This window comes from Nymphaea colorata, chromosome 9, assembly GCF_008831285.2.
Source record: "Nymphaea colorata isolate Beijing-Zhang1983 chromosome 9, ASM883128v2, whole genome shotgun sequence".
Taxonomy (NCBI): domain Eukaryota; kingdom Viridiplantae; phylum Streptophyta; class Magnoliopsida; order Nymphaeales; family Nymphaeaceae; genus Nymphaea; species Nymphaea colorata.
In genome coordinates this window covers 158,821-273,240 of record NC_045146.1, presented here as the reverse complement: position 1 = coordinate 273,240, position 114,420 = coordinate 158,821, and the positions used below count along the sequence as shown (strand labels likewise).

The window sequence follows — 114,420 nt, the reverse complement described above, 5'->3', positions numbered from 1 at the left end:
ATGCAAATTTTAAAATCGGATTTGGTCTATGAACAAAAGAGGTGAATTTGGATATAGTATAGACTTTCCTTCATTCACGTTGGAACTAATATATGAATATCTAAACCAGATATAATAAATGACATATCCAATTCAAATTCGATCTATAATTTCTTCAACATGGTTTATTGGAAAAAAAAAAGTGTCACGGAGATGGAGATGAAAGCATTTAATAAAAACGAGGCTATTCTAAATACATTTGATTCATAGGGTCGCAGTAGAATGAAAATGAAACCTCTGCATCTTTTCAGGTGAGCAGAAGACACTCAAAAGAAATGTCAAAGTTGTCTCATTTCCTCTCTCTCAAGGTTTATGACTGTTTCATAATATACGGAGACTTATGATAATGAGACTGTTAGTATTATAATGCATACAAAAAATCAAACTGACAACCAAACTTTACCATATTATATTACTGAATATGTTCATTATATATATATATATATTAGAGAGGGAGAGAGGGGTTCAGCTGAATTACGTACAAATAGCAGGCCGCTGGTGGCGTGGAAACTGCCGCATCAACCACTTGGACTCCCGGCTGTCCTCATCTGTAAAAGGTACTATTGTATTACCTGATCTGGTTAGTTGATGTACCTATGGGCGTGCCTCAGGAGTCAAACAAAGGCTTCTGTTTCGATGCAGTATTATTAATGTCGCTCCGTATTGGACCCTACCAACCAAATACATGATCATGACCAACGCAGGTTAATTTATATGTTTTTACTTAAAAAATATTTCTAAGGTCGGAAGATTGAAAAATGGGGGAGGATCATATTTATAAGTTGCATCGGCAAGCAGATCGATCCAACCGCCGACGCCATTATTTACAACTCTGGCTTGATGATGCTCAATAGTGACGACAAAGTCTACCTCCAAAGGACAAGATCGATTTGATCCTGTACGGGTACTGTAGTGGGTAATAAGGTGGTCTACCTCCTCTAACGACTCGTGTTTGAATCTTGAAGGGATCACTGTCACGTTCCACTTTTTAACCGTAAAAGGTTCTCTGTAAAACTAGAGGAACAAGTATAGTAGGGAGAAGCAGTAGCCTCTCTTAAAGGTAGTGGAATGAACCACTCACTCTTAAAGAAAGAAAGAAAAAATCTCTTAGTTTATATTCATTATCATGGTTACACTGCACATTTATCGATCATTACTATGCATTTATCGATCAAATTTCAATATATATCTGGCCGAGCCAGGCCCTTATACCCAACTCGGGTTAGCCAGGCTCGGGTATTAAATAACCAGCTTAAACCCAGCCTACCACTGATTAGGAACCCAACTACCCATGAGATACCCAGCTAGTTGCCCATCCTTAAATGTGAACAACAACATTCTACAAATCAACAAATTAAATATTCTCAAGTAGTGGGTTGAAAGACCTGACCTAATGCAGCGAGCGTGCTTATGGTAAATATTTAACATATCTTTTTTAATAAATAAAGGACACCCAAAGAACTGGTGACAAATAGAAAACACACATAACTTTAATATTGTTAAAGACCTACTCAACTTTGTATGCAGTTGACAAAGAGAGGCAATTAATAACTTAGGTCATTAATGGGTATGCAATGCATGGAATTCAAATCAGGTGTACTTTTTCCATATTCTATTATCAGATGTTCACATATTCGGATTCAAGTTCAAAGTTCAATGAAACAAAAATTATGATATCTGAATCCGACTTTTAAATTCATATATAGTCTGAATTCAATCTGAATCCAATTTTTAAATTGATGACCGAATCAAACTTTCCGTGTATATTAATAGCCAGCTTTTAAAAATGTATAGATATTAGATATAGGGATGTTTATTTCAAATTGAGCCGAAGTGTGAATTTGGATACTTATCTGCATGAATCCAATCAGCTATCATCCTAAACACCAACTTGAATTCAATCGAATGTCATTTTTTTAATCCAAATCTGATATAAGTTCTTAATCGGATGTTAAAAAAAAAAATCTATGCCTGAATTTTTTGAAGCATTTCACATGCATATTTAATCCAAATCCGATCGATTGACAAGCCTAAGGTGGATCTTGGCATAATAAAAAACTGAAATACACTCAATAGAGATAAATTCAAGCTTGTTACTTTGCGTTAACCCCTTTAACTTTGTCACCTAATGAACTGTATCCAAATCAGTTGCTTTTTTAACCACTAATATATAAAATAGTTGTGCAACTAAACGTCTTGAATGCTAGAAAATTATTCAAGGGCAACCTAGACGTATTAACAAAGTTTGTGTACGGTTTTTAGAGGACAAAATAGGAATTTTTACTCATTTAACAATTAATTTGATAGAAATAATATGATGGATTTTTCATTAAACATTAACCATGGGCGGAGGCAGGAGTTGACACTACGTGGTCTATTGTCCACAAAGACCAACATTTTTTTTTTTTTTTGCATATTAATACTTCAAGGTTATTTGTCTCGTTCACATATTGGTACCCCTTAAAATTTTAAATTTTATTATTGGTATCCCTCATGCATAATTTTCTGGTTCTGCCCCTGACATTAACAACCTAATTAGATGATATTAAAAAACGTCTTTTGTTCTTATTAAATCCTAGGGCATGTTGTGGAAAAAAAAATCTAAACATTTATCTTTTTTTTCACAGTTAAGTTTATTAAAATCCTGTTTGTTAGCATTTGGCAATAAGAACACTATGGTAGTGTTTTATAAATTTGTAACATTTCATAAATATATGTATTTCAAAGATAGTGTGTTTCATAAATCCATCTTTATGAAACAATGTTCCAACCGTCTTTGAAACATATTTATAAAATACTAACGTAGGGTTTCCATTGTCAGGCACCCTCTTGGAGAACATAAGGGAGCTGATATAATGAATTTTTTTGACACTCCAGCGTGTCTGTTCTTTATTCATTAAGGTTCTTTATTCATTAAGATGTAAACATCCAATATAAAACGTACATTTAATTTTGAGGAACAACAGAGAGAGCCAGCAGGTCCGGATGCAATACCACTATTATATTATAAAGAATGACTTACAATAATTACTTGGTGATGTTGATTTTTCGTTCTCTTTTCCAAAGTTTGCCGTTAGTGGGCACCAATGGCTCGCCCTCATATTATAAAAATATAAAATCTTATATCTTGAAAGATCTCGAGTTCTCGACCTCCTCTTATTTTTTTTTAAGATAAGTTTCACTCTTTGCAACACCAACTTGGTTAGAGTGGTTTTTACCACCGTATAACTGCAGCTTATAATGCTTCAAGACTGAGCCTTCACAAAACATGACGCCCATTCTCAGGGGCTATCCTTGGACTGTTCAATTACGAGTGAACAATTTACTCGACGACTCATTAAATCTTGACTCATAAACGAGTTTTAGGAGAGTTATTTGCTTAACGAGTCAAGCTCGAGTTCATGAGTCGACTCATCATTCAAATAATCGAGTTGAGTTTGAGCTCAACAAGTAATTGCCGAGTCAAGCTCGAGCCTTAATCGAGTTTGTCGAGTTTTAATCAAATCGATATATTCAAATGAGTTTACGAGTTTGCCGAGCCTTAATCGAGTCGAACTCGAGCTCAACACGTAATGATGAATGTCAATTCTATTCAAACGAGTTTGTCGAGCCTTCGTCGAGCTCGAGCTCAACACGTAACTGCTAAGTCGAGCTCGAGCTAACTGAACTCGAGCTCGACTGGGCTCAGCTTGTGTTCACCCCTATGGTCAACCCATTGTTAGGCCTATATTAATTAATTAGGCATGGTAAACATGCCCCTAAAAAATAGTACGTGGGTCAAGGAAAAGGGTAGGAACATTGGCTTAATGACTGTAGTTACCATAAAAATCAATGACAAATGAAAACGGAATCATATTTATCAGATGTTGGTCAAGAGATTGGATTTTTCACCTTTTTTCTTCAATGACATCAAATATACTTGACCAATCTTTTCCTTGACATTTGGTACACAAAGCGGTTTCTTAGTTGAATTGAATTCTTCTAGCACTTTGGAAGGTCTCTGCTCTTCGACCTCCTTTTCTTCCACCCGCCGCAGTTGGACGACGACGCCGACCATAGGTTGGCTTCCTTCCACTGCAGAAGGTCTCTTCTCTTCGACCTCCTTTTCTTCCACCCGCCGCAGTTCGACGACGACGCCGACCATAGGTTGGCTTCCTTCCACTGCACAAGTTTCCTCATGGTGCTTCAGGTTTCTTCTTTTTGACATGAAAAGAAAATTTGTCCTCATAGACTCCAAGTTGATTTTTGGTTCTCCCAAAGCTCATTCAGTTTTCTCCCCCACAGAAGCAACCAAATTCAAGATCGGTCCTCAAATAGAGAAGGCAACCAATTTGGTGTTTGATATTGTAAAACGACTAACATGCAAAGAAGCTAAATTTTATTGGGTAGTGTTTGATAGTCTCAGATCTACGTTGCAAGATTCTCATTTAAAACAAACTGAGGATCTTAAATGCACATTATATGTGAAAAACTACTGATTTAAAGTCAGATTGGATTGCAAGGGTAAAGGGGGTCCGACCTTCGATCCATAAATTCAACTTATATCACTACGAATCTAAGATCTGTGGTCAAACAAACACACCAACTTTGATTGTATGTCGCAGTTTAAGTGGTCAACAGATGTTGAACCTTTTTCCACCTTCACAATGACCACACAAGTACAAAAACCTATACATAGACCTCCTCTTTTGGTCCTTTATTCAAAGAATTGACAGCCCAAACACTCACATCTTCATTAGGATAACTGGACATGCCTCATCACAAGTGATGTTTGAACAATGACAGCAAACACGCAGAAAAAAATTCTAGACAACTTTTGATGAATCAATAGCATTGACTAAATCTTGTGGGAAAAAGAATAAGTACACAAAGATATACAAGTAATGTACTTCTCATATTCACACCAGGATTGATGCCGGATTCTCACCTACCCTCTATCATGATATCCGACTCCGACAGTTCAACTGAGATGGATGACGAGCCACGGACTTGATCCAATGTGGGGTGCCTGAAAACTGGGTTCTTTCCATACTCGGACCAACTCACGATGGACCTAAGACCAACAAGTGAGCTCAGCTCCTCGCTCGAGCCTTCGACCTCTTGGTCGCCCTCCTCTGCTTCGAGCACCTTCACGACTTGCCTCATTGACGGCCGGGCTTGAGGGTTCTCGCTTGTGCATACCAAACCAAGCCTTAGGAACTTGTCTGCCTCGTGCAGGTCAACATACCCGGGTTCGTCCCTAAGCCTAGGGTCCAATGCATTCAAGATCTCGCCCTTCTCTAATAGTCCCAAGAGCCACTTGACCAACTCCGGCTTCCCTTCTTCGATGGGCCGCCTCCCACACACGACCTCTAAGATCAGCATCCCGAACCCAAACACGTCGGTCTTGACCGACGCCTTGCCGGCCTTGACCACTTCCGGCGCCATGTACCCGATGGTGCCGACGACGCGGGTGGTGTGAGCCATTTGACCATGCTCATAGAGCCTAGCCAGGCCAAAGTCCCCTAGCCTACCAGTCATGTCTTGGTCCAACATCACATTGCTAGCCTTTATGTCCCTATGCAACACCTTGACCTCCCAACCCTCGTGAAGGTACAACACCCCATTGCCAACATCCCTCAAGATCTTAACCCTGCTCCTCCAATCCAAGTTCTTAGAGTCATCCCCTCCAAAGATCCAATCGTCCAAGCTCCCATTCTTCATGAAATCATACACCAACATGAACACCCTGTCCCTCTTGCACCAACCCCTCAAGCCAACCAGATTCCTGTGCTTCAATCTACCAACACTGCAAATCTCTGATAGGAATCCCTTCATTCCCTCATCACACTCATGATTGATGCACTTCACCACAATTTCAGCCCCTACATTTGGAAGAACTCCTCTGTAAATTCTCCCATTTGCTCCATCTTTCAACAGATTCTCTTCTTTGAATCCCTTGGTGGCGCTCTTCAGATCCTCGTAGGGGACCCTATGGGGCCAAAACTCCTGCTCCCATTCTTCCATGTCTTGCCTTGATCGTCTCTTGAGGTATCTTCGCCTGATTGTGAGCCCAATGATTGCAGTGGCCGTGATGAATGCTACCGTGATGGCTGCTGAGATGCCACCAATCAATTTAGCCGATGATCTTTTCCGGGAAACGGGCACGAATGACGGCAACCCCTTCGTCACAATCCGGTCTCCGATGGAAAAATCTGAATTGCTGAATCCCCACGCCAGAATCCGGTGGCTTTCCACCAGCCTGCCGCAGGCCGAGGAGAAGCCCACAAACATTTTGTCTTCGAAGACGGCGGAGAGATTCAGAGGAGCCGAGATCAGGGGCCGGCGTGGCTTCCTCGTTCCGGCCGGAGCCATGCTGACATTGATCCGCCCGTCTTCGCCGCCCGAAAAGTCGATCCAGGCTTGGTAGTTCGCGCCGCTGTTGAGGGTGAGCGGCACGAAATCGGTGGAGTTATCCGGCCAGTATCCGGCCGCCGTGGCGTTGAGGGAGGTGAGGGAGTTGACGTCGATGCCGACGTGGTTGTCGTTGGGGTCCTTGAACTCGGCGTTCTGGAAGACATCGAACTCGACGGCGAAGATGTGGTTGTCCGGCCGGCCGTCGGAGGACCAGTTGAAGAGGCCGAGGTTCTGGGAGGCGCTGGCCGAGCGGATGTCGAGGGTGGGGGAGAAGAACAAGGCGAGCCCGTGGCCAGGATTGAAGTTGGGGAGGGTGGAGATGGCGAAGACGAAGGATGTGGAGAAAGGGAGGATCGACTTGGTGGCGTTGCCGGCGGTGGTTTGGATGGGGAAGGGAAAGAACGCGTGCCCCATGGTGAAGACCGAGTCATTAGTGAGCTTCAGGACGCCGGTGGACTCTATGACGGCATCGTCGGAGAGGGATAGATTCGAAGGTTTGAAGCCGTTGAAGAGGAATTCGACGGCGGAGGTCGGCCGGAAGACGGCGACGAGGAGGCTGAGGAGGAAGAAGGCCGGCGCCGGTGAGCAGGGGAGTCTCACTCCCACTCCCATTGGATGCGCTGTGGCGGAAAAGATTCGGAGGCGGCAGCTTCCGAGCTGTGTTTATCTTGCGCAGCGTTCTGAAAACGAACCCATTCTTTCCAATAATTACAATTACGTCACCCAGTGAACCTCGGTTAGAACGTAAGGCACGCAACCACAAACATTCGCGGACTTGAATTTTTTTTATCTTTTTTCATTTTTTTCCGTCATGTTAAAAAGCGGAGTTCTAATTTTTTTTTTGTCAGGTAATTAATTCTAGAAATAAAATTAATATTCTTGGAAAATAATTTACCTTTAACTTACAATTTCAAAAAGTAGGGGGAAAATCAAGCGATTCAAGTGCATTGGGTAATTTCTCCGTGCCGTCGATTAATTGTTCTTTTTCGGTTGGCGAGGATATTCTTGTGGTTTCCGTCGTACCGAGGGTTGATTCCAAAACTGACAAAAGTCAATAAATCGGGTCTGAGAAGAGGAGGCGGCTACAAGTTCGTACGGGTAAAAGGCCTTTGTGGGTCCCACGTTCCGTCCTACCAAATGGACGAGAATGCCCTTCCAGTTCAACAAGGAGTTGGTGGACCGGATCTTATACTGTTACCGACTTGAAAATTCGATTGCCCCAACTGGATAAACAAATTAGGACCTCCTCATCACTGGATTTGGATCTGGGATTTAAAGATTTGGATCTGGGATTTAAATTTGAGAGGGAGATTTTTTAAGAGACCGAAGCTCTTCTCGGGTTAAGGACTGATTTAAGGCCTAAATGATATGCAATACACCAGTCAACTAAAGTGTCGACCATCCGCCTTTTACAGTTCACAAAAGCAACGCTTGTGAGAATGAACTTTCACCCTCCCACTAATCCAACCAGTTCATCTTTCCAGATGACTAAAAGCTAAATTTCTTAGTTATGGAAGAATTTCTTAGTTATTTTGGTTGGTCAGAAAGTGAAACCTGGATCATGGAGAAATGTATGTCCAGCCCGCCTTAGATAGGTCAATGAAGATTTGGATCTAGAATAAACCCGATATCCAACCAAATCAATGGGATTAGGTCAAGAATAAACATCTTGCTGATTCTTGGATTTGGAATTGGTGTAGAGATTGGTGATGTTAGGTCGGATCCAGAACCAAGTAGTCTGATTTGATAAAAAGCCTTGCATATGGGAAAAAATCAATATATATATATATATATATATATATATATATATATATATATATATATATATATAAAACCAGCCGATAGGTATCCTTCATCGTCAAATGGAACAATTAAAAACAAAAGAAGAAAAAGGAAAGGTGGGCGGATGGATGGACTGAAGTCAAAGTTGAGTAAATATTAAAAGCGGTTGACCATGCAGGCCGACATCTTTGTGGAACGGGCGGTCAGTCAGAACCCATGTTCATATTCCTTCAAATAGTTTTCTATCCCTCCTTGAGATGCAAATCCTCCAAGGAAAACTAGTTGCTAGAATTTGAAAAAGAAATAATTATCTAGTACATAGAAACCCGTTTCTTTTTCGAAGACTTTTATTTTTTTAATGTATGCAGCTTCCTTGAAATTATTTGGATTATGCTGATTGATGAATGATATTAAGATTTTTTTTTTTAGAAAGAGAGAAACTGCTAGTACTTTTGATCTTGCAATTTATTTCCATTCAGGGATGTCAATGGATAGGATTTACTGCATCCAATTTATCATATATTCACATTTTCTGATTTAAATTCATATTCAAATGTGAATGAAGAAAATCTACACCATATCTGAGGGCGGAGGGAAGGGGCCCGCTTAGGCCATGGTTTCATCCAAGCTAACTGAAAAAAAAAATACATTAAAAAATTGAAAATTTTTAGTTGGGTAGTGTAGATTTTGGATCTGGTTTTAGTTTGGTCCTGTTCTAATAAGTTCGTTGGACCATTTGGCCCGCTCTAAAAAAAAAAATCCTAACTCCGCCCTTCCATATCTAAATCTGAATTTTAAATTCACAGTCCATGTCTAGTCCAAATCATTTTGAAAACAAATAGAATCCAAACGGCATTAATGTCCCGCTCTCAAAATGTATGGATATTAGGTATACATGACTTTCAATGGTTACATTGATACTTGTCATCTAGTTATATGTTTATTTAAAAATGAATTCGAAAACCCAATTAAATGTCATTTCTAAAATCTGAATCAATCCCACTACCACATAAATGTCCTTGTTCTTTTTCCACACTACACTTATCTTAACAAGTTTGACTGAATATCTTATATAAATCTGATTCATTGACATCCCTATTACAACCCATAGTATTCAAAATGGAGAATGTTTACTCCAAAGCCTTCTTAGAAACTCCACCCAAATGTGATATTTTCCGGCTTCCATAAGATAGTTAGCATTTCAAGTATGAATGACATAATCATTGATGTGGAAAAAAAAAATGATCTGCTTGTCCGGTCTCCCCTTTCTTGATTGGCTCTTAGAAGTTCCAACTCATCACATAGTTTGTCAATTTCTTAACCAAACGAAAGACCTACCACTTCAACTGTGAGCTCGACGGGACAGACCCTTGTTCTATTTGTTCCTCCATGTCAATCGGGATCTATGAATTGCTTTCGGCCAATCCGAGAAATAAAACGAAAAGATGAAAAAGAAAAGAGCCCTTTTTCATTGAAAGATGGATTGTCAGTCAATTTGGCTAACAGTCATTCCTGCCTAAGATCAGATGTGCGAACCTTATCTATGTTTGCCAGGGGCGGAGGGAAGGGGGGCCCGTGTGGGCCCTTGCCTCACCTTAATTTAAAAAAAAATACATGTAAATTTTAGAAAATTTTGCTTGTCCTATATAAAACTTTGAAAAATGATATTTTGGCCGTGTCAAAATTTAAAAACTTTATTTCGGTTTTTTTGATGAAAAAAAATTTCTGACTCCACCAAACCTAAATATTATAATAATGTTTAGTATTCATTATGTCTCCGTCAGGGCGGAGACATCCAATTGTTTGAAAACCATTGCCTTTGGCTTGTTTTGGGACAAAGGTCGACGTTGAAAGGCCCTTAAAGACATCTGAAAAGGACAGCTAAAATCAAGCCCAATGCACAGTTGCTCTTTCTTCCGTGGCGCTCTCATTAGCCTCAAGGGAAGGATCGAGGAGGCTTCGTAGAGTTTTGAAAGGTCTAATAATGGAGATCGGATCAGGTAAAATGGTTCATGCAAAGCGCCTATGAGCCAACAATCCCGTTCTTCTGGTGGGGCGCTTCGGGTTAACAATGCAACCCATTGTTTTATTTGAGATTCTATTCACTTTTTGAGGACCCACCTTACATTTGTTTCTGATTCATGTAGCAGAAAACTAAATCAGCTTTTGCAAGGCCTTAAGTTTCAAGGGATTTGACTTGGGGAGTCGTTTAGTAACAAGAACACTGTGTTATTTGGCGCGAATTGTTCTGTAAATGTATCCATTTTTGTAACGCATTCGTTGAACACTGTATTAAGACTGCAGTGTTTCGATTATCAAACGCTTCTTAAGAGCCTGAAAGACATGGATATCAGGAGGAGAAACCTCATCATGAACACTTCCTCGGAGAAGTAACAGAAATCTAAGGTCTCCTTGATGCCACGAGGTACAACAAGCTTCAGCTTAAGCAAGAAGTCATGGCCATGATAACCAAGCTGCGGTTGCTCATTACAACCATTTTGGGTCTTCAAGGCATAGGACACATGACCTCACGGGGGATTTAAGATTTACGTTGTAGCTTCTCTGATCTCCCCGCCAATTCGTTGGAATCATCTAACATCTCTCTCTCTCTCTCGGTGTGTGTGTGTGTGTGTGTGCGTGCAAGTATTAACGCCGGGAAATGATGCAACATACTCTAACACCCTGAACCAACTGCCAACGTAATTTAGGAGACTAGATCCAAACGAATTGCAACATATTGGTCCTATCACGCCAGGCTCAAACATTTAGGACGCCTCTTCCTGTGGTCAGTCCAGGTTCAAGATTATACTAACCCTAAAGAAGAACCTCTCTCTCTCTCGTGGATATAAAAAGAAAATGTAGGCAAGTACAGATAAGAGTAATTAAACTGCAAATAAATATATTAGAAAGAAGCCAACATTCCAGCACCATTATCCCTTCGTAAAAACTTGGAACCGAATAGCAATTGGAATTTCCTACAATGAGCGCCTATACATCTCATTTCCACTCACTGCATTCGATCTTCAGTTTGAGGAGCAACTGCACATTTTCCTGCAGCTTGCGCTCCGTAAAGCGAACCACAGCGTGTGGAGAACAGCAAGATTCTCGCCTCTGGCCCTTGACAACACCACAAATTTGGTAACAGCCACATCAACCACCAGCAGGGATTCTCGCAATTTTGACCTTGTCCAGACGTGCCCGGCGAACAGCCTCCTGGATCTGCCGTTCATGGTCCTTTAGCACCTGATCAATGTTCCCTGATCGAACAAGTGGACCAGAGTAGTGAATTTTGTTTCCTTTTGGTCCATACGCCTGCAGTTAAAAGGCTAACTCAGTAAAAGTGTATAAAGAAGTAGAAACCAAGAAAGCTTGTGGCATTCGTACCAACGCACTTGGCATGTTTGATTGACAATCAAAATACAAGAAATTGGATCAGACATCCAGCATATCCAACCTCTTTTCCAGCACTACCCTCCTCTTTCTTGGAGGATCTACTGAGATTTTAAACAAGAACAAAAGACGCAGAAAATGAAAGACCGTACCAGGCTTTGGTCCTTTTGCGATGTCTTGGCATCTTTTCTTTGATGAGTGCTCATTCGCCCTTGAAAATGCATTTGATCTTGATCAGCCCTTGAATGGGATGCCCTGCTCCCCAAACTCAACACCTCACCTCCAACAAATGACTGGTCCCGGAGTGGTCCGCCCGTTTCTTTGTGGCCATCAGGCCTGACAGTTCTTCCTGCAGCCACTAGGCTTGACAAGGAAGATAAATCACGAGATATTGAATCTTTGGGGGTACCATCCTCGTTCTTCTGCCTCTTTGCCCATGCAGAAGGGTGCACTAGAGGACCAGAAAGAGAAATTTTATCTCGAGGGTACGCCTGTGAGACAGCACTTGCTTCCACAATGACATGTTGTTTTGGCGGATCAATTGGAAATCCAGAAGCCATGTCTTCCTGATGCATGTGAAACTTCTCACTTGTGCTTCTTGTACTAGGTTGAACTTGACGTTTCTGAACCCAATAAAAGTAACATGATACCGTTAGTAATTGGTCTAAATGGCTTTGCACACAAAGTAGGAGGTCTTTCCCGCCCTCTCGGACCTTTACTAAAGCTGAATTTCTCAAGTTTGTATAAGACAGGGTTTAATGACCAAACTCAATTTTAGATTTTGCATCCATGCAGTAACAGTAGAGGCATCTTTTCTACCCTTAAATTAGTTCCGAGTCTGCAAAGCAGTAGGAGGAAAACTTAAAGGAAGATCACGGATTAGTTTTTTTACCTGCAATGAAGCAAGCAACTCGGCATTTGCCTCAGGAGCTGGAATGGCTTTGGATTCCCTTTGTACTTTTTTTGTTGAGTCATGCCGCTGTCCTCTACCACTAGCCGACCTTTGCCTGCTATATCAATTATATTATATGAATAAACATCAAGCTGGAGCTTTTATAACAAATGCTCACATACAACAAAGCATCTCAGCAAAAGAAATGCTACAGTTCCAAAACTGACAGACTTGCTGCAAATGCAGAAGCATCCACACGATTCTGAACTAATAGATGCTCAAAGTACATTGTGTCAAAAGAATTCTCCAGGGCACCAACACGTAGGTAGCAACAGGCATGTGCATCCTGAAGACCATTAGTGCAGCCAATTGGCAGTTCAAGTAAAGTCATTCAATCTCACAATATTTTTTACAAGTCAGAAAGCACACTTTATTGAAGAAAAGCCACACACTGATAATGTATCTACTGTAACAACTAGCTTCCAGCACCATCTGAACAATTTAAGTAACACCTTCCAATCGAACATGGAGCATCCACTCAAAACAGATGCACACAGAGTATGAACTATGAACAATAGCATACATGAGGTAACCACATGAAAGAAATAAACAAGGAGGTATAACAGTATGACTCATCCAGCAGATGGAGAAGTAAAAAAATAAAATAAAAAAATAAAAAAACAAACACATACACACACACACAAGAGCAAAAGTAGATCCACCACCATGGAGGAAAGAACTAAATTCACAATTCATAGTACCTGAAATAATTAAATATGTGTTTCCATCAATGCTGCCATTCACCCATACATGGAAGAAGTCACCCACACATGCAAGAAGAGGCAAAAGCAGATTGAGAAAGAGAGAGAGAGAGAAGAACACAACAACTACTATTACTACTTCATTGGTGTGACTGTTCCTGACATATAGATCTCCCAGGCAATAAAGAGTATATGAGAAAGTTAACCACGCATGCCCTTCCAATGTGACTCAATTTCATCCTACTGACGTACACCAAGAAACATGATCGCCAACAGATTCCAACTTCAACAGCTTGATAACATTTTCAGCGGAACAACATTGATATACATATACGTATGCAACTCATGCCATATAATCAAAAGACTATCCGTTCTAAAATGCATTGCAACACAAAATATGAAGGCATCAAAGATACATATGTACGTGGAGGAAACTGCAAGTGCATGTTGCATGTACCGTCTAGCTTCTTCATCTCTTAACTTTGCATCAATCTCTTTGCTTGGGGGATACTTAGGTAAGCTTGAAGGATCACATGCATATGGCTTTGTATTGAAGAACTGAAACGAACCACCATTATTTAGAATAAGTACAAAAAAAGTTGATGGAGAAGCAAAATCTACACACAGAAATTCCCAACCATTGAAAACATACAAGTGATTTTCAGATAGAAAATTCAAATACTCTAATATTATATACCCTGTGTGACTTGAAATATCAGAGGTACATAATAAATAGCTATGAAAAACATTCGTAAGCCAACGCCACATAAAAATGTCCAGAAAAGTATTCTGCAAGGGTAGTAATATGTTACTGAAACTAGCACCACACATCAAGTGCACTGCCCAAACCAAGGATACATGGATAGTCACCCAAAGGATGCAGGTGCTGATCAAGGCATTTCCAGGTCTCTTGCTACAACCGTACAATAAAATGAAAATAAACCTCTTTTTCGGTTTTTCCTATAGACACAGAAGGTGCTGACATAGCTGACAGAAAACAGGTGCAGGTCATGGTCCGGTTATATGGCTTAGCCCAGTAATTGCACAAGATGAAACTGGGTAGATCTCCTGGACTCAAGAATCTTATTCTTCCATCCACTACCTTTATGAGAGCTCGCAACCAGGGTTTTCCTTTTGGAAAAAAGGAGTCTTCACAGTGGGTAAAAACATGAAGTTCCGTTCCTAGCAAGGTTCCCTGTCAAAATAAAAACTAAAATATTGCTTATGCTTGATAATCTGTATTCAGTCTTTAAAATACTTTAGATGTCTAGGCCCAACTTTGCAGCTCCACGGTACAAGTTAATGAAAATTAAGCAGCCAGAAAAATGTGGCTCCAAGTACTTCTGTATGATCAACTCTGCAAGACTTGACAGACAAATGCCAAAAGGCATAATGACCATCATCATTCTGAGCAATTTTTCTTGGTATGCTCTTTCCCAGGAGTTCTTCCAGTTATTCCAAATAAATAAAGATTTGAAAATGAAGTAAATAACATAACGAAGTCATGAAATAACATGTCCTTATGTGTTTTCTTGGAAAAATTAAAAAAAATTAAAGAAAATTTTAAATATATAAAATAAATATAACACAAGAAAATGATTTTAAAAATTTCTAGACAATATTAGGATGTTATCACACATTGTTTTCAGTTATGGAATTCTAAAATCGGTCTGTTATTCTGTAACATTATCCGATGGCCAAAAATAGGATTAACAAGAAATACAGTTCAACATATTGTAAATCTATGTGACACTAGTGCAGCAAATAAATTGCTTAATATGTCATCTCACCAGAAAAGCCAAGTATAGAGAGAACGGGATCAAAGATAGATACAGATTCCTTAAACCTAACTGAGTAGACGTCCAAAAATGTTTGTCCAGAATCAGCCTGATTATACCCATGTAACACTGGCGACAAAAACTTTCGGTAAGCTTGGTGAATAAACTTGTGAGCACCCGAATTGGCACTTGGCAGGATAAGCCCCCCAACCAAAGAAAAGCCTAGGGTTACTCAATCGAGGACCAAATTGGCCAACCAATGGTTTGATTCAGGCAACTCAACCAAGGATTGGTCGATCAATTCACTTTGTGAAACTTAAAATGAAGCCTATGTTTTTCATTTGTACCCAAATTTAATTACAGATTTACATACGTACACCATATTGTTCAGTTAAAAACTGATACAAATTTAAACCAGAAAAATGAACGAAATAAAATAAAGAAGGTATCTTGTGTATCGCCAGACATATATTGAAATCAGCCGGCCAACGTATGTCGCCGGATGGGGTTTTTTTAAGTTTTGTGATGCTAAAAACTGCCACAAATGGTGTATTCCACCACTAGAAACTGTGGCCAACGATTTGCCACTGTGGAATGCACCATTTGTGACACCTTTTAGCGTCGCAAAATTTAATTTTATATAGACAAAGACAGAGAGAGAGAGACAGAGACAGAGAGAAGCTATCTAACTTCCTAGAAACTATCCTACCCAATAAAAGGTGGGAAGCAAAACTTACCAAATGTAAATTATGTAGGCTCAATCCACCTATTAGTTGATGTCTGTCATATGTCACATGGATGATTAAAATAGGCTGGCATATGAGTCCAGTGCACACCAACTGCTTTGTGGGTACAGTTTTTAAATTTTTAACAAGTGATATATATGAGTGAGTGAATGATGATTCTTGCTATCGAGAGTCACTCAGCCATCTAACAAGGGCCGGTCATCTAAAGCAGATGGGTGGTTGAGAGAAAAACAACGAGAAAAAAATGTGAACTAATATTAGATGACAAAAATGCATATTACCTTTTTCTCCTTAATTTTCTCTTAATCACCCATCAATGATGAATCGGACGGCCCTGATTAAATAGCTGGGTTACTCTGGAAAGCCAGTCACTATTCAATTTCTATATATATATATATATATATATATATATATATATATATTACATTTCTACAGCTTTTCACACATGCAGACATTGTTGTTCCCTTCATGCACACCTACTACACTCACACCAGCACTATGCACCTGCAACTCATGTGATATAAGTCAACCTAATCAGTGGACTAGTTGCCTAAGTAGGCCAGGATTAGTTGCCAGACCACCAACTAAGCTAACTAAAAAGTTACCCAGAGAGACTACCTGGTTTTTCGCAACCAAGAGTGGGTGTACATATAAGGTTCAAGCACATTAATATCATACTTTGTAGTTTGTACTTAGTCATACAAAACGTGTTTTTTTCGAAAAAAACGTGATAAATTAACTAGCCTTTTTAAACTTAAAAAAACACGTTTTTTTTGGGAAAAAACGTTAAAAACAAAAAAACGCATTTTTAATGTGTTTTTTTCATTTTTTCAGTTTTTTTAATTTCAAACAGTTTTTTCCATTTTATATTTTTTATTTGTTGCAAATCTACTTATTTTTTGATGTTTGTGTTATTAGTTTCTCACTTATTTTATTTTTACCTCATTTTTAGTTTTTTAAAATTTTTAAAAATTTACCGTATTTTTTTTTATTTTTCAAGCTAGTCGTATTATTCCTGAGAAAAACCTCACCGTCTAAAACTCCGAGACGTTATTTGCAATGTTGTAAAAAGTGTATCGTAAGCCATATCGGTCTAGCTTTAAGATACGTTGTATCGTAAATATCGTAGCGTATCGTAAGCGTATCGTTTTTTATAATAAATCAGAAAAAATAAGAAAAAATTCATAAAATTCATAAAAAATCAGTAAAAAACAAGAATAATATGTTCTTCATAAAAAAACACATAGATTTATAAGTCATAAGGTCCATAAGTCTATGAGATACCACATCAAAAAACAAGTTTTAGATGTTATGTATTACATCACAAGATGATAATGAAATTGTGAAAATGTTCAATGTCAATACATATAAAATGAAAGCACTCTCGACTCTCATTCATAATCTTCATCATATTCATTTTCATCCTCATCTTCATCTTCTTCTTCATTTTCATCTTCATGATTTAAAAAAACCTCTTTCCTCCCAACGAGAATCAGCCACCCACGCACAAATCCATGGTTTAATCAATGATTTCATTTTGAAAATCGATGATTTAACGATGGAAATTGATAATTTCCCTCCACAGCAGCACAATCTCTAGGTTAAAAATGAAGAAGGGCGGGGTTTTTATAAAAAAAAGCTCGAAGTTTCGAGGGGTTTCAGCCCCCATTTTTTGAAATCAGCCCGTATAGTACGATACGGGGCGTGTATCGTATCGTATTTTGTAAAAGATACGTATCGTATCGTACGTATCGTACAACACTGGTTATTTGTGACTATGACTTTGTAGGCACTTTGTACTAATCTATCTGAACCCCATGTTTGAAAAACAAGTAGACTGTATTAATCAATGGACATGACCTGCACATATAGAGAATGAATAGGCTAATTTGGACAGAAGCAGGTGAAAATGCACAGAAGCAAGAAAATAGAAAATACAAACCAAATTTGGTATCAAAGTTTGATGTATTACTGGACAAGAGAAAGCACATCAAAAGGTCAAGAATACATCATAAGACATGTAAAAGCATCTATTAGGAAAAACTTAAATTTTAAGAAACAGAGGGAGAAGCATGACACATAATCATTTGAAAAAAAACTTAAACAAGTTGAATCTTCAGAGACTCTATAGTCTATACCTCACTTTTCAAAGCTGATGATGCAGTTCCACGATCTGCAGGATCAATAGCAAGAAGTACATCCATGAGTGCAAGTGCCGAAGGTGGAAAATCTTTAAATGTTTCAGCAACACAGCGTCTGTAAGGTTGCTGAGGCTTAAATATGGTTGCATGTGGCAGTTTTGACTTTCTCCAGTATTCTTCCGATGGCGAACCGCAGAGCTTAAAAATTTTGTGTAATTGTTCCACCTAGAGCAGAAAAAAGGCCCCACATAATTATCACAGGATATTAATGCAAAAAATATCCTTAATATCAGTAACCAAATTGTTGGTTAATTGAGAAACGGCAGCAGCAAGTTCAACATACACAACATAAAAACATAAACCAATGGGGTAACAAACAAAATTGAAATAGGCAGTCATATATAAAATAATGATTCAAAAACAAAACAATATATGATGACTATATAGCTCCTTTAACTACTTGACTGCCCTGCATTCACCACAATGTATACACCTAGTCACAAAAAACGTCTCGGAGTTTTAAACGGCAGGGCTTTTCTCGGGTATAATACGGCGAGCTTGAAGAAAAACGAGAAAAATATGATAAATTTTTAAAAATTTTAAAAAACTAAAAATTGGGGGAAAATAAAATAAGTGAGAAAATAATAACACAAACATCAAAAGATAAGTAGATTTGCAACAAATAAAAAATGAAAAATGAAAAAAAACTGTTTGGCATTAAAAAAATGAAAAAATGAAAAATGTGAAAAAAGCAAGAAAAAGGGCTTTAAACTTTTTTCAAAAAAAAAAAACGTGTTTTTTTTAAAAAAAAATTTAAACAGCACTTCATTTTCTCACGTTTTTTTTCGCTTTTTTTTCAAAAATAACGTGTTCTTTGTGACTATGGGCTAGTTTAATCGGGTGTGCATCTAAGATTGTCAGTTTTGGCCTAGTCGAGCTGACTACAGCAGACATGCCATGTCCGAATCGCACCAGCACCAGCAATCGTACCGTGTCAATGCAGGTGCGGCAGCTGTTTAGGAGCACCCATGTGACATAGTAACTTGGACAACATGGTCACCACCTTCAACAACTGAATACTGGTAAGCTTGTAGGATTTTCTTAGGTGGACTCAAAAAAACAGCTATGATCTACTGACTTTATCTTTCATGCAAAATCACCAAAAAAAAACCTCAAAAACACAACAGAAATCCACATGTTTGTAGTGAAATCACAGAATTACTGAAAAGCCTTATAGATCAAAGCAGAATATCAGAAAAGAAGCATATGGATACCTCTGTGCGGCCAGGCATGATAGGTTTGCATGCAAATAGTTCTGCAAGAATGCAACCAGTACTCCAGAGATCCACAGAAACACCGTACTCCGTGGCTCCAAGCAAGAGCTCTGGAGGTCGATACCAAAGAGTGACCACACGACTTGTCAATGGCTGCTTCTGACCAGGATAGAAGAATGTTGCCAGGCCAAAATCTGCCATCTTCAAAATGCCATCATTGTCAATCAAAAGATTTGAACCTTTAATGTCCCGATGAAGAATTCCACGACTATGACAATGATCAAGACCACGTAGAAGTTGCTGCATAAAACATTTGATCTGAAAAAGCACATAAAGAGACCTGTTAGTTGCAATATGTACAATAAATATGCAAGTACACAAATGTTTAAATATCCATCTCAAAATCAGTTACCTGTGATTCTGTGAATTTTACACTAGGATTGGATGCGAGTCCAGCAAGATCATGCTCCATATACTCAAACACTAGGTATAAGCTACAGGACATTCGTGATGTCACTAGGCCTTCCAATTTAATAACATTTGGATGGTCAAGCCTACGTAAGATGTGAATTTCCCTTGCCATAAAGCGTACACTTTCAGGCTCCAAGTTATCAAACCTAACTTTCTTCAAAGCAACAATTTTTTCATTATCAAGATCACGCGCCCTGTAAACATTACTGTATGTTCCCTGGCCAATCTGCATAACACATTGATTATTAAATTTAAAAAATATTAAAGGTGCAAGTCTTCATAATATCCATTAGTCTCATTACAGGAAACTGCAACTTGGCAAGTGTCAATCAACAAAGATAGATTGTGTGATATAAAAGCAGAGGAATCCATGCACATGAAAACAAGATTTATGAGATCATAGTGGAAAAATGGAAGAAGAAAATGCAAATAACCACATCCAAAAAACGTTTTGCAAATTTAAACGAACATAAGGAAAAAAAAGCATAGCACCTCTTAAGCAGTGTAGGCTGTGTAGCCCTACCCTGAAAACATTTTGAACATTTTAGCAAAAAGGGAACAATAGAAACAGCCTCCAATCCAAACAGGGAACTTACCACGGCAAATCACCCAAACTGCCTAGCATTTTGCAACTTCTTAAAAACCTTAAGTAGACAAATTATCATATCAGTCTAAATTCAGCATATGACAGCAAATATATTTTAATTTTTACCAGACTGTTAATTGTACTTGTCTTCCACCTTTGCCTTCAATTACATCTGAAAACAACTTGTAGGATAGCTTTAAGTGATCCTCCATATACTTACCTGAATGTCAAAAAATAGTGGAAGACGAAAAGCTTACGGAAAAGTCATCCATAAATCTGCATCAGCCATTTTTTGTTTCAAACCCTAGTAAGGATTGTTGTAGAAAGGTGTCATTTTGGGTTAAAGCTTCAAGACCAAATTTGTTGGTGTTAGTCGGTTAGTTTCTTTCGTCCATTTGCAGGACTCTTATTAATCTAAAGAGAGAGGGGCTTAATATTAGAAAAGGAAACATCTCTCTAAAATGAAACTTCCAGATGAAATCTCTAACTTCAGGATTTGGATTATCTCACTGTTTCACTCACAAAATACAAACTCAAACTTTGGTAATTAAATATGCCTCCAAAAGATGTTCACAATAAAAACCTTCCTTCCACTCTAATTCAATATTGATGATGACAACTTTATGATGGTGCCATTACAAATGATTCAAGGATTAAGAAGTACAGCATGCACAGAGCAGACACATCCAATATACCACAAACAATCTTGCAGCAAATTAAATTAATCAGACAAATCTCTACTGCAAATAGTAATGACCATATCAATTGAGAGCCCAAGGTTAAATTACACCAAAAAGTTACCAGCAGATATTCTGCACCAGTTATGAACAAACAGTAGAGAAAAAGCTTACTTTGTTTAGCTTTTCGAAAGAGTCAGCGCGACGGGGTATCCACCCCTTGATTGCTTCTCCAGCAACAGCTGCAAGCCAAGGAGGCCAACCAGCTGCAACCTGTTCTCCTTCTGTAGCCCTTGTTATAATTGAATCCCGTGGATGAAGGTCACTTAGAGACCCAGCAAGATGTGACATGTGACGACCAGAATGATTAGTTCTTTCCCCTTTTCTATTAGCCTCTTCACTATTATTTCGAACCACGCGGCCAGCTTGCTTCTCTGCAAGCACAGACCCTCCATTTGAAACAGTTACACTGTTGGTAACAACGGATTCCTCTCTCCTAACAGGAACAACGGCTTGTCTCGTCAACGAATGGCTTATTGCTCTTTGTCTAGGAGCCACCTGCTCCTCCTGAATATCAGACGCCTTAAAACACAAACAACCCATCATATCTTCCAAGCAAGTAGCACTAAAGTGAAAACATCCGGTGCAACCCTCGACACACACCCTTCAATTTAACAAAATGTCCGCTACTTTAACAAATCTTACAACCATTGCCGAGACAAATTTCTCCAAATCCTTTATCCTTCTCCCAGTGGCTGCTACGTAGTTCTACTTCGGGTAATCATTTTGCCCAGCTTATCTGTCAAAGCCCAAGACAGGCCTCACAGCTTGACCACCTTGCTTCACTTATTCCTATTACCCTTGACAAAAGGACAGAAGAAACAAGAAAGGAGCTTTGAGAGATATCTTCCAAACTGAATAGATTTTATCAATCCTCTGACCTTCTCTTCTCAATTAGAACTAGATAAATCAGCATATTCACAGATTTGCCAACTAACTATCAATTTCCAAAATCCACGGCAACTGATCCAACCACTTGATGGATATGAAGATGAAGATCAAATACTAATGCATTGAAAGAATAAACTGTAGAACACCACAAACAACTAAGAACTAAACCATATCATTCCGATCCTCCATTCCACATGCTTCCTTCCTCCAAAGCACGTCCTCACTCACTCCACTTCAAAGACAAAAAGAGAAAATGAAACAGCAGCCATCAGCAAAAACTGAAACCACGATGAACTCACAGCCAGCCAAACAAGCCCCAATCCAACTCACATTCCCCCACCGCAGCCCAAAACGCAAGCGAAATCCTAGAAAACCCTGCCCTCCCTTCCCCCGCCTCAGATCACAAAACCGCTACACGAAACAGAAGCCCCGAGACCGAAACTGAAGCGAAAATCACAAACCTCTCCTCCAAACTCCAACAGCAAAGCCCCTCCGCGGCTCCAGCAAAGCGACGGCGAGAACCTCCACTTAAGCCAAGGCCCAGAGCAAGAGGAAACCAGAGGCAAAACCCTAGGAAACGATTTCCGGGCGATCCGCCCGCCAGTAACCGCTTTCCGGCTTCCGTCCTTCAGAATTTCGGCCCGGATCTAGGCCGGGAACCGTGGCAAAGCTAGAAAGAGACACCTGTAGAGCAAGCGATCCGCCATCGCTCTCCAGGAAAAGGGAGAAAGACGAAGCGGAGAAGAAGATAAAAAAAAAAAGAGTAGGGAACGAGTAAGAGAGAGAGAGAGAGCGCTCTTTTTGTCTCCCTCTCCTCTCTCTCTTTCTCTCTCTTCACTTTCTCTCTCTTCTGGGGTCCGCCTATTTATAGGGCGCGTACTTTATCCGATTCGGCTCTCCGCATCATTGGAGTCGCGCCGTTCCGTTAACCACCGGATGGACATAAATAACCCTCTGAATTCAACACTATCTACGGTCGTGCCATCCCGTTAGACGACAACTCTCCTTTTCCTTGACCCCGGGATTCGAGATACGCAGTTGGTTTTGCCTCTGTGTCCGAACAAAATTACTAAATCAAACATCGCCTGTCGAATTTTGGACGTAAATGACCTTCCTCTTTTGTTGACTATTAGGCCTGATGAACCGGTGTTTGACCGGACTTTGGTTCTAATCTTATAAATAAGCATAACGTTGCAGAGACGAGGTGGGGCCTATGTAGGGCCCGCATAGGCCTTGACCCCATCTTACAAAAAAATTTAAAATTTAAAAAAAAAACTCACACTTAATTGTATATAAAAATTTTAAAAAAATAATATTTTGACTTTTCACTCTTTTAGGGTTCGTTTGACAGAGGGAAGACTGTAAAACTTGTTTTATGAATATGGCATAATAATTTGGGTGGATTTTGAAAAGTGTTCTAGAAATTTGCCCTAACTTACTTTCAAAGTAAATTCACGAAATAGTTATAAACTATTCTTTTTATCAAATAAGCCTTTCAAACAACTTATATTCAATTCAGCATTAAATTGATAGAATGGACCATCGGTTGTTGAGGTTGAATTGAATGACATTGAAATTGCTCGCAAGGGCACACTCGGCTAGTAGGTGTTTTAAATCCTATGACAAGTTTAAAAAAAACAAAAAAAAACCAATTAAAGTTTTTTTTGTTAAAATCTTCCATGTAGGTAATATTTAGTGTCCTCCTTATTTGTTATATTCAGGTCAGTCAATTCGGTACATTTGACAACATTAAAATTTTGAACATATACGCTGAAAATATGGAAAAGTAAATATATTTTCTGATATATTTTTTTAATGTGCAATATTTTATATCTATCATGAACTTAGATGCCAATTTCTTTAATATTAGGTTGGCAAACATACTTTAATTATATGTACTTCTTGAGGGATTTAGTCCACACGACAAAAGGAAAAGAAAAAGAGAAAGGTCCTTTTTATTCTTTTCCTATTATTTTTAACGTTGTTGATTTTTTCATTATGTTTACTTAGGAAAAACTATCTTTAGTGTAAAACTTCAAAAATTATATGTTTATGTTTCTACCACTAAGTTTCTGACTTGCTTTAGGGTTGGAGTGTATTTATAAAGTGTATTTATAATATACCTTTCAATTCGAGTATTATATCTATCACAGTTTCAATTAACTTAAAAAAATGCTTAAATTAAAAGGATTTGAAGAGCTCTATACTTGCCTCAAGATTACTTAAATTTTTTCCCAACAAATGTAACAAGTAGGATAACGTCCAAATAGGTTCATACGTCACTCCTTTCTCTATTCAATCTCTTTTTTAAAGAACTATAAAAAGGTACAAACTTTGGGCATGAATATTATATCGGCGTATACTTTTTCGAAAATTGTTTAAATGTAGTATCTTCAAATATGAACAAGTTTTTGTTGTTCCTTTTCCATAAAACCCCCAATAAAATAAATCATAACAATAAACAAATAACTGGATATGTGGGCAACTTTACATAGTAGTTATATAGTATAACATGAACATGACCCTTGGCTTTTTTTATATTTAATTAGTTAAATTATAAGAATATAAAATATGCTTTGATCAGGCTTTTGGTTGAAGTAGTTGAAGTGAGTTTGGATTCAAACTATTTATTAAGCCCTTAGAAGATTGGTCATTTGGTCTTTGATTTTTAAGACAATAAAAAATATATTTTATGCTGGTTTTAGGTTTTTTTATTTTTAAATAAGAATCGGTGCTATTTGTTTGGAAAAAAGACTTTCGTCTCTATACTTTCAATATAAATATTACGCTTTTATTTGCACTCAAAGTAATCCTTAGACCAAGGGTAGAATTGTCTTTTTAGTTAAGTTTGATTCTCTTTTTGGTAAACCCAACTTAACTGTTCTAACTTTAGAGATACATTCGTCCAAATTTAACAAAGAAGAAATCCAAGGATTTGAAAAATAGGGCAATTTCTATTCAAAACAAAGCATTACTCAATTTTGGTGTGTGTATATATATATATATATATATAAAAGATGGCAATCTCTCTCTTATGTGATCAACTACCCTTTATAATCATCCTATCATCCTCTCCGCTTTAAGCTTGTTTGGTTAGAGGGAAAGGAAGGGAAATGAAGGGATTGAGCAATCTCTCTTTTGTTTGGTCGGCTAATTAGAAAGGAAAGAAAGGAAGGGAAATGAAGAAAGTGTGTTTGGCTGCGGCGGGATGGAAATGAAAGGGATGGATTGTGTAGTGTAAATGCAATTCCTTCCAAATCGAACGGATTGAAAAGAAAAGGAAATGAATGAAAGAAGAAGAGTCTTTTTATTCTTACAATACCCCTCTCATTCCTTTCCTTTCATTTATATCCAAACAAGTTTTTAAATCACATCTTTCCTTTTCATTTCATTCATTTCATTTCCCTTTCTTTTCTCTTCCCTTTCCTTTCTTTTCCCTCTCTTTCTTTCCCTCCAACCAAAACATTTGACTTCCTATTTTGAGTTATTAGATCGACGATAAAATGTCACCTAGCCCTGGGTCTAGAAACTTAGTTTTTCACCCAGTGCGCAGTTTTATGAAAAAAAAAATATAAACTAAAAATCTGGGCAAAAGGATTTTCAAATTCTTCCAAACAGTTTTGCGAAGAACATTCATAAGCATATGAAAAACAACTTTCCACATGGTTCATATGGCAGTTGAGGAACAAGGTGAAATATGATAAGGAACAAGTAGTTGGTATTTGTTGTTCTAGATTTTGGAAATCTTGCATAGAACAATACAGAAAAGTAAACTGAAATATAATGGACAATCAAAGAGTGGAAATCCAGCTACGCCAAAGTATCATGTCAGCAGATTGGAGCTTTCGAGAATGAGTATGTTACAAAATCCATATTGCATCTTAGCATGAAGAAGGTTTGAACCACATTGCAGGATTGATTAGAAGCAACAATGGAGGATACAAGTTCAGAGTCTGTTCTTGGTCTAAAGAAGGGAGAGTATTATCTGAGAACTGGGTTTTGAACAAATGTCTAGGTAAGATTAATACCAACAAGCATACAATTGTCATACAAGCCAACAATGAGACTTGAAAAGATGAATTAAACAAAGCCATCAAAGGTACCACAGAAAGGGCTAGGCAGGCACCTTTTGCACATGCAGAGTCATCTTAGTAGATTGCAGTTGTCATACCAACTGCCATCAGTAGAAGTTTGCAGTATGTTACTTTTATGTTTCAGTGATAGGGGATATAAAGAATGTGTTATATGACAAGTGGTCTGGTATCCGAGTCAACTATCCTTTTGGTAATGTAATCATCTTGAGAAAGATTTGAATTTTTGTTGTATATATCTCTTTTTTGTCTAATAAAATGGACGAGGGCCTATCCCTCAACAAGTTTTCACCGGAAGAACTAACTTTTTATTGTTTATGTTGATTAACATCATTCTTAAATGTTTAGAATCCCTAAACCCATTAAGGGTAAAATTTTTCTTGTAGTTAAATTTGACAATTTGGTTAGAATTCATCTTTAAGTATGTTTGTTAGCTTCAAATATTGATTTATCCAAGTTATAAAAAAAGAAGCATTTGAACCAAAGAAGAAGAAGAAAATAAATTTGTGTGTGTGTGTGTGGAAATTAGTAGAAACCAGACCTGTAGGTCAGTGACAAAAACCAGTTCGTTTGAATGTGATGTGTAAGGTATGTTTTTTCCAATCTAACTTTATAGGTATGATCATAAGTATAAGCTAATGTAAAACATATATCTAAGTTGATCATTTCTTGAACTTCAATTGATAAGCAAAAATGGATGGCACCCCTACCATCAATACTTTGATAATAAAAAATCGCCATTTATCATAAAAATAACTTCAATCAAAGCATGTTTTATATCATTATAGTTTTTTATAAATATATTATATTTAAAATAAATTTTTAGCAAAATATTAAAGTCTAGTTTTTGTCCATGTCCTACGGTCCTAACTGTCGGGTTACCACCAATTTCTCTCTCTTTCTTTTTCTTTATATATATATATAGGCAAACACAACATACACACATGCTAAATTCTTAAGTGGTAGATTTATCAGGAATGATCTCTGTATTCACAGAAAAATAATGAGAAAAAGAAGATAGGTTCTTAGTCATTTACTATTAATATATATATATATATATATATATATATATATATATATATATATATATATATATATATATATATATATATATATATATATATATATATATATAGAGAGAGAGAGAGAGAGAGAGAGAGATTAAATTTAATTAAGTTTTTTTTGTGGGATTGAAACTTTGTCTCCCCAAACGGACAACGCTACGCGGGTGATTGTTTTAAAGGCTATAAGTGTACTTGAACAAAATTGGTCGACTACTATTGATACCTTTGTTTTGTATTCTTCTTACGTTACCCCTCTCACGTGCAATACATTATTTTGTTGCATTTGCGTGTCGTATACTATATATACATATACATATATATATATATATATATATATATATATATATATATATATATATATATATATATATATATATAGTTCTACAGTCAACCCACTTGAAGAAAAATTCGTCATCTAATCTAATTCATCCACTTATAGAGATAATCTAGGAAGACTAGTGCTTCTTTCCAGTCAATGGCATGTTGCTCTTCCAAGGAGAGTTAATAATGCCATGAAATTAAAGAGTCTCGAGCTAGCTGATATGGTGAATAAAACTTTGCCATGTATTTACTTTGGGGAAATGGTTTTCAGTGTAAAATCCCCGAAACCATACCCGAAAGTATGTAGCGTATGAAGTAAACCTATGGTATATCCTTTAACTCATCTGTCGTGTTTATCAACCACAATTGAGAACGACTATAGGATTCGAATATCAGACCCCTTGAGTGGAAGCCACTTTGCCATCTAGCTGTGCTACGCCCCCTAACCCAGTGCATTTTATTCTTTTATTTTTATTAAAAAGCGAAGCAAGTTGTAAGCCCTAGAGGTCATTCAAAATAAAATACATATGATACATGGATACAATAAGTGAGATCCGGCCCATCGTAGGCATCTTGGAAATCCAAATAACATTTTTGGTGGTGAACTATTGTGCTTTTGTCTCATCGAGAGAGTTAAAAGGACATGACAGAGACTCTACTTTCTTGTACATTTTCATGAAAAACGATCAGACAATGGACCATAACTCACGAGCAACTTTTGAGAAAACTGTGGCATAAATTAAGAGGAGCATTTGAACGGGAGGACTCGAAGAATAACAGGAACGAAGAGAGAGGTTGCAGTTCTACTGCAACGACATTTTGCAGAGATAAATTGTTTCTGCATCTAATCAAACAGCACAAGTTGGTAGGGCCTCAGAAGATCAGCCAGCAGTGAAGAGACAAGATCCGCTACTTAGGGCGAGGAACTGATGTGAATTTCCACGGTTAGGAGACACAATATCTATGTTTATAGGAGATAATGGGACCTAATACCCTTTGGCAACACATAGCTACGCACTGTATATCGAAAGAGAGTACTCAGCTACTCGACCAAGGTGGGGCGGAGCGCGAATCATTTAATTAAAGGTACTAGTTATAAAATTTTACATTTCTAAAGGGCACTAATATGTAAAATGAGAAAAATTACCAGTAACTATCAATATAAAAAAATAAGCATTTTCTTTATATATATATATATATATATATATATATATATATATATATATATATATATATATATATATATATATATATATATATATATATATATATAATCAGTACAGTAGGAGGAGGACTCCATATAGCTAGACCACCAAGAAGTTTGTGTACGGTATCTTTGAGGTAAAAACTAGGCTTCATTACATTGGACACAACTAAATTGAACCTCATGTAAATCTTGTTTTCATGATGCATGTTTGTATAACAACTTAGTTTGTTTGAATATGCAAGATCACGCACTGAGCGTAAGAAATAAACCCTAGGTGAGCTTTGACCATCAAGCATGAAGAGGTGAGCACTAGAGAAAAGCTCAGCATCCCAAGGGGGTTGGTCCAACGGGGTTGAATAAGGCTAGCAGGCGACCAGTCTTCACTTCAATTTCCTGAGGTTTAATTCTTTGTGTTGCGAACAAGAGGCCATCGACATGCAAGTTGAAGGGTGGTGGGGCCAACATCTCGAGGCACCGACCCAGGTCTTGTACCTGAGGGATGAGTGGTCGATTGGTCAAACCCCGCTCACCCCAAAGAAAAGCTTAGATAATCCAATGGCAAAGTTGAGACTTTGATTAATGAAGGGTCTTCAAGTTCATGGCCTTCAAACTTTGCTTGTAGCACCTAATATGCAGTGGTATGAAAACTTAGACCTTGTTTTTCAATAACAAAAAAACCCCTAAGACAAGAAACTTAATAGGACTCTCCTGGTAGAGGCAAATTGGGTGAGCAAAATGGTAATTTCCATCTATTCATATGAAGTGTTTTGGCAAGTTAGAGAAAGGCTTATGTGAGTTGTTAAGGAACTAGATTTTGATTGGATATTCAACCAAACTGCTCCAAAATATATATCATGTATCATGCATAGGAAAAAAAAAAAAAAAGCCCAATTGAAAATCGGATTGGATTTAGATTTAAGAAGCAACACCCGATCAAATTCAGTTTTTAATCAATATACAATCAGATCCAGATTCAAATTCAAATTCGGAGGCAGTTTAATATTCATACACTTTGTGAGTCGGTTCTTAAGTGCATTTAAAAGTCAGATTTGGGTGAGGGTTCAGATGTAATATAGATTTTTCCTCTATGTGAACATCCCATGAATCGGATACAGTATACGAGTCGGGTTAAATTAGGGATCCATTCAGTCAGCTGCAGTAAAGAAACTAGGAGCTGCTAATCGACTCGGATCCAATACGCAAACTTTGTATCACTCCAAATCAGTGTACGCAATTTGACAACATAGTTTACATGAAAATATCGGGCCGTTAGGTAGTCCGGGTTGGATCCAATTTTCACAACCCATAGCTCACATCCAAAAATCAGTTTGATTTTCAGCTAAAATAACTCAATTCTTTAGAGTATACCACCTCATTGGTTATTATTTTTAAACTACATACATGAGAGCATGTTTGATTGCTCATATTTAGGGCTGCACAACGACTGGTTTTGCCTCGAACTCTCTCGAAAAAAAATTGTCTCCAGCTCAACTTGGCGTTACTCGAAATGTTAAATTATTCGAGTTCAAGTTGTAAGAACTCGACCCGTATAAACTAGGGCTAGTTCGACTGTGTAAAACCAGTTCATCATAGTTGAATTAGTCAAACGGGTTAACAAGTTAAACGAGTTGATGAGTTAAAAAGAAATGTGACAAGTTAATGGAAACAAGTTAAATGAGTTTTATCGAGTCGAGCTTGAGCCCGAGCTCCATGCTATATAGTCGAGTTGAGCTCAAGCCTATTCTGTGGAGCTTGAATCAAGTTTGAGCTCGAGTTTTTGTTAGTCAAGTTGAGCTCAACTCAACTCGTGTGCAGCCTTCCTCATATTGTATGGTGGGACCGTCAGTAATTGTCAACTGGGTTGGTTCATATTCATATTTATACATCGGAGGAACTTTAGGTTAGCTTGCATTATAACCCATTTATACTAACAAATATGGTAGCTATGTTTATTAATTAAGGAAAGACCATGTAGATAAACAAGAGAAGCACTCATAACACAGTAAAAAGAAACTATCCATGAGCTGCTAGCACTTTTACTCCATTTATCCTAACAGACTCCTACAGTACACATAATCATGTATGTATATACCGAGCACAAACAGGTATTCGGTACATATCCATGAACGCATACATACATACATACATACACATATACATACGTAAACACTCAGAAAGCTCACACGCTTTCGCACACACAATGCACTACCACCACTTGCTTCTCTTTATTTAGATATGGAGTGCTTAATGGGTTCCGCAGGTACAATTCACACATTTGCAGCTTGCACCACACTTGCACTTGCCGCCGCTCTCGGCCGCCATTGGCACCTCCACCACTTCATCAAAGTAGCTGCAGTAAGCAGTAAAATCAAATTGTAATTAGCTTGATTATAAAAGGAGGGCCTTAATCTTAAGATACTGTGATTTATAAGCTTAATCAAGTTCTTTTCTTCTCTTCATGTCAGGAGCTCACTAGGACCAAACCCTAATTGATGTTGCAGCATAACTTTAACCCTAACTGCTTCCCAATATCAAACTCCATTCAAAAGAAAGGCTTTTATAGCATCAATATATCCCTAGTGAGTCAAATAAATCAGCCCCACATAGTGGCAGAGCACCATGTTGCTAGTGTGGGCAGTTGCCTACACAGACCCACATAAATTGATTTATTACATACTATTTTCCCACAATATTTTAGTATGTATTTCAAGGGATTAATATTTTTCTGAAAAATTTGGATTTCTTATGTATTAGTACCCTTAGTAAAGGGTTAACAAAGATCATTCAGAGAGTTTTGGTTGTGTTCGCTCGCTGTTCGTATCATCTATCACTTTGAAGCTTTTTTTTTTTTTCAAAAACCTGACTGGCACAAAATAAATGCAGAATGTTGAAACAAATCACAAGAAAAATTGTGAAAATCTGTTATCTAAATGATCGAGTTTGAAAGTTAAGATTGTTAATCTGAAAGTCTGTTCTATGCATCAGATTTCATGTATTTATTTGACAAATAGCTTGAATATTTCATCTGCATCTATCTCTTCTTCCCCCATGGTTGGATCTGTTAAAACCAGCAGGAAGACAGTCGTGAACCGGTTTGCGAGTACCTTGCTAGATTCAAAGATCAGTTATCCACGATGACTTCACCGATGAATTATAAACCTACAGGCCTAGAAAAGTTGAATTCTAATTAAGATCTTCTTAATCTCCGTCCATTTGAAACTGTTCTTGAAACGCAGGAAGCCAGTTCCTGTTTTGAATCTCCAAAGAATCAATTCCCTGTGCTGTAAAGAGGGAGGTCACAAACTTGTGAGTGGAAACGTGACAAGGGCCATGACCTTCTTTTAAGATTTAAATTTTGAATATTTTAATTTAGCATATATTAAAACAATTGAAAAGGTTAAAATTTTGAATTAATAATTTGGTCCCTGCAACAAAAAATTCATAGCTCCATCCTTTGAGCAGCATCCCCCATGTACCCTAAAAAGAAAAGGATTAGATGGGAAAGTTTAGCTCTCTTCTTGAGTACGAGGATAAAATACTTTTCTTCTGTTCACCCAAAAATTTCAAGTTCCATGGAGACTATGCTAAAAACTCGGTGCCTAATTAGAAGAAGAAAACATGTAAAGATTTTGCAAGTTAGTGGCATCAAATAGTTTTGTAGATCAATAGATATCTAAGCCAAAATTTGGCATTAAAATCTTTCATTCACCTCTTCTCGGTCTCAACGATGTCGATCCCGTAAGAGTTTCCTTTCTTCCTGCAATCAAATAAACAAGGATTAAACTTAAGAACAAGTCTGTGATTATGCTCAACGAGTACGCTAATTACTGGTATACAACAGTGGCAGCAGAACCAGGATTTTTTTGCTGAGGAGCGCTCGAGTCTATGAGAGCCGCCTCATACATCTCGGCCACTGGTGTGCAGGAAAGAAATTGAGATACTTACACGCACTGGCTCTTGTCAGCACAGTCGCAGTTGCCACAGGTGGACATGGTGATGAAGATGGTAATGGAGAAGAGAATGAACAGAGGTGGGTGGAGGAATAACAAAGGAGACTTGGATGCAATGAGCAAGGGTGAAGAAGGTGAGGTACTTATAGATGTTAGAGCGGGCCTTTGTGTGGACTGAACCCTTGCTTGCTCTTGCTTTCCTGTGTGAGGCACGCGCTTCTAGAGGGCACCACCCAAATGGAATCCCAATTATCCTTTCAGAGGGAGAAGAGGCAATGGTGTGGAGGACTGGCAGCCTCTCATGTCATCATCATGCGCGAAATATCACAAACTTTGCGTGTAATAGTGCTTCGTCTCCGTTTGGCTGTTCTTGATCTTTGAACATCTTCCGCGCAGGTAAGACAATGCATTGCACTTGGAAAATTCCAGACGCCATCCAATTCGTGAACGTCTCCAAGATGAAGACGCGAATGCATGTTCTTATTTTCGGATCCATCATCCGGTGCATTTTTCGTGATATATATATACTTAAAATTTATTTACTAAATAAATTAAAGGAACGGAGGCCTACCCTCCAAGAGGTCTTAGTATAGAGTTTACTAAAAAATGAGTTCATGATCATGTGATTCAATATTGTTTTTAAGTTTTAAACGGATAGAGGTTTTGTTCAGGTATAAAACGATGAGCAATGAAAAAAATATGGTCAAATTTTAAAAATATTAAAACATTAAAAAATATAAACGAAAAACTGATAAGAGAACGTCAAAAAAATAAGTAGTAAGCAACAAATAAATATTGGACAACAGAAACAAGCAGTTTGACATTAAAAAACGTAAAAAAAAGACCTTTAAAATAAAAGAAAATGAGAAAAGAATGAAAAACACATTTTTTTCTTCCTGATATTTTTTTCATTTTGTTCGGCTGACTTATTTTTTGTCGCTTTTTTATTAAAAACACGTTTTTTTACTATGGATTCAACATATACAAGTCAGTTGAAGCACATGGTTGGAAAAACAATCATAGCTAAAAATTATATTTATTCATTTGTAATAAATTAAAAAAATAATTTTGAAGTTCAATTCTCTCTCTCTCTCTCTCTCTCTCCCACTAGATTTTGCAATAGTTTCAAATTTTGCCTCCCTCTCTAGAACCGCCTTTTTATGATATTAAAAGAAATCATATGGGACATTTGATTTTACGTCTCTTACTTTTTTACTCTTATTTTTTATATGGCATAATGAACTCTTCATTAATTTGTCAAAAATAAACTGTCCTGGCATAATTGAAACTTCTTGATTAATTTAGCATTCTGAGATTGGTTTCTAAGGTTTCTCCTTCTTACCAATATTAAGATGGAGAGGAAATGTGGACAATGGACACAAGTCTCTATTATACAGCAGAGAGATTCCTCCAGGTCGTGTTTGATGGCCATTACACATTCTGATTAATACTTAATACTGTTTGCTGCTCCTTCCAGGTCGTGTTTGATAGTCTGGGACTTAAGATTTCAATCTTGATTGAAAGATGTGTTTAGGGAGACGGATCTCAGTAACATGAATTTTGCTACATGTTAAAAACCATAGATTCAAAGTCTGATTGGAAGGAAAAGAGTCCATTCCTAAAATTCATATTCATAGATATGAAATCAATCACCTCGGATTTTAAATCTGCATAAAACAAACACAACCTTTCAATTAATCAAGCGCCATCGTTTTCTTTTCTCCTTTACAATGTAACCAAGCAAAGTGATGTCATATCAATGTTGAGATGACATCAAAGAAGGCAACTTTGTAAGAAAGATAGGGAAAGAAAATGCTGAATGAAAAGCAGACAGGAGCAAGAAACAAACAACTGGACACATCATGATCAGGACACGCTGCACGTTAGGACAGGCGACACCGGTCCTGCTTTATTGCCTGCAGTCATTCTCCGTCAAAAAAAAAGGCAACCGCTCAACATCTTCAATCATATATATATATATATATATATATATAATTTAACTTTATTGATATGGTCTTGACAATGGGTTGGCGGATCACTTGTTAAACTTTAATAATGTTTTTATAATAAAAAAATAAACAGCCCCCATAATAAAAAAAATCAATATTATTTATTAAAACAACTTGAATCAAAGCATGTTTTATATCAAAATGGCCTTTACAAATATATTAAGATGCTTATATTGTATTTAAAATAATTTTTGAACAAAAAATCAATGGGTCTCGCTTTTATCCTTGACCTAAGTGTTTAGTTACCAACTTCTATGTATATAAATATGAATTGAATTCCTCTTGTCATTGTATTCCGTGCAACCATAATCACCTCATACATTGCATCAAATGGGTGTGATTGAATACAATGCACCAGACGATATGTTGTAAGAATTCAAAGGATTTCTCGGTCCCCGAACTCTGAGAAATATAGATATATAAGTGTGTTTGTGTGTGTGTGTACGTGTGAGATTGCACTCTCCACACCTTTTTATCAAATATTGGTGACCGCAAAAACCATATTCTTTCGTGGGGGCATGCTATCTTTGACCAATCAACTTGTGTTCTATCCATTTCATTTTTGCGTTGCATTATTGTTTCATTCTTTTACTTACCTTAAGTGTTTGTTTCTTAGTTTTAACCATAATAGACAACAAACGGGATGTATAGTCCATGAAGTTTCAAACAATGTTATCATAATCGGACGATTTTGATTTGGTGCCCAGTTCCACACTGACACCTGTCAATTTCTAAATATTTTAAGACTTATTATTTTTAATTATTTTTAACGATTTTTTTATTTATTTTCTCTGAAAAATGGGATTTTTTTTACCAATTCAACTGAATTGACCAGTTCAGGGAATTAACAGCCTGACTGATTGGGTTCAGGACTTCATTTTTATATCACTGGTTTTAGAAGTTTAAATTTCACACCAATCATGGCAAGAAGGTCGAAGAGAACCCACCTACTTTGGGGGAAAAAAAAAATCCTTTCTGCAATTTTATCCGGGAGTTGTTTGTTGGTTAGGTGAAATGTTTGAACTGATGATGCACTACTGTGGCCAGTACGGATGTACAACCAGTGAGCCGAGCTCAAGCTCGCCCAGTTCAACTTCGACTTGGCTCACTTCGAGCTTTACTCAAGTTTTATAAGGTGAGCTCGAGCTCAATTCACTTAACCAAGTCCTAGTTCGAGCTCGAGCTCGAGCTTATTTAAGCTTGTGTCCCTTAATATTTTATGGTTAAAATTTTTACATTTTTATTTAAGCCATTTTGAAGTTACAAAAAATAACTATCAGTGTTAAACGAGTCTAATTGACTCGAGTTCATCCAACTCGAACTCGACATGTTTACAAACTTGAGTTATCAACTAAGCTCGGTCACAACTCATTTAACTTACAAGTCGAGCTTAACGGAGCGAGTTCAAGTCAAATCTGAGTTGACTCGACTCATTGAACATTCCTAGTGGCCAATAGACAGTTGATTGCTGCATCCATTTGTGCAGTGCGGGTACATTTCTAAGGCACCAATGCAGCCGTGGACTCCGAGGGTAAGGGTAAAGGTAGAGACTGAGATTTAGCTCTCTATTGGGTGGTGTGATTCTGGTGTGCTCATCGAAAACAGTTCATGCTATCAACGGAAACGATGAAAGCATTTGCCTTTTGCCGATCCAGAATAGGTTATAGAACTCTGGCAAAAACAAGGGATTGTCCGCCGGCGAGCCTAACCTTTTTCGCCACGCGCCCTGCTGGCCCCATTGGGTGCCTGTGCATATAACCAGCTTGGCACCGGATGGGTGGGGGCACGTGGCATTTAGGAGGGCCTCCGAAGACGCTCCCTCATCTTTCCCGAGCACACATAAATCCATCTCAGAAGATCCCTCATAAGTTCACATGCAAAACAAATCAGGTTGTGCTGTATATTTGAATCCAAATCAGACCCATAGTTCACTGAAGCAATATTTCGTTACTTCCAATCTGAAATTGAATCCCACGCTGCTGCCCATATGTTTTAAGGCCAAAAAATGATGGAACAAGTGAGGGCATTCTTATTACTCAACGAAGCTCGTTGAGAAGTTTTATTTATGATCAACATAATTGAAGATAATGTACAATCAGAATTTACCTGCAAAATTCATGGCTTCGATGTCTTATGTCTACCACCTGACGCTACAACTCAGGAAAACCTTAATTAGTCTTTTATAGTTTTTTTAAATATAATTAAAAGATCTTGCCTTGCGACGCTCAGCTGTTAACTAAGAACTTTAAACTTAGCTCGGTGGGTTCGGTTTCTCGGGTTTATTACATGCGGAAACTGCACCTGGTTAGAGAGACTTAGTCGCTGATAAACAAAGATTTGTCATGTTCTATTTAACTTTATGGATCTTCTTTTCTTTTTCTCTCCAAAAATAGATGTTTTTGGATAATAGTGACAGTAACCCATTTGCTCTTTTCTCCCTTTCAAACAATAAAGGATAAGATCATCCAGAGACAGGTGGAGTGTTGTTATGATCAGAGTTTGTGGCCCTTCCACTATTTCAGAAATTTGAGTGACCCCCCATTTCTTTTCAATAGCTTTTAGAAAGGAACCTGACTCTAAAAAAATGTTAAAGGCTACTTTCCAACATGTTGGAAAATTCGGAAAAGAAAAATGATTCAAATGGAACCTGAGAAAAAATATGACTGTTTTAACATGTAGAATCTAGGGTTTAGCATGCAGTTCTTAGGAAAATTGCTAACAAAGAGCTTCACTCAACTGGTTTGGGGGGGGGATCGATTTGGGGCCTTCAAGTTGAAAAAGTAATGGATTCAATACATGATATGTATTTACTTGAACTGATAAAGGTCCGGCCATCTCCAGTTTGGTATATCAAATTGAAGAAAAGCTTTTCTCTAGCTTTTCTTAGAGTTTCCACAATTCTTTCTCATAAAACATTTGTACTTTAGGACTGCAACAAATGGGAAGCACCAACAAGGAATTTTAGTTAAACTTAAAACCAAAACACGGACACAAACAGTGTCATCACTTTCTAGGGCCCTCTCATCATGTGCGCAACTTTGTGGATTTAGCAAATGTGAGAGCGATTGACGAACCTCAGTGTTCGAATCTCTCATGGCTTATCTGTGATTATCATTCAAATTTTTAATCATTTTCTTCTCATATTTAGGTTGATGAGAATGATTTTCACAACTGAAGATTTGTATGTAAATTGTATGTGAACTTGAGTCAACTGCAGGGGCAGCAGGGTTAAGAAACAAATCCAAACTCGGTAGAAGAAACTCAGAGGAAAGATATTTGTGACCTCTTTAATTAGGGGGGAGTGAATGTAAGTGTGTACATGGCATTTTTTCGGATACTTTTAGTCTAATAGGGATGTTAAATGAATTGGGTTCAAATTGGATATCCAGCCAGGCTGCTTCAAAAGGTTCAAACATTAAAAAAAATTAAAAATTAAAAATTAAAACACAGTTAAAAAATCAGACCAGATTGAGATTCAAGAAATGACATCCTATCTGATGCCAATTCATATTCGTCTTTAAATCAATATTTGATCATATTTGGATATGGTTTAGATTCAGTTTCAACAAATACCTCATATCTAATATCAATATATAAAAGTCATAATGTGGTTTGAATTCAGTCGCATGTTTTCAGGGTGGATTTGGATTCACATATGAAAATAAAAGCTGAAGTCAGATTGTATTCAAATATAAATATAAAAATGGGTCTGAAAATGATATAAATTATGTTCATCCGTATTTGAATCCCAATCTAAACCAGAATATGTGAATATTCGATAAATTAAACAAAATCAAGGGTACATCCAATTCAAATCCGAACAGTTAACATTCCTATAGTGATGAAGCTAGAAACTGTGATAAAAGAGGTGCTAATATGTAAATTGTTGAGCATACGCCCTCCTCTCTTATACGTGTCTCTCCTGCTGCAATATAGCCCATTCATCAGGCTTTCCTCTTTCTTTTTCGTTTGTAGCATGAGAAAACAAGATGTGAGGCTCTTAGCGGCACAAAACACCAGACACGCCCATCACACGAGATCGACTAGCAAACAAAAAATTTAAAAAATTGGGGATTTTTTTCCGAGAAATGCAATAGATGTCCGACATAAATAAATGGTTTGTAAATTTTAATTTGATAAGTTGCTTTCATTGGGTTAGCAAAAAATAAAACCGTAACGTTGTCATGTCATGTTTCGAAAATAATGTGGCCTCTAGATGATGACAATCTTTTAAGCATGTAAAACATGCAGATCCATGAACCCAAACAAAGAGCGTTTCGATTAGGTCCTTTTGAGTTGGGGATATTTTCAAGACAAATCTCAAATATTCAACATTTTTTCAAAGAACAAGTCAAAAATATCTCAGAGATGGAAGCGATGACTAAACTTTTAACTACCAAAAACCAAAGCATGTAAAGGCACCGAAAGCGGGGAACTAAAAACGTTGTTTTGCAAAGGGAAGCGGCTATGCAACTTACAATGTAAATTTATCATGGACTTGGGGGGAGGGTTCTTTCACTTGGTTAACTCATGACACTAAACAAGAGCCACTGACACGGACTAGAAATGCAGGCAAAGTGAGGATTTTACAGATGATTTCACTTGACAAAAGTGATGCAGTTTAACTTGGATAAAATGTTGCAAACAGCAAACACAGTCATACAATAGATTCCAATATATGCACATCGCACATGCTACAGAAAAGCGAAGAAAAAGAGACGCTCACCCGCCAGTCCCTGGGGCACGAGAAAAACAGAAAAAATAATGCTCTCCACCCATAAGCATGGCGCAATCACAACTCAACATTCTTGATCAGGAAAATTTTTAAGAAGCCAACAAAACTGAGGCTGGGTCAGGAATGCAACCAACAAAACTAACCTTCAAAAGCAATCACTTTCTGGGTCTGAAGAAAGAAAAGAGCGCCCTTATATGTCCCTTGTTGATACGACATCCCCAAGGCAATCAAAGAAATGGTTGATGTTAATCTTTGCCTTGCCTGAGTAAACAGCTTCAGAATCTCCACCATGTTGCCCTTGGGCGGCCATCTCCACCAGCATGTACAATCTCTTTATTGGCATCTGAACACAAACCCACCCATTTAACAAAACCAAGAACTTCTAGTATGTGCACTCACACATGCCCATGCTGGTGATAATGCATATAAGACGCATACACAGACACACGGACATGAGATGTATATGTGTTTGTGTGTATGATATATGTTTTCTACATTGTTTGTATATGCAATCTATTTTTTCAGTTTTTGTCCTAAATCAATCCTTAATTAACAGATGTGACCAGTAAGGTTGGTTTACTTGAGCTAGACTTTTGACTTGTCGGAATGCAACATGTAATAATGGTTTTTTAGCAATGCAAAAACTTATGGGAAAAGGTTTCAATATCAGTAGAAAAAACATGTTTTGATAAGAAAAAAAAAAGAGTTAATTTCTAGGTTTTCGACCATGCTGAACACATCTATGCCACAGGGGCAGGTCAAAATAGTTTGGACTGTGAAATCCAAGCTAGACGATGCACAAACAATTTTAGCAGACGAATACACATATTTATATACATGAGACATGCATTTAACCAGCTCCAATTTTGGGGGCGATTTTACCTTAAATGTGTTTTACATTCAAATATTATGAATATATAAAAAAACATTTATAATATTGTTGTCTTGTAAAGCTCATTTCATCTGCATAATTATTTTTTCCATAGAAAACTTAAAAAGGAAGTGCTTCACACACACACACACACACACACACATATGTAAAAGAGAAAGAGAGAGAGAGAGAGTACATTATCCAATGCACTGGCTGCCGCATCAATGTCACACTCAGCGAATACATTCAACTCTTCTAGAACCTGCAGGAAATTAATAGAAGACCATTTTTGTTCAGAACAGAACTATAGTTAGTGTATCCAGCTCAAAAATCCATATTACACAATTTCTTTACAAAGAACTGCATCATTATGGCATTTGAGACAAGATGAGCCTGCAAAAGGCCAACTAGGATAATAATAATACTTGTCAACAGCATCCCATCAGAAATAGAGATTTATTTTTAAGAAAAGAAGTCACTGCCCCTTCAGGAAATAGCATCGAAGTGCTCAAAAGAAAAAATAAAAAATAAATAAATAGAAGAAAAAACGTATTTATTAAGCTATAATATCTTTATGAAAGACAAAGCTTCATATTTCATTATGACATAAACAAAGATTCAATCTTGTATGTTTACCACTGAAAACAGATAAATCCAAAATACCTACAATATTTACAAACACAGCTTAGAACCACGTATTCAGCCAACTTTCTATAATACCAGTATGGTAGGTGACTATGAAGTCTGATAACGTTTGGGACCCTGTCTATTTTCCCCAAGGTAAAACAAAAAGTGGATAAAAAATTAACAAGGGCGAAGCTGCAGTGAAAGCAACACGACAAACACAAAAAGTTCATTGAAGAAAAGTGAAGTGAGAAAAATCTGAAACCCAAAATTTTGTGACCCACTAACCATTTGAATAGCACTTTTAAAACACAAAGGATGAGGAAAACAATCAACTTACTTTCCCCATCTCCATGTTGACAACTTGTGGGAGGGAATGTTTTAAGTTTAACCTTTTGAAACAAACAAGCCCCAAGCCCTAAGTTTTCATCCTCCACTCATGACATATCTTTTCTTACCTTTTTAGCATCCACGGTACGTAGCAGTGGCACATGGTATGTCACAGAAAAAGCATCACAAATACCAAGTGATTCCAAGAAGTGCATCTCACTTGAGGTTCCAATCACCAACAGGTTCTTGTCCTAGAAACAGATGTGGAAAATTGTTATACTCTAGAAAATTACGTTTATATATTATATAACATTCAATACAAAGTAACAGTTTTAGCCAGAATCTTCAACATGCAAAAATCAATAGGCTCAATTTTTTCCTTATTGCCCTCCTATAAACATGATTTTACCCATAAAAATAGTGCATTCTCTTTTCTGAATCTAAAATCTTCCAATAGAACAAGGGAGAATTATGATGAAACAGTCGATGCTATTTCTGGTTGTTCAAATGCATTGTGCAACTGCTACAGTCTAAAAAGTGGATACAGGATGAAAGCTCCTATTCATAGTCCTCAACCACGTATACATAGTACTACTTTAAAGTAAACACAAAGTTCTAGCTTTAAAGCACAAACAGATCCATCAGCAAGACTGCCAAATTTAAGCTGAAAGTTCAAGAACAGTGCGAAGCCAATAAAGTTATTTTAGCTACACTCTACAGTTACTCAGCCCATTGGCAATCCAATAATTTACTAGTGGGCAACCCAACATGATGCATATGGAAAATTATATTTGCATACACTATTATTATTGTGATGAGCAAGGCACACAAGATGACTAATCTAGAATCTCCGCCTGAACTGCATCTTGGGAACAAAATCACAATGCACTTTCACTTACAGTTTGCATTTTGCAAATGAAGAATGATTATGAGAAAGATGTGCATGCAAATACTTACCTTCGGAGGCACCCTTTTGAGTAGAACCAATAATGTCTGTGCAATCACATTTGAAAATCGAGGGCCAATTGCTACAAATTCCAGTAGCCTGAAGGAGATGTCCAAGTTAGCACTAGATTCTGAAAAAAAGTAATCGTACAACTCAACTATAGCAAAGAAAAGTTCAAAGAGGGTCTGAATTCTCATACCTTTCAATGTCATCAAGAATAATGACACTCAATGGAGACTTGTATGCATCCTCAAAAACCTATAGTTTCAGAAGACCATTATGAGTTGCAATGGTGGTTTCAACATAAAAGTACTAAAGAAAGGACTCCAATAATATGGATATAGTCCACAAACAAGAAAACATAAACCAATCGCAATTTTAGCAGAAGGTGAATAAAATTTCAGCCATTCACTAGCATCAAAGAGCATTTCTACAACGGAAAGAATCGGTGAAACAAATCTTTCACAAAAAACATGGTCAGTGGATTGTCAGTAGTTTTTCTAGCTTCTGTCTACAAGAAACCAGACGCTGAAAATGAGCACTGAAGTGAATCTACTTGACACCTCACAAAAGCATAGTCAGCAAAACTCAATCATGCTTTGTAAGATTTTGATATCTAATACCAAACCACCATATGAAGTTGGATGCAAAAGGAGGAGAAGAAGAATAGGCTACTCGTGCAAGAGAGAGAGAGATGAAAGAGGGCAAAAGCCTTGACGTCTGCCTCTTGATATCGTTATATTCTAATCACAAATTAGGGTACAAATAAAATACACAAAACAACATTAAGTATTACAATTATGCCACCACCCAGGCGTGTGGATAAAATGGGTTGGGTCTAGGTGACCCAATCCATGCCGTACAAGCTTAACAGTCCCCCTCTTGTGCATGAGGTTTGATCATGCACAACTTGTTCTTCAATTCTCAGAAATGGTGCCTTGTGAGTCCCTTGGTAAAAAGATCAGCCACTTGTTGAGACGTGGCTATATGAGTGGGAACAATCTCGGCTTCCTCAACCTTTTGACTAATGAAGTGTTGATCAATCTCGATATACTTAGTGCAATTATGTAGAACAGCATTGAAGGCAATTTTGATCGCACTTTGGTTGTCACAAAATAGAGATGACTAAGCAATGGGAAGGGTGAGTTCCCCAAGCAGATGGTGTAACCATGAAGCTTCAGCTGTGTCTGCAGCCATTGCCCTGCATTCTGCCTCTGTGCTAAATCTGGCAACTGCATGTTGTTTTCTGCTACTCCAACAAATAAGGTTGGAATTAAGGAAGAGACAATAACCAGAAATTGATCATCTATCGTCTGGATCACCTGCCCAATCTGCATCAGTATAGGTGGAAATGTTGTGTCCATGCAAAACAGTTGATTGTCTTGTGTAGACGAGTTCATCCCCAAGAGTAGCCTTAAAGTAACGCAAGATGTGTTTGGTAGCATCCATATGCCCTTCTGTGGGTGGGTGCATAAACTGAGATATTTAATTCACTGCATATACTATGTATGGGCGTGTAAAAGTGAGATATTGCAACATGCCAATTATACTCCAATAGAAACTAGGATTTGGGTATGCTTCACTTCCATCGGAGGCATTCAACTTTGTGTTGAGAACACTAGATGTATTTATGGACTTGCAATTTGTGGTATGACTCTATCCAAAATATCAACAGTATGTTTATGTTGTGTAAGAGTTAATGTGTTGTCTTTTCTATCAAGCTCAACAACCAAGAAATACCATAGTTCGCCAAGATCCGTCATCTTGAATTCTTGTTTCAACACCTCCTTAACATGAGATATATGACATGAAGAATTTCCAGTAAAAATTATGTCTACATATATGAGTAGCCAAGTGGTAACTTCACCTGAATGATATATGAATACGGAATGATCAAGTGAGCTTCTGAAAAAACCAGTCTGTTGTATATGAAGGGAAAATCTATCGAACAATGAGCAAGATGCTTGCTTAAGCCCATACAGCGATTTTTGTAATTTACACACCCATTTGATTGGATCATTGATAGCATAACCTGGAGGTTGTTCCATGTATGCCTCATCCTTTAGAAAGTCATGAAGGAAAGCATTTTTAGCATCCAACTAACATAAAGTCCATCCATATGAGACTGCAAGAGAGATGATAACCTGGATCGTTCACATCTTGATGACTAGGCTGAAAGTCTCATCATAATCTTTCCCGTATAGTTGAGTAAAGCCTCTAGCCACAAGTCGAGCCTTATATCTATCAATGCTTCCATCGGGTTTATACTTGAGTTTGAAACCCATTTTGAGCCCACCACATTTTTACCATCAGAATATATGGTATCAAATAACTTCGAAGCTCGCTTGTTTATTGACTTGAAAGGGAAGGGCATGGCTCTTACAAATACGACAGTTTGAGCACATACTGGACTCATTGACAGGCCTTAGACTGGACTTTTGTAATTCCATCTGCAACAACACTTTGAACGAAAGACCGACTACAATGTGCTAAATGACCATGCCAAATGGATGGCTGATCATTCTCGGTTACATTGACTTCACTACGACTGGGAAAAGATGAATCTGAAACACACGATTTGGACACCTTTGGAGCTTCTTCAGTAACATACATGTCTCCTTTGCGAATACCCTCAACGAATGCCTTCTTGGTTCGAGCATCCTTGACATAAACAGAAGGAGTAAACTCAACAAATGAACGAGTATCATCAATAAGTTTTGAGACAGAAATGATATTTTTCTTGACATCTAGAACAACAAGAACATTCTTTAAAGGTATAGAAGAATGAGGCATGGATATGTGGGCATTTCCAACATGCGATATTTTGTGATGAGAGTCATCTCCTGTGACAACTGAGCCTTTAGCTAAATAAGGGAGAGCACTAGAAAGCTTACCTACATCACCAGTCACATGAGCTGCCGCACCAGAATCCACATACCATTATCCTTCCTCATTTTGCTTGAGATTGACTTTAGATAAAACTGTCATTAAAATCTACTGCACATCAAGAGAAATGTTCGATGCTGCAAATGCAATTGAGTTTGGCACAGTCGACCCTACTACGTTATTGTCACGTCTGACCTGCTTTCTCTTGTTTTGAGGATTATGCCAACATTCTGACTTCACATGACCCCTCTTATTGCAATAAAAACAAGTAGGTATCTTACGTGATACATTTGCTTGTGCATTTGTATTTGATGTAGGAAAAATGCCTCTCCCCATCCCTACCTGTGAATTTCAAGCTTTGGAACGACTTCCTTGCAAAGCATGGGTCCCTGTTAGCAACACATTGTGACTGCCAGAAGGAAATGATTCTTGTCGTTGTACACGACTCGCTTCAAGCTGAATCAATTTTGCTTTCAGGTCTTCAAAAGAGGGAAAAACAGGTAATACCTCTAAAGCAGTGCAGAAAACATCAAATGCTGACCCCACCCACTCAAAGGCAGTTGTACCTTGTCCTTGTCGCTGACTAGGTGCCCTATGATGGCGAGTTTCATTGACATTTTTTATTTCATGTATGTATTCCAAGAATGAACGTGTGTCTCGCTTGATATCCTGAAATTGCCTCGTGAGTTGTAGAAATCTCACTTCTGATACTTGAGAATACGTGGTAGCGAGTACATTCCACAACTGAAGTGCTAAAAGATCATCGTCATCGCCCGCCAGAACTTCTTCTGATAGTGTAGATGTGATATATGCAACAAGAGACTGATCATGAGTCATCCACGTCTCATATTCAGGATTGACTTCTGCAACGGTTTCTTGAACTTGCCCTGCAACATTCTTCACCTCTCGCATGATCCACTCAAGTGGCACAAGCGTTGTGTCATTGAGATGTCCATAGAGACGATGACTCTTGATGAGGGACTATTTGACGTTTCCATGTCAAATAGTTGGTATGGTTTAGCTTTTGTGAGATGAGTTGAGAGAGAAAATTGGACGACAAGATGGTGGAATTTCAGTTGTGATCCATAGTTGAAGCAATCAGAAAACAAAAGGAAAACAGAAATTTTGAGATGAGGGTTAAGTGGCCGATAGAAATTAGAGTAAACAGGGATTATGACAGACGACGATAGGGATTAGGCAAAACAGAAAATTTGGGGATTAGGGCAGATGGCAGGGATTAGAGGCAGACGTCAAGGATTAAAGCAGAATTTGAGAATTAGGGCAGACAACAGAAATTAGGGCAGAATTTGGGGATTAGGACTAGATAACAGAGATTAGAGCAGAAAACAGAAATTTTATGATTAAGGCAGAAATCAAAGATTCTTACCGGACATTCTCAATGGCAAAACCCGCTCTGATACCATGTAAGATTTTGATATCTAATACCAAACCACCATATGATTGGATGCAAAAGGAGGAGAAGAAGAACAGGCTGCTCGTGCAAAAGAGAGAGAGAAGAAAGAGGGCAGCAGCCTTGACGTCTGCCTCTTGATATCATTATATTCTAATCACAAATTAGGGTACAAATATAATACACGAAACAACATTAAGTATTACAAGTATGCCACCACCCAGGCGTGTGGATAAAATGGGTTGGGTCTAGGTGACCCGATCCATGTCGTACAAGCTTAACATGCTCCAGCTTGAACGACAATATTCAAGTTTCTCAATCGACATTGATCTAGAATCTACATATTTACTAGTGATAGTCTGGAAGCAGAAAGGCAAAGACCACTGAAGACATGGAAGGAATCAGTGAAAAGTAAAAAAGCAACCAATGAAGGAACAGGAAAGTGGCTTTCAGCTGACCCCCATGCATGTCATCATCATGGTATCTTTGGTTTAGGCAAAACAAGAGTAAGTCATGTCTCAGAGATATGCTAAGGTAGGTGCCTGAAGAACTAATAAGATTGAAAAAGAATATGCTTGTGATGTAAGTGTTCTACTAACAACCCCCCCCCCCCCCCCCCCCGCCCCCAAAACCAACCCCAACACCAAAAAAAAAAGAATTATGCAACTTACGCTGATCTGGATATGCTCAATAGAAGCATGCTAGTGTCACAAAAAGAAAGACTGGAATGAGCTAGTTAGAACAAATGTCAAAAAGAGGAAAATAACGAAGACCTACTAAAACAATATGACATGACATAGGAATTGCTAAGTGACTGAACCATCATTCCATAACAGGAAAAAACCAAGAAATGGGTCCACAAAACTGACTCCACATTCTGCACAGTTGGCATAAAGTTTCATGATTAGGATGATCATGATGACAATGACTTCCATTTAAACGGTGATAAGTTTGGCTTAGATTTGCTATTTCCCAACTATGAATCTATAAGGACCCATGTCAACATAGAAAAGTGCAAGTATTGAAGCCGCATGTTATACAAAGCATTTCAAGGACATGGGATACAGTTCAACTCAGCAAAGGACATTGAACACAGTTCAACTCATCAAAGGATATTGAACACAGTTCAACTCATCAAGCACACATAACAACCTCGAGTTACCTAAGCCCTGAGTTGAGATATGAAGTCAACTCCAGTATTTGTGGACTGGAGAGCTGTCAGTACTTAAAGGAACCAGACCAAGCATCCTCAAGAGAAGCATTGAGGACCGTGTCAGCTCAAGGAACCAACACATCTGATATTCAATAAGGCACCTTTTATTGGGCAGACTAATCAGAATAGCACAGCCTTCATCCAAAAAAGGCATCTAATTTTAGGTCAACTTTTAAATTGCATGCCTTAAAAGCTTTAAATCACAAAAACAACATTAGACGATTCCCAGTTACGTGTCTCTGTTATTGTAACAATACCACTGAGGTTTAGGACAGCTTTTGCATTTAAACCTTTCTGTAAAATTTTAGATACGTTTTCTCTTTTTGACATTTCTTCTGAACACCTGGCTTTCATATTTACTACAATTCATTGAAATTTTCAATGTTGAGGCTTTCCCAATATTCATCAATTATGCCTTCAGTATTGTGAGATTTACCCTTGCTTAGATATAGCTAAAACCCTTTGTGAAATTGGTTGTTCGATGTTTCAAAGGATCCAAAGGATCAATCAGTACAAAATGGATTTGATCTAGTCTATTAAATCATGTTAAGCATTCAAATGTAAGAGATATTACATTTATAAGTTATAACCACTGGACAAGACCAATAGATAAGTGGACCAACACCTAAGACCAAGATATCCATAAGATCAATAGCACTTTCTGTCAACAGGTCTCATATGCTTTCCTGACCAGAATGGACATCCTACGTGAAGGTATTCAAACCTGAAAAAGATATATGAAATCATGTTTTTCTTAAGACACTTAGAGTGCCCCAAAGATAAGACAAAGCAATTGAGGACACCATTTGACCACACCTTTGCAATTTGTGCACACTTAGTAGCCTCGCTAAGGCCAATCATTGTCTCAGCAGAAATCTGTAGCACAAAGTAAATATTTCAGCATTTAGAACTAGAATAAAGGAAGGTAAATGTGAAGAGAACAGTACAACCACTTACTATCTTGACAAATGGGTAGTCACTGTCAAAGCCAACAGTTGCTGCCAGTGCAGTCTTACCACTGGAAAAGAAAATGCATATACATCAAGGACTAAACTGAAATTTTAAGAATTTAATTTTGTCACCAACGAATGCGCACCTGCCACTTGGACCTTCTAGAAGGCAAGTAACCAGTGGACTTCCCCTGCTTATTTTCACTTGTTCTACCAGTAACATAGCCCTCTCATATATGTGCTTATGTCTTTCTCCACAATCTACTATGCCATTAATCCTGTTGAAGGAAGCCACATCCAATTAAGAGGAACAAATATTTCCAGCTTAGTTTATGTCAGAAGTACTAATAACAATGTGAAGCCTTACACAGTAACACATTTGACTATACAGATAAAGATATATGTGGATATACCAAAAATATTAAAATAATTTGCAATACTAGTGAAAAATGCAAAACCTATTATTAATTATAATTTATAACAAGGCTACTTCAGTAACCTCCTTAATAGAGTCATACACCATTACAGTACTAGGCACGCCTGGAAATGAGTTGTCCAGCTTTCAAACTATATCCAACTTATTCTACCCAAAATATGATTTTAGTTAGAATGTAGCTTGCCCTTGAAAGCTATAGGTGTCAACTGTAGGACATGCAATGTTTGTTAATAAATTGAGTTTAATCGGTTCATAATCAACAACCTCAAAGTTTCCATCTGTAGAATGTAAAATGTAGCATCTTTCTTCTGCATGTGCACTTATACAATAAAGCCTATACAGGCATACTTTAGAAATTTTCACATTGTGCCCTTCATAACCCTATTCTAGAATAATAGCACCTGTCCTGGCTTGGCATAGATATTATCTGGTTGGCATTCCTGGGAACAGAATGTTTGTGGTAAACTGTATCACTGAGAACTGTGCAGGTGAATCTCAAACATCCACGGATTAAAATATACCAGCTATGGAGGGAAACCTATGTTCAGCAGAGGAGTGAAGACCATCTTGCCCTTCCACCTCTCTTTCTCTTTCTCTCGCGCACACACATAATATAGTTGCACATGCACAACAGATATCTCACTGAAAGCATGCAAGGAAAGTTCACCAACCCATGGTCCCTATTTAGGCCATTCCAAATAAACCTCAATAACTAGAATATTTTCTTTAGTCACAGCAAATACTATTTCAAGCATGAGTAATTTATAAACAACCTTTCAGAATACTTCAACCATATAAATAAATATATTCCACACATTTTATGCTACTAATTTCCACGCCAGCATGCATGTTGCATAGTGTGTTTGCGAATGTCTATTCAGCATAGATCTTTCCATTACACTACAATAGGTTCCCCATGAAGGACCAGTATTCTCTCACCATGAACAAGCAGAGAGGCATCATTTGCTTAAGCAATACTAGCAGAAGCCACAAAGGTTCAATGATATTGCAAAAGATTATCTTATACAGAAAAGCACATCTATTTAGTCACAATTATGAAAGCAAACCAGAACAAAACGGCATTGCTGGTGGCTAAGCATATAAAATGCAAGAATTTAAACTCATCTGGCAGTTGATAAACACATGAATTTATAATTGTAGATCCATATAACCTGCATCGTTCAAGGTCATCTGTGGAGGCTCCAAATGCAGGTCTGACTTCTTGAAGTGCATAGAGAAAATCATCCATGGTCACCTTTATATTCTCCTCATCCAATGGCTTAGTAAGGTCATCTAAGCTTATTTGGCGATTCAAGGCAAATGAAACTGCACTTTTAACGACACCTTCAAGCTCAGCACCACTGTAGTTCTTTGTTCGTGCAGCTGCACCAGCCATGGTCATCATTAGTCACAGTCTTGTCTAAAAGGTTCAGATTCTACCATCATCTCACCCATATTTTAGAAGAATAAATACAGATTAAATATAAGGGACTGCGAAACAATAGATGTTGTATTTTATTTTTGTCAAGAACAAAGGAAAAGAATCAAAAGAATAAAAAAATCACAATAAAAAGTTATACAAAAGGAGTCAAGATGACATTATCTTGATGTCATGGCATTAATTGTTTTCTCATATATAAAAGGTACCACTCTTTCCCGATATTCTCCTCAGGTTCCAAGAAATGGTATTCCAAAGATACTTTAGAACCCCGATGATATTGGTAACAATGGAGAAAAGGCATAACCTAATTGGGGAATGATCCTAGTTGGCTTTAATTATGAGCAGGCTCACTGGATTTGAGAACCATGTTTACAGCAACAAAAAGGTCTTGCCAAGAAATTAGCCAACTTGACCTGCATTTCTTGAAGATGCTAAACTCAAGCTAATCAGCTATGTGCACATCCATACACAAGCATGAATGCATATCATCAATATAACACAAAGACATATCTACCTGAATCGCCTTACTCTCCGAATGCATAGATAAGGAAGAGGAGAAACTATATATAGATATATATATATATATATATATATATATATATGGATAGAGAGAGAAATACCAAGTTCTTGCAGGTTTACATCTGCAGCAAGAAAAGAATTTTCTTTCATTTTACTAGTATGTATTTGAAGAATTTGCAAACGACCATTTTCATCAGGAAGGCTGATCTCGACTTGTACTTCAAGACGTCCAGGTCTGCAAAGTGCAATTGCACAAAGATACCAGGCTGACAGTTTAAGAATCGGTAAAAAGTATACATTCAAGATGCCACAAATAGGTCAACAATCAGTAGCCAAGTGATACAAGTTCAAAACAAAAGGTCAAGCAATACACTTCTGCTCTCATAAGCAGATATTTCTGTTAAAAAATTATCAAAACTTGCAAACAGAACCACAACATAAAGGGAATGGCTAAAGCATCATACGAGCAAGATTTAGGAGAGAACCTGATGGATTTTCAGAACAATGTAAAGCAATATAATAGAATACCAGGTTACAATGAATGCACTTGAAAATATGACATGTTTTAAAAGAAACTATCCTAAGGAAAATTTCTGAGTTGTGGGCCGCCATTGCTTCTACCATAGCCACAGAAAACGTGTTTTTTTAAAAAAAAAACTCGAAAAAAATGCGATAAATTAAATGGCTTATAGCATACAATTTCTTGTATGGTCAGCACTAATGGCAACTAATTGCAATTGAACCTTTCCTTTCCATCAAATCTTTAAAAAATTAAAACTTAAAAAAACGCTTTTTTTAAAAAAAAAACATTAAAAACGCAAAAAAATACGTTTTTTCACCTTTATCATTTTTTTAATGCCAAACAGTTTTTTTTTTATTTTCTATTTTTTATTTGTTGCAAATCTACTTATCTTTTGATATTTTTGTTATTAGTTTCTCACTTATTTTATTTTTTTTCATTTTTAGTTTTTTAAAATTTCTAAAAAATTTACTGTATTTTCCTCTTTTTTTCCTGTATTTTTCAAGCTCACTGTATTATATCCGAGAAAAACCTTGTCGTTTAAAACTCCAAGACGTTATTTGTGACTATGCTTCTAACATAAATGCCATTTATCACCAGGCACTTATACAGGTGAGACTTGGAAAGCAACCACAAATGGACAACAAATCAAATAATCCCTGAAAAAGCAGCCTAATAAAAAAAAAAATTGGTCTGACTGAACAAACTATTTGTGTGTAATGGTACGTATCAACTAAACCAACAGACCTAAACATGTGACACCTGTCCCTTTCTCTTCATAAGATGACTAGTTGGCTAATTCTTGTGAAATAAAAAAACTCACATTACAAGAAGCTTATTTTAGAAGTTTACCTTAGAAGTGCCTCATCAAGTAAATCTTTTCTGTTTGTCATTCCAATCAGCAACACATTATTCAGGGACTCAACACCATCTATCTAAATAGCAAAAAATGGCTGATTTAGTGCTCTCAAATGATTAGGCAAGAAAAATGGATCTATGCCTTAAAACCAATCTCACCTTGGTGAGTAGCTGATTGACAATGCTATCATGTACACCAGTTCCATCTCTAGTGGATCCTCTTGACTATGTAATTAAGAGAAGAAACACATCAATCATCTCCCCGAATTAAGGCAACAAAATAAATAAGCCCACAGATAAAAAAAAAAATGAAAAAGAAACTTCACAGACATGTGGGCAAGCTACAAACTGCTGCACAAAAGGTACATAGCAAGCATACATAAAATGACAACTAAACATTGATTTGCGTTAAAGAAAAATAATTAATAATAACATAAGGAACGTGGACTAAGGCACTATCTTGCTGTTGAAATCAACTATGATAAAAGAGAAGGTTGCTCGAAAAGCATATTCTATTACCTTGGCTTTATGATTTTACATAGATGATGAACTTTCCTTGCAACAATCATACACAAGTTAAACATTTCTTTCAGAAAAGATGAAATCTTATGTTCATAGTTTGCAAACTTCAGCCAGGGCTAACCCACTCACCGTGGAAATAAGTTGACAAGATGGAAAGACCATCCAAAAACTTGAGGATTTTAGTAATGTAAGCATACTAAAAAAATGACATAGCCATGTAAATTATACTAACACGTACCCCTACAATGAGAAACAACAACCATTACTACTTTAGCTATATGGCAAGGATTAGGCTAGCAATTCCTGAACCTGTCTGTATCCACAATAGTTAATAGCAGACTACAAGAGGGGGTAAGTGCTTTGATTTTAATGCTGTCACCGGCTTAACTATATACTGTGATTTTTTCTTGTGGCATGTATATTCTTGATTTTTAAAGAAGAAACTGCTTCAACTAAGAACAACACATTGTGCTGTGGTGCACAACATTATATATTAGCACTATTATTCATCCATTTGTTTAGTTCATTCCTCCAGTATCACTCACATGTGCAAATCGATTTTCACTGTATTTCATTAATAACTCAAAGACTCAGTTCACTAACATACCTTGCAGATAGCATCAATTTCATCAAAGATAATAACATGCAAGTCACTTTGATCACCTGTACAAGAAAATGTACTTTCAGGTTACAACCGGCTATTTCATAGATAAAGCCACCGTGGACCTATAAGGCATGAATGTTTAGATTCGAACTACAAACCTCTCGTTCTTTGATCATTTTCTGCATCTGCAAACAGGTCCCTAACATTCTTTTCAGTTTCTCCAACAAACTTGCTCAACACTTCAGGGCCATTGACAATCTAAAATTCATGACAAGAGTGTCAGAAGAAAGACAAGTGTGTCAACTGCAAGAAGCATACCCAAACTAAAACAACATAATCTTCTTCCAGAAATAGAACTTAGGTTTCAAGCATGAAGCTGTCCCTCTAATTGAAAGGTTAGCTAGTGTGCGGTTCGCCAGTCCCCACGCCTGAAATAGGTGTTCATGGTGGACACCAAGATAGATTCCACATAAACTGTACGTTCAGGTTCTCGTGTATTTCACTCTCATACTCAGACCATGAATTTCCATCAGAGCAGAAATTGCATTTTCAGCATGGAAGCCAATGGTGCCTCCCTCCTAAAAATTACTAAATACTAACAATAGGCAGCTGGCTAAAAGCAAGTAGAGTTTCCAGTCCTCCTTGCACACATAAATGCATGTTGCCAAAAGCAGTTATGCTGATTTGCTTTGTGAACAGTGAAACATGTTTTCGCAGAGTCAAAATAATTTAAAATGATTTATACTGTTTGACAAACATAACATCACATGAACCAATAAAGACACAAGGTTAGGTACTGATGACACAGGGAATGGAATATTGACTTCCTCTTACCAGCAATGCTATCTTTTGGCAGTATATCTTCATCACAAAATTCTTCAGGAAATATTATTTATATTGTACTTTTTTTTTCTTACATCTGAAAAACAAATAAGAAAAAAGAACTGAACATTTATGAAACTGCTCAAGCATTCCTGAACTTTAAATGCAAACCATGGCAAAACTGCACCATACAAACATTTAGCTACTGGAGGTTAGGGCCTACAGCAACTGCAGTCATAGTCACACGTTGAGAAGATGACGAGGAACTCCAAAATAAATGATTACGTAAACCACTGTTACCAGAGCATGAAATTCATAGACTCAGGTTAAAAAGAATAAAGTTAAAATTAGCAAAATTTTGTAGTTAGTTTATGTGGAGGCACCTTAGAGAAGCAAAGGCACCAAGCACTGTGAATAATTCCTCATAAGCCATATTACAACCTAAAATAGGCTACAAAGTACATACACTACACCGAGTGCTTCACTCCCATTTCTAATACTACGACAAAAGGAAAATCTATCACTCAGCAGGTTGAGCATTGAGCTTCTGAAACAGTCATGGCATGAGATAAGAATAGATACCTTTGGTTCTCTTCCATTCAACATTTTTCCAATCTGGCGGGCCATAAGCGTCTTTCCTGTCCCAGGAGGACCATGGAGCAACATACCTTTGACATGCTTGATGCCTAACCTGCAATGCAACAAGGATAAAGTATATTCAGTAGTCAAATCATATTGCTACATTTCTATCTGGGACATGTAAAGCAAGTGACTTTGGGAGCCAGCTTTGTGAACAGTAGATCAACTAGAATGGCGGTCAACAAACATTAACTATATGATGTTATCTATAATAAATTAATTATTAAATATGACAAACAAAAGAAGATAGACACAATGACACATCTTAAAAATTCCTGGTAACCTGGGTATTTTATGCTTAAACCCTTTTCATTAACTAAAACCAAGCAGAAAGCTGGATAGTTGCTCTTTCAGGCTTGTGTATAATGAAACAGTGAACATAACAAGCAAATGCGCTTTATAGTTTTGGAAGAACAATTTACTTGTTTGTTACATGTGGTGGGAAAACACGAGAAGCAAATGCTCTTCGAAATATGTCAGTAAATTCAGCACTCAATCCTCCTATGCCAAGCTTCAGAAGATCAAACTCTTTCTGTTTAAATATATTACTGCTAGCAGCTTCACGCTGATTGACAATCTGCACAAGAAATTTAAATTTTAGCATAAAGAAAAAGGTCATGATTCAAGATGCTGCTAACCATATGATAATTTGGAAACAAGACCCATACAGAAAAGGAACCTCTTAAAGCATAAGCTACTTTACACAACTACAAAAGGCATTAGGGTACCTTGATTCCTGAGTTTGGAGAAGTTTCAAAAATAATATATGTTTCTGAAGAAATAATTCCTCTTTCTACGCCATTAGGATCTTCCCTGCCTTCTACTGCAGCCTGATTGACTGTAAATATATAGTTTGTACCACAGAATTCAAAGGAGACCCTCTGCCCCATTGTCATGACCTGCATTGAATGTGAGTCAGAAAGGAGGAAAAAAATTCAAAAGCTCCAACAAGAAAGAAATTCAAGAAGCGATATAACTTCTAAAAAGGTCCTTAGAATTTTTTTCCTTAAACTTTGATCGAAGCAGATCCAATCAACTCTAACGCTAGAACTTGAACGCTGTCGTGGAGCAATACTAGAGCTTTATTCCACTTCCAAGTTTCCAACACATTCAGCTATACCAACGTAAACAAAATTTTAAGGCTACAATAACGTCTAAGTCTAAACTACCATCGTGCCCTACAATATCAGAACATCATAATTTCTACAGCAAACCAATTCCTTACATTCCTCGTAACAAGACTCTAATCCTCCTCCTATACCCACCACTTTCTAGACAAAGGAGTCCCCAGCCCTTCCCACTTTTCCTCCTTCTTTAAGCCTAAGATCAAAAGAAGCTTCACAGAGTGTTGCTTATAAACATCAATACTTGCAAAAGTTATGTAGCCACTAAACAAGCTTATAGTTCTAAAGAAGAATCATAACTATATGCATCTTTCAGAATGTGGCTTCTTTTTTTTTTTGGGGGGGGAGACAACAAAACAATGTGGACAAGTTTCCCAATTGCCAGGATAAGAACGAGATCAAACCTGGAAGCAAACCCTTTTGAAGAAACTGGACCACAGCAGAATTCACCTCTCCAGAGATTAGGCATCAATTTAGCCTTATGCCAAAGTTATGTTTAGTTATTGCCTTCTCCAGAAGTTAACCAATTGACCACCTGAGCTAACTCTTTAAAATGATAATTTCAACATATTCTCCTTTTCCAAATAATCGAACATTTCTTATCTAGCTCTTTCTTCTCTAAAGCTAAATTCTATCTAAAAAACTGATTTCAATGAGTAAAATTGTTGCTACTATAGGAAACTCCCAGCGCCATATATCAGCCATTCCAATGAGGGTGCTCATACAATTGAATATCAAACAACATAATGAATTTGAGCAGGAAAGTTTAAGAACAATACTGTCCAAAGGTAACAGAAAGAAAAAATATCTTTCTAATTTATTGCTGAAAATTTCAATAGTGAAAAAAGGAGAATATAAAATGAGACAGGTACAAGTGCAAAATATGTAAAGAAGGGACTTCCTGAATGTCTTAGGCAAAGAAATCATCAAACAGACACAACTAACGCAACAAATGAAAAGTAACCAAAAGAAATGCATTCAAATGCTCTCGTAAAACGGAAGAGATCCTCACCTGATCAATAAACCTTTTCCTGATCTGTTGAGATAATACCACAGCATCTATCTAAAGATTTATATGCAAATGTGAGGGATCAGAATCATCAAACAACCATAAAGTAACAAGGTAACACAGGTATCTTTCTAGAAAATCTAAATACGTGAACAAAAAAGGAAGAAAATCATAACAAAACTGAAAAACATGCACCTCAGAACTGATTCCATTAACAAAAACAAAACAATGAAAAGGTACCTCCTCATGTCTACCCTTGGCTTTGATAAACTCCAAATCAAGGGTAAGCAATGCCAACTTGAAATTATCAGGAGGCACAAACCTGAATATATTAAATCCAAAAGTTTAATCATGTCAAATCAAATCCTCTGTTCAGCATATTAAAAGTACATAGACGCATACATAGTGAAGGAGTGCACTTTGTTTGACGAATTTCTACTTCTATATTTATTTTTTCTTATAGATAAATATAACATGCACACATGCATAAATATATGGTTCATGCAATATGTAGACCAAATAAATACAAGGATTATGCTAACTATTTATGAATTATCTAATTAACTAGATTGATGGTTCATAACATGCACTTGTCAAATTACTTTTCAAAGCATTAGTCATGAACTACCTTTTCGAAAAAAGTAACCGCTACATATGACAGTGACACCCTGTAAACCATCAATCAAGTTAGATCAATGCCTCACAATCAGTCGACATGACCTTTACATTTACTTAATATACATATTTCATTCCGTGAACTATATATATATATATATATATATATATATATATATATATATAGCATGATAGATGGAGTCCCTATTCGGCTTAAGTTTCTAGATGTGGTCAACATGTATTGTTTAGTAGAGAACATGTGCAATATAAGTTATTTTTCACAGTTCTTTTAAGAGGTCAAAAATCAAGATAGATGGTGTCTTTATTCCAGTTTAAGCTTCTAAAAATGGTCAGCATGTATTGTTTGGTAGAGAACATCTGCTATATAAGTTATTTTTCACAGTTTTTTAAGAGGTCAAAAATCAAAGGTTCAAAAAATGTGATGATGCAAACTCAAATTTTGTAACTGGGTTATTTGTTTTAAACTTTAAAGCATGTTCCTTAGTAAATAAACATAAAAAAAGTAGAAGATTAGACAAAAAAAAGATAATCTGTCGTGTTTCCTAGTGGAGCCTAACCAAAGAGGTCAAGACAGATTAATGCATTTCTCATGTGTATATGTGTGTGTGCGCTTCGGAAAGGCATGGAAATTAGTTTCTGTTTAAAAGAAATTTGTCAAGGAGGTGAATAATCAGACCTAACAACAGATACGGAATCTCCAGTGGAAACTTTTGTATGTCTTCGTTGGATGGCATTTAGAGCAATATAACCTTCACGTATGGTATCATGAGCTGTAGAGAATCATTAAGGAAGGCTGCAAACCAAAAGCCTGCGCTACTGGATCTGATCCAATATATTAAAAAGCAACGGATAAATTCTAGGCGTATCTGTTCTTTTTTTTGCATGATGTAGAAGCTCAAATGATGTTCAAAAGCCTACCTATATCAGCTATGCAAACGAATATCTAGCAGGAAAGGAAATGTTACGAACCGATTTGTACAAAAACAGTTAATGGAGATAAATTAAAATTAAAAGACGAATTTTAAAGATGCAGTAGCGCACAAACATAGAGAAGACTGTCCCCCTTCTTTTTCATAAACTTAATGTAGAAGTTCGCACCCGCAAGACGAAACAGAATTAAGAAGCAAGGGACCTACATCTTGTCGGTAGGAGAACAAAAAACATGAAACACTACATCTTGTCGGTAGGAGGACAAAAAACATGAAACACCAACACGGAACCATGTAACCCTGAATACGAGTTATGAGAATCCCATGGCGAAACAAAAAAAATCAGTGTATCGAAATTAGTACCACAAAAGGAAACTAGATGAACAAGAAGATCAGTATAGGTGACAAAACAACCATGACTAGCTCCAATTCCCACACGGTAGAGGATGGGTATGAATCTCAACCCAAAAAAGAGATGGAATTATCCAATCAACGGAACACTTACACTAACGTCTAAAACCGACTACCAACTCAACAAGGCGATTATACTTCGAATTAGTCGCGCCACAAATCCTTTTCATAAGGAACCAGTTCAGAAACATGGACTCATAGCAGCATTTCGACTTGTGAAAGTTAACATTACCGCTTAAAAGAACTACCAATTCATACAAAAAGAAGAGATATCAATGTCAAATATCACGTTAAACTCCACTTAACCAACTCGAATTGAAAAATAGCCAATGCTCAGTATTTGCTCCATATTTTAACAAACCCGTGATCATCTTTCAGTACTCACTTGAAGCACCAATCGACGGCTGAACCTAATAAAACAGCAATTACGACCCCGCCCATTATCCCCACGCTAATCGACGGATAGTACATTAAACCGCAAATTCAAAAGCACTACCACCTAAATCACCAAGAACGGCAGGAAAAAGAACCAGAAGAAGAAGAAGAAGATCCAAAGGATATTGAAGCGTAAGAACGACGATATCCCCGACGAGAGCAAGGGCCGAGCCGGCAGCGTGTACGGCGAACTTCCGGACATCATGGGCCGAGCAGTAGGCGAGATTCGTCAGAGCCAGGTCCGGGGAGGGCGTGTTGGTGACGATCATGTTGGCCCCATGACCGGATCCCGATCTCATCGCCATTGCCGACCGATCTGACTCCCCTTCGAGCCCAACAACCTCGCCTCTCCTTCTACCTTCTTCCTCCGCTAGAGAAACAGATGGAGACAGAGACAGAGAGAGAAAAATGGAGGATGGAGGGAAGAGAGAGAGATTGAAGGAAACTCGAGCGAGACTTTTTCGTCGATAAACGAACTATTGTTGGGATGGGTCGGTTTCCGCGGGACGAAGGAAACGAAATATCACTATAGGCCCCCATTGTTTATCCATTTTCCTATTTTATGCCCTGAATTGTTTCAAATATCTGAACGAGTCCCACCTTGCCTGGCTTATTTATCTAGCTACTGTCATGTACGTAAAACGAAAATTTCTTTTTCTTCACTTTCAAGATCAACAAATATCGAATTAATATATGAATTTGATCTCCTCTAACTTTCAACACGAGGAATTCCAACTTAGATATTATTTTGGCTTTCCTTTGTTTTAAAATATAATGAAACCAAACTTCGATCACTTCATGGTAACATTATCTTGCCGCTTGTGTTCTCATACGTGGTGCCACATTAAATTTGTGGGGAGAATCGCATCCATAAGATTTGAAAGTTTAATGCACTGTAGCAAATCCTAGCTTTGAGCTAAAAAATAACTTAATTATTTTGTTTTATATCAATAGTAAATCCTCATAATTTCAAATAAGTAGCGTAAGTATTGAAAGCAGTGTAGTGTGAGAACATTTCTAAAAATACAATAGTTTTTTCCATTTTCTTACTTGCATTGTTTACTCCAAAGGGAAATAATGCGCGCACTTATGACATAATTAAGGTTCTCTTATAGAAGTCGGTAGCCCGTTGATGTGCTTTCATCGTCCAAAATTAGGGGTGTTTGAATGACACTACAAAACTATGAAAACCTAGTTTTGCCTTAGAAACGAGGTTTTTTAGAGTGTTTGGATGCAACTAAGTTGTGTTTTTAGCATGATTTTGTAAAAGTGAGTGAAAAAAAGTGTTGGGTTTTATAAACCAAGTTTTCACAAAACTAGGTTGGACTACAGCATCAGCCAAACACTCCCTTAGTCATCTAAAGCATTTTCTCTAAGTGTGAACCTCATCTGCTTAAAATACACATCCTTCAAAAGATTTTTCTTTAACCTAAGTCATTTGCACACTGTATGATCGAAAAAATGAACACATAAAATACTTTCCTCTGCGATTCAGTGCTAACATGTAAGAAGAAGAAAAAACATTAATGATTGTATATATGTGTGTGTATATAGACAGCTGTATCTTTTAACTATTCAAAACGTACTTCTTTATATTAAAATTTGTATTAGATATAATTTCTATGTGATTGAACAGCATTCTATTAGCTTACATTCTTTTTATGTTAGAAACTAGGATTGGATCCAATAACTAATATCTCTTAAAAAACAATCGGATCATATTTAGATGAACAACTTTAAACATGAAATCGTAGTATACTACTTATTCCCAATTTTCCATGCCAAAGTTGTTGTGGAAAGGGGAGTTTGTTTTTTTCTATGAGTTATATTCTTTCTACCATCTCTAAGAGAGGCCGCTAAAGTTCATAGAGTCTGGCCGCTAAACTTCATAGAGTCTTGTTTCAAGACTTCTTACGGTCCAGAAAAGAAGCGCACTAGGACGTGATAGCAGCTACCACATGATTTGAATTCATGGAAGTTGAGACCAATCTTTTTTAACATGCAACACTCATTAATTGAGGGGGGAAAAGCTGTGTTAGTTTTTTCCATAAAAAGTGTTACTAAACCGCCTGCATTATTCAACTCCATCCCCACGTCACGTGGGTTGCACTTTAACGATAGAGGTGCCCGTTGAGATATAAAAATTAATTTCACTGTTGTTAAACAAATCATTATTTAATAACATGCACAAGAAATAATTGTTTTTGCTAAGTACAACTCGGAAAGTTTCATTCATCTTCTCATCATCGAAAGCTAGCCTTGAAGCAAGACAACCCAAATAACTCTATAAGAAAAAGAAAAGAATGATGCATTCAAGGCAACACATCAGTGTCGAAACTTGCAAACATCAAACTGTATAAACATCCTCACATGCTCAGCGCTACTAATAAGGAAACGCGGTTTCTTGGTTCTTGTTGATTTCTAAAAATATAGATTTTTACATGCAACTTTGGGGTACATAAGAGCCTTTACTTTTTTTGGGTCCCAAAAACAAAATACACGTAAAAGATCGGTGACTTTCATGTATATTTCATTCTAAGGCGATAGTAAGATTAGATATTTGGCTAAGATTGCATCTAGTGTGTTAGAAGAATATGTCCTACATATTTATGAAACTCAGTTCCAAAGAATTCAATGCCCATGCTATCAAACGCCCTCAAGGAATACATTAACTTGCTTTACTTTTTATCTATCTATCTTTGTTTCCGGACATTATATATATAGAGGTACCCATCAGACTTTTATGTCGAATATTGTGCATCTATGGGTTTAGAAAAATTGATCAGACCCCGAGGGAAGATTAGATATTACGAGGCAGGTGAGGCCCTTGCCAACATTTTCGGATTAAAGAGAGGGCCAGATCGTAACTTTTTTTTTTTTCCTTGAACCAAAACAATGAAAATTCCACGAAAAATTCGAGGAAGCTGCACTTTTCCACTCTTCCTTAAACTAAGGAGGCAGTGAAGCTTATCTCCCCCCTCTCTCTCTTAATTCAGTTCATTTGGGGGATCTCTCTCTTTAGCCTTCGCTGTTTTTCTTGTTACATTCTTTCGTCTCTAAGCATCAACCACTTGTCGTCGCCTTTAACTCGAAGCCGGCTCGTCCCTCGATAAGCCGAACGCGGAACGCCGGCGCCATTCTCCCTCTCCCTCTCTTGGTTTTGTCGTCTTCGTCCTTCGTTGGAGCCGGCTCGCCATGAACTACAAGCGCGCCTCCAAGTCCGCCTTCTCGAAGTTGGCGTACACTGACGCTCCCATCGATCTTCTGTTCATTGTTTCTTTTTTATCTCCTGAAATTTATACATGCTCTGTTTTCTCAGTTCTGACGCTCCGATCTCCTTTTTCGTATCGTTTTCCGTTTCTCCAAAATTTCCGCCGTTGGTCTTTCTCGTTGTAGCTTATTCTGGCAATCTTTGTTTCCTTTTCTCTTTTTCTGAGACTTCCTTGCGTACTTTCTTATCGCAGTAGTTGCTTCATTGGCACGTCCTCTTCTTCATCCTCGTCACGCGGCCTCTCTGCTTCGACCAACGCCTTAGTCATCGATGGCGCCGATCACCAGAACCCGAAGAAAATGCCAGTGAGTTACGCCGGCCGTGTTTCTTCTGTGCAGCTGCATGCTTCCTTCATTTCCATATTGGTCCTTCGATCGACTTCTGCTTCTTCGTTGTTGGGGATGCCTCCATTTTTGTCAACCATCGGCTGAATCTATCCCTGTTCATTCGGCTTCTTGCTAGAAGTGTTTTTTTGTTTTCTTCTCGTTTCTTTTTTATTGTTTAAATTTTTGAAAAATGTTGCCTACATTCGACTGCGCAATGCTATTTAGTACAAGACTCAAAGCGTGATGCGCTTCATATGATCAAATTAACTCCGTAATTGTGATTCACCTTTTGTATATTGAAGATCAACATATACTAAAAGAGAGAGAGCCTGCAAAAGTTGGACTGCGAAGATGTTTAACCGATAGCTGTTTTTGTCGCCGACTGCTTATTAGTTAGCATGCGCCAATAAATGGTTCTTAAAGAAACGGCATTTTCATTAGTACCTTGCAAAAACCTATGTCGATCGGAGTCGCTGGTGTTGCTTAAGCGATTTAATCTGCTAGCTGTTTTTATCGTTCATTACTTATCAGTTAGCATGCAACAATAAATGGTTCTCAAAGAGGTGAAAAACTAACGAATAGACTGCACAAAGAATAAAGTAGCTTTTAATGCAGTTAATTTCGTCTGTTAACAGATAATAAAAAGCACACATCTAATGGTTCGTGTCGAATAAATCATGCCTTTTATGTCAATTCGAAGGGCTTAAATTAGGAACCAAGAAGTGTATATACACACACAAAAAAAAATATTTTATACTTTCTAATCAACTGTCACCGAAAAAGACTCAGGGGCTCCATAACTTGCTGAAAGAGAAAACACCAATTTATTCCTTGCTGGTGCAGGTCCTCCTTCATATTTTTCTTTATCTGTATTTTGTCGTGATTCTTCTTAATTTATTCACTAAAAAAGAAAGACAAACTGAAAAAGGAAGGACTAGAGAGTCTTGCGAGAAGTCTGGAGCGAAAAAGAAATTCATGGATTTTATCTCCCTTTATTGGCTGTTTCCTTTTTTTGGAATGAACTGTGTGTAACTGTGTATCATCTGATTTTAGTATGTGCGCAGTGAGTTACCTGTTTTAGCCTCTTTCTGAGTTTCAATTTAGCATTAAATTGTTAATTTCTTGGTTTATTATCACTGTATTTGGTAACTGGGTTGACTTTTCTTGCATATTTTGATATTTAATCTCTAAGTTGATTTAGTGACATTTCTTTTGTGGCTGGTATTGTCCTATCACTAGCTTTCAATTTTGTTGATTCCTTTTTCCTTTCTTTTATCTAGATTCTGCAGCTGTGTATTTGATTAGGCTTTGTACATTCTTCTTAATAGCTCTGATTTAATATGAATACTGCTTGCATTTAAGTTTCAAAGTTAATATGGTTCTGTTTTCACCTTGTTTTGGTTGTTGTATTTTATGCTAGCATTTGGTCTTGGTTCTGCTTTTGGTATTTGAGGATACTACGAGGAAAAGATTTTTGTCTTGACTCACTGTTTTGAAGAGACATTTGTTTTTGGCTATATGGAGGTTGCCGATCCTTCCAATTGTTAGGGAAAAAACCATTTTCTGATTTCATTGCTAATTTTATGGAAATACTTTGTACTAATTTCCCAAGATCTTTATTTTTGGGACCAATCTGATCTGTTGGTTTCGTCAAACTTACATTGCAGCAAGTGCATGGGATATGCAATTCTTTTTAGTGGTCTTAAGTGCCATTACGGTGTGAAATTTGACCTGTGGTAAAGTTAAAATTATAAAAAATGGGAAGGTGCAGGATGGACCATGAAAACAACATCTTTGAAAGATTTTTATGCCAACTTTATTATTATAGATTTCAGATGAAGTTGTTTTTTATTTGTAAACTTGTGGTTACATTTGAATTCCATGATCATGCTTCTAGTTCAAGTCAAGAGCCTAATGGCCATAAGCAAATAATAAAAAATTCAAAGTGAAAGGAAGTGCAGCAAAACATGGAAGAATACTTCATAACAAACCAAAATGACAATTGACGGAACCAATTGTTTGTTGCCTTGGTGGTAGAAAATTGAGATTGAAGTCGATGTAGAGTAGTAGGTTGAGAATTTCATGGTAGCAGTTGCTCATGCACTACCTTTCTGGATCAAGACTGGGCTGTAAAGTATCCAATTGACGAGATAGCAGAAAATCATTACTAAATCAGCAATGATTTGCAGAACAAGCAGAAATTTCTTTGAAGGATGGTAAACGAAAAAAATTGAATTTGAGACAATGACAGTTCTGGAAAAATGCATTTTTTGCTATTCATGAAGTGTTTAACTAATATTCTCATGAATTTTGCTATTTGTGTGCATGCACTGTATAATAATACAAGTCAAAACATACAAATACAGTTCAATATTATGCTTAGATTTCTGATGTTATGCTCAAAGATGTGCAAGAAGTTTCATTGTAAAGATATCCTAGGCTACTAGCAATTACATATTGATGTGTTGCATGTCTCGGTTGCATTAGTATCCACATTGTCGGTCAGAAAGTGCAAAGCAGACCTTGTATAAGAAAGTTCTATGCGATTTGTAACTTTATTTTTCTTAGATGACAGTTACATTTGTAATTATGTTGCTCTGAGCTGACTGAAGAACATCACAAGCGATAGTGCTGCTTCTCCATCAAGAAAATTCTTCGAGAGTAATTTGAGTGTAATCCTTTGTAGGGTGTAACTGGATTCTTCAATGATCCTCTGGAGAATGTTGTTGAGGTTGGTAAACATGATATTTCTCAAAATGAAGCTATCATTGACGAACATAGCAATGATTCAACAACCCTGGGAAATGATGGACATGCTATGCTTGTTGATGGTGAAGAGAAGGTATGCTACCTGCTCCATTCAATAGGTTTTGCATGTGCTATCACAAACAGGTCTCGATATCATTATGTTGGCCTTGCAGAACCAATCTGCAGATCAATCTGAGGTCTCTTCAGGAGAAGCTGAAGCTCTTCCCTTTAATCCTGATGACCTGGCTGTGCCGAGCAATTCCATGCAACAATCTGATGGTTCATCTTTAGAATTTGAAGCTGCACTTCTTCTTAATCCTGATGATCTTTCATATCTTGGGCTAAATGATGGTCCTGGTCCCATGGGCACTTCACCAACAAGCACAATCTCAAATAATTTTGATTGTTATTCTGAAAATATGAAAACTGGAGAAGAAGATGATGATGTGGAGGATAATTCTTTCTCACCTTGGACAGAGGATATTTTTGCTCATGAGCCAGAGCCAAGCTCTTCAGCGGGGCCAAGCCAAAGCATTCCTTTGATTGAGGAGATTGAGAAGACCACTGAACTATTCAAAGATTTTAAGCCCTTTGACACTGTTATTGATCATTCAGATCATCACTTTGTCAAAATACATCAGCCAGGCAAAATTTTTCATATAATTCCTTCTAGACAGAAGTCACCTCCTGAGGTAAGCAGGAAACGATTTTAGGATCTCCTTCTCCTAGAGATGTTTGATAATCTAAAAATTCACCTATTTTCAGATGAAACAACTGGCATTGAAGGAATGGACAAAACAGGTACAGCATGAATGGAGCATCTTGGAGAAGGATTTGCCAGGTACATTTTTTGTTCATGTTATGTTGGCATCATTAAGGGAAGAGGGTAATCTGCATTATAAGCAATTTTTTGAGTACTTCTTTTTCCTGTTCTTGATGACACATGCTATTTTTTCCTTTAGAAAAAAACCTTTTCTGGAGAAAAATTTGGGGGGACTTGATTTAGTAAGGGAACTAACAAGGAACATATGTTAAGTGTTTGCTTCTTAGAATAGATAATTACTCTACCAAGTGTCGTCATAAAAAAAATAATTTGGTTGATGCACTTGGTGTCAAATCTTGGAAAAGGATAGTCTACCTATGCCTTGTGATCTAGCAAGCACTTAGATTCGTTGTCCAAATCATTATCACAAATATTGTTCTCAAGTTCTTATTGGCGATGGTAAGGTTTTTTATTTGTAGAAAATCAAAACACTTCTTAAATTTTGAAAGAAACCCAACAAACATAAGTATATTAAACAATATTTTTTGAAAAAAGAATGAAGCAACCAAAAAAAAAAAAAAATTGGCAACTTTTTTTTTTCAAAATATCATGACCGTCCCCATTTCTCCATTTTTCAGTATTTTCAAAACTTCATGTTTTTTATTTTCCTTATTTTTTCATTTTCAAATTTCAATGTGATATTTTGACAAATATCCATGATCTTTGTCACAATGGTCCATCACATATTTAATTAACATGTAATCAAAAACTTTTTTATGCCTTTTGTAAAATTACTTTTTGGAAGAAAAATTGCAAAAGACTGCCCTAACTTCATCTGACAGGTCTGGCGTTCATTATCCCATGTTCATATGCCTTATTAGTTCTAAAGTTAAAGAATTCAACAATAATCTAGTGGAAGCTGACTATTTATGGTTTGCTAATCGATATCAACTTTGCCGAATTAGTATTTAGTATTTACTTAAGTAAATTAGGACACTCATCAACTTTCAGAGATCTACTTCAAATTAATTTTCGCACTGTATGTCATAACACAAGAACATAGAATAATGTCATTGAATTTTTTTAATGCACTTGAGCTTGAAGTCTCAAAGTTCATTGGTGCCTGTAAACGCTTTACTGATGATTTTATTCTTTTCATATTCTTCAATGAGCACTCTTTTTCTGTGTTTATATTTCTTTAATTCAACAGACACAGTATATGTTAGAGCTTATGAAGAAAGGATGGATCTTTTAAGGGCTGTCATTGTTGGGGCAGCTGGAACTCCATACCACGATGGTCTTTTCTTCTTTGACATCTGCCTGCCACAAGAGTATCCACATACCCCACCGGTTGGAGTTTGATAATCAGACTTCATCTTCATTTCTTCTTTAATTATTGAATTTGTAACAAAAGGTAACATTTTATTGGCGTTTATGCAGATGGTCCATTACCACTCTTTTGGCTACAGAGTGAATCCAAATTTGTATGCTTGTGGCAGAGTCTGCCTTAGCCTTTTGAATACTTGGCCTGGAAGCCGTGTCAACCATGAGACATGGATACCAAAACGGTCTACTATTCTTCAAGTTTTGGTTTCTATCCAAGCTCTAGTACTAAATGAGAAGCCTTATTTCAATGAGCCAGGATATGAAGCATCGGCAGGTAAAGAAGACGGTGAGAGACATGCAAGGGCCTACAATGAAAACACCTTCATTTTATGCCTGAAGTCCATGTTGCACCTGCTACGGAAACCACCAAAGGTAGGCTCTACTCTATTTCCTCTCTAAGATATCCCCGTACTTTGAAGCTTTAACAACCTTGGAAAATGGTTTTGTTTGAGGAGTTTTTGTTTACTGATTTTGGATCACCTCTCTGGTTGATCCTTAGTAACTGCGTAATTGAGTAGCTCTTAAGGAGATTATGGTCAATGAGCACAAATATTGACCAGCATGCAGTCCAATCTCTGCAACTCAATAAATCACTCATACGTCAATCTTTCTTTGGTGGTTTCTCTTCTCAATATTGTAGTTTAAAGTTTAAACCATTTTTTTGTTGGTGTACTGATTTCTGGAGCTTTTCTTTATTAATTAAAATCGGAGCTCAGATTGAATTTCTCAGGCCATTTCTTCTTCCTTTGCTTCATTGTGAACTTTCAGCATTTTGAATCATTTGTTGCCGGATATTTCCGTGATAAAGCACCATGTATTCTGGAAGCATGTAAAGCGTACATGGAGGGTGCTCAGGTTGGCCATCTGGCTGATGGAGTTCAGGATGTGAACCAGGGACATGGGCATTGCTCCAAAAGTTTCAAGGATTCCTTATCTCATCTCTTCCCACAGTTGGTCACAGCATTTACGGACAATGGTGCTGACTGCCAGAAATTTGTCCCAAAGCCAAAAGAATCTCGGCCACGAAAACTCTTGGTTAAAGTTTGGAACTGAGTTCAATGGATTGGTCATCTGCGGATACAATAATTGCATTGCTAAATCACGGATTCACCATCCATTATCTTCATCATCTCCACTAAATACAAGTGCTGGTGGTACTTCCAATTTTCAAATTATTATACTGTGAATAGCTTGTAGATAGTGGTCCTGAGGCTTCTACTAACTGCTTACTTCTAGGTAGTCCCTTTTTAGCAGTAAAATGGCTTAACCAATGCTAATTCTGTAGTTACATGGTTAATGAACCATTGGATGCATTATTTATCAAATAAGCTCATTTCGTTTTCATTTGTTCATTCTGTACAAACATTTGCTTAAGGCAAGTTGTTACCACACAAGTTTTCTTATAAATGTGGCATTCTAAAAATTTTAATTTTTAGCTCTCATCTGCAATTATGGTAGAGGACAAGTAGCTACATGCAGGTTGCCCTTGTTGGTGCATAACCATGGTTCATTTACTTAAATTATAAAAAATGATTGCAGCGAAACCTTTTCCCGAGTCGCCGGATGACTTTCAGGACTCCATAATATTCATGCTCTTTATGTCTTTAGTTCTTGGTATTGAACTATGAATTTGCTCCCTATTAGTTTTAGAACGTTAGGCAAGTTATTCAAATTGTCTCTCCTTTAGACATGGGCACACAACGTAAATTACGGTAGGATTCAAAGCAGCATGTTGAGGCCCTTTCCTCCACATGTTGTTGTTTCAGAAAGCGAGCATATCTACTTAAAGACCGTTGTTCAGGCTATATTGTAACCAACCATATCTGATTTGACATATGCACATCAAATGTCCCCTGCATGTTCTTGTTTTGGTTGGCAGTTTATCTCTTGTTCTTTTGTAACCATCGATGCACTGAATTCAGTTCAAACATGATCTTGATTTAGCATTTCAAGATGGAGAGCATGTTTGTCCATTGACCGAATACTAGGTCCAGCTTGAATAAACCTTGAAGAAACTTGTTATGGATCCTAATCAGGTATGCCTAAGAACTCTTATATTCAGGTATCAATCTTTTACTATTCCTGATGTAGCATTAAGCAAATCGTGGAATATCCAGGCCTACCAACATCTTCTGATGCTTCTTTGGCAGACCAGCTCTGTCTTTAAGAGGGCATTGTGTGATATATCGTCCTTATGCTTGACCAATATTGGGGCTTCAACTGAACCATGTGGATACAAGTTGTTTTTGAGAAAATAGTTATCAAATGTCTTACCTCATCATGACAACGGCAATCAGCTTGAGATTGAAATTGAAAAGAGCCAACTAATAGGGGTCCAAGCTTATGTACATCATGCATTGTTCCCCGTACAGTCCAATCTAGTTTCTATTATTTGGCTTGAAGAATGGTAGACCTGGTTTATCAACTTGTGCTCGCAATCTAAACTTGATTGCTTCCTTAGCCAGTGATTTGGGTTTTATATCTGTTTCTGCAAAACCTCACTATTACAGTAGTAATAATTTAAATAAGCTGCAATGATGGAATTTCTAATAGGTTGTTTGATTGCAGAAACAGAACAATAGTAGCAGATTTGTTTAGATGCTAGTATGGAACATACAGAGCTGTCCAGATTTCTTTGCTCCATTGATAGCTAAGGGTAGAAAAGGATGTCTTACTTCATTTAGATAATCGACATGATTAGTTCAAGCTTGGCTCGCACATTGTTTGATCGGTGTAATGAGCTGAGCTAAAACTCATTTGTTTTTCCAGATTGCTTTCTGTGGAGGTTTGGAAAAACAGTGTAAAATCCAAACTTTATGCATATCATTAATTTCTAGCTTTTAAATATGGGGACTTCCATATGGTTAGATTTGCGAAAGACGTGATTTTCATTTTGCCAACAAGTCCAGTACGAAGCATTATCACAGAAAACTGGTCTTCTTGCGTAAAAAACTTTTGTGTACATAAAAAACGTGTCAACAAAAAAAGAACTGCAAAAGACCCATTCTTTGAAAAGGACGCCAAAACAAAACAAAAAAAAAGCCAAAAAAAAACTGGAAAAGACACTTTCATGTTGTTTTCTTCACATGATTTACTGCGTATGTAAAACATTTATTACTGACGTGATTGACGCCCAAGTAGAACGCGTTGACGAAAAGGGAACTTACACCATATATATTTGAAACCCACAAACAATATTTGTGACAATTGAAGCTATAAGCAAGTCTAAAGAAGCGCACTAAAGGCATCTTTATATGCGTATATGTGACTCCACCCTTGGATTCAAGGAATATCACATCTCTTGAACTTCTTTCAAGACTACAGGCAATAAAATTGCCTTCTTCATCCTTGACAGCATACCAAATACATGGCTTCTCTATTGGAATTTGGCATCATGGTCCAAGAAAGGTTGATTTTATAATAATTTCAGCTCTTCAAAGGAGGCCAATAGTGTCAGGAAATAATTACGCCACTGATTCTCGATTTGATAATTGACCCAAATCCAACTTCAAGGAACTTGATGCAGTAAGAAATCCACATCTGATTAACAATCGAACACACATACCATATCTGACAAATTATCTGTATATGTTGGAATCCCTTAATATGCAAAAATTATGATATGATTTTCTATTCCTATAGTTGAATCTGAATCCCATTCTAAATCAAGTTAAGCAAAACCTTAAAAGGTCATGTCATCTATATGTCCAATCCAAATTCATTCGATTGGCATCCCTAACGTGAAGGCCTCCTATTTTCACTCCCACTTTCAATCTTTCATAAAACCTTCCAAGAACATTCTGGCTAAAGGGCATTAGGCATAAAATTTAAAAATTTTAAGAGGCGACAATATATAAATGAAAAAAAAATCTTAGAAATATCAATATAGAAACAAAAAAGGTTTTTGGGGGGCGATTGTCCACACACTGCCTCTGCCCCTTGTCTGACAATTTCTTCTTAGTAAGATTCATGATACATGAAGCCATTGCAATGGCCGGACTCGAAATTGACCAGAGTATTCAGTTTGGCAGATCTTAATGTGTCTCATTACCGGTTTCATTCTCTTTTGAAAAAGACTAAGAACCAGGACAATTATAAGCTAACAGAATAGAAGCATGGATCAACATCTTAACTTGTCCACAAATTCTTGCTACCATTTCTTGTAGCCACCCCTTTCCTCTGCAAAATTTTCTGTCCTTTCGCGCTCACATTCCTGAGTTTGTTGTAGGAGCCATACTTTTGTTGCAGCTGCCAAATGATAGGCTTGTCTGTTGGATGAAAAGCTCAATTGAATTGAATAAAACGGCAGTGATAACCTTGTTCCTTTTGAATACTGTAAACCGCTTTTCTATGCGGAAAAACAAAAATCGAAGCCTTCGTTTAGATTGAAGATCAAAAGATAGTCTCCTAACTCCTTGGATGTCAATTCAGTTGATGTTAAAACCATAGTCACAAATAACATCTCAGAGTTTTAAAACGGCGAGATTTTTCTCGGCTATAATGCGGTGAACTTGAAAAAACAAAACAAGTATGGTAAATATTTAAAATTTTTTAAAAAACTAGAAATAAGGGGAAAATAAAATAAGTGAGAAACTAATAACACAAACATCAAAAGATCAGTATATTTACAACAAAAAAATGAAAAAAAAAAACTGTTTGACATTTAAAAAACTGAATAAAACTGAAAAAACGTGAAAAAACAGGTTAAAAACTCGTTTTTTTCGTTTTTAACATAAAAAAAAACATGTTTTCTTTTAAGTTTTAAACGGCTAGTTAATTTATCGCATTAAAAAAAAAATGCATTGCCTGACTGGATAAAACCACATCACAAATCCAATTTTCAAAGTTTACTTAAACTAATTTTGATACTAAACGAGATTGTTGACAAGGATTAAGTTGTCCCCCAAAAGGAAAAAGTTCTTTCTTTCAAGTAGGACAACAGGTAGGGCTGAACACGAGTCGAGTCGAGCCCGAGCTCGGTCAGCTCGAACTCGACTCGACTAAGTAAGACATGAGCTCGACTCGGCTCGAACTCGATTATAGCTCGACTATCCTAGCTCGAACTTGACTCGATAGTCAATTGTCGAACTCGAGCTCGGCTCGATTAAGCTCGATAAGCTCGTTTACTTGAGTCATCCATACTTGTTGAGCTCGAGCTCGACCGTGAGCTCGACTAAGGCTCAAATACGTGAAGCTCGACTAAGGCTCGTGAGCTCGATTATTACTCATATCCTTATCGAGCTCGTTTAAGGCTCGATTAACATACCCTTTCGATGAAACTACATTTGGAATATTTTTTATTTCTTCCATCTGATAGAAATAGAAATTATTAAACCAGACGCACAATATGACTGAGCTTAATAAAATATAAATAATAGAATCATCTTCAAGCCATATAATATGAAAATAAAGAATGTGAAGATATCATAATCAACTTGTAACAACATAATTAACCAAGCTATTGTTATCGTACAAATGAAAATAATCCTTGCTGCAGGAAAGATGCCGAAGAGACAAATGGTGGATCACTTCTTCGTAGAGCATGGAAGCAATCAACCTGAAACAAAATTAAAAAAAAAAAGCATTATGGGGGGAGAAAAAACATTCCAAAGGTATTATGAGCATTTAATATGAAAAAGCAAAATTTATGGCACAATCTGCATCTCACGATTCCAAAAAACATACCTGAAGCACGCATGTGCCATACCCTTTCAGCACCCTTTTGAGGGTATGTCGATTAACATACCCTTTTGAAGCAAGTGCCTAAACAGGAGCTTCATGACTCAAACGTATATTGTTTAGCACCAGTAACCGCATCCCACACCTACCCACACAAGAGATTAGCAACCATCTTTAGGTAATATCAAACACTTATATATTCAACCAACCTTGATAGTCTTGTCATCTCTTACTGGATCTTTGAGTAAAGTATAGAATATGGATGCACTTGTGAGATCAAAACCTACATGCTCTTCAGTCATTTGCAGAAAAGCAACAGCATAATACAGCAGCTCCTTAACATTTCCCTGAACAACCTAGAGAAAACAATGACCCAAAAACAAAAGACACTTACAATTTTAGACATGATTCAGCATGGCTTAGTGATAACTGATCATTTGTACAAAAATAGCAAAAGAATACAAACCATTACCTTACTCAGCTTCCTATCACCAACAATAGTGAGAAAGAACTCAAACAACTGCAGAAAAACGAACACCATAAGAAGGATATCAACTTTCAACAGTAAAAGGTAATAAAACTGGTCAAAATCAATTCACAATGTTCCATTTGTATGTGTTGCCTTGGGCAATGAAATGTAAGAAAATGTGTTTGGAAGATCGATGATATAGCTAAAATGAAGTAAGAAAGATGTCAACCTCCAGGAATACCTTAAAGAGTCATTTACATTTTGCCAGACCCGAAAATAAGATGTAGACACTTGGAAAATGGTACCCGTTCAACAAATCTAATTGTACATACCATAAAAAGTGGTGTTGATTGTATATACAAGACCAATTTAGCTGTGGCTTATTTTGAAAATATTAGAAACAATAAAGTAAAAGGTTACTGTCTCATTAAAAAGATAGGCTACCGATTAGCAGAAATAAAGGCATTTCTTGGAGTAAAGGAAACTCACTATTGCTGCCGCATGTAATTAGTGAATATAAGTGGTTACAGATTTTGGTAAAACCAGCAAGAAACTTCAATAAGTAGAAGATTAATCACTTACGTATTAAATAGGCACAAAGGATATTGAAATTACATCTGGAGTGCGTGGAATTGTAGCCAACCATTCATTGTGTCCTTGGCCAGTATCTACACCTCCTTTTCTGATACATATGCTAACAACATGCTGCATGACATTGTTAGTCGTTAGACCCAAAACCCTTAGTCATCATCAATAAGTTTTCTGCCAAAATAGTCGATCAGATAGAAAGCTAAGTACCTCAGACTGAGAAAATTAGGATGAACGGCAGTCAATTAGCTATGTGGCTGGTCCTCTTGTGACTGTAATGAAGCTCTCAATGCACAACTTGAACTTGTAGGTGTAAAGGTACTTCCCTTCCCTTTACTTGAGGCAGCCATACTATAACATAACAATAATAATTAAACAAGCAAGTGACTTAAATGTACTTGAAAAACATAAAACAACATTGATATAACAACAAGTCAACAACAATCGTAAGCTACATAGTGCATAACTTATAAGTTATAATCAAATTAATGAACATGTCTGAAAACTCGACAAGGGCATATGCAAAACCACATGTGTTCCGCATATGAAGCAAATGGAAGAGAATCTAACAGAAAGCCACACATGAAATCAAATGGAAGCAGACAAGGGAACATGTATGAAGCACAGGGGAATGAAGCCTAACAAAAAGGCACACATAACAGAACATGGCATCAATAGGGAGCAGGTAGTCTATTTCAAGCATTGCAAGTTACAGTTTTCAGAGAAAAAAGAAAACGAACATACCAGGGAGCAGGAAATCAAAGTTGAGAACTGAATGTATCAAGAAAAGGGAAAAAGCTCAAAACACGACAGTACAACATGAACAGGGAGCAGGAAATTCCGCCAGAATGCGCCATCAATTTTGGGAAACTAGAGAGAAGAAGAAATCCTGCAACAATAAAGGAGATGGGAACCCTAAAATCAAAAGGGAACAAACAAACTAACAAAAGAAAAACCTGCCATCGGCGTCGCCCACTCGCAGTCCGTCTCCAGTCGTCGTCGTCACTAGTTGCCAGCTGCCGTCCATCCTCAACCGCCATTCGTCGTCAGCTGCCCAAGCACCCGCTGAAAGACCTATCGAAACTTGAGAGGAGCCCGGAACAGCTACAGGCGGAGAGGCGGAGAGCACACTGACGTAGGGCGGCAGGAGCACAGAGGGGCAGAGCACAGGGGGGGATTCGCCGGAGAAGAGAAGGAGAAGTCGGAGTCGGAGAGACCGAGAGGCGAGAGAGGGAGAGTCGGAGTCGGAGAGAAGGCCGAAGGGGAACAAAAAAAAGAAACCCTAGGGCTAGAAGGCTTAGAACGAAAAAAGAAATTAAAAACCTAAACTTGTTTCCCGCCTCAGAAAAAGTGAGACAGCTGAACCTGAACCGGTTTTTTAAAATCGGTATGTTAATCGAGCCGAGTCGAGCTTTAACGAGTCCACTAGAGTGAACTGAACTCGAGCTCTACTCGATTAGTTAAACGAGTTGACTCGTGAACTCGAGCTCAACTCGTTTAACTAATGAAGCAGCTCGTTTAACAAATGAGTCGAGCTTAAACGAGTCGAGTTCGAGTAGCTCGACTCGTTGTGCAGCCCGAACAACAGGCAAGAAGTTTCCGAGAAACCCACTGACCTGTGATCATTCATCTGCTATGGAAATGGTAAAGTTTCCTCATTAATTTGTCAATTTCATGGGCCCCGACGACTGCAAGTTGATTTCCGATCAAAGTAACCCAATGCTATTAAAATCGATTTGTGAGTCAAGCAAGTCAGCTAGAAAGATTCTAAGAATCAGCTGAAATTGGCTTGAAACATGAGTTCCTGTGAATCAATTCAAATTTTAGAATTTATCCGGTTTAACTAAGAAAAATCCAATTAAAAATAATAAAATACAAAATATAACAAATAAACAAATATGCCAATCAGATGGTATATCAAATCTATTTGAATAGCTTGATTCAGACCCATTTTGGCAACTCCAAAGCAAACTAAGTTTGGGCCACCAGATTATTCAGAAAATTTTTTGTTAAGGGGCACTGGTTATAAAATTTTAAATTTTTAAAAAGCATGAGAATATAAATAAAGAAAATTTCTCTAAAGTATCAAATATGAAAAACAAATAGTATCAAATATGAAAAACAAATATGAATTTTTTATGGGTTTGTATAAGCAATTGCCCACACAGTGCCTACACCTGCCTTCGCCCCTGAAACGGGTAAAAGGGCATAAGTCGCAAGTCGCCCTCAAGTTTGGGAGGACCGCTTCTTTGAAACCTACCACTAATTATTAAAGTAAGACCCAATTCATGCACCTCATATTCAATTCCTACTTTCTTTGTCCAATCCCGTGTTTGTAGAGAAGGGCCCACTAAGAATTCTATTCATGAAAGTCTTTTTGAAAGACTTGCATAAGTCTTTGTCTTCACGACATATATGTAACCATATAAATGTGACTTGCATATTTCCTTTGACATTGTCAATCTCTCGACCATGATTTTTCTACCTCAAACTACGTCTTTTCTATAAGGCAGACTTAAATCAAACACGTAAATCACGAATATGCTGCCTAAACCTAATTTAAATGATTTAAAATGTTGATAATTAGAGGAGATTTGTGGAGTTCTTCATGATATCGATCAGCTTAAATGCGACATCATCAAGAAAAAAATTGCCACAATTTTGGTTTTGTGGAAACTAGTTTTGTAAAAAATTAGTTTTTTAAATAAGTTTTATGATAAAACTCAATATGGGTATCATCCAGATTGACTTGTTAGAAGCAAATCTATTTTTTACTTTCTAAATTTAAGGGGCACTAATTTATAATCGATTTATATAATAAATTATGTTGTATGTAAGAACTACTATATAAATATGTGGGTCTGTACTTATGGCTTCCAACAAATTTTCTCATCCTTCATTCAATTAGCAGTGAAAAGTTTCTTTATACTTTCAATTTGGGTTCGGCCTCGAAAAAATCGGCTTGAGTTGGCCCGATAGGTTTTTAAAATTATTTTTATTTTACTAATTAATATATATTTATTATTAAAATATACTTTATATTCAAAAAAATTATTTTATATTTAAAAGCCGGGCCCGAGCTCTGGCTTGGAGCATCGGATTGCTTGGTGTATTTAAACTATGTTTGATAGCCTCGTCAAGGTAGACCTATCAGTGGTTCCTTGATCAACACGTAACGCTTAAATACAAAAAAACAGTAGAAATAGAGTCGATAAAATGGTAATCAATACCAAACTTTGGGAACAAGAAGCCCCTCAGTTACCATAACAAACAAACGCAAAACATAAGCAAAAAAAAATAAAATATACAATATAATGTATAGTAAAACAACATACCAACTGAGCTAAGAGAAAGAGAGAAACAACTCAATATCAAGCATTGACTTGGAATTTGGTGCCATAAGTAAAAAAATGTGGCTAAGGAAGAGATTAATTTTTTCCGTATATGACATGACATTGTTTTGTTGGCATGTATTTACAACTATATGATGTTTATATTAATAGTATTTTTTGAACGGCAATATGAAAGTGGGGTCGTTCACAAGCCGAATTCGAGTCGAGTCGAGCCGAGCCATCTTGAACTCAGATCTGAGTCTCAAAAAACATAACTCAACTTTCCTCTGCTTGAGTTTAAGAACACTTAATGGGATTTGTTTGAGCTTCACGGAGCCGTTTATTAAAAAAAAATTATTTTGAAGATCAACAAAAACGACCAAATTTTGGGCTCGAATCTCAAAAAACATAAACTTGGTTCATTGAACGGCCCTATGTGGAAGCATTTCCGGAGCCCCTTGCCCTCTTTTCCCCTTAAGTTTTGTTCCAAAGAAATTCTAATTTGAGTTCAGTTGAGTGAAGAGAGGGTGGAAAGGAAAAGTTAAAAGTGGTTTTAAGACAATGACTACAGATCAAATTTTTTAACGCTACCGTTTTCTGAAATAAAGCAAATCTTGTCACATTTTTAATAGATTCATTCACCTTGATTATGGAGTTGATGGGTTTTTTCCTCCTTAGTTTAGAGATGAAAAACCAAAATGCGAACAAAACAAATATTTTGCATTTAATAAGAACAAAGTTAGAACATTTTTCACGTAATACATGTTCATATGGGAGACGAGCTTTCACGTCTTCCCTTCTTATTGTCAACACATAAACTTATCTAGTGAAAGGGTGAGGACTGTTTTTTAAATAACGAAAGCGAAATGGCAATGAAAAAGTTGCGTTTCGAGGGCCAATAGCTCAATTATGTGAGGACACATGACACAATATTATCGAGTGATTGAATTCTTTGGAAAATGACGTAACAAATGTTTTGCTTAGGGAACACTTGTTGCTTGAAAAGAATATCTTTTCAAAATTTTAGAAACAAACATACCTTTTCAATTTTTTTGATGAATTTTTTTTCTTAAAAAATGTCTAAAATCAGATATAAACTTTTTTATACCAAGTGTGCCTTAAGGCCCTCCCTCAAAATTTATAGGTGCGTCGGCAGCCCATTATCAGGATCGGTCTTGGAAATAAACGGCAATGCTACAATTTGGGCTTGTTTTCAAGATTTATTATAAAATTTAAGGACTTATTAAGAAAATTAATAATGTGAAGGTTGTATATGGAATAATGACTAAAAGATGGTCAACTTCTCGGCTTGATCCTGAACTGCGCTATTTATGTAAATTAGTACAAAATCAGTGGCATTTTAGTGTAGAGTTTAAACAACCACCACGATTTCTTGGTCTTCGTGTTCCTCCTCAGGTCGCCGGTATAAAACGGCGGAGCGCAGTGGGGGAGATGAAGCCCAGAGATCCACGCGAGAGGAAATCCTTCTCGAAAATGGCGACCTTCTCCCGCCGGAGTTTTGGGGTGCCTCCTTCTCCGACCCTCTTTTCCTTCTTCTTCGTCTCCCTCTTCCTCTGTTCCCTCTCTTCTTCCACCCAGGTCCCCTACAAGCCCCACTGCGACTCGATCGTGTCAGAGGCAAGTCGTGACGGAGAAGTCCTGAGCACGCCGCTCGGCCTCCCTGATTCCTATCTTTACCGGGGCGCGGAAAGTATTCTCGGTCGGAACGTTCGTCAGTCGCTCTTATTGCCGACTTTTAGCTTGGCGAAATTCACAGAGAAAGGCGTCTACGCCACGGATCGACCGGGAATTCTGAGAGTCGATGCGTATTTGTTGATCCAAGGGTCGAGGAGGTGGGGGAATTCCTCATTTTCGGTTTCACCCTCGTTTCAGCCTCGGCTGCCGAAGCGTTTCCGTAGCAGAGGCAGCATATCTCTCTCTCTTGGTGGTTTCTGGGAAGAGTCATCGGGGATGCTTTGTATGGTTGGTTCCGGTTTGGGCGTCTCCGGAGAAGGTACTAATTTCGACCTTTCCGCAGTCTTGAAGCTTAATTTTACAAAGAATTCGACAATCGAGCGTAGTTTGGTTACTGGGGCATTGGAATTTCCTAGCAAGGATGACGGCAGTGATGTGAATAAAGTGGAGCCGATGTCTCTGTTAGGAGTTTCTCGTCTGAATCATAGTTACAGCTTGGATTCGGAAGCCAAAGGCATGTGTTCTGCTTCAGATGCTGGACATAGTGCAGTGAGTGGGAAAGGGAACATCTGTTTTTCACTCCAGCGGATGTCATTCAGTTCTTTATACTTGGAATATGAACATGACTGCAAATCTGGGAATTGTAGTATTTTCAGTAGCGATGAAGGTCGTTCGACATCCATGGTGCTCGCTGGTCTGGACTGTTCTGGCGAAGGGAAAGTTTTCTTATTGTTCGGATTTTCGAATGTCACATATGGTCATCAATCTCGATTTTACCGTGGCCTTCCCGGTGTTGTTCCTCTTGAAAGGACATTGATCGGAGAGGGGATTTGGGATGAGAAAAGCAATCAGTTGTGCTTTTCAGTTTGTCGATTTCTGAATCACTCGCATTCATTAGCGGGTGCCTGGATTGGTGATTGTACTATTGGTATGAACTTGAGCTTTCATTCGAGATTAACACTTACGGACAGAAGGACTGTTGAGGGTAGTATTTGGAGTAACAAAAGATTGAATGAATCCGGGTTCTTTAGACGCCTTTCTTTTGGCCAGGAGATGGATCTTGCTGAAGTCGATATAGTAAATTTCAAGTATGAATTCACACAGTATGAACGAGTGAGAAAAATGTGTAAAGCTGATGCTAAGAAGCACTCTGGAAAGCTATATCCGGATGGATACTCGAGCAATGAGATGGTATTTCAGGTGAGTGTGAAAAACTCACTAAAACAGCATACTTGGGGTACCCTATCTCCATTGGCCAATGATGGAGGTGTCTACCCAGATAAATTTGCCAATGTGAGTCAAGTCATGTATGCCGCCTCTCCAGTGCAGTCTTATAACGGACAGAGCCCGATGAACATAAGCTACGTTGTAGACATTCATCTTCCTTCCACATTTCATTTGGATGGGATTTCTCCAAAAATCTCATCCTTGGTTATATCTGCTGAAGGTGTGTATGATCCTGTGACTGGGGTTCTCTGCATGGTTGGTTGCCGCCACGTTCGCCAGGACAATGGCACTAACGTCATGGATTGTGAAATCAGTATGAATTTTCAGTTACCACCTCTGAGTACTGAAAACTTTGCCGTTGGTGAACAATTCAGTGGCACAATTAAGAGCATCAGAAAGAGTGCAGATCCTCTTTATTTTAAGTCTCTGAAGCTCTGGTCTTCTGTTCCATACTTAGTTCAGACAAGAACGTCAGTCCTTATGATGGACACGGAGATAGCTATGGTGCTGATATCTCTCACCTTGGTATCCATCTTTGTCTTGCTACAGCTTTTGCATGTAAAGAAACATCCTGAGGTGCTTCCATTTGTGTCGCTTGGAATGGCTGCCGTGCTTACACTTGGGTATATGATCCCCTTGGTGCTCAACTTTGAAGCTTCCTTTGCCAATGGACACAGGAAGACTCTCTATGTAACCGAAAGTTGGGTGCAAGTGGATGAAATTCTCGTGAGGGTAATCACCTTGATAGCCTTCCTCTTGCAGTTCCGGCTTCTCCAGTTGGTATGGTCGGCAAGGTCAAGCTCATCCGTGTCAGAGAGTAATTCTTTCAGCTTATGTTTGTTACTCTACATTGTCGGTGGTTTATTTGCATGTTTTGCTCATTGGAAATCACCAGAATACATCCGGGAGCTGGAAATTGGGCAGCCTTCTGTTTTAGAGGATCTCGAATCTTATGTTGGGCTGGTCCTTGATGGGTTTCTCTTGCCGCAGGTTCTACTGAACCTGTTTGCACACTTGAAAGAGAAGGCACTTTCACCTTCTTTTTTTATTGGTTTAACAGCCGTTCGGTCCTTTCCCCACATATATGATGCATACAGGTCTTTCTATAACATCCCTCGGCAGGGATTGTCTTACTACTACGCCGACCCAGAATGGGATTTCTATTCTGCTGCTTGGGATTTTATGATTCCTTTAGTAGGAACGGTTTTTGCAATTCTGATATACCTGCAGCAAAGGTTTGGGGGTAGATGCATCCTCCCTCGGAAACTCAGGGAGAGGATCGAATACGAGAAGGTTCCTGTTGTTCTCAGTTGACTCATACCGGGGATTGTTGCTGCTATTGTACACGGAAATAGACGAGCTTCCCAATGTCTGCATTCCCTGAATATCCAATATATATAAAGAAAGCATGTAGAAGCTTCAGCATAACAAGATTTCTCTGATTGGTGACCATATATCATTACTGCGGTTTGTAATTTCAGTTTTCTGCAAAAGCAAATTTGTGTAATGATCCATTCACAGTGGACATGAAAATGAAGGTAACATCTTTAGCTGCCATAGCATACCTCTTGTTTCAAACCTAATATTACAGCGTTCCTTTTTTTCTTCTCTCTCTCCTTATGATGTAAACTGCAGAATGATTAAAAAGCTTCTGAATTTTCCCACCTTCACAGCGAAGCTGTTCATTTAGCATACTCAAAATGAGCTCATTAATGACTCTATGAATTCTTGAATGAAGGTAGAACAAATTGTTCTTGTCATGAATGCCAACCGTAGAAATGTGTCCATAATTGCTTACCTGACTTGAGCTTTCTATTTACAGATCATTCGGGACGTTGTCACCAACTTTAATAAGTGTGATTTGCTCATTTTTCCCTAAAGTCATCTCTGGCTTATTCTGAATCAGGAATCCAACCATGACATTTTAAGACGAGTTAGTTTTTGCTTTTTACAGTAGTCGGTAACTTACTCCGCACTCATGTACTCAAAATGATGGGTTTGTGTCGTTTGAGAAATGCTTGTCATTCTATATTTCTATTATTAGCTCATTTCTTTCTTAATTTGTCAGGGGTAATATGTGTTTTTTTGCTGAAAATGAATAATTTTGAGTGTTGCTTTAACCTCATGGACCAATTTAAAACACTCGAGAAAAAGGTCAGGGTAGTTGGTCAATTACGTGTATAAAGTTAGGATCGAATTTTGGAAAGAAGAACCTTTCTTTCAACGACTCAAATTATGATTTCTCACATTCGGAAGAAATCCGCACATCTAACCAAGTATTTTCCAAAAACCCCCGCTTATGTTTTGAATCAAGAAGAAAAATGCTGTCATGCTTTCCAATAGGCAGTTGAACTGGACAAAAAGGACAGTTAAACTAACTTTTTCAAACTTGTTTGAATTTTTTATTTTGGGTAGGTTTTGATCACACCTGAATTTAAATGTATGACGCACACTATCACCAAGTGCATACTCTTTCGCACACACCAATCCTACCACCCTGACTTCATTACATTGTGGAAAAGGATGATCCAGGGTCTCCTCTGCTTCGCCGCAAGACTTACAGCGGCTTGGGAATGGGAGATGATTACCAGTGGTCTCCTCTTCTTTACATTCCAGCTGTTTCATTATCTCACGGACTTGTCGTGGAACGATGTTTTGTGGCACGCCCTTGGACAATGCCATTTAAGTTAAATTCCCTTCTTTTTCTTGTAATATTTTTCGCAACTCATAAGCGTGGAATGTGGGAGATCAACGAGGAGCTGCCAAGTGCTTCAGCAGTTTCGGGAGAGCGGAAAGAAACCCCACCAGCCGGCTGATCAGAACTGCTTTCAGTGCAGTAGTGCAGGTGCGAAGATATATTTTTTTTTGTCACTAAGCACATGGCTAACAAATTTTCAATTGCCTATTCTATATAACTTGACTCATATTTTTTTAAGTTCAACCACTAATTTAAACTTTCCACTAATTTAAACTTTGGTAGAATAAAATCCGTGGAGCACACGTGTGCCCCCAACTATTTATGCTCGTGTGTTGGAGTGACGCCCCTGCTCACCCCTATTTTACAGCTCAAATGAGCGGGTGAAATTTCACCCGCTCGTTTTAATGAAAAATGAGAGAAGAATTTAATGCCGTTTGTCGTGAGACGGGCGGGTGAAATTTCACTGCTGCCTGTACATATTTTTCACGATATTTTTCACAATTTTCTCCTTGGCAATCAAAGGGGCACTTTCATGTATCTTATATAAAAATTAAAAAAATGATATTTGGGTAAAAAAATGATATTTCTCGTTTACAGGAACAAGGCGACGGGAATTTCAAACACGCCCGAGTTCTTCGTCGACAGCTGGAAAATGCAGAAAATACTGGTGATCTTCAAAAGGTGATTCCGATCTCTATTCTGAACCAAATCAAGCATTCTCAGGCTCGATTGACTCGAAAATTTGTCAGCAAGATGGCTGGATTGATTCAAAAATTTGTCACTTTTGAAATAATCATCCACAGGAATTAATCAAATCTCGCCCTAAAATTAAGGAAAACAGCGCCTAAGAAACCCGTGCCTCTTCTCTTCAAAGGTAGATTTCTAGTTAACCCCAGCTTAAAAAATTCTGAAAATTTACTGAAAGATGGTTGAGGGAAACCAATGGTCCACTATTGGACAGACGAATCTCCCCAAATAAAACAGCACCCATGATTTTTTTTGTCTCTGTATTTTCTGGAGAAACCGATGTATGTATGTAGTCTGCAACTTTTGGTTGCTGAACTCCAGCAACCGGTCGAATCCGAAGGTAGCATAGGAAGAGACGCCCTAACCTGGCCTGGTTGCTGAACTCCAGAAACAGTCGCGTGCATTTCAGATCTCGCTTCACGAGAAAACCTGCTTGTTAAACCGGAAACTATAGTCTTCCCTCAAAGTGGTGGAGACTGGGAGCTCGTTTATAGGAGATTCGTTTTATTTAGAACGGGAGATTCGCTTCTCAGAATAATTTCTTTCGGAGTTCATTTCATTGCATCATTCTTTTATTCCTACTTTTTTTTAATGTACTTTTCGTTTCTTTATAATATGACATTATTATTTTTCCATGAGTATACAATTAATTCCCCATCAGCTTTTATTTTCTTTTCTTATTTTTCTAATTAATTTAATTTTTTCGTACTTGTTATTTTTTCACGCATATTTTTCTGTATATAATTGTTCTGTCTACATGGCTCCAATCCCACTTAGCAATTCGGAGATCCGTTTCTTCCCTTTGCGTCTCCCAGCGCTTTCCTTATCCACTTATATATTGGTAACTTTAGATCTGCTTCTATCTCTTCTCTGTCTAGTGACAATACGAAGGATCGTTTCAAATAACAAACAGGGGCCTTTCAATATTATCGAAAATAACCATCGGTTTCATCTCTAAGATCATTTATGAGGGAGGAGATTAAAAGCGGTTCGTCGCAAATGGTTCTTCTATCAATCCCCTCTTCTTTTATGATCATTGCTTGCTTGAGGTCCTTTCAGCAATTCTTTTCTTGCATTCTTCAGAAAAATATATTCCTTCTCCTATTCCCTTGTTATGTAGATAATTCATTTGAATAGACATAATGTTTTCCATTACATCGTTTCTTTATATTATATAGTGCGATTACACTGTATACCACTTTTCAGCAATTATCATCTTCCTCATCATCAGGAGTATATTAGTGATGATGATGACAATAAACATGTACAGAGTAGCCAAAAGGAGTTTTAATACAGTCTGGTATACAGAATATCTTGACGGTAAACAATATTATGTCTATTTACATGCATACGCCCATATGCACGTAAGTTACTCCCATTAGTCTTCCAACAGGATACGTGTCAACCCTTTGGAAAGTCACTGTCTAGCAGAAGTATCTCACTGAAGCTGCACCAATCACTTCATTGAACAGTAGAACTTCTCAAACAAGCAGAGGAACCCAAGAGCAGCTTCTTTTGCCCTCTCTGGTGCAGGCACAGTGGAATTCAGGGGCTCAAATTCTGCCTTCCACCCTGCGACGCACTTTTCTTTCTCAAAGCCAGGCACAGGGCAGAAAGAAAATGTGACCTTGTATGGGTTGTACATCTCCCTGAGGCAACCAGCAAGGACGCTGTAGGTCACCGAGCGGCCAACCTCGACCTCGTCTATCCGTTCCGTCGACTCCTTGACATAGTCCTGCACAGCTAATTCACCATAAAAGCAGACAGTTCTTTTAGGCCTTCCTGCCCATTTACAGAGTGCGTTCAGGACTGATATCACACATGCATCCTTCTGTGCACCACGTTATGCAACAAAAGAGTACATACAAAAGATGGTTACTGCGTCCCTCATAAAGGCTCAGGATGCCTCTGCCTGCATGGTTTTAGCTTAAAGCGTCTGAGGAAGTTCTAGAGTTCAACAACTCTTAAGGTAAGAGTAATTATAACTATTAGAGGACAAAGGAAGCACAACCAGAACAGAGCATGAATAAGATAGACTATCTATGCACCGCGCTTCTTATAAATAAATTTATCTATCTATGAAGCATAAGCACATATGTTTATATTGTGTCAATATTTAGAAGTATCTTGTACATTAATCTCCCAAATATGTCTAACTGTATGCATAAAACTGTGCATATGGTTCTAAGAAAGCCATTGAAGGGCCTGCATGAACTTGGCACCTACATATTTGCAAGTGATTCACATATGTCAGCAGCCTCAATATGTAACTACCAATTATGTGGTCTTCCTCACATCATTCCACTTCTATCGGATGTCTTCAAAGAGACTGGGCTTCCTCACATCATAGAGAACTCTTACCAGGAGATTATGCATGCAGACGCTCGGTTTCAAACTCTTGACCTCCTTCAACTCGAAGGTCTCAAGCCCAAACCCGTAGCCAGGCGGCCGGACATGGTTAGTAATAGCTAATAGAATTCGAGAAGGATTACCAGGACCCAGCTTGAAGAGACGCAGGCTTCCAGGAGATCCATCTCCTTGCAGATACTCAGCTGCAGCAAGCATGTCAGGGCTTATCTTGCTAACAGTATCATTGTCCCTATACATTTCCCATGCAGTATGTGCAGGAACATTCAGTATGACCTCCCCACTGAGGCTTCTCATTCTTCCGCTTTTCTCTATATCTCTTGTTGAGAAGCTCTTGTTTTAGAACTGAAGTCTGTTGCACACATTGCAGTAACCTGTATATATAGACTGTTAAATTTTAGAAATCTGACGAATAATAAAAGAGATATTAGAGAGATTGCTATTGCTCCCCATATCTTCTCGTGCAATGTATGGAGACACCACACATATGCCGAATCTAGTGAAAAGTAGATTCCCACAAAGAAAGAACCTAGTAATTTCTAATTTAATATAATTCGTTTGATCAGCCGTTTGTTTTCTGTTCAAGGTTCCACCTTTTGAACATTCTTATTCGATGAATTTGTGAAGTGAGTGCTTTGGGATTTTAATCTGGACTTGGAAAGCTAAGTATAGACATACTAAGGAAAAATTTGAAAACGAAAAGTCTGTATTTCTTCTAATATATATTTTAATGACAAGATAAATCCGCCATTGGGTCTGCTCCTAAGAGGTAGATCCGGACTGAGTCCGAATTAAATGCCTTTACAAGGACAATACCATGAGAAAGTTGGAAGTCTGGTTGGTATGGTATATTATAAAGCTGCGTATACTTAACTCTTCAGCTCTTCCATTTGAATAAAGGTCTTGTTGTCAAGTAGGAACTGCATAATTCTGATGCACTTTTTTAAGAAAAAACGGATCTTAGCTTTAAGTTGAAATTCATGCCTAGTGCTTATACGAATGTCATCTGCCGCACTGAATTATCTAAAATTCTGTCGCATCAATAACGCATTTCTAGTATGCAACACATAAATCTTAAGGAAAGTTTTCAGTTTTCTTATAATCAGAAAAACGAAATATTCTTTTGTGATTCTCCTATCAAAGCCTCAAACTTTTATGGTTTCGGCTTCATGAAAAGTGATGCATTTTTTAGGATAAGTTATGGGCAAAAGTAGGCCTGAAAAGACATCTAAAATTTTAAACAAGTAAAATTTTGGTAAGCCATTTTTTTCCTTTAAAGTCTTCATACAATCTTAGTTATATATAGACACCTATCAGCCTCCTCCCCCTTGGGGAGAAAGATAAACTTTGTCGCATGCTGGAAGCACGAAACCCCCACAGCCCCTCAATCCTGGCTGGCATCTGCTTTGGAAAGGAGCAGGCACCTCTGAGTTTTGAACCACCTGCTTGCTGCCTACCAGCCTCTTGCCCAACCAGTTGTACCACACCTTTTAGCCTGCATCCTACATGTTATTCTTAACTTTGAGGAGATGACATCATTGCTTCCACTTTTTTGTAAAATGGAAAAAATCTCACTGCTGATGGGTTCCAAAGTGCAGCAGATACTTTCATTCCTTTAGGTATTCAATTGTTAAAGCAATCAAATGCGAGATCTTGAACAAAAGTACCTTTGACTTTAAGATAATAGCAAGTTCATTGGACATTATGAATTCCATTTTCTAACCACTCCAAAATATTCTTGCAACTGATTCTATTAAAAAGAGTGGCAGAAAAAGAAGAAAATGGAAAGCACATTGGTTTAAACTTTAAAGTAGCAGCCAAAATGGCTATTGGGCCAAGAAATTGGTGGGTAGCTAGTGGGGAACAATTTCTTTCGATTCCCACATATACTCCCACCATAAGTTGTTGGTTGTCTATTCTTCACTAAGAGCTCCTACTGCAAAAACATGCCTTCAGCCCCTTTATGCAACTTTTATTGATTTCTAATAGATTGATTTCTAATCGAATGTACTCTTAATTATATCTAATTTTTCGGATGTTCAAATGTCTAAATTCAAATATGAATGAAGAAACTGTTGGACTTTTGGAGTAAAAACCAGACATAACATGCTCAAGTTCATGCATAGAAATAAACAGATAGGACACTTACAGGTTTCTGCCATGATGCACCATGAGAAGAATGAGGACAGACAATCTCCTCAGCCAACGGCTACCATCGATGAGCACAGGCGCAGAATGCCGAAGGTGAGTAAGGACTGATCCTAGAAAATTTTCCAACCACTGAAACCGCTCTCATCATGCACTATAGCTAGTAAACAATCACGAGTCACCTTTGGTTGGGTGTGAAGAAGAAAGGTGCATGGTAAAGAGGTGCTCGAACGAAGGGTCACAACCGTTGGACCCTTCAGCACGTTCTCCAATGGAAAGGACCAAAGTACGTCAAAATCAGATCACAGCTTTTCAAATTTGATGCATCAAGGTTGTTTAATTAAAAGGCCTGAGCTTTTGAATCATTAAAGTATATCATCTTTTTTTTTTTTTCCCTGGGGTCCATGCAGGAATCAAAAGCCACCAAATTAACAAATCTGTGTGCAATATTTCCTTTTCATAAAAAAATAAATAAAAGATGACCAATACCTTTTTAATCATCTTAATTTGAAAGCATCTAGATATGCAATATCTGTCTTAATGGATGCAGAAGATTCGATGAGCTCCTGGATTATCCCGTCATGTGTTTAATCTCTTTACAAGCAGGTGACATATAAAAAAGATGTTCACTTTATTCGTTCTTATTTTGTTTTATGAGGAACATTTTTTTTTTCTGTCACTTTCCTTTTGTATTCCAGGTGAGTCACAAGAAAATCTGACAAACTGATGCCGCCTTTTTTCCTCCAGTCACCCTATGGATTGCTTTCTGTGGCTTGAAATGGTGCCTTTAATATAATTTAACTTTTATGTATATCAGCTACAGGTGTTTGAAACAGAAACTGGTTACTTATTAGCCTTTGCTTCGTCCTTTGTACCAACTCCCTCACGAATACTTTCTTTTAGTATTTATTAATTTCCTTTTATACTTATTAATGACTTAATAAAATGTCCTTTAGTCTTCTTGAGCAGCCAAACACTTTGTTAATATGGTTCTTCTAGTCTTAGCTTCATCGCAAAAGTTATCTGGCTTCAGCTTTGGTAGGGGTTCAACTGTAAGCTAAAGAAGGACTGCAATTCTGGGGCTTTAGGTGACGGATTCTTACCGTCGGCTTTTATCCTTTTGGCATCCATCAGAAACCAGAAACAAGTAGCTCAAGAACCTGATCCCCTCTTGGTCGAAAAGACAATTCTCACTTTTTTGTTTGCACACCTTTTAACAAGTGCCTCACATTCTTTTTCATATTGCTTTTAAATATCATAATATGATCATATTATGATAAACTACCAATGTACAAAGTAAAAAGTACAATTCCTCTTTAAAAGAAATAAAAATTTACATATAAATTTTTTCAAAAAATCATTATTTCATATAAAATTTTTAAAATTATATGTCAACCCTTTTTAAAATTTTGAAATTATAATACGGCCTCCCTCATAATACATTCATAACTTTGCCCGAGCAACAGCATTTCTTGACCAGTCATTCCTTGGCCATGGAGCAAAGCTGATTCACGATCCCTTCAAGTCTCATCTATCCCTCTCCCTCCCGCTCGCCACCCACTTCTGCCATCAGCTCTCTCGCTACCATCACCGCTTCCATACTCATTCATGGACTGTGCTCTATCCAACCACGACCTGCGGATGTTCTACAACAAACGAGACACACTTGTTCCCTTCAACTGCATTGATCATCAGGTTAATCCCACACAGCTAGCTGCATTCATCCTTCATTGTTCCCTTGTTGCAAAGTTATGAGACTCGAAATAGTCTCAAAACGTCTGAGCCCCAAGTATACAATAAGAAGAAATACTTCAATTACAAATTTAACTCAAATGGAAACGGATTTCTTGAAGGCAATTGTGGTAAAAAGAAAGAGGATAACTTTTCATCTACCCAGCAAAAGAATCATGCTCAGGCATCATCTAGAAATAAAATTCAAGGGACGACGTGCCACATATGTGGCAAGAAAAATCATTCAGCAATGAACTGCTACAATCGCCTTAATCACTTCTTTCAAGCAGAAGACATGCCTCAAGCTCTTGCTGCCATGTCTATATCTGATCCGCAGGAGTCAGAATGGTATGTTTACACTGGAGTGTCTTATCATATGACTAGTGATGCTGATAAGCTATCTAATCTTCAGCCTTTTTTGGGAAATGATTCTATACTTGTTGGAAATGGTGATCAGCTTCATATATCCAATATTGGAACAGCTCTCATATTTTTCAATAAGGTCATTACCTTAGGACCAGAAGCTTCTCTAAATTATGATTCTGAAACTCCCCACGAAGGTAATTGTGATCTTGTTGCCTAGTTTGTAGGGATACTGATTTCATAGGTACCTCCTGCTCTTGAATTGTTACCCTTTATCGTAACCACCTTTTTGTGGAAACTCGTTGTGTTGACGTGCTTATGAAGCACTATTGTAATAGACCATGTGTGAATGAAGTTTAATCCAGCACTTTGCTGGTTCGACCGTGGACGTAGGCCACTAAGGCTGAACCACGTTAGATCCGTGTGTTTTGCCTCTTTCTCTCTTGTTTCTTCATTATCTCTTGTTTCTACATGGTATCAGAAATAGTCCACTTAGTCAAAATCGATTGCTGTTTTTTTTTATCTTCATTGATATGGCTGAGCATTCCAGCAACAGCAGCAGGGTTGTTGAGAAGATCGTCATTCAAGAACAGATAAACGTCTGTTCTCTTGAACTGCACCAACTATCTACCATGTCGAGGTCAGCCATGATGTATCTCAGCAGCAAATCCAAACTGGAGTATGTTACTGGCGATTTCCCCAGACCTGATGAAAATGACTCTTCATATAAAGAGTGGAGATCAAACAATCATTTCGTTAAATTTTATGGAGCCATATCATAAGGTTTCTTCTTTGCTGAAACGGCTGCACAGATTTGGAAGAAGGCAAAAAGATTTGTACAGCGGAAAAATGATATAGCCAGAATGTTTCATCTGTACAAGAACACTAAAGAGATGAAGAAAGTGCAGCACGCATCCCACAATTGGGAGAGATGCAGGGCATGTGGACGAGTTGGATTTCTTGGTGGACATGACTTTAAGCTTCAGATCAAGAGAAAAATTATGAGAGCAACAAAAAGGCATTTGAATTACTCTCCAGTCTTGGGCCAGAGTTTGAGGCTGCAAGAAGTCAGATTCTTATGGATGCTGAGTAAGCTGACCTACCTTCTTTGTCCACCGTCTGCTCTATGTTGATCAGGGAGGAGTCGAGGAAAAAAAGTTGTGAATTCATTACCTCCTAAAGAAGAAGATACTGGCGACAAAGTAGCTTTCCTAGCAGCAGACAGGCGTAGCGACTCTAATCAGTGGAAAAACAAACCTAGGTGTTTCTGCAGCTATTGCAAGAAAGAGGGCCACTCCCGTGAACGGTGTTGGGATCTTCATGGCAAACCAGACACTAAGAAATCTCAAGAGAAAGAAGGCCACTCCTGTGAATGGTGTTGGTATCTTCATGGCAAACCAGACCCTAAGAAATCTCAAGAGAAGTTTAAAGAGATGACGGCGATGGCTAAAGTGGCGACTAGTGACAAAAATGAAGCCATTGAAGCATTAATCATTCTGGATAAAATAAGTGAGCTGTTGAAAAACATGGAAGCCAAACAAGATGCCCTGGCTGCCTCAGTTCAAGTAGATGTCGATTCTTCCATTGGGCAACTCCATTTTGTTAGGGAGTGCCAACACAAGAGAACTTATGAATTATTTCATGCAATTTTTCAAACTGGTCGAAATTTTGATTCTTAAATTCTGTGCCATTATCTGTTCTGAGCATCTGGCCATCAAATTGAGTTTCAATCGTCCTCCAAAACTCACAGAACTTAAAAAAACTTCATCCTTAGATTTCAGCAAATAGAACCATGTAACTTTGGAGAAATCGTCAATAAATGTCACATAGTTATAACAGAATACGAGTTCATGGGTGCAGGACCATAAACATAAAGTAAACATAAAACATGACGAATTAAACATGAAAGAACATGAAGATAATGTATAACAAATGAAATATTAGAATTCCAGAGATAATTTCAGTTAAAGTGATTATTATAATAAATATTGGGGCTTTCTTTTGACTTAACAAAGATTTGGGTGGTGTTGGGAAGCATGTTAAAGTATTTAATTTTACCTATTCTTTTTTCTTCTGTTGAAATCTTGATATTCAGAAATAAGTGGATGCCATGGATCATGGGAGTCATGTCATGAACCAGCTGTGTCTGAGTTATATATTTTTAGCATTTCTTTTCTTCATTTCTTCCGTTCGGTTGCTTTGTGTTCTGACCCAAACGGCACCTCTAGAACGCGTAGAAGAAAAATGTAATATCAGTCATACACGTAAAGGATGCACGACTTGGTGGAAAATTGTCTCCCTCTTATTTATATTAAACTCTCTCTCTCTCTCTCTCTTTCTCTTTATATATATATATATATATATATATATATATATATATATATATATATATATATATATATATATATATATATATATATATATAGTTTATAATAGTGACTCTAGAGTCACCATTCAAAATCATACATCAAACCAGGCTGTTCATCTTAAAACAAATGGATGGTCGTGGTTGAATTTTCCTTTTTTTTTTTTTTTAAACATCAACTTCACCCTACCACCGGCAGCAGCCCGGCAGCGCTGCCGGAGAGAAAGGGAAGACCCGGCGGCTCTCCATTCCCTCCACCTGCGATCGTGGGGTGGAGCCGAAATCAAAAGTGTTTTGCTCCACACACACACACACGCAACCCTCGCTTTTCTCTCTTGCTCCAATGCTCAACAATGAGCAAAAGAAGAGTTTCAATAACACTTGCACATATTTATCTAAACTCCATCACATACGTGGTTGTATACTTTACGAACTTAAGATTCAAATTCGGATTTGAAATACCAATAAAGAGAATCATATCTGAATCTGAAATTTGATTTCACAATCTGAATCAGATCTGAATCCAGTTTTTACATTCATATCCTAATCTGAGTTTTGAATCGACTTTTGCAGTGCTTCAAAATATAAGAGCATTGGATATACGATATTTCCTTAAAATTAAATCTGATCTAAATCTAAATCTGAATCCAATTGATTATTTATACATATCTGAATCCAAATCTGACCAGATGTCATTTCTTAAATCTGAATCTGATCCATTTTCTTAATCGAATATTAAATTTTTTTCCATATCCGATTTTTTTAAAACAGTTTGGCCAGATATCTGATCCAAATCGGATATGTATATCCCTAAGCCTAAGGCTTATTTCCCAAAACAAGCCTGCTAGAGGATAGACCTTCATCCCTTTTATTCCAAATTGAGTTTATGTTTCTAAGTAAAAAATCATTAACAATTTACAAAAAACCAATGAAAATCAAAAGAACGTTCCGGCATATATCCCACAGAAAGGGACCCTGTATCAAATCGAAAATATTCTAATTCTACTTGAATCTGCTATTTGTAACGGAATTTCGCATGAAATTTAATATGATCACATGTGAAACGCAATTAATTAATTAAAGATATCCTTTTTTATGAAGCTTTAATTTTCATACTTGATTTCGATAATTAGGACATTTTAGGAATCAATGATAATTCAAAAAAAAAAAAAAAACTACCGGATCTGACTATACATGACAAGAACAAAGATCAGGAAGATAACGGCATAGTGAAGAAGGCTCAAAATCAAAAGGCAAGAACAGCTAGCCGTATTAATACTGCTCAAAACAAGGCAAGTGATGAAGACGAGAATCAAAGGCAATTAAATACATGCAAAAATCGCAAGAATAGCAGCAATAATGTCCAACAGGTCAAGGCAAGTACCAGTAAAGACAATATGAATGAGAGATACAGCCGTGGCTGGACGGATCAAATCATAAAGATTGAAACGGCATGAATGAACAATGCAGCCGTGGCTGGCTGCATGAAAAATCATAACGGGCCAAGTCCCTCCCCTTAATGCGTGTAACTGTTCTTTCTGTCATATATATATATATATATATATATATATACACAACACAAGGGGACCTCCCATTACCTCAAAGAAAGAGGAGGGAGGCTAATGTGTCTACTTAGTGAAATCATCTTGAAGACCGGTGGGCTCGATGTGGGTAGGAAGCTTGAGAAGGTGATAGAGTCTGTGCTCCTCACCTCCCTTTGGTAAGCCTGCTTCCGAGCTCAGCCCGATCCCTTTCTGGGCCGACTTGAATGTGGTCAATGAGAGCGTCAAGCTTTGATAATGGACCAGGTTTGATGATCTCTGTCACCTTGTCTTGTTGGTATTGGGTTCCATCTGTTAACAGAAACACCAAGAAGGCTTTCAATGTGTATTACTTGGGAGATGAAAAGTCATATCTCTTGAGAGATGAAAAGTCATGTCTCTTAGGAGATGAAAAGACATGTCTCTTGAGAGTTGAAAAGTCATGTCTCTTGAGGAATGAAAAGTTATGTATGTTAAAAGATGAAAAGTCATGTTTTTTGGAAACTAGAGACCCCTTATGTAACTCCTCTATATAAATGAGCCTCTCCACCAAAGGAATGCAAGCAAGAAATGATAGAGTAGTGGACGTAGGCCTATTGGCTGAACCACTTTAAAAATTTATGTCCCTTTAATTATTTCTTCATTTTGATTTCTTACATGGTATCAGAGCCACTAGTCCTTGTTAGTGTTGCTGCTAGATTCTAAGGATTACATCTTGTGTTGCCGCGTTTCATTCTCATGGCAAATCAATAAGCATCATCAAATACGGGAGTCAACTCTGATACGGGTATGAATTTTCTTGCTTCTCCTCTTCAGTGCCCAAGCAATTTACAGCATTTCCTCACCATCAAGTTAAATGCTGAAAATTATCTTATTTGGGAATCTCAATTCACTTCAATTTTGATCTCATTTGGTCTTATGGGATATATTGATGGAAGCAAACCTGCTCCGTCAATGTTTAGAAGTGGAACAACTGAAATTAGTTCAGAATATATTGAATGGTTGATAAATGATCAACTACTTTTGAGTTGGATTAAGTCATCTCTATCTGAAGCAATACATACCCAAATTATTGGTTTAAAAACCTCTCTAGAGGTTTGGAGCGCTCTTAGGCAGTCATATGCCATTCAATCTAGGGCTCGAATAATGAAGTTAAAATCACAGTTTCAAGTTTTGAAAAAGGGGTCTAGTTCTATGGATGTTTATATAAACAAAGCAAAATCTATTGCTCATCAATTAACCATTGCATCCAAACCTGTTGATGAAGATGATCTTGTTCTTCAAATTCTTAGAGGATTGCCAAGTGAATATCTTGCTTTTAAAGTTAGTATGGAAACTCGAAAGGACCCTGTTTCTTTGAACGAACTTCATGGGCTTCTTCTCATACAAGAAGCCAACTTAAAAGAAGATGATTCTCAAACTTTTGAATCTATTATGCCGGCTGCGAATATTGCCTCAAAACAAGTTTACAACAAGCAAACCAACTACAGAGGTCGTGGTAAAAACAACTATCAATTTAGAGGAGGAGTCCGAAGAAGTGATCAATACAAAGGTGATCGTCTTGTATGCCAAATATGTGAAAAAGTTGGTCATATTGCAAAGTTTTGTTGGTCATATACTAACTTGCTTAAAGAAAAAGAGACAACGCCTCCTCAAGCATATCATGTAGTTTCTTCTAGCACTCTGAATCAAGACATTGGAGATGACAATTGGTATCCTGACTCTGGTGCGACTCATCACATCACCAATGATATCAATAACTTGTCTATTCATGCCAAATACAAAGGTGGAGATGCAGTAAAAATCGGAGATGGATCAGGTTTGAGAATTTTTCATATTGGTTCTTCAAAGACATCTCAAAATTTAGTTTTAAATGATCTTCTTCATGTGCCCAAAATAACAAGAAACTTGTTATCTGTACAATGTTTTTCTAACGATAATGGAGTCTATTTTGAGTTTCATCCTAATATATGCTATGTTTAGCAGTAGGGAATGGAAAAAATTTTTCATCAAGGAACGAGCAGTGATGGGCTATATAAAATAGACCTTACTAGCAGAAAAAAGGAAGCACAACTTGGAGAAATACATAATATTGGGCAGTGGCACAAAAGACTTAGTCACCCTTCATTTTCCATTGTTAAAAAGGTTTTGAACAAGTGTGATTTGTCTTATTATGATTGTTTAAATTATTTATGTGAAGCTTGTCAAAAAACTAAGAGTCATAAACTTCCATTTAATGCTATTTCAAGTAAGGTGAAACGCCCGCTTGAACTCATTTATTCTGATGTATGGGGTCCAGCCCCAGTGGAGAGTATGAATGGTTTTAAGTACTATGTGATTTTTATGGATGCCTTTTCAAGATATACTTGGATTTATTTGATGAAAAAAAAATCAGACGTCAATCATGTTTTTAAAGCTTTCAAGGCACTTTCTTAAAATCTCACTGGGCACAAGATAAAATATTTTCACTCAGATTGGGGAGGAGAATTTCAAGGGCTTCAATCATATCTTGTCGATAATGGGATTGGACATAGAATATCATGTCCTCATACCCATGAACAAAATGGAGCAGCTGAAAGGAGACATAAACATATTGTTGAAACAGGTTTATCTCTAATGGCAGAAGGTAATATTCCCAAGAACTTTTGGTCCTATGCTTTTTGTACTGCTGTATATTTGATTAACCGAATTCCAACCAAGATTCTTGATTTTGCTTCTCCTTTGGAAAAATTGTTCAAAGAGAAACCCGACTATGGCTTCCTCAAAATCTTTGGATGTAAATGTTTTCCTTGTTTAAGAGCTTATCAGAAAAATAAATTAAATTATCGTTTTGAAAGATGTGTTTTCTTGGGTTATGCTCCTCAACATAAAGGATATTATTGTTTGGGTGTACGATCCCGTAAAATCTATATTTCGAGACATGTCCAATTTAATGAGAAAAAATTTCCTTTTATTGATACTCAAGAAACTAAAACTCAAGATCTAGAAACTCAAAACCAAGCTATAATTTTAACCTCCCCTCATGAATATCAGTTTTCAAACCCTACAATATCATCATCTAGTACATCCACAACTTCAGAGGAACCCTTACTTCAGTCTAAAACAAATAGTGAATTTCAACCTGAAACTCTTGGAAATGAGGAGCCTACCCAATCCAATGAAAATGAACCAAATCAAGAACGAGTCCATCCTATGACTACTAGATCTCAAGTGGAAATCTTCAAACCTAATTCTAAATACAATGAGTTCCATAAATATTTTTCTAGCAAACACTCTCTTCCAAGAGCTCTTGTCTCCACTCTTCTTGAAGATAAAGAACCCTCAAGTTTCAAGGAAGCATATGAAGATGAAAATTGGAGGAAGGCCATGCAAGAAGAATATGATGTTTTTATTCGAAACAATACTTGGAAACTTGTTCCAAAGAAAGAAGCCAAACACATTGTAGGATGTAAATGGGTGTTCAAAATCAAGCGAAAGGCAGATTGATCATTGGAAAGATACAAGGCTAGACTCGTCGCTAAGGGATATAGTCAAAAAGAAGGAATTGACTATACTGAAACCTTCAGCCCTGTTGTGAAACCTACTACAATTCGGACAGTATTGACTATTTCTATTAGTCACAAATGGAAAATACATCAGCTGGATATTCAAAATTCATTCTTATATGGATCTATTTCAGAAGAACTATATATGGCTCAACCACCCGGATTTCATAATCATTCTTTTCCAAATCATGTATGCAAGCTTGAACGTGCTTTATATAGTTTAAAACAGGCTCCTAGGGCATGGTTTGCCCGTCTTAGTCTATTCCTCCAAAATCTTGGTTTTAAAGGGGCTCAAACAGATTCATCTCTTTTTATTTTGAGAAAAAGAGAAATACTTCTATATGTTTTGGTATACGTGGATGACATGATCATAACAGGAAGCTCACCAGAATATATTCATAAAATTATTTGTCAGTTCAAAAGTGAGTTTGCCATTAAAGATCTGGGTGAGCTTCATTTCTTTTTGGGCATAGAAGCAAAAAGAATTGACAATAAGCTAATATTGTCTCCAAAGAAGTACATATTCGAGCTTCTCAAAAGAACAAATATGCTTGGAGCTAAGGGAGTTTCAACTCCCATGGCATGTTCTCCTGCTTTATCTGCTCAAACTGGATCAAATTTTTATGATTCAACTCTTTATCGCAGCATTGTTGGCGTTCTTCAATACTCTACTGTGACTCGTCCAGACATCTCTTATGCTGTCAATAAAGTTTGTCAATACATGCATCATCCTACTGATGGCCATTGGGATGCCGTAAAGAGAATCCTAAGATATTTGAAGCACACTATTGATTATGGCCTTGTTATTAGACCTAGTTTAGTTTTAAATATTAATGCTTACAGTGATGCAGATTGGGCAGGATGTCTTGATGATAGACGCTCTACAGGTGGATATGCAGTGTTTATTGGATCCAATCTAGTTTCATGGAGTGCTAAAAAGCAGTCAGTTGTCTCTCGTTCTATCACTGAGGCTGAGTATCGATCAATTGCCAATACTACTGCTGAAATCATGTGGTTACAATTTTTATTAAAAGAACTTTGTGTTGATCAATCACAACCTCCCATATTATGGTGCGACAACATCGGCGCAACCTATCATGCAGCTCATCCTGTGTATCATAGTCGCAGCAAACACATAGAGATTGACCTTCATTTTGTTCGAGAAAAATTGGCTAAAGGAGATTTGAAAATTCAGTACAACTCTTTCAAAGATCAGGTTGCTGATATTTTAACTAAGCCACTTAGTAAGCAGCACCATTATCAAATAATTAACAAGCTCAATCTCATTGTTGGAGCATTGAGCTTGCGGGGGGATGTTAACAGAAACACCAAGAAGGCTCTCAATGTGTATTACTTGGGAGATGAAAAGTCATATCTCTTGAGAGATGAAAAGTCATGTCTCTTAGAAGATGAAAAGACATGTCTCTTGAGAGATGAAAAGTCATGTCTCTTGAGGGATGAAAAGTCATGTATGTTGAAAGATGAAAAGTCATGTCTTTTGGGAACTAGAGACCCCTTATGTAACTCCTCTATATAAATGAGTCTCTCCACCAAAGGAAGACAAGCAAGAAATGATAGAGTAGTGGACGTAGGCCTATTGGCTGAACCACTTTAAAAATTTATGTCCCTTTAATTATTTCTTCATTTTGATTTCTTACACCATCTAAGCGCTGAGCTCAGACACAGGCTTACCAAAGGGGGGGATGAAGGAGCCTACGCTCTTAAATCACCTCCTCAAGGAGCACCCTCATCGAGCCCACCTTTCTTCGACGTTATTTCACCAATCACAGGTATTCTTTCTCTCTCTCATCTCTCTCTCATGAGCAATTTCTTGCTACTTTTCTTATGGTCTCTTTTTTTTTTAATTTGAAAGGTAATCTTCTGTATTGGTAAGGAATGAGTGATGTGGTAGTATTCCTGTTTGATTGAGATAAAGTGACCCTCGTCTTGAAGTGATAACCAAAAGGTAAGTTTGGGTAGCAGGGATGGAGCCAAAAAGTTTTCGTTATAGGGATTGAAAAATATTAGTTTCAAAATTTTAAGAGAGATTGAAAATATAATTTTCCAAACTTTTCATATATGTTAAACTAAAAATTTAAAAATTTACATGTAAAATTTTAAAATTTGATTTGAGCGATAGCCCTTGTTGGCTGATCAGTAGTAAATGTATACAAGGGATTAACACAATGGTTTGGGGTGAGATCCAGTAGGTGTCAAGTCTCATTTGAGTATCAGGGGCTAAGCACAACTAGAGTAACACCTTGAGGCACCAAAAATAAACTCTATTTCCTACTCAACAAGAAATTGTGTATAAGCTTTAGCTCTCTGTCATCTACAAATAAGGAATTAGATAGAATTTTCAGCTCTTTACCATCCAGAATTCTTTAGGTAGTATCTGGTGTTAAACTATTCAAAAGTCTCCAAAAATTTAATATTCTTACAGTCATAAAGTAAGCCACATTGCTCCCCTTTCACTTTCCTTCAAATATATTTGTCAGATGCAACATGCAAGATGAAAATTAATAAGGTTTGTTTTTTTCTCCAGTGAATATGGAGATATAGTTGAGGTGGTGATCTTAGGGTAAAGGCCGAAGTCATGCTGAAGTCTGCGGTCTTTGTGAACTTGGTGCTTCAGGGACAACCTAAGCTCTTGCTGAAGCTGAATGGCTGCGATGCCTGGATGCGTCTTCAAACAAAGAGAATCTTGATCGGCAATGGCGGTTGCTGGCAGCACCGCTACCTTCCTCTAGCAGGAGGAACAGCAGCAGAGGTGCTTGAGACTTGAGAAAGAGAGAGATATCTTGACGTTGTGACATTCACTCAACTGGTACCCATCTGATTTGCATAGCATGAGAAGAAAGCTTGGACGATGAATTATCAGAAGTTCACTTGAATCCATGGATGAGAAGAGCCAAATACTTGGTCATTTTTCCTGATTCTGCACCTCCAAGGCAAGCTGCTAATAATTGATTTGTTGGTAAAATCTGGAAGCCCCTTATAACCATTTAACTTTACCTGTCAAAATCAAAGACCCAAAGAACTCTGTTATCAATTGAAATTCAGACTGCAAACGAAAGAATCTCTCTCTCTCACACACACACTGTAAATTCATGGTAGGTGTGAGCTGCCCATTTCTAGATTACGCTGCCATTTGTACCACGGCACTGTAGATGTTTAATCTCAAGCTGCCAAGAACTATATTCTGCAGATTTCCATGGGGGCTTATGCCACACTGTACAATTTATGCTCCTGTTCAGACTTCGAAAGTGCAATGGAAGAGCAATTTTTAGTCTTTGAATGTGTACTGCAACAACTAGTTTCCTGCAACTCGATTTCATTAACTCGCATCTGAACAATTTCATCGAGAAAAATATTGCCAGGTCCGTGTAAGATCTCCATTTGCTCATAGACCTCACGGCGCCTCTTCTGATAAGCTTTTTTTTTTCCTCATAATGGAAAACCGTAAAAGTGAAAGGACTGGCAAATGAACAAGTGATCCTCTAATATACATATATATATATATATATATATATATATATATATATATGAGAGAGAGAGAGAGAGAGAGAGAGCTATTAAATTTGTATTAAAAAAATATTTGAAACAAAAGGTGAACATCTTAATGTGTTTATAAACTTTATTTCAATATAAGTCATGCTTTAATTCAAGTTACTTCTGTTTTACTATCAAAATAGTGATGTCATACGAGCCATTCATCTTTTGATTATTAAAGAAACATGAATAAAAATAATAATAAACAGACTTAATACATGTTTCTCGTCAAATCATTTTTAAGATCACATCATAAGGTTAGATTGCAAAACAAACACTTCAATGAGAAAAGAGCATGCATGAAAAGGGGAAAGGAAAATTGAGTGGAAAACGACGAAACTCTTCAAGTCATATACGACTTTTATGCAGCCAGCTTGACACACATAAAAATATTTGCTGACAATTGACATCCCGCTGCTGTTTGACGTCAAAAATGATGCTCACTTGACTCAACGGTAGATCCCCGCCACTTTCTTTGCCAAAGACTCAAAAACATGTTCTAGCTTTCTTTTTCAAAATAAAATCTTGCCTTAGAAAAAGGAAGATCTTTTCTTTTTTGTAAAATAAAAAAAACATGGTGCAAAAATCTAAAAAAAAAAATTATACAAACCCCTTTCTAAGCGTGAAATTGAAATATTCAACACGAGCATGTTCTTGATATTAATTTCTCAAAAGTTAAAGAGTGTCTTCATAAAATACTCAAACTAGAATATCTGATTTTCTCTCCAAAGTCAATACTGTTGTAGCTTTTGGTGATGTGAAGTCCAAATCGTAGACTATAAAAAGGATCAATGCGATTTCACAAGGTACCAATTGTCCAAGACTTGTTGTACACAAAACTTCAAGGGCCTTTTGACTTTGATGGCCGCTTACAAACAGGAAGGAGCACCGAAAAACAATGATTCGAAAAGAACGCCTATCATTTCGGATGGATAGAAGCAAGCTGGTCTACATTCATTTGCTTAAGTGGATTTGAAACGAATCTGATCTGGAAAATGATATTTCCAAGATTTTGGAAAGTTCTTAAGTTACCTCACCTTTATACCCAAGGCAAATGTTGGTTTGGCGTAGAAGTAAGGTGCAAAATATATATATATCATAGTTACAAATAAGGTTTCGGAGTTTTAAACGATGAGGTTTTTGTCGGGTATAATACAACCAGCTTAAAAAAAAAAGAAAAAACGCAAAAAATATGGTAAATTTTTTAATATTTTAAAAAACTAAAAATATGAGAAAAATAAAATAAGTGAGAAGCTAATAACACAAATATTACAAGATAAGTAGATTTGCAACAAATAAAAAATGAAAAGAAATTGTTTGGTAATAAAAAAACTGAAAAAAATGGCAAAAGGATAAAAAGGTAAAAAAATGAAAAAGACACGTTAAAAATATGTTTTTTTCGTTTTTAACCTTTTAAAAAAACACACTTTAATTTGTATACAGTCATTTAATTTATCATGTTTTTTTTTTGAAAAAAAAACGTTTTTTCTGTTACTAGGAATTATATATATATATATATATATATAATTCCTAGTGACTAGACATTTTACGGACATCTGGGGACATAAGATCTTGATCGTCTGATCTATGATCGAATGACCCAAATCTTACTTCACTCTCTCTATGTCTGACTCTTTCTCTCTCTACCACACACACACGCCTTTTTCAAAGGTGAGTGTTATGGGCCGTCCGATCTTAGATTTGATGCACAGATCCGATGTTCATAAGTGTACAAAAAAGTTGGAGTCACCATATGTATATATTTTCAAAGATGGGCAGGTGCTTAGTTGATAATGGTCATACATAATGTATATGTATCTTTTAGAATTTAGATTAAATTGTTTCGTCCAATACCTTCAGGTCTTCTTAGGTCAGTTGTCAATGTATTGATGAGAATATATTGAGCGGCTTGATAACGTGAATGAGGTGGCAAAATGAATTCCCGTAATATTCTTTTAACTAAAAGTTAATTTATAAGCAAATAATAATTGGCAAGTATGGTTTTTAATTATCTAAACAGCAATATAGGCAGGGGCAGAGCTAGGATTTTTTTTAGGGTCGGGTCAAGACGATTTGAGAGTCGGGCCAGGGTCGAATCAAGAGGAGCTATCGATCGAACCAAAAACATTTCTTGGGCTCACCGGGCCATGGCCCCAGCGCCCCCTCCCTTGCCCCTCCATATAGGACGGGTTAAGATATGACGCCAATGTCTGACATGGTTTTCAATTGTCAATAAAAGATCGAAGTCATCATAATCAACCAAATTTCTCATAAGTTGCTTTCATAAAGGATATATGACAATCACACGATTGCCCACCAACCGGGTGGACGGGCGGAGAGACTCCAGAGATGCTTCCAAAAGTCAGTCAACGAGCATTCTTTTTAATAATTGAAATGTTTTTTTTATTATTCATTTATTTTTTTCTGTTAAAAATATTTACAAGTTTTACTGAATCAAATGATATTCTAATTCTATTTGAACCTGTGATTTTCTAGATTGATTCAAACCTTTCATTATATAAGAAACGAAAACGAAATCCACCACGAAAACTTAGTGAAGTTTCATATGAAGTTATGAGTTGATATGAAATATTTCCTCTTGTTTTGGAGATACCAAAAGTATATGTAATTGTTTCATGAATATGACATAAAGAGAGCATTCAATGATCTTGAAACGTGAAACATTTACAAATTATTTCATTAACAAACTCTTAAAAACCATAAGAACACCAAATAAAATATAAGAAAGGTATCTTCTATTAAGCTGTTTCATACTTTATTTTAACAAAACTTTTCATGAAATGATAACAATGTAAATGGCCCGGATATAACTTCTAGTTGAATTTTTGAATCTGCAGGAGATTTTTTTAAATTTTATATATTTCTTGATCTAATTGAGTAGCCAGTTATAATCGGTCAGAACTGACCTCAAAATATATGAAGTCACATATACGTACGGATCCCCTGTGGTGAAATCCGTGAATTGGAGGTCGTCCATGGGAAAAAAAGGTAAAGGACTGGTGGCATTTGATAAAAGACGGGCCCAGTCAAGGTGCGGCTTGAACAGAAGACATGTATGTCTCTTCTTCAAGGGGAAACAAAATTTATATCGCCGGGGGCCACCTGTCTGTTTGATTTTTCAACGTCCTCGAGCGTTCCATATTCTCTTTGCCACAAACCACTCCCCTGGGCCCCCTTTTTGACAAAAGAAGAGCAAAAGCCCCTTCACCAACATCATCATCATCGTCCCCGCGACTTCACCGTGCCGACATCCCCATGGCTGCCCGATCTCATCACCACCGTCTCTCTCCTCTCACTGGACAGCCTGCCATAACTCACCTTCAAACCCCAACTGTTTTTTCTTTCACGTCATCTCCTCCACCTTTCCGCCCTCCCAATCAGTAGACCCCTCCGAGCCTCTCACTTTTTCTTGCCTTCAAGCATCAGCATCAGAAGAACAAGAGAAATTGGAGGGTGAAGTTTTCTTCGATTGCTTCTTCTTCGCCTTTCTCTCTTATTAGTTCTGATCCCCAATTACTTTCGTTTTTGCTTTTTGCCGCCTTCTGTATAGCTCCCCATCATTAGACTCAGCTGCTTTTCTTCTCCCCAATTTCGTCTTTCAAGTTTCAACTATCAGCAATTCAGCATCAGAAGAAGAAGGAAGTTGAGGAGTGAAGCTTTTCTCACCACATTCATCGTCCTCCTTCCTCTTATCAAACGTCTCCCAGTGTTTCCATTTTGTTTCTGTCTCTGTGTATAATTTCTCAAGTTTTCCTCAAAAACCATCGTGGCTTCTCCTACGAAGGTTACCAGCTGACCTCGAAAACCCACCTTTTCTTTACTTCCTTTCTTTCACGTAGAGATTCTTGAAGAATTCTTTATGGTCCGATCTCTTAAATCGACCAAGCGGGACACCTTTTCAGTTTTCTGACTGTGCGTATAATTTCTCAAGTTCTTCTCAAAAACCATCGTAGCTTCTCCTACGAATTTTACCAGCTAACCTCCTCCATCTTCCATTTTCAAGTGATAGAAAACCCGCCTTTCTTTAATTCCTCTGTTTCACGTAGAGATTCTTTCTCTTAAGTCGACCAAGTAGAGGACCTTTTCACGCTTTCAAGAGGCGCTTCACAATAATTCTGTCTTCTTCTACAAAACCAATCAGAAAAATTTAACCTCTTCTAGTTGCAGGATACACAAACGCCCCCTCCTTCCTCCATCATTATCAATTGACGTTCTCTTCAACCCACCCATTCCGCAACGGCGGTTACATATTTTTTCTGAAGAGAAAGCATCCGTCGCGCTGCTTGTATTCGAATTGAAAACGGTTGGGCAGCTCGTTGACGGCGGCAAGATAAGGGTAGGCTGGGAAGAAAATGGGGGAACCAGGGAAGACGAGGGCGGAATTGGCGGCGGAAAGGGCGATAGGGGCGTTGGGGATGGGCTACGACCTGACCAACGACGTAAGGCTGGCGTATTGCAAGGGCGGAGGCCGGCTGCTGGAGCTCCACGAGGCGCAGCCGCCGCAGAAGGTGCGGCTGCCGGACGGCACGGTCGTCGCCGGCGTCCCCGGCTGCGTCAGAGTCGACAAGGGCGAGAGGCTCCGGTTCAAGACCGACGCTCTCTCCTTCCAGCAGGTCTCGTCCTTCTCCCCTTCACGTTTCACCTTCCATCAAACCTGCTCCGTTGTCCATTGTGTTCTCGACGTCTACTTTCTTTACCGTTCGCCTCTCAGATGGACGGTGCTCGTTTTTTGCTTCATTTAACGACGGCAGGGATTTTAGATCTATTTAACCGCTGAATTTGTTTAGAGTGCCACTCGTTGCCTTTTCTTTCATGATCACGGCACAGAACTTCTTCGACATTTCCGGTTTCCTTTGGGGATACATTGGTCATTTCGGTTTGTTTTGCCCACCAGCTAGCTTGGAAAATAAACGGTCAGGTTATGTGGGGTAAGGTTCGGATATATTTAAATTATTTAATTGAATTCTGTAAAGAAATTTAAATTTGGTTACTAATGGGGATTCATATCGATCATAATTTTTTTTTATTGAATTTGAATCCGACTCTAATATATGACAGAGATTCGATAAAGATCTAACACAATACATATAAATGTCGGATTTAGGCTAGGTAGTTGGATCTGAATTCAGTTTAAAAATACGTTTGTATCTACATCTCTAAAAAATATATATATCTTGGCCGTCTTAATTCTTTTCTACTTCATAGTAGGGTTGCTTGCCGTGTTTGTGTTACTTGTGTTACTTGGAGACATTTTAACATGTTGTACTCGTATTTAGTTATATTTCAACAAGAAATGTTTCCTTTAACACTAAAAAAACAAAATTTTTATGCATACACTTTCTTGAAAAATATTAATTCGTATAGAAGATAATTGTACTTAAGTAAATTTGTTCGTGTCAATGAATCGTTGGGAACAAACTTGAAGCAGCCTGATCAAGTTCATAGATTTTTTTCATAATCCAATGAGAATTAGAACCTTTCTCGGTTAAGAGATTTCTTGCCCTCATACATAAAAAAGGGATGCAATCTGCATGAGTGATTGCATAGAACGTTTGCTGATTTAAATGAATTAATTGGCTTATAAGGAGTACTACGTGCTACGCGCTGTTTATTTTTAAATTAATATTTTAACAGCTTTTATTTATATTTCATGTGTATTTATGTATTTATTTAAAATATCATCTGCCCATTTCAATTCAATCCAATTTTCAACTGTTTTAGCGCTGGCTTTCACCAAAACGAGATGCCAAGGAATGTCCCTTCTCAAAAAAAGGTTTATTACATCCCGTCAACTAGGCGGGTCACATATGAACAGCCAAGATTTTCACTTAAAATGAAGAATATTAATATAAATCGAAGTCCGATTAGCTATCAATTGTCTGCTCCACCAAAAAAATCCTGCTTTTCATTTCAAAAAGGTGAGAAAAGATTTCTTGACTTCTGTGCTATGAAGTTCGCTATGAGCATAGCTGATCGGACTGGCGGGTGAGTGAAAGCCTCAGTCGCCGGGGTTCCATTCTCGTAGGCACTATAGTCATGGGTAATATATATCAACAATACCTTTTGTGACTAGATTCTGAAAAAAATAGTTGTATAAAAATTTGCTTTAAGCAAGCCTACTTGAGCTGAAACGGACCGAGCTTACTTAGTTTCAATTCAATTCATTTTAGTAAATGAGTTGACTTGTGGCTCGAGCTCAACTCAAGACCAGCTTATTTTCCAGTCCTACCCACTGTGCTTTGTCTTGTATCATGTTAGATGCTTTGGGAGCCATTGACACAGTTCATTCTCAGATATACTTTATGAATGTTGAAACATCATGACCCAGAAGAATATGTATCATTATAGACTGTCAGAGAGACAAACTTGTATAGAAGAAAAACAATGAGGAAGAAGATAGTATTGCACTCCCATGCCCGCAGAACACAAAGAAAATCTTCAAAATGTTTGACACTTTGATTGTAGAAGTTGCACCTTACTTTTGTTGAACCTTCCCTATATTTGCAAACTCTTTGTCATTGTGCACTGCATGGATGACTTCAGAACTGTTCAGTAAGGGGTTGGTGTTGTGGTTAAGGGTTTATGTTTCGGCTTTGCTTTGTTTCCTGCAGATGTCAGAGCATTTCAACCAGTGGCTCTCTTTATCTGGCAAAATCCCCTCTGGTTTATTCAATGCTATGTTTGGGTTCCATGGTTGCTGGCAGAAGGATGCTTCTACTACAAAAAGCCTCGCCTATGACGGGTGGTTTATAACGCTTTACAATGTTGAGCTAGACAGATCTCATATTGGATTACAAAAGCATGTCAAACGAGAAGTTCCATCTGCGTGGTATCCTGCTGCATTAGCCAGGTAATGGTGTTCAGATTTTGTTTTTCTCCTGTATGTTCTATTAGCATTTGATCGAAGGAAAATATGAAGTTTTGAAATCCGCTTCCCTTATATCACTACTATTGCCAATCCTTGATGTAGGCTGTCATAGTAGATGATAGATTTGAGTCCTTGGTTGACAACTTGCTCTAAATGGGTTAGGACCATCCTTTTTCTGTCTCTTCCAGTTCCCCAGAATATGGAATCAGAATCACACTGGGATCATGCATGTGTGTGTTTCTGTACCCATTATTCACCTGCACCAAGTTATTTGGAAAGTAGTGCACCTGCGGTCATAGAACATGGCTTTCTAGTATTGTTTTTGGGGTCATTCTAAAGATTTTTTTTTCTTTTTGCAACCAAAGAATTTTTTTTTCTTTTTTGCAACAAAAACATACCATCATGTTCAGTATGTTTGGGAACTTCTTAAGGGTTCAGACTAATTTAGTCAAAATACCCTGCCCACAAGTTCCCATTGTGAACTTGTAGGAACCTTAAAGAATGAAACCATCTTATGTAGTCATCAAGTTGGACCCTTCGGATCAGAAGCTGACTAATAAAAGATGTGCACCACATTGAACTCTTTCCAGTTTCTAAACATTTGTCATCAATTATATGTGTCACATGTTTTAGCATTGCTATACCTCGAAAGCATGGAATAAGATGAAATAGAAAGGAAAAAACTAGTGGACAGGTGCATGCTTCGAAGAGTATAAATTATGGTAACAGATAAGCAGTTGAGAAGGAAATATTCAAGGTAGATGAATGGAAGTCCACAATTGCACCACTGCTGATTCCTGGGATCAATTTAAAGGACTAGACCTACTTGAATTCCAAATTATCTATAACAAAACAGTTTCGATGCTTAGTTCAGTGCTCCTTTTTGTACCTTTTTTTTTTTCATAAAATAGATATATTTCAGTACTCTCCCTTGTGCTATACATTCAGCCGTCTATCTGTTTTCAGGTTTATTGAGAAATATGGAACTCATGTCATCGTGGGGGTGAAGATGGGAGGCAAAGATGTGGTTCATGTCAAGCAGCAGCACAAGTCAATGCTTCAGCCTGCTCAAATGCAGAAAATGCTAACCAAGTTAGCGGATGATAGATTTGCAGATGCCGGGACAACCTCCATTCTGAGCCCTGTCAAATCATCAAGCAATGTAAGGATTCATCATATTGGTTCAAACCATAAAAGCTTGCATGCAAATTTGGTTTATAAAAATGTCAATCGCAGAAAGAGTGAAAATCTGGATCTCATTTTTCTCTTTGACTGATAATGCGTATTTAACTGGTGTTTTTGAATTACCCGGAAGAAGTTATGATTTCCACTATGAACAGGGATAATTCTTACATTAAGTTTGTGTCTGTGTCTAGCCTAAGGAGTCGAATATGTTTCTTTAGTGATATTTTCTCATTTTGTCAATTCTTTATACCAGATATGAGGTTTCTGCTCCTTTCTCTTGAACACTGAAATTGTTCTCCTTAGGAGTACTATTTAGCACATTTGTAGGTAATAAATAGAAAAATGAAACCTACGCAAAAATCAAACCAAGCTATTGTCAATTTGAAAGAAAATGGTTGATAATTTGGGACATCATTAATATACATTATGTTTAATTGAACATTTGCAGCTAAGATCCTCAAGATATCATAGACCTGCACATTCATATACATACAGATGGACATACATATGTGTATGTGGTTCCATTGCATATCTTTCTAAACCTTATAGATCAACTCCTTGTACCAGTCCCACATCTCAATACCTGTATATATCTGCAGCACATGCTTCCGCAGTCTGCAATCCACTCTTTGTCTTCGTAACATCCTTACACCAGTACACACACACTCTCTCTCTGTATGCCTATGTCTTTTGTGCTTTTCTATCCTTCCACAGTCATTTATTTTGAATATGGTCAGTTTTCATGCAAGTCTTTAAACTACTTCTTGTTGCAATAGTCCACATCTATTTAAGCTTCTGTGACTGAACAAACTAGCTGTTTCGGAATTCAGGATGCCCAGCTGGCAATTCGTGAACATCGTGTAACATTCTCAAATTCTGGGAGCACAATCTCTCATTCAAAAAAAGAGGTGTTTTTTATCTTCCATTAATCAACATTTATTCATGCCAAAGTACCTCAGAATGTAAATAATACTTCTTCGCTTGATAATCTTGTACAGGCTGTGGTGAGCATTTGCATCCGAAGAGGAGGTATCGATACTGGGCAAGAGCATAATGAATGGCTAGCTACAGTTCCACTGGCACCTGATGCAATTTCAATGTCACTTGTGCCTATAACATCTCTCTTAAATGGGGTCCCTGGAAGTGGATTTCTAATCCATGCAGTAAATCTCTACTTACGCTGTAAGACACTAGATTATAGTCAGGCCCCCGTAGTGTCCTTTTTCTCATGATCCATGATATAAGCAATTGTATGCATTGACATCTAACAGAGCTATTAAGCTCAACTCATGCAAAACTAGGAAGAGGGTAGGGCCACAAATTTTTTCTTGGTGTTTGGGGGTCAACCATAAAAGGATTTCTGAAAAAAAAAAAAATTGCAGATTCTGTCTGTGTTACTGCTAGGAGGTCTCTGATTCTAAAGAATACAGGAACTCCTCAAGTTATGTGCAAATGATATCCGTATGAGTTTAGTTCCTTTTTTCTGCTCCTTACTTGGAAGTATCTTATTCCATTGTATCTGTTTTTTTCTAGTTTAGTGCATAACTGATTGTGCTGTAACTTCAACGTTCTTCACAGGCAGCCTCTTTTCAACTAAATAGTGAATTTTATGTTTATTATGACTAAATTTTCGTGATATATATATATATATTATTATATATTATTTATATGTATATATATATATTATGAACTGAACATAGCGTGAACTGAGTAAAAAAGAAACTGTCGAGTGTCAAATTCCAGATTTTAACTCTGATTTAGCTGACTTCAGACAAGCCTGCAATAGAGGAACTCCACAACTTTTTGGAATATCAACTTCCCAGGCAATGGGCTCCTGTATATGCAGAGCACTCACTGGTACTACAACCTAAGCAGACACACTCTTCAAAGCTCCAATTCTCGATTATGGATTCTGCCCTCTATGTCAATACTACTAAAGTAAGTGACTTTTCTAGTCCAACCATCCATTTAGACCTTCCATTAACTGTTATTTCCAAAGTAGCATGGAGTTAGAGCTATTACTCAATGGGCTATTGGCATCATTTTGATTGTCATTTCAACAATTATTTTGTACATCAAATAAACATTCTAGTAACAAAGGATTCTGGGTCCTTCTAAACATGAACTGCAAGAGTGTGTGTGTGTCCATTCATGTGCATGGTGCATGCCCATATAGGTGTCTGCACAATACATGCAAAAAATATAAAAAATTGCACCATCTTGATATATATCTGATCACGAATTGATGCACTCATAACTTCAACTTCCATAAGAACGTACCTCGTCCAGTTAGCTTCATAACTTATTGTGCATCCTCAATTCTTGTGGCTGTTATAATTAATACTCTATATGTAAATAATGTGTCCGCTCTAAACGTCATGACAACGACCTTTCTTGGTATCAGGCATTCCTTCTGGTTTCTCTTCTTTTAGGTCTTTCTTGTGTACATGTGTGTGCATGAATGTTTAATTTGTGCATGTGGACAATCTCGAAACCACCCATGTTAAACTTCTTTTCACCAACAGGTGTGAATGTCATCCTTAGTATGGGTCTACTGCTTCACTTTGCATGCCTCTGACAAATGAAAATGAAACCATCATTTGTAGGTTGACTCTGAAAGGAAGCCTGTGACTGGAATACGCCTCTTCCTAGAAGGAAAGAAGCAAAACAGGCTTGCAATTCATCTCCAGCACCTTTCCTCACGTCCTGGGATATTCCAAGTATCTGATGATCTTGCTTATGAAAGCGATATCTGTGAGGACCGCCGCTACTTCGACCCTGTGAAGTGGAAGTTTTTCTCACGTGTGTGTACTGCTCCAGTAGAACTCAGTATTGCTTTCAATGATGATGCAGCTGGTGTGGTCACACAGGCAAGCTTTCATGTGGCTGAAGTTAACATGAAGAAGGTCCTCTTCCTTAGGCTTGGATTTTCAATGGTGAAAAATGCTCGGATTCGGAGATCAGAGTGGGATGGGGCATCAAGTCCAACTCATAAGTCAAGTGTCTTCTCTACATTGATAAGCACACGTCTTGGTTTTAGCCAGGTGCCATTGTCAGCATCATTAGAGAAGGTGGACATGAATTCAGCAATTTTTGCTGGTGGTCCACCAAGTCCTACAAAGGCACCAAAGATGCTGAGGTTTGTGGACTTAAAAGAGGTAGCAAGAGGTCCAGAGGACACCCCAGGATACTGGGTAGTGACAGGTGCAAAACTGTGTGTGGAGGGTGGCAAAATAGCAGTGCAAGCGAAGTATTCACTGCTGACTATTCATGGTGATAGTGATGATGAGAGTGCGTATTAAGCACAGAAATGGCACAAAGCTGACTGACTTGCTTCGGAATGCGAGGCTATATTGACATCTATGATCAGAAGGATGGATGTTCGCATGGAGCATTGAGCACCTGTAGATACCACCCTCTTTAATGTCTGTACAGTTGTTTGACATGTTGGATTTTTGACAGCTTTTCTGAAATTTAGACATGCTCTGCTTACTTGGGCCTTAATGAGAGTTCAGGAAGTTCTGGACAGCCGCACTGGAGCATTCTGCAGGAAATTCATTTCCACTGGATTGTATAAATTTGGTTTTCCTTTTCTCTCTCTGTTTTATACTCTCTCTCTACTAATTCTTTCGAATTGAAGACTTACTGGAAAAAGAAAAAAAGGAAAGAGAAAATTTTCTCGTGCAAGTGTATAAAGATTTTTTTCTCCTGAGTATCAATTCCAGTACACGAAAGACAAGTTGAATGCTGGACTCTGTGGCATGACTCGAACAAAATGCAGCAAGGTAAACAGCAATATAAACTACAATGCTGATACTGTTCTACCAGAGGTCCATAAAACCGTAATATCAGAAACCAAAAAGAAACTTCAAGTAGTTGTATGTGCAGCTCTAAAATTTTCTCCAATCGTCAAGTATTTGCTATAAAGGGAGAATTGAAATCTTCAGTTTGAAAGTAACATATCAATGGTCAAAACAATCCAAACTTATGCTATACACGATGGTTTCAACCAAGCATCAAAATTAAGTGCTTAGGTGGAAGTTGCACAATTCCGATGGAAAATGGATCTTTCTTGAAGAAATACTTGAAAATATGTATAGAAGGTCCTTCTTAAGTTTTACATCAATGTGAACTTGAAGCAACTTAATGTTGACCAATTTGTATTATGGGAGGTTAAAAAGATCAAATAAATGGATCAAATTTTACATGCTAACCGACCAAAACTTTTTCTTCTTATTCAAGCATGTCATCCAAAATGCAAATCATTATTACATGTTCAAATAAAGGCAAGGAGCCTATCTCCCAGCAACCTTCCATTGGAACCAAAGAATAATCATTGTCCACCAAGCAAAGTTGGTATTTAATGTGACCTCTTGATCAATCTGCTATTGACTGTACTTTCACGGGC

General features: G+C 37.5%; 6 protein-coding genes and 2 long non-coding RNA genes across 14 annotated transcripts; 2 read left to right on the top strand and 6 right to left on the bottom strand.

The window, feature by feature from the left end:
• Nucleotides 1-4,633: 4,633 nt before the first annotated feature.
• Nucleotides 4,634-7,090, bottom strand: LOC116261186 (L-type lectin-domain containing receptor kinase VII.1). Its single transcript, XM_031639821.2, has one exon. It carries the CDS (start codon nucleotides 7,045-7,047, stop codon nucleotides 4,963-4,965), a length of 2,085 nt encoding a protein of 694 aa, XP_031495681.1. The 5' UTR covers nucleotides 7,048-7,090; the 3' UTR covers nucleotides 4,634-4,962.
• A 4,000-nt stretch (nucleotides 7,091-11,090) lies between these two features.
• LOC116261185 (probable serine/threonine-protein kinase At1g54610) lies at nucleotides 11,091-22,704 on the bottom strand. Of its 4 annotated transcripts, XM_050079779.1 has the most exons (9): nucleotides 22,346-22,704; nucleotides 21,108-22,116; nucleotides 19,612-19,896; nucleotides 19,200-19,517; nucleotides 17,923-18,150; nucleotides 13,685-13,818; nucleotides 12,500-12,617; nucleotides 11,760-12,230; nucleotides 11,091-11,529 (listed from the first exon to the last, which is right to left on the bottom strand). In XM_050079779.1, the coding sequence occupies exons 2-9, from the start codon at nucleotides 21,537-21,539 to the stop codon at nucleotides 11,368-11,370; spliced, it is 2,148 nt and encodes a 715-aa protein (XP_049935736.1). In that variant the 5' UTR covers nucleotides 21,540-22,116; nucleotides 22,346-22,704; the 3' UTR covers nucleotides 11,091-11,367. The 4 variants fall into 4 exon arrangements, with proteins under 4 accessions (XP_049935736.1, XP_049935735.1, XP_031495678.1 ...); XM_050079778.1 differs by having other exon boundaries at nucleotides 21,108-22,704; XM_031639818.2 differs by having other exon boundaries at nucleotides 13,718-13,818; nucleotides 21,108-22,703.
• A 7,866-nt stretch (nucleotides 22,705-30,570) lies between these two features.
• LOC116260001 (uncharacterized) lies at nucleotides 30,571-32,670 on the bottom strand. The gene is made up of 3 exons (XR_004174017.2): nucleotides 32,513-32,670; nucleotides 32,277-32,324; nucleotides 30,571-30,917 (listed from the first exon to the last, which is right to left on the bottom strand). It is a non-coding gene; the product is annotated as an uncharacterized LOC116260001 (long non-coding RNA).
• Nucleotides 32,671-39,122: 6,452 nt separating this feature from the next.
• Nucleotides 39,123-59,871, bottom strand: LOC116260334 (vesicle-fusing ATPase). Of its 2 annotated transcripts, XM_031638588.2 has the most exons (22): nucleotides 59,524-59,871; nucleotides 58,299-58,394; nucleotides 57,227-57,308; nucleotides 56,990-57,040; nucleotides 55,582-55,752; nucleotides 55,276-55,430; nucleotides 54,797-54,905; nucleotides 53,551-53,650; nucleotides 53,396-53,451; nucleotides 52,426-52,491; nucleotides 52,261-52,343; nucleotides 50,990-51,123; nucleotides 50,101-50,311; nucleotides 48,639-48,770; nucleotides 48,500-48,560; nucleotides 48,359-48,418; nucleotides 42,232-42,290; nucleotides 42,044-42,131; nucleotides 41,215-41,337; nucleotides 40,329-40,394; nucleotides 39,405-39,604; nucleotides 39,123-39,262 (listed from the first exon to the last, which is right to left on the bottom strand). In XM_031638588.2, the coding sequence occupies exons 1-21, from the start codon at nucleotides 59,700-59,702 to the stop codon at nucleotides 39,452-39,454; spliced, it is 2,235 nt and encodes a 744-aa protein (XP_031494448.1). In that variant the 5' UTR covers nucleotides 59,703-59,871; the 3' UTR covers nucleotides 39,123-39,262; nucleotides 39,405-39,451. The 2 variants fall into 2 exon arrangements, with proteins under 2 accessions (XP_031494448.1, XP_031494447.1); XM_031638587.2 differs by having other exon boundaries at nucleotides 39,123-39,604.
• A 2,475-nt stretch (nucleotides 59,872-62,346) lies between these two features.
• Nucleotides 62,347-82,553, top strand: LOC116260179 (uncharacterized). Its single transcript, XM_050079459.1, has 9 exons — nucleotides 62,347-62,773; nucleotides 62,862-62,973; nucleotides 65,681-65,836; nucleotides 65,916-66,434; nucleotides 66,508-66,583; nucleotides 67,716-67,855; nucleotides 67,946-68,263; nucleotides 68,660-68,932; nucleotides 79,226-82,553. Exons 1-9 carry the CDS (start codon nucleotides 62,700-62,702, stop codon nucleotides 82,193-82,195), a joined length of 4,638 nt encoding a protein of 1,545 aa, XP_049935416.1. The 5' UTR covers nucleotides 62,347-62,699; the 3' UTR covers nucleotides 82,196-82,553.
• On the bottom strand, nucleotides 73,254-75,880 carry LOC116260164 (uncharacterized). 3 transcript variants are annotated; one of them, XR_004174055.2, is made up of 7 exons: nucleotides 75,372-75,880; nucleotides 74,838-74,978; nucleotides 74,622-74,744; nucleotides 74,043-74,090; nucleotides 73,780-73,926; nucleotides 73,577-73,715; nucleotides 73,254-73,448 (listed from the first exon to the last, which is right to left on the bottom strand). It is a non-coding gene; the product is annotated as an uncharacterized LOC116260164 (long non-coding RNA). The 3 variants fall into 3 exon arrangements; XR_004174054.2 differs by having other exon boundaries at nucleotides 75,584-75,880; XR_004174053.2 differs by having other exon boundaries at nucleotides 74,838-75,880.
• A 2,728-nt stretch (nucleotides 82,554-85,281) lies between the features above and the next one.
• LOC116260163 (uncharacterized) lies at nucleotides 85,282-89,096 on the bottom strand. The gene is made up of 3 exons (XM_031638289.2): nucleotides 88,843-89,096; nucleotides 86,819-87,067; nucleotides 85,282-86,069 (listed from the first exon to the last, which is right to left on the bottom strand). The coding sequence occupies exons 2-3, from the start codon at nucleotides 86,988-86,990 to the stop codon at nucleotides 85,783-85,785; spliced, it is 459 nt and encodes a 152-aa protein (XP_031494149.1). The 5' UTR covers nucleotides 86,991-87,067; nucleotides 88,843-89,096; the 3' UTR covers nucleotides 85,282-85,782.
• A 15,732-nt stretch (nucleotides 89,097-104,828) lies between these two features.
• LOC116260879 (MACPF domain-containing protein At4g24290-like) lies at nucleotides 104,829-113,713 on the top strand. Its single transcript, XM_031639398.2, has 7 exons — nucleotides 104,829-106,572; nucleotides 108,571-108,809; nucleotides 109,794-109,989; nucleotides 110,843-110,920; nucleotides 111,011-111,194; nucleotides 111,784-111,950; nucleotides 112,619-113,713. Exons 1-7 carry the CDS (start codon nucleotides 106,312-106,314, stop codon nucleotides 113,312-113,314), a joined length of 1,821 nt encoding a protein of 606 aa, XP_031495258.1. The 5' UTR covers nucleotides 104,829-106,311; the 3' UTR covers nucleotides 113,315-113,713.
• Nucleotides 113,714-114,420: the final 707 nt, after the last annotated feature.

Coding starts and splice junctions, on each gene's coding strand:
- LOC116261186 (XM_031639821.2), bottom strand. CDS start 7,047: ATGGGAGTGGGAGTGAGACTCCCCTGCTCACCGGCGCCGGCCTTCTTC.
- LOC116261185 (XM_050079778.1), bottom strand. CDS start 21,539: ATGATGGGTTGTTTGTGTTTTAAGGCGTCTGATATTCAGGAGGAGCAG. Junction 13,819..17,922: donor CATCAGCTTTGAAAAGTGAG/GTATAGACTATA, acceptor GGTTCGTTTCAG/TTCTTCAATACAAAGCCATA. Junction 11,530..11,759: donor CGCAAAAGGACCAAAGCCTG/GTACGGTCTTTC, acceptor TTTTAACTGCAG/GCGTATGGACCAAAAGGAAA.
- LOC116260334 (XM_031638587.2), bottom strand. CDS start 59,702: ATGGCGATGAGATCGGGATCCGGTCATGGGGCCAACATGATCGTCACC. Junction 57,309..58,298: donor GATTCCGTATCTGTTGTTAG/GTCTGATTATTC, acceptor TAATATATTCAG/GTTTGTGCCTCCTGATAATT. Junction 52,344..52,425: donor TCAATCAGCTACTCACCAAG/GTGAGATTGGTT, acceptor TTTGCTATTTAG/ATAGATGGTGTTGAGTCCCT.
- LOC116260179 (XM_050079459.1), top strand. CDS start 62,700: ATGCTCTGTTTTCTCAGTTCTGACGCTCCGATCTCCTTTTTCGTATCG. Junction 66,435..66,507: donor GACAGAAGTCACCTCCTGAG/GTAAGCAGGAAA, acceptor ACCTATTTTCAG/ATGAAACAACTGGCATTGAA. Junction 68,264..68,659: donor TGCTACGGAAACCACCAAAG/GTAGGCTCTACT, acceptor GTGAACTTTCAG/CATTTTGAATCATTTGTTGC.
- LOC116260163 (XM_031638289.2), bottom strand. CDS start 86,990: ATGAGAAGCCTCAGTGGGGAGGTCATACTGAATGTTCCTGCACATACT. Junction 86,070..86,818: donor TCTCTTCAAGCTGGGTCCTG/GTAATCCTTCTC, acceptor ATGGTGAATTAG/CTGTGCAGGACTATGTCAAG.
- LOC116260879 (XM_031639398.2), top strand. CDS start 106,312: ATGGGGGAACCAGGGAAGACGAGGGCGGAATTGGCGGCGGAAAGGGCG. Junction 106,573..108,570: donor ACGCTCTCTCCTTCCAGCAG/GTCTCGTCCTTC, acceptor TGTTTCCTGCAG/ATGTCAGAGCATTTCAACCA. Junction 109,990..110,842: donor CTGTCAAATCATCAAGCAAT/GTAAGGATTCAT, acceptor TTCGGAATTCAG/GATGCCCAGCTGGCAATTCG.